Genomic DNA, 144,179 nt, shown 5'->3' on the forward strand with positions numbered 1-144,179 from the left:
AAGCTGGTCTCGAACTCCTGACCTCAGGTGACCCACCTGCCTCGGCCTCCCAAAGTGCTGGGATTACAGGCAAGAGCCACTGCACCCAGCCTGCTTTTTCTGAACTCCCCACCATTGATGGCGTATTGAAAGAACAGCTAGAGCCACAAACCACAGGTCAACACAGGCAGATGGTGGCATGGAGCTCCAGGACCTCACCACTGTTCCTTACCCCATGGATAACCTCATGAGATGGCTTGCATCCTTGACTAGGCTCCAAAAGTGTGGAACAGAAAGCTTCATTTTGCCCTGACAGAGCTCTTGCCTTTCCAGGCTCCTTGATTTGCTTCCTTAAAATAGGGAAAGAGAGATGATGTATTCTAGCAGGCTCCTTTTCTGCCGTTCTTTGTGTTGGGAACAAGTCCCCCGAAATCTGGCCATAAACTGGCCCCAAAACTGGCCATAAACAAAATCTCTGCAGCACTGTGACATGTTGGTGATGGCCATAACACCCATGCTGGAAAGTTGTGGGTTTACTGGAATGAGGGCAAGGAACACCTGGCCCGTCCAGGGCAGAAAACCGCTTAAAGGCATTCTTAAGCCACAAACAATAGCATGAGCGATCTGTGCCTTAAGGACATGCTCCTGCTGCAGTTAACTAGCCCAACCTATTCCTTTAATTCGGCCCATCCCTTCGTTTCCCATAAGGGATACTTTTAGTTAATTTAATATCTATATGAACAATGCTAATGACTGGCTTGCTGTTAATAAATACATGGGTAAATCTCTGTTCGGGGCTCTCAGCTCTGAAGGCTGTGAGACCTGATTTCCCACTGCACACCTCTATATTTCTGTGTGTGTGTCTTTAATTCCTCTAGCACCGCTGGGTTAGGGTCTCCCCGACCAAGCTGGTCTCAGCACTTTGTGTAAAATGAAAAATGTATGTGTGCATGCTTGTATGATGTCAGGATTGTGGACTTGTCCTGTCACCAGGTAGTTGCATGGTGTTGGACAGCTTTAGTTTCAATTTCAATACTGAGATATAGAGTGTTGTACTAATACCTCAACATTTTGTGACTGTCATATATCACAAGCATATACTTAAAAGATAAACCATTTGGCTTGAATCTCATCCTTTAGTGTAATGGTCTGTGTGTCTTTCAAACCTTTGAAATTGAACTCATGTTTAATTTAATACTAAACACAATGAAGCCTTCCTACAGCAAACTCATCTTAAAGGGACTGGGGTTATTTATGCACAGAAAGTGAAGACTTCAGCAGATGTGCTCCTTGTCAAATATGTATTGTATCTTTCTAAATAGATAACAGTACCACCATTAACTCCTGTAATAAAGAGTAACTGTAATGTGAATCAGTGCATACAGAAATGAAGCACTGGTATTCTTATTTCAAATTCCTATTTATTTCTCACTGATACTAGTGAGCAAAAATATACTTATTTCTTCCCAAAATTACTGGAATGTTTTCCTTTTTGATGCATTTTTTTTCTCGTAAGATATATTTTCTCTGACCTTCATATGCTGAAATGGGGAGAAAACTGATGATTCTCAATTAGCAGGGCCATGCCTCTGCAGCGGGGAGGGGGAGAAGAGGGCATCTCAGAAATTCTTAGAAGTGAAGTTTAATAATCATATCCATACTCTATTTTTATCCTAATAAAACAAAACAAAATTCTCCTAATGTATTAATAACACAAATTACAGCAACCCAAACTTGATAAAATCATGGCCAGGGAAGGTATGCAGAAAAAGGCCGTGGTAGGCATCTTCAGTGGCTTTCCTATTTCCTCACTAAAAGATCCTTGATGTTGATCAGTGGCAACATCCCAAGGCAGAGTCACAATTGGTCTGAAACTATCAAGACATCTTCCCAGCCTCCCTTGCAGGGAGAAGTGACTATATGACCCAGTTCTGGTGGGAAATGAGGATAGAGAGGTACACAGAAGCCAGATCAGAGAAAGCCTTGGAGGCCACACTAAAATATTTGAACTTTATCCTTATTCTACCCTACACCCATTCTAAATACTGTTGATATCCCTCATCTTAAAAAGAGAAAACCAAGACTTTAAATAGCTTGATTGAAGTCATAGCTACCGAGCAGATGAACTGTAATTTGAGCCTGGGTTTTGTTTTTGTTTGTATTTTTTGTAGTGTGTGGGATCCAAAGAACTGTCCAGTCATCACCAAGTGAGTGCAAGCTAGTTAGAAATAAAGAAATAATGAGAGTTGACTGAGTCTGTAGAGAATGGTTAATGTAACAATATATTTTAAAGATTGAGATAGTTGGCTGGGCGTGGTGGCTCACGCCTCTGATTCCAACACTTTGGGAGGCCAAGGCTGGCGGATCATTAGGTCAGGAGATCGAGACCATCCTGAAACCCCATCTCTACCAAAAATGCAAAGATTAACTGGACATGGTAGCATGCGCCTGTAGTTCCAGCTACTCAGGAGGCTGAGGCAGGAGAATCGCTTGAACCCGGGAGGCGGAGACTGCAGGGACCGAGATCGCACCACTGCACTCCAGCCTGGCAACAGAGTGAGACTGTCTCAAAGTCAGCTACATCCCTGGGATGCAAGGCTGGTTCAACATATGCCAATCAATGAACGTAATCCATCACATAAACAGAACCAATGACAAAAACCACATGATTATCTCAATAGATGCAGAAAAGGCCTTCGACAAAATTCAACAGCCCTTCATGCTAAAAACTCTCAATGAACTAGGTATTGATGGAAAGTATCTCAACATAATAAGAGCCATTTATGACAAACCCACAGCCAATATCATACTGAATGGGCAAAAACTGGAAGCATTCCCTTTGAATACCTGCACAAGACAAGGATGTCCTCTCTCACCACTCCTATTCAACATAGTGTTGGAAGTTCTGGCCAGGGCAATCAGGCAAGAGAAAGAAATAAAGGATATTCGATTAGAAAATGAGGAAGTCAAATTGTCCCTGTTTGGAGATGACATGATTGTATATTTAGAAAACCCCATTGTCTCAGCCCAAAATCTCCTTAAGCTGATAAGCAACTTCAGCAATGTCTCAGGATACAAAATCAAAGTGCAAAAATCACAAGCATTCCTATACACCAATAACAGACAAACAGAGAGCCAAATCATATGTGAACTCCCATTCACACTTGCTACAAAGAGAATAAAATACCTAGGAATCTAACTTACAAGGGATGTGAAGGACCTCTTCAAGGAGAACTACAAACCACTGCTTAACAAAATAAAAGAGGACACAAACAAATGGAAGAACATTCCATGCTCGTTGATAGGAAGAATCAATATAGTGAAAATGGCCATACTGCCCAAGATAATTTATAGATTCAATGCCATCCCCATTAAGCTACCAATGACTTTCTTCACAGAATTGGAAAAAACTACTTTAAAGTTCTTATGGAATGAAAGAAGAGCCCGCATTGCCAAGACAATCCTAAGCCAAAAGGAAAAAAGCTGGAGGCATCACGCCACCTGACTTCAAACTATTCTACAAAGCTACAGTAACCAAAACAGCATGGTACTGGTACCAAAACAGATATATAGACCAATAGAACAAAACAGAGGCCTCAGAAATAACACCACACATCTACAACCATCTGATCTTTGACAAACCTGACAAAAACAAGCAATAGGGAAAGGATTCCCCATTTATAAATGGTGCTGGGAAAACTGGCTAGCCACGTGTAGAATGCTGAAACTGGACCTCTTCCTTACACCTTATACAAAAATTAATTTAAGATGGATTAAAGACTTAAATGTTAGGCCTAAAACCATAAAAATCCTAGAAGAAAACCTAGGCAATACCATTCAGGACATAGGCATGGGCAAGGACTTCATGACTAAAACATCAAAAGCAATGGCAACAAAAGCCAAAATAGACAAATGGGATCTAATTAAACTAAAGAGCTTCTGCATGGCAAAAGAAACTACCATCACAGTGAACAGGCAACCTACAGAATGGGAGAAAATTTTTGCAATCTACCCATCTGACAAAGGGCTAATATCCAGAATCTACAATGAACTCAAACAAATCTACAAGAAAAAAACAAACAGCCCCATCAAAAAGTGGGCAAAGGATATGAACAGACACTTCTCAAAAGAAGACTTCTATGCAGCCAACAGACACATGAAAAAATGCTCATCATCATTGGTCATCAGAGAAATGCAAATCAAAACCACAATGAGATACCATCTCACACCAGTTGGAATGGCGATCATTAAAAAGTCAGGAAACAATAGATGCTGGAGAGGACGTGGAGAAATAGGAACACTTTTACACTGTTGGTGGGACTGTAAACTAGTTCAACCATTGTGGAAGACAGTGTGGCGATTCCTCAAGGATCTAGAACTAGAAATACCATTTGACCCAGTAATCCCATTACTGGGTATATACCCAAAGGATTATAAATCATGCTACTATAAAGACACATGCACATTTATGCTTATTGTGGCACTATTCACAATAGCAAAGACTTGGAACCAACCCAAATGTCCATCAATGATAGACTGGATTAAGAAAATGTGGCACATGTACACCATGGAATACTATGCAGCCATAAAAAAGGATGAGTTCATGTCGTTTACAGGGACATGGATGAAGCTGGAAACCATCATTCTCAGCAAACTATCACAAAGATGGAATACCAAACATTGAATGTTCTCACTCATAGGTGGGAATTGAACAATGAGATCACTTGGATACAGGGCTGGGAACATCACACACCGGGGTCTGTCGGGGGTGGGGGACTAGGGGAGGGATAGCATTAGGAGAAATACCTAATGTAAATGATGAGTTGATGGGTGCAGCAAACCAACATTGCACATGTATAACTATGTATCAAACCTGCACCTGGTGCACATGTACCCTAGAACTTAAAGTATAAAAAAAAAAAGATTGAGATGGTTGTGTGTAATCTTTTTGTTATTAATAAGCAAAAGATTGTTCAGTACATAATTTAAATTCCAGCATTGAAAGCAGCCTCAAGAGATCACACAACTCAGATCTCCTTCTGTGCTTTCCAAAGATAGGTCCCCCAGATTCCACATGATTGAAGTAATTGCTTATTTCTGTGATTTTAGACTGCTGGTTTGACAAAAACAAAATGAACCACGAGGGGGGAAAAAGAAACCAGAAACCCTATTTGTAACAAAGTCTCAACAATGAGATACAATGGTATTAGATACATGCCGAAACACACACATCACACACACACACACACTCAACAAAATACACAAATAATCCTAGATCTTGTAGAGAATTGTTGATTTATTCATTGTGACTGCAGCTCCTAGTAATGCTATTATTTGCAGGTGGTGAGTGTTGGTATGGGATGGTATGGAGCAACATTTTCCAGATTGTGGTTGTGATCAATATATTATTTAAAATTAAAGACGGAAAAACATCACAGTGCATAATATATAAGGTCAATGTCTTGTGATACTTGATGTATGTATGTATCACACACACACACACACCTACACACAAATACACAAACATACACACAATGAATTCTACAGATATTGGATTGTGATGTAATCTTTATTTCTTACTCTGAGCTCCAGTTAGAAAAGTTTGACAATCATTGTTATAGAGCTATGTTCAGAAAGTGGAGACTTTCTGACTCACTGTGAGCTCTGCTGTATCTATGTGCTCCCTGGAGAGGGAGCAACTTGCTAAGGTCGAGTCCTGTCCATTGGCATGGATATTTACTGTTCCACATGTTGGGAAAACCATGTGCAATAAAAATCAAACATATGAAACAATGGCTGTCACTGTACCACAGTATACATTGTATCTTGGTTAAGGTTCTTAAATTACTCCTTTGAGTTTCCTAATTCACTTCAGGAAGGATTTGCTGAGTTCCGTCTTTATGCTGTCACTTGCAAACCTTGGGAATAAACATAAAAAGAAATTAATGGATAATTCCAATTCTCATTTTATTAAATCTTTACATCAACAACAGTAAATCTAAGGATGTTTAAATTAGAGGGATTCTGGAGCCAAAAATGCTGGTTTCCTGTAAATAACTAAATTGAGTGCAAGTCCCATTCTTTTAATCCCTGCATTAAATTTGAAGCATACCTTAAAACATCAGATAGATATCCAGTATCACTTGTAGTTCGTATCGTAATCCTTGACTTCAGAGAATGAAATAGTTTGAAGACTAGCATAAAACCACAAAGGGTAGTTGTCTGCAGTATAATCCTTGTTTTGGAGTGTTACTCTTGATGTGGTGAAAGTATTGTTACCTTTAATCCCTTTTCTTAAATGAAGGAAGCCCAGTGGAATACTTGATTTGGCATGGAAATTCAATGACAAACCTACCACATTCTTATTACACAGCTCATGTTGCAGAGCACACATTTTTTCGGGTAGTATTTCATTTTTGAAATATGTAAAATGTAAAAATGATTACATCCTTTGACTACATAAGTGACACTTCTGGGAATTTACTCCAGGGATATAATTCAAAAAGAAGAAAACCAACAAAGAGTACGTGTAGATATTTTTTATGGCATGTGATTTATCCATGTGAAACACTTGTAACAACAGTAAATATCCAACAATTGGGAAATGGTTACGTGATCTTATGTTAATTTGGACTACTGTACAAGATAATTATACTATAATTTTATAATGAGATTATATTTTATATTTAATGAGAAAAATACAAACGTCTGATAATTAAATTTTATTTTGCAACTTCTTATTCCTTTGATTTGGAACTAGACATGTGACATCTTTCTTCTGTACTAAAGGGTCAATGTCAAGTCTTACATTTCTATTCAGTGTACAAAACAGAACTCAGCCTTGATTTTTTTTTTAACTGGAAGAGCTACTTAGTTTCATTATATAATGAACTCTATAAAGCGCATAAATATTAAATACTAATTTAAAAACAGAGATAAGCATGGCTGATTAACTACAACTGTCCTTGCAGTCTTGTAAAAGAGAGATTGATGTGAACAGCAAAAAGACTGGATGTGTACTCATTAAAATGTTAACACTAATGATTGGAGGGAACACAGGTAATTACTTTCTCCCTTTTGCTTTATATTAAACATTTAAAAAGGCTGAGTGTGGTGGCTGATGCCTGTAATCCCAGCACTATGGAAGGCCGAGGCAGGCGGATTACCTGAGGTCAGGAGTTTGAGACCAGCCTGATCAACATAGCGAAACCCCGTCTTGACTAAAAATACAAAAATTAGCAGGGCATGGTAGTGTGTACCTGTAATCCCAGCTACTCGGGAGGCTGAGGTAGGAGATCACCTGAACCCAGAAGGTGGAGGTTGCAGTGAGCTGAGATCACGCCACTGCACTCCAGCCTGGGCGACAGAACAACTCCATATTGGCTGGGCGCAGTGGCTCACGCCTGTAATCCCAGCATTTTGGGAGGCCGAGGCAGGCGGATCACAAGGTCAGGAGATTGAGACCACCCTGGCTAACATGGTGAAACCCTATCTCTACTAAAAAAATATAAAAAATTAGCCAGGTGTGATGGCCGGCACCTGTGGTTTCAGTTACTCGGGAAGCTGAGGCAGGAGAATGGTGTGAACCCAGGAGGCGGAGCTTGCAATGAGCCAAAATAGTGCCACTGCACTCCAGCCTGGGCAACAGAGCAAAACTCCGTCTCAAAAAAAAAAAAAAAAAAAAAGAGAGAGAGAAAAAAAAAAGACTCCATATCAGAAAAATAAAAAATAAAAATAAAACAAAAAATAAAAAAACCTTAAAAATAATATGTTTTTCTAATGAGGTGAAAATAAATGTTTTTAAAGGGAGTTTGAATGTTCCTGGTGGCTAGACTACTTTGTTTTAGTAAGAATAAGGAAATGATTAAATTTTGCCTCACACTTTGGATTTAAATAAGGATTAAATTAAATGTGTAACTCCATTCTCTTACTCTGCTGGATAATTTATTGTTTCATTAACAATTAAATTCAGTCTTTCTTGTTTCCCCTTCATTATTATTACCTTATCATAATTATGATTTTATGTACTTAAGACTGAAAAATTAGCTAAACAAGTTTATGAGATGTGAGAAAAAAACCCTGAAGATTAGTCACTGGAAACACTGAAAGGCCTCCCCAGCTAGCTCAGTGTGTGTCATACTCAGGGTTAAACCAGGCTATGCTGAGGGTACCTTCAGGACAGCTTTGCCAGGATACTGTGGATGGAAGAGATAGGAAAGGTGATAGGTTACTAGAAATAAAACAGTAACTTATTTATGTAACTGAGAAAAACCAGCACAAATGTTGGAGGTAAGAAAAGCTGATGTATTTCTGTTTTTATCCCTCTTTTCAGTTTTTTTTTTTAAAACTTTATCTAATATCTAGAAGCCGCAAATGGCATAGCTAAATAGTTTCCTGCCTGCCTCTAGGATGTAGGGAAGGAAGGAGGGGCGTCACAACACAGGGAAATGCACTTTCTTGTGAGCTAGCAGCACCTGTCAAAACATGTCAGCTGTTCTTGGGCCTTGGAACAGATGGTGAAGACTGAATTTGGAATGGAGCTCGTTGCAATTTACCTGAGCTACATGACAAAGGCTACTTTCATCTTTATCAGTAGGTAGATCATAAGGCCAAACTCCAGTGTACGACTTAGTCATAAAGGAAAGTTGGACCCAAGCACTGGCCATTGCTGAGAAGACAAAGAGCTACAGATGTCCAACAGCTGAAACACTCCTGGAAGTGCCTCATTAGGGACAGAAAGGGGAGCCAATAACTCTCACAGAAGTGGCTCTGGCTCATGTGCTATCATTTATGAAGGCTGAGCCCCTCCCTTCACCCCACACCGTCTATATCCACTCATGTTGGTGCTCTGAGATTCATTATGGAAGGCCTGACTTTCATCAAAGTAACAGATGGCAGGAGTGGGCGGCATATCTGGCAAGGATTCTAAATTCTTCTTGCAAGAAGAAAATTTAAAATGGTCCTGAAATTCCTTCAAATGGGTTCATGCCTATATGATGGGCTGATCCTGAAATCAACAATGTTTACGATCAGTGAGCTGCCTAGTTGGGCTCAGTCTCCTAGTCAAAGAGGAATTTATTGAGGATCTAGGTAGGAAATCTAATTCTTACTGAGGACGGACAACATTTGGACTAGGGAAGTTGCTTCTCACCAAAAAAAACATATAATATTCTTCACTGCTGCAGTGAGTCATACTGTCTTGTCTGAGCCAGCTGATGATTGCATTTTGCTGGTGTTAGCCATGGAAGTTCTTTTAATTCAAATAGTTCAAATATAACAACAGCTACATCTACAGTTTTGTCCCTTAAGCATGTTTTTTCGACCTTCTTCTGGTTTCTACCTCCTGCCCTGCTTTCTCTTTGGGAAATTTTTGATTTTTTAATTTTTAGAAATAGGGCTGTCTGTCTCCCAGGGTGGAGTGCAATGGCACATTCATGGCTCACTGCAGCCTTGACTTCCTGGGCTCAAGCCATCCTCCCACCTCAGTACCCTGAGTAGCTGAGATTATAGACACGTGCTACTATGCCCACTAATTTTTTATTTTTATTTTTCTGAGACAGAGTCTCACTCTGTCACCAGACTGGAGTGCAGTGGCGTGCAATCTCAGCTCACTGCAATGTCTGCCCCCCGAGTTCAATGGATTCCCCTGCCTCAGCCTCCCGGGGAAGCTGGGACTACAGGCGCGCGCCACCACACCTGGTTAATTTTTTGTATTTTAGTAGAGACGGGGTTTCACCACATTGGCCAGGATGGTCTGGATCTCCTGACCTCATGATCTGCCTGCCTCAGCCTCCCGAAGTGCTGGGATTACAGATGTGAGCCACTGTGCCTGGTAGCTAATTTTTAAAAAATTTTAATTTTTGTAGAAACAGAGTCCCTCTCACTATGTTGCTCAGGCTGGTCTTGAACTCCTGGCCTCAAGCAATCCTCCCAATTTAGCCTCCCAAAGTGCTGGGATTACAAACGTGAGCCACTGCAACTGGCCAGAGAAATTTTTAAAATCAGAAGGTCTTAGGTGGGGTATTCAATTACAAGATGGGTTATGTGATGTAGGCCTGGCCAATTAGAGTATGCCACCTCCCTGGCCATAGTGATTGGTTTGGCAAGTCATGTGATCCAGCAGGACCAATCATCTGGGCTACAATAGAACACTGCTTTTTAGAAAACTATTTAAAATAAAGAATTTCAAATTTATGCAAAAGAAGTGAGAATAAATATGAACCTCCTTGTACTCAATACCCAGCTCCAACATTTATCAACGCGTGGTCAAATCTTGAAAAAGATATTTTTTACCCTGGGACTGATGGACCTAGGAAGATGTTGTTGTCAACAGACATCAGGTCAGTGGAGAGCCTGACTTTAAAATAAACCCTAAATAGAAAGTAGAATAGAAGCAGAGTCCTGAGGACCTTATCTGAGTTCCTTAACCCATTAATGTTGGAGGCTGCAAATTATTTTTGTGAAAAACCAGACCTTGGTGATGACCTTGAGCAGTAGGATATAAATAACTCCTACAAGCTTAGAGTTCCAACAATGGAACACTAGGCATAAATGAGTTAATCCAGGTGAGCCTGAAGCCACCATTACTCCTGTACTGTCTTTCTGCTGCACCCATATTTAGGCAGATCTCTGTCACTTGCAAAAAGTGCCGTCCAATATGAAAACCTTAAACAAACACTTCATAATACTTTTTAAAATCTTTTGTTTATCTTTGAGGTATTTGGAAAGTAGAAATTTTACAGAAAGTCTTTAAGGGAATAAAAGAAAAGGGGAGCTCTGGACATACTAAAAAAAATCATCAGCATTTTAATTATACTGTGCCCAAAGTATACTTCCAGTCCCATTTGGTACAGTCATCCACTAAAAGTTTTAAAGTAAATCACACAAATAGCATTAAGAGATGTAACAAAGGGTACATGGTTTTACCCCTAAAAACAGACAAAATAATTGAGTCTCCAAACCCCCCCTAGAATTTCTGATTCTGAATTATCCTCAAAGCAAAGAATGGATGAGCGCAATCACTCCTACATTAGCATTCTGGTATTCCATTCTTTCATATGTAATGAACGATTTTCCTGGTTGTTTCTCCTCTACCATCCACTTTGTTAGCACAATACTTACACTTTTGCTTTGCTAGTTCTCGTATTAGATCTTCATATACTTGCAAAAAGAGGTCCTCTTCAGATTTTGTTCCATCCAGGTACACTACGAAGGGGAAAAGAGAGCGGTTCAAATGCTAACAGGCTTATTAATATACAAGGTTTACTTTGGCACCCAACATCTCTTGTAAATGCCAATAGGTTTAACCAAGGCACCCAGGACCATAACTTAAAAGGAAATTAATAGTGATTAAAGAAAGAAATAGATGCTAGCCAGGTATAATAGGTCAAAAATATTGGATTGTTACAGATAAATCCACACTGGCTTATGTGAAAATTATTTAATTAAAAGAGAAGAGAAAGAAGAAAAGAGGAAAGAAACAGAATAAAGAAAGTGGTGCTGTGCATACGGCACTTCAGGTGCACTGAAGGTGTTCACCCGAAAGGGTCACGTAAAGAGTAATTCTTCAACACACTTATACATGAGGATCACCTGGGAAGCTTCTTAAACCATGCAGTGGTCTGGGAGCTGCAACATATGTACAAACTCAGAATTCACCAGGCTCAGAAAATATGTATTTTGTGTGTGTGTATGTTTGTGTGTGTGTGTGTTTTCTGCTATCAGAGAAAAGACATATTTTTAATAAAACTGGCATAAGCAGCTTTGGAGAAAAAGTAGAAGTTGTCTAGGTTAAAGGAAGGAAAGGGCCTTCTGGTCAGAAAACAGCATGAGTAGGGAGAGGCAAGAGCACTGATGCACCCTTTGGAATGGCTAGAATATGGGGAAGCTCCGGGAACAGCGTGAGATGAGATTTTAGAGCAAGGGTGTACCTCAGTACCTCAGTCGTTAGAGGCCTTGATGTCTGGCTGTTTGGATTGTATCTCAAAGATCTGGAGATGACTCAAGGTATTCAGCAGGGCAGGAGCCTGATTAGATTTGCATTTTAGGTAAAAGGGAGAGAAGGGAAGCAAGAGGATGTTCTTGCAACCAATGGTCCAAGTTGGACATGGTGCAGCCAGAATCTCAGCATTGGCCCTGGGGATACACTCCGTGTGCATTCCGCATGGCTCTGACATAGCTGCCTATCCTGGAGGCCAACAGGCTTCTCACAACACAGACAAGTCCCCTTTATCGTGAAAAGCATACGTCAGTTCTAACTCCTTTGCCTTATCCAACAGCCTTCTGCCATCTCTGCATTAAGTGCCCTATTCCAGTGATCTGTTCTTAGCTCAAGCCCACAGATCCGGATGCTTACCTCCAAATTGCTACATATGTCTCCCAGGCATCTCAACCTCATTATGGGCAAAACAGACATGCATTCCTCCCTTACAGGTCTGCAATGCCTTCACTTTTTTCTAACATCTGTCAGTTGCTGAGGCATCTGTCATCTTCCCGCCCCCTCCATAGCTGTTCTATCATCCAGTTCTACCGAGTGCGGGCGTCTAACATCACACCCTATAAATCTATCCTCCTCCATTCTCCACACAGCCAGAGGGGTCTTAACTAAAACAAGAATTTTTTTTTTATCAATCATGTCCTTGTTTAAAACTTCTCTCTAGAGAGCTTCCCACTTCTCTGAGAACAATGATCAAAGTCCTTACCTAGACTATTGGCCTTATAGGGTCTGGACTCTGCCTGTATCACCAGCATCAATCCACTCCCTTGGTTTTCTTTACCAGAAAGCTTTCTCAACACCAGCTTTCTTTCAGGGGCTTCTCATTCCTTCCTGTCCCCTGGCCCTTTCGTGTGCCACACCCACTTTCTGGGGTGATCTTCTATCTCCCCAACCCCTCTCCTTTGTCCAGTTAAACTCTTCGAAGTTTGGTTAAATGTGACTTCCTCAAGGAAGCCTTTCCTGACTACCAGGATCTTGGCAGTCCCCTAGAACTTGGTGTCGCAGAACTTACAGCAGCTGGAAAGGACAGGCTTGGGCCGCTGGTATCTCTAGCACCTGTTTCCATGATAGAATGTTACCTGCATAAGAGCAGGGGCTGGGTCTGCCTTATTCCCCTCACCATCTCCAGTGCAGCACCGGAAGGCATTCATTCAATACTGGTCAAACGAATAACCATCCAGAAGCTGACAAGAGCCCCAGAGAGAAACAGAAACCAGGAGAACCAGCTATGGAAAAGGAGAAGCCCAGAGTGTTCTTGCTTAAGTGTCCCTTTATACTTTTCTATGAGTCCTTTCTTTTCTATACTTTGAGGCAAATGACAAGTAAAAGGCCTTGAACAGAAGGAGAAAAGGCGCTTACCAACTTCCCATGTGATGTCCTGCATTTCTTGTCTGTGCTTTAGATACATGGGCCACACATGGCCATCAAAGTATCCCGGAGAGTCTGGAGGCTCATAGACCCTTGTACTATCAAAACACGTAGGAAACTTTATGTTGACAGAAACACACAATTGATAAAGTAAAATATGAATGGTCAGGATAATAGGGAAATCACTCAGAGGCTGAATCTAAACAGGATTAGGACTACATGTGCTACATGTTTTAACTTAATGGCAGTTAGAACGACAGTACCATGGATTTAGTTCTCTGATATTAAAATTAACTTTGTAATCCACTGACTATCATTCTTAATTATCCTTTTTCCTTCTAGTGCTTTATAAGAGAACTAAGAGACAAATAGTGTAAGTAACAATGGAGAGACCACTATGCTGGATTAAGCTTTGAACTAATTGGTGTTCTTTGTAGCTGTGGCAGAACAGGCTCACTCACATTAAAATCATAATCACCATGGGCTTGCTTTGTTTGAGGATTTAGGAGAAATGAGCCAAAAGCTTGATATAAGGCCCTTTTCTTAGAAAGTAATTTGCATTACTCCATGCGGATGACCATTTATGGAAAAAAGTTTTGCTCCTTTTGTAAAAGAGTTAAGGCTTCCTGTCTCTGAAAAATGACCTATACACATTGCTCAATAATGTTGCTGTCCTCATTTTTCTTCTACATTTTTTGTTTTGAATTACAACTCACAAAGATGGTTTCAAAACTTACCTCCTCCTCCTTTTACATTCTTCATATGGAATAGTCAGGAAATAGCTTCTATTCCATATAGTGTCAAGGGGCCTAAAATAACAGCATACTTAGTTCACAAGGGTTTTTATCCCCCCATTCACTCAGAGACAATATTAGGGTGGAGATGCTTACTTATAATTAAAAAGAAGAAAACCTTCGATGATTAAAATGGGAATTTCCTCAGCACTTTCCTGGTCTGTTGATACCACAGAGTGTCTTGCGCTTTCCATCCAGCAGGAAATGGCTGACATCATTTTTTCCATGTTAAGTGCCTCAAGCACTTCAAACAAACACACAAAAATATGCAATCAATATAGCAAAAAAATTTTGTGATGTGACTTTTTGTGATGAGTATATCCAGGATTCTGTAAATATATACACCACCATTTTATTTCCCTTCAAAACTCCTAATAACAAATAATTTAGATAACACGTTGAAACTCTAATGCTGACAAACCAGAGTGAAACATTTTTATTATGGAAAATTTCAAACATATAAAAAAGTAAAGTACAGTGAACTCCTACGTCCCTATTACCAGCTCTGATAATCAGAAACCCATGGCTAACCTTGCTTTACTTATAACTTCGATTCTCTCCTGACTACATAAAAATTTAAAATTTTTAGAAGATGAAATATCTACAGATAAGTTTGAAAGATACATGACACATGGAGGAAAATATCTGTAATGTCTTTGGCAAAGAGTTAAGATATTTCATATACCAAAGAGCTCTTCTAGATAAATAACTAAAAGTCAGACTATTTGTAAAGAACACAAATATGTCATTGTCACACTCTAAAATGTACATACTTCTCGAGCTAATTGTGATTTTAGAAAAGTAGTCTATAGCTTTTAAAAGTATGGTACTTAAACCAGTAGTATTAGCATCACCTGGGAACCTGTCAGAAATGCAAATTCTCAGCTCCACTCCAGAACTACTGAATTGAGCCAACAGCACGTAAGAGTGTTTTTTAGTGGAAGGTTTTTAAATGATGGATTAATTTATTTAATACACATAGGACTATTAAGATTTTTTTTCTTTGTTCTGGTGTTAGTTTTGGTAAACGATGTCTTTCTAGGAAATTGTCAATTTCACCTAACTTTTCAAATTTATTTGTATAATAAGAGTGTTCATAATATCCTTTTATCTCTTTAATGTCTGTAGGATCTACAGTGATATTAACTTTTTTGCTTTTGGTATTTGTAATCTGTTCCTTCTCTATTTTTTTTATCAGACTTATTTAATCTGGGGATTGCTCAGATTCTTGAAGTTTTATGTCTTAAACCAAATTTGAGAAGTTTTTTTTTAAACCATTACTTCTTTGAATACTTTTTTAGTCCCACACTTTCTCCTGAGACTCCAATGATATGAATATTAGATCTTTCATTATTGTTCCACATTTTTATTCATTTCTTTTCAGTCTATTCTCTGTTGTTCAGACTGAGTAATTTGTATTGTTCTGTCTTTAAGTTCACTAATTATTTTCTGTTATAGTTACTCTGCTAATGAGCCAATCCAGTGAGTTTTCAAATTTTGATTAATGTATTTTTTCCATTCTAAAATTTCCATCTGGTTCTTTTTTCAAATCTTCTATTTCTTTACTGAGGCAGTCTAGTTTTTCACTTGTTTCAAGCCTGTTTGCAATATTATGTTTACAGCCTTTTAATAAGGCTGCTTTAAATTCTTTGTCAGATAATTTCAACATCTGTGTCATCATGGTATTGGTGTCTGTTGATTTGTTTTTCTTAGTCAAGTTGAGACTTTTCTGGTTCTTGGTATAATAAGTGATTCTCAGTTGTGTCCAGGACATTTTAGATCCTGTGTTATGAGGCTGTAGATCCTATTTAATCTTCTTTTGCAGGCAGTCACTCTGTTCTGGTATAGCTTGCAGGTTCAGGTGGGGGTGGATGCTCTGCTTCCTGCTAGGCCCTGCTGATGCTGTGTTGTGGGGGAAGTTGGTCCATTGTGGGAAGAGGGAGTCAAGGAGAGTGCTGGTTAAGTTTCATTGCTGCTAGTTGTGGGTAGAAGTTCAGCTTTCCACTGGGTTCTGCTGACAGGAGCTGACACCACCTGAGTAAGGAAGATGAAGTGCCAACCTGCTCCACTGCACACTGCCTCTTTCCACCTGAGTACTGCCAGGTGGAGGCAAAAGTGCAGCTTCCCGTTTGGTTCCACTGATCCAACCCCCATGGGTGATGTGGAGGGGTGACTCACCCTGCCTTGCTAATGCTGAATGGATCTTCTGGAAGTCTAGCTCTGCACTCAGCTAACACCATGAAGGGAGGACAGTTTTGCCTTTTGTGTCTGGCTAGAGTAGGGTGGATATTATCAAAAAGGTTTTCTATTCTGGTAGGCCACTCTTTTCCTTGTCCATTTTTTAGCCTGTGCCTATGGATGGTTCCATGTTGTATACTTCTCCTGTATATGTAGGAGGCAAAAAGAAAACCCATGGATCCCATAGCCATGTCATTCCTCATGTCCTGGAATCTGTAGCCAGCATGCTTTCTTTTTTCCTTTCAGTCTTCCTTTGTCTGTTTGTTGCATTATGTCTAGGGTTTTTCATTGCATGAGGGAGGACCAGTGAGCAATGGGACTAATCCATCTTGGCTGGAACCAGCAGTCTTACTACTTTTGATATATTTTTTGTTATCATTCGGTTAAAAATATTTTCCAATTTTCATTGTGATTTAGCTTTTGAGCCAAGGAATAGATAAGTGTTTTGCTTCAGATAAAATACAATGATGTTTGGGATTTGCTTCAAAACAATATAGGTGAATAGAGTGGGTGAGGGTATAGATGAAATATAATTGGTCAAAATTTCATCATTATTAAAACTGGATGGCGAACTCATGAGAGAGTTCATTATACTTTTCTGCTGACTTCTGCATATGTTTGAAATTTTCCATTAGAAAAAGTTTTTGAAAATCAGAAAAAAGGGTAATGCTTACTTTTCAAACATTTGGTTATTGATTTTTAATTTACTTCATGGTGATTACAGAGTATCCTTATATTTCTTCAATCCATAAAGTGTATTAGGACTTACTCCATGCCCTTGCAAATATGGACTGTTTGGGGTAATATATTCCATGTCCTCAAGAAAAAAAAATATGTATTCTGCTGTTATTAGGCGCATGTTCTGTACATGTCAGTTTTTGGTCAAGTTAGTTAATTGTATTGTTCAAATCTGTTATATCATTAGCAATTTTTGTCTGCTAGTCTCATTAGTGGCTGTTACGAGTTGAATGCGTCCCCCTATGTTAAAGTCCTAATGCCCAGTTCTCCAGAATGTGACTTTCTTTGGAAATAAGGTCATTACAGATACAATCAGTTAAGGTGAGGTCACACTGGAGTGGGGTGGGCACCTGATGCAATATGACTGGTTACAGAAGGAGAAAATCCAGACACACACATGGGGAGAGCACCATGTGGAGATGAAGTCAGGGACTGGGGTGATGCAGCCAAAGCCAAGGCTGCCGGAGATTTCAGCAAACACCAGAAGCCAGGAGAGGGGCACCGAAAAGAGTCTCCCTCACAGCCTCAGAGGGAACCCACCCTGCTGACACCTGGATCTCAGACTTCTGGCCCCTCGAATTGTGAGACAATAATTTTCTGTTGTTCAAGGCATTCTGTGGTACTTTGTTATGTCGCCCTAGTAAACTAATACACAAAGGAAGTTGTGTTAAAATCCCCCTCATCAGCTGGGCGTGGTGGCTCACACCTGTATCCCAGTACTTTGGGAGGCTGAGGTGGGCAGATCACTTGAGGTCAGGAGTTCGAGACCAGCCTGGCTAACATGGTGAAACCCCAAATCTACTTTAAAAAAAAAAAAATTAGTCAGGCGTGGTGGTGTGCGGCTGTAGTCCCAGCTACTCAGGAGGCTGAGGCATGAGAATCGTTTGAACCTGGGCAGCAGAGGTTGCAGTGAGCCAAGATCACACCACTGCACTCCAGCCTAGGTGACAGAGTGAGACTCCATCTCAATAAAAAACAAACAAACAAACAAACAAAAAACTCCCACACCAATTGTGGATTTGTGTCTTTCTCTCCTCTTAGTTCTGTCAGTGTTTACTTAATGCATTTTAATGTTATGTTATTAGGTAGATAAAAATTTTAGGTTGTTTTATCTTCCTGTCGAAGTAACTCATTTCTCTCTATCTCAGTAATACTCAGCTTTAAAGTTTACTTCGTCTGGTATTAGTATAGTTGCTAGAGTTATAACAGTTCTTTCAGTAGGTGTTTCCATCATGGATCTTTTTCTAGCCTTTTACTGCCTATATTTCTATGTCCTTATACATATCCTTTTTCTTTTTTTTCTTTTTTGAGACAGTCTTGCTCTGTTGCCCAGACTGGAGTGCAGTGGCGCAACCTTGGCTCACTGCAACCTCAGCCTCCCAGGTTCAAGTGATTCTCCCGCCTCGGCTTCCTGAGTAGCTGGGACTACAGGCGTGAGTCACTGCACCTGGCCATTAAGTCTTTCTCTTTTAAGGAGCTTATTGTTGGCTTAAAAAAAAAAAAATGCCAGTCTGACAATTTTTGGAGTATTTTAGTTCCTTTCATTTAATGTGGCTACTGGTATATTTGGGTTTAAATCTATCATCTTACTATTATTTTCTATTTTTCCACCATCTTTTGATTTTTTTTTTTTTTTTTTGAGAGAGTCTTACTCTGTCACCTAAGCTGGAGTGCAGTGGCATATCTCGGCTCACTATAGCCTTTGCCTCCCGGGCTCAAGTGATCCTCTTGCCTCAATCTCCTTGGTAGCAGGGACCACAGGTGCACACCACCACACCTTGCTAATTTTTGTATTTTTTGTAGATACAGGGTTTTGCCATGTTGCTCAGGCTGTTCTTGAACCCCTTGGACTCAGTAATCTACCCACCTTGGCCTCCCAAAGAGCTGGGCTTACAGGTGTGAGCCACCACACCCAGCCATCCTTTTTTAATTTTTGTTTTGACATCTTTCATATTAATCAACTATATTCCATTGAAAGTGAATTATTTCCTCTACAAACTTGATAGTTCCACATTTTAAAGCTATCCTGTTTGTGCTCAGAAAACCTTGACTAGTACTTTGATTTACCTTAAATTTGTACATTTACCTAAAATGTTCAAGTTTTTCCTTAAGATAGATTCCTGATGTGAGATGCTTGAAGTCATGGCATGAACATGCTAAGTTTGGGATACATGCTCAACCTCCTTTCCAGAAAGACTGTACCAATTTATCTATATACTTCCATCTAAAGTATATTAGGGCCTTTGTTTTACTGAGCCCATGCTATCACTGGATAATTATCATTGCTTTAAACATCTTCGTTTACTTGGTAAGTGGGAAAAAAAGTAATTTGCAGTTCTTTAAGGTTGACTTTTATTGTACATTTATTAATCCAATAACTGGCTGCTTCTATGAAGAGCTTATTCACATCCTTAGGCCCTTTTCCTACTGGGATATTAGTTTTTCTTATCAGTTTGTAAGAATTCATTAAAAATTAAAATAGTAATTCTTTTCCAATTGTTGAAAACTGTTTTTCCTTGTTTTTTACCTTTATTTTGTAATGATTTTTCTCACTAACCTCTGGACCAGAGGAAGAGATGAAAAAAAATGATCCTGGCTGCAACTCAAGATGCAAGAACAGAGAGTGAGTCAAGAATTTTGCCTCTCATAAAACTATTATGTGTCTGTAAGAACTGATCGATAACACTTTTCCTAAAAGATTATCAGTTTAAAATAGAGAACATTATGACTTTTTAAAGAGAGCTCCCTCTGTCACTAGTTTGTGTAAGTACTCAATGATCATCTTTTTAATTATAAAAGTTAATAAGATCATCAAATATTAAACAGCCTATTAGCATATTCTATACAGAAAATGTTTTATGATAGACTGTAATCCTTTGCCTTCAAAACTGTGAGCTTGGAGTAAGTAATGAGGAGAATCCATCTAAAATATATTCACAAACCTTTCTGAACAGAGAAAAAAAACAAAACCAAACCACAGTGGCCTAGTACTTTGGCCACCAAGAAGGAAAGCTGAAAGAATGAGAGAATATAGTTTGCTCCAGGCAAAATTCTCTCATGGGGTGGTTGAGGGCGGCCAATGTAGCTACTTATACATCTTCAGAACAGGAATGGGCAGAGGGACAGCAAGCCTAACTTGCTTCAGAAGAAAACCCTGTGATTCCATGTGGAGAAAGGGGAACCATCATATACTATTGGAAGAAATGTAAATTAGTACAGCCACCATGGAGAAGTACGGAGATTCCTCAAAAAATTAAAAATAGAACTACCACATGATCCGGCAATTCTATTACCAGGTATATATCCAAAATAAAAGAAATCAATATATCCAAAAATATCTGCACTCCCATGTTTATTGCAGCACTATTCACAAATAACCAGAATACGAAATGAACCTAAATACCCATCGATGAATAAATGAATAAAGAAAGTATGGTGTGTATATGTAATGGAATATCATGCAGCCTTAAAAAGAATGAAGTCCTGTCATTTGCAGCAACGTGGATGGAACTGGAGGCCATTATGTTAAATGAAATAAGTCAGGCACAGAAAGACAAATATCTCATGTCCTCATGCATATGTGGGAGCTAAAACAAGTGGATTTCATGAAGATAGAGAGTAGACTGGTGGTTACCAGAGACCCAGAAGGGGAGGCAGGTGGGGGGGAGTGAAGGGAGAAAAAAAAATGTATTTATTGCCAATGAACTGTACACTTAAGATTGGTAAAGATAGTAAATTATATAGGCATATTTTACCTCATTTAAAAATAAGAAAAATCTATCATTTCAGTGTTTTCAGTTTTATTTCATTTAAAAATATATATATTTTTGAGACAGGGTCTCACTGTGTCACCCAGGGTGGAGTACAGTGGTGCGATCTCGGTTCACTGCAGACTCAGCCCCCTGGGCAAACTGATCCTCCCACCTTAGCCTCCAAAGGAGCTGTGACTACAGGCATGCACCACCACACCTGGCTAATTTTTGTATTTTTTTGGGTAGAGATGGAATCTCCCTATGTTGCTCAGGCTGGTCTGAAATTCCTGAGCTCAAGTGATCTGCCTGCCTCGGCCTTCCAAAAGTGCTGGCATTACAGGTGTAAGCCTCCAAGCCTGGCCCCAATGTTTTCAGTTTTAAATATAAAACTGGGAAAAGGTTTTAACTTATTTAAATAGTTCAACATAAATCAGAAACCTACAAATGCAGGCTTAAAGTACAACAATACATTTAAACACATTTTAAGACTGCCTTCACAGATATAGTGAAGTTCTTTTTTTAAATTTTTGTTCCACAGAACCATCAACTTCAACATAGTGAAGTTCTTTGGCTTCGAAAAAGAAAATGAACATAAGCATATAATATTTGACAAGTAAATCTACTTACCATCATACTGCAAAAATCCATTTTTATCTGTCTCTATCTCAGACTCTGGCTGGAAAAGTAATAAAGTATCCATCAAAACAGTGTGTAGGAAAGAAATAACACAATTATAGACTAAAGAGGAGAGAAGTCTTTAATAAATGCTTTGGATGATCAAAGAAAGATCAGCACTGATAGAGAGTGCCATCTAGTGGATATGTAACACCATTGCGCTGAGCCTAATTTCAATACAAAACGTAAATCTCTAGCCAAAGACTTCTTGGATGTAATTCAATTAACTCGGTGGTTAAACATTTTTGTATTAAATAAATAATTTAAGAAGTTTTATAGATACCTTGAAGAAATCATCCTGAGATATGACACTGCAATTTGGGAGATGTTTCTGCAAATTCATAGCCAGTGTTGTTTTCCCACCGTTTGTCACACTGAAGCAAAGAAAAAAGAAAGTACCAAGAAGGAAAATGCATTAAAAATCATTAAACACTTTTTTTTTTGAGAGACGGGGTCTCGCTGTGTCACCACGGCTGGAGTGCAGTGGTGCAATCTCGGCTCACTGCAACCTCCGGTTCCTGGGTTCAAGTGATTCTCCTGCCTCAGCCTCCCGAGGAGCTGGGATTACAAGGTGCCTGCCACCACGCCCGGCTAATTTTTGTATTTTTAGTAGAGATGGGGTTTCGCCATGTTAGACAGGCTAGTCTGAAACTCCTGACCTCAGGTGATCCACCCGCCTTGGCCTCCCAAAGTGCTTGGGCGTGAGTCACCAGGCCTGGCCCAAAATTAAACACTTTAAAATAATTTTTTAAGAGGGTATTTAAAGCAATATTTACTATTTAAGAAAAAAATGATTTCTTTCATAGATAGTGCCTTAAACCACAGGCACTGGTAGATCTGATGTACTTAATAAGTTGGGAAAGATGAAGGAGAAAGGTAACTACCAAGTAAGTGAACTGAGTAACACTAACACTTAAAAATACAGACACTGTGTCGCAAGCGAAATGTTTTTTTGCCTATGTCAAAATATTCACATGGTTCATATGCAACACAGAGAATATGAGTAGCACATTTTAGTGCAAGTGTATAAAACTGCATATGGTCACTGTGATTTTGCTTCAAGGCACAGTGGAAAAAACAGAGGAGTGGCTTATTACAAGCCCACCTACCATGAAATCACATTTCCTCTGCCATGCCTCCTTTTCCCCATCTCTCTCCACCTGGGGGCCAGCTAGGAGGTCTGTTGTCGCTTATCACAACAGGCCAGTTATTTGTCTCTTCTGACAGGACTGTGAACTGCAGGAGAAGGGGCACTGAGTTACTCCTCTTTAGATCTAGTTTTGCAGCATCGAGGAGATCACACAGGAGGGAGGCACTTCTCTCTATTCAGTCATTTATTGAAAGAGTGTTTTAACCTGGCGCTCATGTCTTGTGAACATAAGTCAGGGCATTTGTGAACTTGAATGAGAAAAAAATTATACCTTTATTTTCAATGAATTCTAACAGAAATTTAGCGTCTCCTTTAATTATACATATAAGTGATATAAGTACCTCTGACATTCACCAAGAGAAATCACAGATGTTTTCATATTATGTTGCAGTTGGGGTGGATATCTTGAAGTATCATCGATGTTCATTATTGTTTCTGATTTATGGCATTGTTTAGACCCACCTCTGGATATTGTTATTTAATATATTAACATAGAAGAGTATATATCACAATATCACAAATTTGTTTTTAAAAATATTTTTATAACTATATTTCAATATAACCAATTTCTTTTGTATTCCTGCATTTTATTTTGTACACTTAAAACTATTACTCTGAGGTCAAGATTTCACCATACCACCAAAATGTTCACAGCACAAAAACCTCCTGACTACACATCTATTTGTAAGAAACTTTGCTTAATCCCAGATGAGATCAATCCACAAATACTTATAATCTAGAAAAGGGAAAATGAACTAATATCTATTCATCAAAATGGCTTGTATATAACTCAATTACTACCTTATACCTCAAGGTAGAAGGAACCTGATTCACAAGATTTCTCATGTAACCTTACGATATACAATTTTACGATACACAATTGGGTAGGATATGGGCCATCTCTTTGAAAACGACGAAAAGTGAGTGGGTGCTACTCTATGTATCAAGAACATATTATGACTTTTCCCCCTCTTTAACAAAAATGTCTGTAAACCATACCAAATGTCCATAGTTTAGGTATTAAGTTTTGGTTTAAATGAGATAGTGAACAGGGGTGACTTTATTACAATATGAACAATCTGGCTAGAAAAATCTGTCATTTTTTAGACTTATCTCTGTTAAGATCACGCAGTCAAACCAACAGTGGTAATTAGATCCTTTCTCACTGACTTAGCTAAAGCCAATGAGAAATACACACCCCATTTTTGCACAAGCCTTGGAGGAGGCAGATCGGCTAGAAGACAGTCTGAGATATGGAGAGGAGAGGGGAGAAAAAGTATTTAAACAAGCCTGCACCTAAGATCCACACTCAGACTGCAGACATCCTGGTCAGGTGACAGCTCAGGCCACCCAAAACATGACGGAAAGGAATAGGAACCTTCCTTGGGGAAGGCAACAGGATGGGGGAAAGGGATAGGAATGGGGGAATAGGATGGGGGAAAGGAATGGGGGAAAGGAATAGGAAGGCCACCCAAAACATGTGGGAAAGGAATAGGAACATTTTCCTATGGCATGCCCACAACCACCACGTGTAGCACACTCACAGCCTTGCTTGCGTGTGCTAGCCAACCTGAGGAGAAGCGTGCCCAGAATGTATTCTGTCCTAGGATCTGAGGAAGGAAAAAGGGTGACTACTTGGTGCCACTCCCTTCTTTGCTCACAACACCCAAATAAATGCACAACTCCTGGCCCATTTATTTTTTTATGTGCCAGGTAACAAGAGGGCTCATTGTATTTGGACCTAACAGTGGACTAGGGAGAAGTAAAAGGCTGTCTGTAATTACTCAAACACGTGGAGAATATATTTTGCAACAGGTAGATGTCAATATTCCAATTTTCCAGTTGAGGTAACTAAGGATTGAGAAGTTGTATACTAATAAAACTAGTCCATGTTAAGTAATGGAGATGGGAAAGTCTAATGCCAGGATGGATTTAAACTTTTTTATGTTGTGGGACTCTGAGAATCCCATGAAGGTTATCATCTCTTTCCCCAGTGACTGAGTTTGGATGTTTGTCCCCTCCAGATCTCATATCGAAATGTGATCCCTGGCCGGGCACGGTGACTCACACTTACACCTGTAATCCCAGTACTTTGGGAGGCCGAGGTGGGCGGATCACCTGAGGTCAGGAGTTCAAGACCAGCCTCGTCAACATGGTGAAACCCCACTTCTATTAAAAATACAAAAATTAGCTGGGCGTGGTGGTACATGCCTGTAGTTCCAGCAACTTGGGAGGCTGAGGCCCAAGAATCGCTTGAACCCAGGAGGCGGAGGCTGCAGTGAGCCGAGACTACATCACTGCACTCCAGCCTGGGCAAGCAAGACTCTGTCTCAAAAAAGAAATGTGATCCCCAAGCTGGAGGTGGGGCCTGCTGGCAGGTATTTGGCTCATGAGGGCAGATCGCTCATGAAGGGTTTGGTGCCATCCCCATGGTAATGAGTGAGTTCTTGCTCTGTTGGTTCATGTGAGAGCTGGTTGTTTAAAAAGTCTGAGGCCTCCCTCTCACTCTCTCTTGCTCCTTCTTCCGCCATGTGACATGCTGGATCCCCTTCACCTTTCACCATGATTGTAAGCTTCCTGAGGCCCTCATCAGAAGCACATATCACCACCATGTTTCTTGTAGAGCCTGCAGAACAGTGAGCCAAATAAACCTCTTTTTCTTTATAAATTACTAAGCTTCAGGCATTCCTTTATAGCAAGACAAATGGACTAACACACCCAGAAAAATGACTGTCTTTACATTTGTGTTAAATTTCCAGGAGGTTCATGGATGCCCCCTGAATTCCTTCAGAACCCCTGTTATTTGCAATTGAATAATTACTAAATTATTACTTCCCTATAAAGTAATTATTCAACTGAGGCTTATTGGACAATTACTTCCTAGGGAAGCAAGTGGTTAAGTTCATAAGATGCAAGGCAGGAACAAAAGTCGCCATAACTGAATCTGGCATGGGCTTCACGGGTGCAGCAGCACTAAAATGAAACTGAGGCACTTGGCCAGGAGCAGTGGCTCATCGGGAGGCCCAGATGGGAAGATTGTTTGAGGTCAGGAGTTCAAGACCAACCTGGACAACATAGTGAGACCCTGTCTCTTAAAAGAAAAAAAGAAGAAATCATGGCACTTGCTAAATAAAAGATAGTGGAAAGAAGGCTTTCTTAGGAAGTTATGGATAGTACCTAGTGCACAGGACAAGACAGGAGGTAGTTCTAGGTATACGGCCCTGTATTGGGACATTGAGAAGAGGGAAATCTTATTTACACAGATGCCAGATGAAGGCTGAATTGGATCCTGTAGTGGACTTTGTAGTTGCCTCTCCAGGTTCCATGTCTGTTTTCTAGGTCCGGCTGGGACTGCTCCCACTCTCAATTCCAGAACAGAACCCACTGACCTAAACCAATCAGTGTAATCCCATCTCTTTTACCACGGTGGCTGGGTGTATGTGGACCAAGCTTGTCCAGCAAAGGGAGACCTATGACCTAGGGGAAGAGAAGCATTTCCCCTTCTGCCCAGTGACAAGGCTATGAAGAAACAAGTCACAGGGCTCCTAGTAGCTCTTTGTGACCAAAAGGATAAGCCAATTCTAAGATGAACACAAATGAAGGACACAGAAAAGAGAGAAAAACTGCCTTTGGTGATACCACTGAGCTCCTGTATCAAATTTTTCCTGCAGCCTGCTACCCCTGAGGCTAATACATTTCCTTTATTACTTATGGATGGCCTTCATACACCGTGATATTCAGATTTAATTCTCAATAACTGGGAACCACTGAATATCATTCATCAGGCAGATAATTAAAATGTTCTGTATGAAGATTAAACTGATGGAGGTGTGTAGGAAAGATTAGAAGGGAAAGATGGGGATTAGGGAATGACAGCCTATATCAGGATGGTGGCAGTGAGTGTGAGAAGGAAGAGAAACACAAGAGAAGTACTGCAGAGAAAAACTGAACTTTTCTTCTGATTAGATGGGAGGCAAAGCAGAGTTCTGACATTTAGTTCACTCAATTTTACTTCTGATTGATGACTTACTATGGTAATGTAATATCATAACACAATGATTTCCCCAAAATTACAAAGTAGTCTCAGATATTTTATTAATTGGGTCACAAATAACGTGAATATACTTAGAGTAAAGGTGAATATAATATGGTAGCAAAACAAATAATGTCATTTTCAGTTGATGTTGATGTTTTATTTGCATGCCTGTCTATGGCACCATAGGTAGGATGACCATATAATTTAGAACATGTTTGAGAGAAAGAGAGGTGCATCCAGGGCCACAAGGAATAGCTTGGGCAACATGGGACATAAGGCCACCCAAAACATGGGGGAAAGGAATGGAGGTGAAGGTGTTCTGTATACCAAATGTCTGAAGCTGGGCACAGCTGGAAAGAAACTAAGTTTTCTCCTCCGTCATGATGACGGAGAATGATATGGGGAATGATAAATCATCCTGAATGAAAGCAGTGCCCAATCAGACCTTGTCTCTGGTGTTAGCTCTACAAAATAAATGGGAAAGTGGGTAAATGTGGTTGACTGACTCTTCTCTTTCTCTGTTTATAGAAAACTCTTCCATCTCTTGTTGGCATTTATGAAGCCAGTGCTCCACTGATATTCCACAGTGGTCTGCTCTTCCCCAGGACTCTGGAATCCTCACTGCTTCTCCATCCCCCACTCCATCCACACGGAAACACCATTTGGACATCCTCAGTATCTTAAAAAGCTGTTTGTAGCAAAATTACTCACCCACTGATTCCAATGATAAATGTTTTCATAATTAGCTTTGAAAACCACAGCTTCCTAATATTTCCTAAAAGTAAAAAAAAAAAAAAAAAAAAAAAAAAAAAAAAAAAAAAAAAATCAAATGCATTTCATTTAGATGTCTAGGGAGATAAAAGAAAGAATCCTAAATTAGGAGCACCGGCTGAGAGGGGAGGATGACAGTGACCTTTCAGCCCAGCCCCGCATTATCCACATTCCCACCGCACTGGCTTCCCTTGCTACCACTGAGTGCTAACCACTGGGGCGTGCTCAGGGCCTGTCAAACAGTTCAACGTCAGGTGAGTTGCTGGAGCACTCCCCCTTGAACGTCTGTTTTCTGGGCGTGGAAGAATTGCTCGGCCACAGCGTGGTATATGAAGTTTCATCCTCTCCTTAGCCAGGTTGCCTTCCACCTGCACGATTCAGTCACCTGGGTATGACTCATTATCAGTGAGGGAGGGACCCCTGTGGGATGGCCTCTTTCTCCCCTCATGAGACAAGAAGAAAGTCACTGCTGACCAGAGGCAAAAAGAAGCTAATGCCGTTTAAAGATACTGCCCTTATGAGACAAGAAGAAAGTCACTGCTGACCAGAGGCAAAAAGAAGCTAATGCCGTTTAAAGATACTGCCCTTATGAGACAAGAAGAAAGTTACTGCTGACCAGAGGCAAAATGAAGCTAATGCCATTTAAAGACACTATTTCTTCACCCAAAAGCCTAGGTCTTGGGCCTGGCTAGGTACATTTTTTTTGGAAACAGGCCAGATAGTAAATATTTGACACTATTGTGGGCCAAGAGGCAAAATCTAGGTTGTTATGTATGGACTTATATAACAAGAGAAAAAACATTTTCACAAATTTTTTTGATGAAATTCAATATATAATCATAATTTTTTTTAACAGGTCTACTAATGACAAGAATGAAATTCCCTTTTATTGGGCTATCATTTCCCTGAATTGGATTTCTGTAGTGCTTTCTACATGAAACTGCAAATGTTCAGGCAGAGGGCCAAGTTAAGCCACCGGCCATCGTTTTGTGGACTTTCGGTTTAGGGGATGGAGGGCAGTTTCATACATGCCTCCCTAAGTTTCACTAAAGTAGTCCTTGGTTATTACAATGGGCCATTTTTCTCACTAAGTGAAAAGGTGAAGCACAGCTGGAGGGAATCTTAGAATAGTGGCTGCTGAAGGTCATCCCTGATGGCCACTGTTCTTCGTTCCTATCTGCTCGGGGGGTGGCCAGGAACCTAGGCCGTGTAGCCAGGAGCAACTGGCTGCCTACCAAGCTGGAGGCTCCCAGCAATGCTCCAGTTTCTATGATCTGTGTGCACACTCTCCCTGGGGAGGGGTTATGCAGAAAAAAGCCTGGTGGGGAGAGGGCTATCGTTGTCTGACTTCTTGGCTTATCTAGAATATTCCACATTGAGTACAATTGCTTAAGAGTGGGGTCCACTTCCATTAACAAGTCTATGTGAGACAAGAATTCAATAATGACTGTGATAAAATAGCCGCAGGGCACCGTGGATCACGCCTATAATCCCAGCACTTTGGGAGGCCAAGGCAGGCAGATTGCTTGAGCTTAGGAGTTTGAGACCAGCCTGGGCAACATGGCAAAACACTGTCTCTACCAAAAATACAAAAGATTATCCAGGCATGGTGGCATGCTCCTGCAGTCCCAGCTACTTCAGAGGCTGAGGTGGGATTGCTTGAGCCTGCAAGGGGAGGGGTAGCAGTGAGTGGAGACTGAGCCACTGCACTCCAGCCTGGGTGGCAGAGTGAGACCCTGTCTTAAAAAATAAAATAAAATAGCAGACAAGTTGGATATTTGAGTTTCATGAGAGTTATGTTGTTGAATACACATCTCCATCCAAATTTACAAGATATATCGAGGGAATGACTGCATACAATGAATATTGTCAAATACATTTTTACGTTGTAATTTTTCTGCTTTTGAATTTTATTTTACCCTATTCTTATTTTTTCGGTATGTCGGTGCAATGCTGCCAATTAGCCTTTTTTTGGGAAGTGAGAGGCTGCTCTTTATCTCACTTTTGTGGTGATAAATGTTCTTTCTCTTACAAAACTATGTCGTCAGAAGATGTTAGTAGAGTGATAGCCTCACTTTACCAAATAAAATAAAAATTCATAAAACTTTGTCATTCCTTGCCCCCATTATTTTTGGATAGCTCGCTGAAGCATAAATTCTCAAACTTGGAGAAGTATAGCTTTAGAGATTACTTGGTCTACCCCTTCATTTTGCAGAAGTGGAAACTGGCTCAGACAATAGAGCAATTTGCCTAAGGTCACACAGACAGTAAGTGGAAAAGCCAGATATTAAACTAAACCAATTGAGTTGACTTCTTTCTATCACTCCAAGCTGCTAAAAAGCACTTTATTACTAACAGCAAAGAAAGGGTGTTAGGTATGTGCTAGCTTAATTGTCAGGCTCTGATGTATAATTGATGTCATTCTTACTGATGTATTATTGATGAGGTATCTATTTGCTGTGCACACAGAATGGAAAGGACTACTGGTCCCCGTCCTAATTGCCACATCTGTGGTTACACGTGTGACCACTGCATCAATTACATGGCATGTAAATAACAAGTGAGCATGGTTGTGGCATGAGAAATAGGCTTGAGGGGGTTACTTGCATTCAGGAACCAGTAGTAAGATGGCGTAAAAAACCTACTTACAAAATCTCTCAGATACAGTCAAATGTAAGTTTTTCTTTTTTTTTTTTTTTACCAAAACAGGAACTCCCAGTTCTACATCAGTTAGCAGTCTGGGCCTGTCCAAGCCAGTGTTTGGGTAAATGCTGGGCATACCCTATCAGCCACGAGCAAGTGACAATGTGATGGGAAGGGTGGGCAACTGGAACATGCAGAGACAAGAGAGGCAACTGGGCTAAGTGACTAGGGTGGGGTGGGGGGTGGGCCTAGCAATTCCTGAAGCCATTTATTTCAAAAACAGTGTGGATGCACAGGGGAGCTTTAGGGGAGCTCCAAGTTCAGGCCTGGCACTGTCCACCTCCACATCACGTTCTACTATTTCATTGCCTGTGGCCCCTATAAGAACTATTAAAAATCACCAAGCTGCAGTGAGCCATGACTGCGCCACTGCATTTCAGCCTTGGTGACAGAGCGAGATCCTATCTTGAAAAAAACCAAAACAAACAGGCAAAAAACAACCCAAAAACTGCCTCCCATAAAACCAAAAACAAAACAAAAAATCAAATTTAAAAAGTTCGCAATTATGAGTTGCCAGGCTTCATGAAGCAAATGCAAGCTTCGTACAAACTGTAAATCATGTGATGTGTCCAAAGAGTCATCATTTCAGGGCACGTCTATCACTAGAATCCACACCACCTTCAATCTCATGGAATATCTGTGTAGTTTATTTTCCCAGTGCGTGCAAAGCTTTCCTCAACAGCGGAGAGCTTTTGCATAGCAGGAGAACAAACTAGGATAGCCAAGAGCAAATCTGAAATGACTAATTTTTATTTTTTACCCTTTTTTTTAACCCTAAGTAAAATGTTGGGTTTTTAAAAATAATTCAGGTGTGTTTATTATGCTTAATTCATTTCACTACTAAACACTTACCTTTTGGATTCTAAACTGCAGAATGGTCAGAAGTGGCATGTGCAGAATCAGCAGATTGTACGAAGAGGGCAACTCTCTAACACAAGTGATCTGAAAGACAGTTGACAAAGTTCCTGCTAAATGTGCTCTTCAAATGTATCTACAGGACAGTCTGATATTTCAAGAAGAGAAAAATGTTTCCAGGACTTCTTACTCTGTATTCTATTCAACAGCTATTTTGATTCTCTTCTTCCAGGAGATAGGGCAGTCTTTTCCTACTATTGTTTAAACTTTGCTCCCTTTTGGTAGACAAATCCCTCAAGGCTGGGTTTTTTTTTTTTTTTAGACAGAGTCTCGCTCTGTTGCCAGGCTGGAGTGCAGTGGCGCAATCTTGGCTCACTGCAACCTCCGCCTTCTGGGTTCAAGTGATTCTCCTGCCCCAGCCTCCCGAGTAGCTGGTACTACAGGCGTTCACCACCACGCCCGGCTAATTTTTTGTAGTTTTAGTAGAGATCGGGTTTCACCATGTTGGCCAGGATGGTCTTGATCTCTTGACCTCGTGATCCACCCGCCTTGGCTTCCCAAAGCGCTGGGATTCCAGACGTGAAGGGCTGGGGTTTTTGAAAACGCAATTCATGCCCCTCCCCCATTGGTTTCATTTATGTAGGTTATGTAAATAGTTTTTTCTTTCCCCAAATATACAATTAATTTACAATATTGACTGTTATTTTGAACTTACGCCATTGGCTTCCTTGTGTGCTCCAGTTCTTTCCTCCCACCGAAGATTCAATCCGCTAGATCAGGGGCCGGAAAACTTTTTCTGTAAAGTGCCAGATAGGAAATGCTTTGGGCTTTGCCAGCTGCTACTCAACCCTGCTGGGTAATGCGAAAGCGGCCACAGACAACACAGATGCAAATGAGCGCGACCGTGTTCCAATAAAATTTTACGGACACTGAAATCGGAATTTCGTGTAATTTTCACGTGTCACAAAGTATTATATTTCTTTTTATTTCTTTTCAGCCATTAAAAAAACGTAAAAAAAAATTCTTAGCAGGCCTTACAATAACAGGCAGCAGGCGGGCAGTAGGTCATCACCCAAACGCTAGAGGAATGAGACCATGTCGACCCGCGAGGATCAAGTCCTGATCCTGTCCCTGGCGACTTCTCCAGGCTGCGCGGTCTCCTGGAGGCAGCGTTCCCATTTTCAGGATTATTCCGGGGCGCTAGAGCACCACGCCACCATAAGTACACGTCCTCCTCGGCAGGCCACTTATCAGCTCTGTGAGGGTGGCAAGAGTCCAGACAAGGCTTTCAGGGCGCAACCAAGTTCCGGGCTCCAGCACAGAAACCCTCTGGAAACACCTCCAGGCCCTAGCAAGGCGGCGCGGCGCGGCGCGGCAGTGGCGAACAGGTACGCACTCACCTGGCGCCAGTTCGAGTCCTCCCAAACACAGCGGCAGAGGCGACAGCCGAGCGCGCGCCTGTACCCAATGCGCCGCTACCCGCAGCTCGCTCCCCGAGAGGCCCACAGCCCCCTTCCCCACGCTCCTCCTGTGTTAGAGAAATGCCAGGTAGGGGCGGTCACCAGAGGCCCCTTTTCTCTCCGCTCCGCGCCGGGTTCCAGCCCCCGTTGGGGCGGGGCGGGGCGGGGCGGGGCGGGGCTCCGGCTAGCGTGGCCTCTCCCGCGCGCCCCTGCCCAGCTCCGGCCCTTCCCTATTGGGAGCGCGCGCGGCCCGCGGCACTGGCGCACGCCCGCTTCGCCCTCGCTCTGCTCCGCTGGTTCCGCCGCCGTGCGCGCCGCCCGCGCTCCTGCTGCGGCGAAGCTGCCAGCCCGGGAGCCAATTAGCGCTCGGCTAGGCGGGGTCCACTTCCTCGTCGGCCCGGCGCGCGCTCTGGACTGCTCCGGCGGCCGCGGGGCGGGGCGGGGCACTCGGCGAAGCCGCTCTGCCTGCGTCCGCTCTTCCCGCAGCCAAGGGTGGGCGCCGGTCCTGGGAGGCGCACGGTTGTAAGCCAGACAAAAAGAAACTGGGGTGCCCGGAGTGCCAGGTGGTGGGCAAGCGGTGGGCTTTTCGGCGGAGTCTTTAGGATTTGCAGCTCCAGGAAGCGAGATGTCGAAGCCGCCACCCAAACCAGTCAAACCAGGTGAGGGAGGTAAGGTAGGCGCTTGCCGGGTCCTGCGACCGCCGCGGTGCCGGCGCCTCCTCTGCAGCTTGGCAGGGAGGACCCGGCCCCGAGCCTGGCTTCCGAGATCGGCCCCACCGGGATGGGCGCTCTTAGTTTTGCGTTCGCTGTTACGGAGGAGGGATCGATTTTGATAGCAAGAGGATTTCGAGGATTAAAAAATATATATATTTTTAAATGGGAGTAGCCCTCACTTTTGCTACGCTGTAATTCGCTGAAACTTTCAGAGGGTGTGATGGCAACGTCCCATGGAAGTTTTCCGGAAAGACAGGGCCATTGATCTCCCTTTAAAGAATGTCATGAAATGATCTTTAGCCACTTCCTCTTTTCTCAGTGTTTGTCACTGTCAAGTTAGGGTTCCTGACCCGCCAGAGCGAACGGGAAGTGCAATGCCTGCAGGGTGGGGTGGGCGAGCGAGCCTCCCTCGGGACTTAAGCGAGGAGCAGCGTTTGAAATTGACCTCGGGATCTTGGGAAGAGCGTTTAGAAAAAAACCCTGTACTCGCGCTCCTGGTGGAAAGAATCTAGGATGCGGCAGTAATCTCAGCTGTTGCTATTCGGAAGTGTCATTTTATCATCTCCTTTGCCTTCGCTCTCCCAAAGACGTTGGCGTGCTAAACCTGAGAGGGCTGAGATTACTAAATTCCTCAAAGTAGTTTTCTGGGCGGATTGTCCTTGTTCATTTTTGCTCTGTTCTTAGAATAACTGTGATATGCAGAAATAAGATAATTGTAAAAGAAACTGACGTATTTTAATTAAAAGTTGTAACATACTGTTCCGCTCATTCGTTTGGGTAGGTAATTAGAAAGGACTGACATATTTCAGTACTTTAACAACTCTTACGTGCATTCCTTTGGGTAGGTAATTAAGGGAAATACAGGAAATGGAAGATAAATGCCTCCGATGTATTCTTGGGTTTTTTCTTTCCATCGTGTAATTTCGGTATAGCGAAATGCTGAAATTTAATCAATTTACCTCAAATTTTGAAGTAACTTTCGTCACAAGAGATAAGAGTTTCAGTGATTACTTTTTTCCTTGATTTTCCTAAACTCTATAGCTTTCATACTTACCTAGTTTTGTTTCTTTGCGTTCCTGCAGTTGGAGTATGAAGTCCCTTTATTTGATAATCATGTACGTACGTATGTGGAATAGTCCTTCACTGAGGACTGACATCTTGGTGGGCTGAGTGTGAAGGAAGTTGCTGAGACTGGCTCTGTCCTGAGCAAAGATGGGGCACAGCTAGAGTTGGGTTCTGCATTGCATTAGATGTGGAATCTGATGAGAAATTTCCATTTTAAGTGCATATGTATGAGGTAGCTTTCTAAACTCAGGTGCAAATCAGGACCTTAAGTATCTAACAGTACAGAGTTGTTCTTTGATAGTTAAACCATATTTTATTTATTTTATTTTTTTCTGATCACCTGCTGCCTGTTGAAATACGTTAAAGAATGCCCTTTTTAAAAATCTCTTCAGGCATATTAAATGCTGTCTATATTGCAAATGGAGGGACATTGACAGGTGTGTGTGTGAGTGTGTGTGTGTGCACACAGTAATGTATACTTGTGGGTTCATTCACACTTGGGGGTTTAAGGGTCATCCTGTTACTAATTGTGGATACATTCCCAGGAACCTCCTTTCTCCTTCACATCAGAAAGCTTATGGTTAAACATGACAGGTGTTTAGAGGGAACTTTGCGTTTTATTTTATTTTAATTTGTTTTATCTGGTCCTTGATTCAGGATAAAGGGAATTTTGAATCAACATTAATTTATAAATGAGATCCAGACACAAAGTTACCATAGAAATGGGTTTGCCAGTTTAGTAATTTACGGTGAGAAACATTACTGCCAATCAGACTTGAAACTTTGTGTGGGCTAGCTTAGTTGAAAAAAAAAAAAAGCGATGGCCAGGAGCAGTGGGCCATGCCTGTAATCCTAGCACTTTAAGAGGCTGAGGTGGGAGGATTGCTTGAGGCTAGGAGTTTGAGACTAGCCTAGGCAGCATAGCAAGACCCCGTCTCAACAGAGTACAAAAAACAAAAACAGAAATGTCCTATCATAGTACTGTCCCACATTTACTGTGTGTTAAGCAGTGGTATAGTCACTTCTACATGTGTTAACGCATTTGCTGCTCTCAACAACTTATGAGATCAGTACCATTATATTGTTCCTGTTGCACAGATGGGGAAATAAAGATGCGCAGAAATGTTATTTAACTTGTCTAAAGTCAACAGTTAGAGTGGGGGATGTAGCAGGCAGGATTAAAACCCAGGTAGTCTGGCTTTGAAGTCTGCACTCTTTTTTTTTTTTGAGACAGACTCTTGCTCTGTTGCCCAGGCTGGAGTGCAGTGGCACGATCTCGACTCACTGCAACCTCCGCCTCTCGGGATCAAGCAATTCTCTGCCTCAGCCTCCCGAGCAGCTGGGATTATAGGCAGCCCGCCATCATGCCCGGCTAATTTTTTTTTTGTATTTTTAGTAGAGACAGGATCCAGGCTGGTCTTGAACTCCTGACCTTGTGATCCACCCTCCTCGGCCTCCCAAAGTGTGGGATCACTGCGCCTGGCGGAAGTCTGCACTCTTAACCATTTGCTGTTCTGCCTTAAGTCATAGTGCTCCATTCACATTGGCGGTCAAATGTGTATTTTAGAGCTGGTGGTCAGGAAGTCGAAAGGGAGGGGCCTCTGGTCTACAGATTTTCTTGTCACAAGTGTACATAAAGGTCAGCCCCTGGTTGGTACAGCAAGGAGAGTGGTGTGGAGCTTTACTTTCTTGTCCTGCTGGCAAGCTGCATGGATAAAAATCTCCAAAGACAGCATGGGATTGGGAGCTTTGGGGTTGTATTTAATTTTTTGGTTTGTTTAAACCCTACCTCATTCCAAAAGGACTTCTAAAAATACACATGATCTGAGAGAGAGGAAAAAGTAAAGATAAAGCATGGCCATCTAGAGGAAGGGAAGAATAGTAAGATGAAACAAGAGGAAAAGCTAGCTTACAGACAGACCTGCATGTGTAGTAAGGTCACTGTAGATTTGGCTCTCAGCTGCAAGCAGAGAGAAAAATCTCAAGATTCATAGTGCTCATAAAATTAAAATGTGTCACTTGCTCTGAAAAGTAGTTATTTTAATGGCATTGAGATCTGAGACTGATTTTCCTGTGGGTTCTCTTAAAGTATTGGAGTGGCCTGGATATCTCTAGCAGAAATACAAGACAGAACATCCTAGCCATGTTTCTTATAGCTTCTTTCAGAGCAAGATTTGGGCAAAACAGCATGGCTCAATTCAGTAGACAATAATAAAAGGAAAGGAGCTAGGTGAGTAAGGACAAAGGACTTGCTGGAAGATATTAAAAACAAGGGACATTAAGCTATAATGCAGGCTAATAGCATCTTTCCGGCTGATCAGCACATCCCCAACAGGGGGACCGTTTGTGGAAGGAGGCTGCCCAGGGAAGTCCTGGGCATATGCTAATGGGAGACCCTGGCCATTTTTGTACCATCTGGAGGATAGATCAGGGTTACCTTGTTTGGGTTTTTGGCCATATCCAGAATTCATTTTGCTAAACAAATGTTTCTTAATAAATGTAGCTCATATTTTAGGCCCGTGCTAGACACTGGGGTTCCAAGGAACAATAATCTAAGGTGTCATTCATGAGGGTCCTGAGTCTAATGGGGAAGACGTATGTATCTACAGATATTACCTAGAGTATCTCATTTACAAGTGGATGGCTGATCTCATTCATTTTGTTTTTTTTTTAAAAAGCTTGTAAGTAAAAATATATATTTTTTTATTTTTAGAAAATTTGGAAAAAGGTAAACAATAAATATATAACTAAAATATAGAAATCATCCCTGTCATCTACTGATAATCACTATTTACATTTGGTTGAATATTCTTTCAGGTTTCTTTCTTCTTCACATCCATTTCATTTCAAAAAAGAAAATAAGAACAATTATCCTCAGAACAGCGCCTCAGCTTCCGTTTGAAATGTCTTGCTGTTGGTTGGCATATGTTTCCGAAAGGCTGTATGGTATTGTCTGCATTCTGCTTGAAAAATCAATTCTGTCACAGTTTGACCTTTCCTTGCTTACTGATTTTGTTTCTATAGAATCACTTTTGGCCACACAAGGTCTGTCATTGAAACTTTCTCCCTTAACTGTTGTCTGTGCCACCATGGTACTCTACTAAGATGTGTTGCAATTTCGTGGTCTTCAGCTCATTCTTTATGGTACCCTCTTTCTTTCTTTCTCTCTCTCTCTTTCTTTTCTTTTCTTTCTTTCTTTTTTTTTGGAGATGGGATTTTGCTATGTTGACCAGGCTGGTCTTGCTCTCCTGTGCTCAAGCAGTCTTTCTACCTGAGCTTCCAGAGTATCTGGAATTATATGTGCTCACCACCAAACCTGGCTGGGACCCTCCTTTCCTTTTTCTAAATGAGTACAACCTCTTAGTTTTACACGTATAGCATTTATGTTGTTTTCAGCCACTCTCAGAAGCCTTGCAGTTCAATTAGCGTTGAATCTGTCTGGCTTGTTAGAGTGTAGAAGTGTAGAAAACAGAACTTTTGTTCTCGTTAAATCTTTTAAAAATTATTTTATTCTGAGAGTAAGAATGGGCCAAAGGATACTGAATGAGATTTGGGCCGTAGAATCATCTCATTCTAAGCAGGTTTGGTAACTCTCTATTGTAGTTGGAAACCTGATGTCTGACCTTGGCCATTTTTTCCAAATGGCTTATTGATTTTGGTGGTGAAAGTAAAGCATAAATATTTCATGTGCCTTGTGAAAATAAATTCATGGAACTTTGAAGAAGCAAATGTCAGTGTTTCAGTTTCTTTTGTTATTCAGAGTAAAAACATCATAAAAGTTAAAAGACATCACACACATGCTGCTTAAATAACATTTTTGAGAGAAAAAGGTTTTTATCTAAAATGAACTTAATTTTTATGTATTTTTTACCCCAACAAAGGAATTAATAAAAAGTGAGGTGAAATATGCACGTGAATAGTCTTCTTTTATAAACTTGATAGTTTTTATACCTGTTGGCAGAATAAAGCCTGAGAAACATCTTGAAAATTTCACAATGATGATGATGATGGGAGTGGTTAACATATATTTGGCCCCATATGTCAGGCACTGCACCCAGCACTGTGTATGCTCTGTCTCCTTTAATTATTCTGACTTTCCTTTCAGGTGGGTGGGTCCTCATATCCCTGTTTTATGGATGAAGTAGTACTTAATGAGGTCAAGTAAACTATCTAAGATCTCAAAGCTAGTGAGTGGTTGGTGTGACCTGAAGTGGAACAGAAGCTTTAATTGAGTCCATGCATATGAGCAGAGAAACCTGCCAGAGATGTTATTGGGTTGGACCTGCTTTTGTTGGACAGTCATTTTATTAGCTTATGCAGTTGTATTATTGATATTTGGTTTGTGTAACTGCCCTCTTTCAATGGATCCGTATTAGAGCATTAAACTATGCACTTTTTGAGAGTGGAAGAGTCTTTTATTTCTTTGTAACTGCACAGCCACTAAATCATTTATGAATGACAGATAATGTAAAACGCTTTGATGCAAAAAAAAGGTGGGTTTTTTTTTTTTTTTTTTTGTCTGAAAGAAGGTGGGGGTGGACTCAGAGACTGTGATTGGGCTTTTCTTGTAGCTTTACTACAAAGTAGCAAAGGCTGGAGGTTATGTGCTTCTGATAAGCATTCCTCCCTTCTGGAAATACTGGGGTCCCCTCCCTTGGCGTTTCAGCATTCCCACAATTTGACTTACATGACTAGTGCAGTGAGATTTTCTAATATGCACCTTATACCTCAGGGCATAACAGAACCCATTGCCAAAGTTGTCCTCACTTGCTTAATGGACAGGGAAAGACTACATTAAAAAAAAAAAAAAAGATACAGGGACACCTTTCAGTGGGCTGATATGAGTGAGGTGTCAAGATTCTCTATCAAATTAAAGGAGTTTCAGAAAAATGTACAGGCCAGGCACAGTGGTTCACACCTGTAATCCTGGCACTTTGGGAGGCCCAGGCAGGCAGATTGCTTGAGCCTAGGAGTTTGAGACCAGCCTGGGCAACATGGTGAAACCTTTTCTCTACAACAAATATGAAAAAAATTAGCTGGGCTTGGTGGTGCGTGTTTGTAGTCCCAGCTACTTAGGAGACTGAGGTGGGAGGATCACTTGAGCCTGGGAGGCCAAGATCGTGCCACTGCACTCCAGCCTGGGTGACAGAGCAAGACCCTGTCTCAAATAAACAAACAAACACTACAACACAAATATTAGAACCAGGAGAACTTCCTGGTTCTTTTAAATAACTACATAGTATTCTGCTGAGCTCATTTAACCAGACCCTAATTAACGTACTTCTGGATTGTTTTCAATCTTTTGTTATAACAAATAGTCTCCCAATAGTATTGTTGTTGCTTACACATGTAAATCCACAGGATAAAGTCCTGGCAGTGGGATTTGTTGTTTCAGAGGGTAAGTGCACTGCTGTTTTCATAGAAATTTCCAAATCGCTTTTCAAAGAGGTCATACCAGTTTACTTCCCTGCCAAAAATGTATGAGCATGTCTTAAACAGAAAAATCTCACTGCTTGTGATAGGAGATGTTATCAAAGTGTGATCAGAGGGCTGGGAAGCACGGGGCAAGGAGCTTCAGGCACCTGAGAAGATGTTACGGAAGAGGAGTAATCTAAGCAGAGTTCCGAATGCTGAGTAAGAGTTTGCTGGGCAGCAAAGGGGGAAAAGTAATTTGATTCAGGCAGAAATGAAATAATGCATCCTCCTATCCACATTTGTCTGACTAAATAAGGGCTAAGCTTCTTTCAGAGAAGTCAAGGAAATTTGGTATGTGCACGGAGAACTGTGAACCAGATAATTTTCTCTGAATAAAGAGAAGGCCGTTTACCCAGTGTAACAGTTTGTAAAAAATGATATTGCTCCACACCGAAAGCAAGAATTTAAATGCACACGTCACCCCTCTTCACAGATTGCTTATCTGTTTCTCAGAGTGTTAACAGTTGCTGTAGGTGTTTAGTTTAGGGCAATGAGTTAAAGAGATTTAGCAACTGCAAATCAATTAAACAAGTTACTGGTGTGACTGCTGTGGACCCCTTTTTTTTTTTTTTTTTTTTTTTTTTTTTTTTTGAGACAGAGTCTCGCTCTATTGCCCAGGCTGGAGTGCAGTGGCGCCATTTCGGCTCACTGCAACCTCCGCCTCCCGGGTTCACACCATTCTCCTGCCTCAGCCTCCCGAGTAGCTGGGACTACAGGTGCCCCCGCCACCACGCCTGGCTAGTTTTTGGTATTTTTAGTAGAGTCAGGGTTTCACCGTGTTAGCCAGGATGGTCTCGATCTCCTGACCTCTGTGATCCACCTGCCTCGGCCTCCCAAAGTGCCAGGATTACAGGCGTGAGCCACCGCGCCCGGACATGCCCCCTCCTTTTTATTCTTCCAGTCATTTACCACTTTATGTCTGTGCATCTGTAGGATTTTTAGAAAGCCACAAGGCAAATTTCTCAGCTTACATTTGGGATTAGAGTTGGGGGATGGTTTTATATTTGTGCATTTTGATTGGCATGGAATTTTAAAACTCTTTAGCATCCCTTATAATTTGATAAGCTATTTTGGTTTTATGTTCTTGGGACCGAAGAATGCATCTAATGTGGATCTTTTCTGCTGGGTGCTCCCAATTTCCAGGGAGCCTGAGGGCAATTTGAATTCAAATTAAGGGAGACCCTCTAACCAACTCAGTTTATACTCATGCTAGAGGGACTGTCTCAGGCCCCTTACAAGGGTCTCTCTGGCATCCCTACACTCCAGGAATTTTGCTTGGTTCTGAGAAACTCATGGATTCTATTTTAGGATTCCCGGCTTCCCAGCCAGGACTTACTCCCGTGAGATAAAGAAATGACTACAACCTGGAGGTTATCTTGGAATGTCTGTGTGTCTTTGAGGAACTTCCTGACCAAATCCATATTTGGGGAGAAGATGCTTCCAAACTTTAGCTCGCTGAGTGTGGGTTAGAGGGAACCCTTCCCATCTGACAGGGCTCTGGTCCTTGCCTAAGGCCTTTGCACTCTTGAAAACCTATTCTGTATCTAAATATTGGGGCTCTAAAGTGTAAACCAAAAATAAAACTCTAAGCTCCCCAACCAATGGAATGGACCCCTCCCCTCAGCCAGATTTAACCTGAAAAGTTAGTTCAGACCATGATAAACTGAGTTATAATCAACTTTACATTTTCCAAACATCAAGTCTTCAGTGTCTTGGTGGCCATTCATGAACAACCACATTTTTTGAGGATCTCATTGGAATCTGTGCATATAAAGCCCCAGACATATTTAGGTCTCCAGAGTTGGTATTACTGAGTTATAATCAACTTTACATTTTCCAAACATAAAAGTCTAATGGGGGTTGGACATGCTTCGTTATGAGTGGGATGAACTTCTGGCCCTCCTGCCGTCTCCTTTTTTTTTTTTTTTAAAGCAACAGCTCCATTAGCACCAATTTTGTAGTTAACTTGCTAGGTGACCTTTATAAGTCACTAGACTACTTTATGCCTCAGTTTCTTTTGTTTCTTTTTCTTTTGTTTTCTCTTTGAGGCAAGGGTCTGGCTCTGTTGCCCAGGCTGGAGTGTGGTGTGATGATCTTGGGCTTACTGCAACCTCTGCTTCCTGGGCTCAAGTGATCCTCCCACCTTAGCCTTCCCAGGAGTTAGCACTGCAGGTGTGCATCACCATGCCTGGCTAATTTTTGTATTTTTTGTAGAGACACGGTTTTACCTTGTTGCCCAGGCTACTTTCTTCATCTCATGCTAAATCTGATTTGAAATCTTCATGGCCTCATACTGGCCTCTCAAATAATTTCCCACATTTCTGACTAATTTCATTTCGTGCTCCTTCTCCTAGACTCCTGGGCCATTTTCAATGATCCCCTTCCCAAATCCCAGCTACTCAGTGCTCAGCAGCATGTGGATAGAAACATATGGAGGAATTAAACACACCAAGCAAAGGCTTTTCGTAAGTCCAGATTTCCATGAGAAACAACAAAGAGATGGGAAAGGATAGGATGAGGGTTAGGAAGGGGGCGTAATGTATTAATAATTAGGCCTGATCTGGTTCACTTAGGCTCTTGCTACATAGGGCAGAATTTTTTTTTTCTTTTCTTGTAGCTGTCTAGAGAAAGAGAACACTGGGGTCTCCCTGCAGGAATATGTCTGGGGCTTTATATGCACAGATTCCAAGGAGACCCTTGCAAAATGTGTTTCTTGAATGGCCATCGAGATACTGGAGACTTTTATGTTTGGAAAATGTAAAGTTGGTTATAACTCAATAACATCAACTCTGTAGACCCAAGATGTGAAAATACTACGTATTCTACTAGACTGTAGAAATTCTCTGTGCAAAATATCATTCAGGATCCTCTTGTCTCCTCTCATACTATTTTTTCCCGTCTCTTTTGGAGGTGATAGTTTTAAGCCATAGATTTAAATTAAGACCTTGCTTTACAGAAATCATTGTATTTGATTCCAGAGAGGAGGGTTTTCAGTGCTTATCTCTAGAAGAGGGAGGACTAATCTGCTAAGAGAATGATTCTCTCCCTACCCATCACTCTGCCAGCTATACTGGAAGAAACCAAAAGCCTCTTTTTTTCTTTTTTATTTACTTATTTATTTTAGAGATGGAGTTTCGCTCTTGTTGCCCAAGCTGGAGTGCAATGGCATGATGTTGGCTCACTGCAACCTCCGCCTCCTGAGTTCAAGTGATTCTCCTGCCTCAGCCTCCCGAGTAGCTGGGATTGCAGGCATGCACCACCATGCCCAGCTAATTTTTTGTATTTATAGTAGAAATGGGGTTTCATCATGTTGGCCAGGCTGGTCTCGAACTCCTGATCTTAGGTGATCCATCCGCCTCGGCCTCCCAAAGTGCTGGGATTACAGGGGTAAAGAAAATAACATTTATATATTTAAAGAGATTCTGATAAATGGCTTTTTTTTTTTTTTTTTTAAATTAAGAAAAGGTCTTGTTCTGTCACCCAGGCTGGAGTGTATGGCTCACTGCACTCTCAACCTCCTGGGCTCAAGTGACCCTCCCACCTCAGCTTCCTGAGTAGCTGAGACTACAGGCATGTGCTGCCAAGCCCAACTATTTAAAAATTTTTTGTACAGATGGGGTCCCACAGTGTCGCCCAGGCTGGTCTGATGGGGTCTCCATAGTGGGACCTCCTGGGCTGAAACAGTCTTCCCACTTGGGCCTCCCAAAGTGTTGGGATTAGGCTGGGTGTGGTGGCTCACGCCTGTAATCCCAGCACTTTGGGAGGCCAAGGCAGGTGGATCACCTTAGGTCAGGAGTTCGAGACCAGTCTGGCCAACATAGTGAAACCCCGTCTCTACTGAAAATACAAAAAATTAGCCGGGTGTGGTGACGAGCACCTGTAAAGCCAGCTACTCGGGTGGCCGAGGCAGGAGAATCGCTTGAACCTGGAAGGCGGAGGTTGCAGTGAGCCGAGATAGTGCCATTGCACTCCAGCCTGGGCAATAGTGTGAGACACTGTTTCAAAAAAAAAAAAAAAAGTGTTGGGATTACCAGCATGACCCACTATATCTGGCCAAAATGGCAATTTTAAGGACATAGAATTATACTTACGGGAATAAATTTTGTTGCTATGGCTTTAGAATTCGAACAAAAATCATTCTATTCATAGTTGAAAATTATTATAGTGCTCAAGTGTTAGTTTTCCACTAAGTGTCTTAAAACCAAAGGTAAAGAACTACAATTTGTTAGGACAGATAGCAAGAGATAGCAGGTTACTTCTGCATGTAGACAGTGGGTATAGAAGGAGATCAAATTCCTAGTGATTATTCTGAAAGCCTACAATTTAAATGACCACTGCATAGTGGTGGCAAGCCACTGCCCCAGAGAGCACTGATTTTTCCTTCTTCTGTCTCTGTGAGCAGAGGTTATTCTCACTGCCACGCCATCCACATCTTAAACAGTAAATAGTTCTGCAGGCTCAAGGGCTTGGGTGGGGACCAAGGCATTCCTAGAAGTTTAAGAAAAAATTCCATTGTCTCCATTTCCTCCCTCCTTGTCCATGTGTCCATGTTCATAAAGAGATAAAATGATCTTCTGGGCATCCATCAGTGAAAAAGAGTTTTTTTTTAAAAAAGTCTCTGAGGCCAGGCGCTGTGGCTCATGCCTGTAATCCCAACAGTTTGGGAGGCTGAAGCAGGTGGATCACTTGAGGTCAGGAGTTTGAGACCAGCCTGGCCAACATGGCGAAACCCCGTCTCTACTAAAAATACAAAAATTAGCCGGGCCGTGGTGGCACATGTCTGTAATCCCAGCTACTTGGGAGGCTAAGGGAGGAGAATCTCTTGAACCTGGGAGGTGGAGGTTGCAGTGAGCTGATATCAGGCCACTGTACTCCAGCCTGGGCAACAGAGTGAGACTCGTCTCAAAAAAAAAAAAAAAAAGTCTCTGAGCAGCTGTAACCTCAGGGGTAGGTCTGACCTGGGGCCTTGGCGTGGCTGAAGGTAAGAATATGGAAGTATTGTCACAACTCTCCCCCACCTTCCAGGAGAAAGGGGGATTTCGGCAAGAATGGTCCTGTAATTTACCATATTTTAATTACAGCCCCAGAAACCACAGCTTTTCACTTCCTGGCCTTCCCGTTCTCTGGGGAAATCCTAAAGGACTCCATTCTCTTGTGCTTCCCTTCCTCCACCCCTAATTTGAGCCGGCTTGGAAAATACCTTGACATTTCTTAGGGTTAAAATTCTCCCCTGGCATTTTTGGGAGTCACTTGGACTCCTTCGGTCTTTCCAGATCCTCCTGACTTCTGCCTAGCCCCTTCTTCCCGTAAACAATCTCGACTCTCAGGACCGGGCCAAGCTGGAGAAAGGGCTCGCCACCTGGGCTGTCTAGGAGGAGCCCTGGAGTGGAGTGGTAGGTCAGGGCGTCAGGTCAGACATTTCCAGGTCACCAGGCAAGCCACTTTTATGATAGGAATGTGGCTCTTAGGAACACAACACCAACCTTTTGAAGTAGCACTGCTGTGACTTGAGAGAGGATGCAATTAGGGAAACAATTTTCAGTTTAAAGGCTGTTGTCTTAGTGAGTAGATGATCTTGGAAGAAACAGATGCTTTGGACAGCTTGTTAGTTTCTCATAGATGACCTTTCTGAAGTCGTTTTCCTCTTTTTGGGTCTGTTAGAATTTGAGATATGGACTTTTTTTGGAGGCTCTTGTATGTGCTACATAAGAACATTTGAATCCTGTTTTCTGAACAAAGAGGGGCTCCGTTTTCAAAGATATTGATAATCCTTTGCTCTTTATTTTTTCCTCTTGTGTTTTATAATCTTTCTCCTATGTCCAAAGTTTGTATTATTTTACCAGAGTTCTAATATTACCTAGAATAGTAAAATACCCTTAGCTACGAACTTGGCCCCTGTGTATCTGTTGGGTCAGCTTTGATTGAGCTCTTAGCTTAAGCTCAGTTCTGTCCCTAGTGATTCCCATTTTGTCTTCTTAGATGTTGTGTATATCCTGGTCTCTATATCAGGTTTGAAAGAGGTTGCACTATAAATAAAGGGCACATTTATATCATCATGTTGTCTTGCTAGCATGTGTCTTCATAGAGAGCCAAGAGTAAGGCCATTTTAAAAAATTTTTAAATTATTATTTTCTTTAGAGATGGCTTCTTGCTCTGTCACCTAGGCTGGAAGGGCAGTGGCACAATTATAGCTCACTGCAGCCTCCTGGGCTCAAGTTGTCCTCCTGCCTCAGCTTCCCAAGTAGCGCACATTACTGTAGGTGCACATTACTGTCCCAACTAATTTTTTGTTTATTTTTGTTTTTTGTGGAGATGGGGTCTCGCTCTGTTGCCCAGGCTGATCCTGAACTCCTGGCCTCAAGTGATCCTCCCGCCTTGGCCTCCCAAAGTGCTGGGATTACAAGTGTGATCTACCACACCCAGCCAGTGAGGGCATTTTTATAATTTCATCTCTAAACAGTGGATGCACACATTGATATGTGAAGTGCTCTGGCCTGGTGTTTTTTCACACTGTGAATGGTGAATTGGTAGGTAGTAAAGTCAGTATAATTACTCATGACTAGCGTCTTGAAGAAAAGAAAATAGAATACGACAAAGAATATCAGAGTGAATCACTCAAAGTAAGGATAATAAATTTTTATAAGACCTTTTTTACATTTTATGAGTGTGCGTGTCCTGATATGAAATATATTTCTTCCTATGGATCTCAAAAAAGTTTGAAAACCTCTAGCATCTGCTCATACCCCAGTTTAATCTCTTGCCATCTTTTACCCCAGGCTTCCGGCATGTTGATTGACTGGACATTCTTAGACCCCACTTCCTGAACCCCAGACTCTGCTCTTTATTCTGGGGCTGCCTGACCCTGCCCCCTTTTGCATGGGTAACTACTGTTTGTTTGTTTTTTTAAATTTTTTCTACTCCTGTGGCATCACAATGAATAACTACTTTTATTTCCAAAATTAAAGTAGATGTCACCTCCCACGATAGCCTGCGCTGATCATGAAAGCCTCCTCACTGTGTTAATTTAAGTGTCCGTATGTTCTCAGTTTTATGGGTGTACTAGGCATGGCAATTTTTTTTCATGGTGAAGTCAGGAAGAGAAAGTGGGTAAAGAGGACTCATATTAGTAAATACATTGCTGATAAATCAAACACAAGTAGGCCAGATTATAAGCTCATGCTTATAATCCCCGCACTTTGGGAGGCCCTGGTGGGCTGATTGCTTGAGGCCAGGTGTTTAAGACCAGCCCGTGCAACATAATGATACTCTATCCCTACAAAAAATAGAAAAATTAACTGGGTGTGGTGGCACGTGCTTGTGGTCCCAGCTACCCAGGAGGCTGAGGCAGGAGGTTTAGGAGTTCAAGATTACAGCAAGCTATGACTGCGTCACTGTACTATAGCCTGGGCAACAGAGCAAGACCCTGTCACAAATAAATAATAAATGTATAAAATAAAATACAGGTACCTTGTAAGTTATTCTTCAAAAGGGCATTAAAAGAGAACACATTTTCCTGATTGTATATGGGATACCTATTCATTGTAGACAATTTAGAAAATAAAGAAGAAAATAAATGACTCATAGTTCTACCACTCAGAGATAACGGTTAGCATTTTGATGTGGTTTCTTTCCAGTTTTTCTTCTATGCAGATTTTTGTTTTACATAGCTGATTGCATGTATAATATTACCACCAGCCTGTTTTACATAACAACAAAAGATAAGTATATACCCCAGAAGCTAAATTTTAAGGGACACGATAAACTCTTATTTTTAATTATGGTAATTCCCTCTGTTGCTAGAGTGCTGGAGTGCCGGAGTGCCAGGCTGGAGTGCAAGTAGCACAGTCTTGACTCACTGCAGCTTCCACTGCCTGGGTTCAAGAGATTCTGTCACATCAGCCTCCCAAGTAGCTGGGACCCACAGACATACACCACCATACCCAGCTATTTTTTAAAAATTATTTGTAGACAAGGTCTTGCTGTGTTGCCCAGGCTGGTCTCAAACTCTTGGGCTCAAGCAATCCTCCCGCCTCAGCCTCCCAAAATGCTGAGATTACAGGTGTGAGCTTTGTTTGCTTAAAACAAGCATTGTGGGCTGGGTGTTATGGCTCATGCCTGTAATCCCACACTTTGGGAGGCCGAGGCGTGTAGATCGCTTGAACTCAGGAGTTCAAGGGCAGCCTGTGCAACATGGTGAAATCCCGTCTCTACTAAAAATACAAAAAAAAAAAAAAAAAAAAGGAGCGCAGCCCCAGTGTGGTGGCACAAGCTTGTAGTCTCAGCTGTTTGGGAGACTGAGGTGGGATGATTGCCCGAGCCTGGGAAGTCAAGGCTGCGGTGAGCTGTGATTGTGGCATTGCACTCCAGCCAGGGCGACTTGAGTGAGACCCTGTCTCAAACACAAAAAGCATTATGGCCAGGTGCAGTGGCTCACACCTGTAATCCCAGGGCTTTGGAAGGACAAGGCAAGAGGATTGCTTGAAGCTAGGAGCTCAAGACCAGCCTGGGTAACAGCAAGACCCTGTCTTTACAAAAAAATTTTTGAAAAGTTAGCCGGGCATGGTGGCTGTAATCCCAGCACTTTGGGAAGCTGAGACAGGAGGATCACTTGAGCCCAGGAGTTTGAGATTATACGGAGCTATGATAGAGCCACTACACTCCAGCCTGGGTGACAGAGTGAGACCCTGTCTCTAAAATTAAAAACAAACAAAAAAAACATTAGAATATCTCTTGCTGGGATATCATATGTGATAAATTTTCTAATATACAGGGTGAGGATTTCGATAATGCTGTCTTGCCAGTAAGGAGAAACACAAGGAGTAAGTCCCAGAATAATGTAAAAAGGTATAGTAATTAATAGTAGCTAACATTTATGGGCACATACAACACATCAGGAACTGCGCTCAGTATTTCACACATGGTATTTGTTTAGTGTCATTCAGTCCCTGGGTGCCAGAATTAAAAGCCCAGTATTCAGAGCATGGGTTCTGGAGCCAGAGGGGCCTGAGTTTAAGGCTCTTTGCTGCCACTCCCTAATTGTGTGGACCTGGACTAGTTACTTACCCTCTCTAACCTCAGTTTCCCCAGCTATAAAATAGGGTTAATAAAACATTTACATCACCAGGTTGTTTTGAGGATTAAATAAATTGCTGTGAGTTAGTACTTTGCATGGTGTCTGGCCCATGGTAAGTGTCCCATAAATGTGAGTTTAGAAGGATAATTTAGTTTTGGATTAAAGATTTTGATGTTAGGGAATTTTCTGTCTTTAATCTTGCATATATATAATCATTTGCCCAACCAGTCATTTCATATGGGAGGAAGTCGTGACCCAGATTGGTTTTGGGGTTGGGGAGAAGCAGATTAGGAGCTGCAGATCTTCATGCTGTGGCCCAGTGCTCTGTTTGTCTGACTTGTTACTTGCAAAAAGAGGACTACAAGGTAGAGGTCTGCAAACATCATCTATAAAGGGCCAAATAGTAAATATTTTAGGCTTCGTAGGCCACATGTCGCTCTTTTGCAGCTACTCAACTCTGCCGTGGTATAATGTGAAAGCAGCCACAGACAAAAGACAAATGAATGCTGTGCTCCAATAGATCTTTATTCATGGACACTACATTTGAATTTCAGATCATTTTCATGTGTCTTGAAATACTATTTTTCATTTTTTCTCTCATCTGTTTAAACATGTAAAACCATTCTTAGCTTAAAGGTCATACAAAAACAAGCATTGCCTTCATGGATGAGCCTTTGGACTGATCTTGCCTTTTGCCGAGGTAGCATGATCAGGGTAACTTTTTTTTTTCAAGTCCAAGGACAGAGATCATTTTCTTCCATTTTTCCCAAGGTCTCCTCAGACTGACATTGGAAGCAGTTTGTCCTGAGATGAAGGGTTTTTAGGAACCATTGCTTTCTTTCTCTATTTTTTACCCAGTGAAGACAGTTGGCAAAGAGCTTGTCAGTTGAAATTTCAAACCCCGCTCTCTGGGATTTTTATGTTATATGGTGGAGACTAAATAAAATTAACCAGTAGGTATGGTCCCTCAAGATGTAAAAGTAAACCAAGTTTGCTGAAAGGCACTGAAAAGTATAAGCAAAGAAAAAATGGATTAGAAAGGCACACTGTTAATAAACAGAACCCTCTTGTCAGAAAACACTCAGGCTACTGTTTTTAAAGAGTCCGCTATTCCTGCAGCTGAAATCAAGACGTGTTTCAAATTCTTTAGGTTTTTTCTATTTCTTTTTTGGATTGGATAGGGGAAGTGGTGGGGAAGAGGTGGTGTTAGAGAGAGGAGGGATGGGAATGTCATGTTCAGAGTTGTTGCTGTTAGTTTTTTCTTTAAAGGTATATGTACAAACAATTAATTGAACTTGATTTAATTAATCCAAGAGTATAAGTAGGCAGGAAGAAACTTACTCATTACATTGGAAACTATTGGACATTGTTATACTCACAGTATGACTTTCTTTCCAAGGATTATAGCCTGTCTTTTTATTTTCAAGAGCAGTGGGCTTTTAGGCTGGGCTCAGTGGCTCATGCCTGTAATCCCAGCACTTTGAGAGGCTGAGGCAGGCGGATCTCCTGAAGTCAGGAGTTCAAGATCAGCCTGGCCAACATGGTGAAACTCCATCTCTACTAAAAATACATAAATTAGCTGGGCATGGTGGCGGGCGCCTGTAATCCCAGCTACTTGGGAGGCTGAGGCAGGAGAATTGCTTGAACCTGGAAGGTGGAGGTTGCAGTGAGCCGAGATCGTGCCATTGCACTCCAGCTTGGGCAACAAGAGTGAAATTCCATCTCAAAAAAAAAGAAAAAAAAAAAGCAGTGGGTGCCGGATGCGGTGGCTCACGCCTGTACTCCCAGCACTTTGGGAGGCTGGGGCGGGCGGATCACAAGGTGCAGAGATCAAGACCATCCTGGCCAACATGGTGAAACCCCGTCTCTACTAAAAATACAAAAATTAGCTGGGTGTGGTGGTGCGTGCCTGTAATCCCAGCTACTTAGGAGGCTGAGGTAGGAGAATCACTTGAACCTGGGAGGCGGAGGTTGCAGTGAGCCCAGATTATGCCACTGCACTCCAGCCTGGCGACAGGGCAAGACTCCATCTCGGAAAAAAAAAAAGAAAAAGAGAAAAAAAAAGAAAAAAAGAAAAAAAAAAAGCAGTGGGCTTTTGTGGAATGATGCCAATAGAGATCTGGGCCAGGAGGCCTGTTCTGAGCTAATCACCTCATTTATGGGTGTTAGAATCCACAAAGCCAGAGGTTGAGGGGGAGCCTGTGTTGGCCCAACAGAGTACAGCTGTTTTCTATCACCCCAAGAATAAAAAATGATGGCCTTAACTCTTGGATACCATCCCACAGACTCCTCCTGTTTTGTTTTTCAACAGAAAACATCCTGTTTCATCATGCATATTTAATAGAATAATTCAAATATGTCTCATAGAAATAATTAATACTTTTTCTTACCCCGAGAGTAGCCAGAGATGATGACACTATTTTTTAGTACCCACAGGGTATAAATTAGGAAGATTAATGCTCCCTGCATGTTCTTAGATATGAGAAAGATATATGTATAAAGTATTATTTTCCATGATTCTCTCTTGATCAAATAATTCTCTTCCTCTTCTTTCATTTTGAGAGCTTTAAGATTGCTTGTAATTATCTGCTTTTGGGGGAAATGGGAGAATATTGTTTTTTATATACTTGCTGAAATCCACAAAGTAGGAAAATATTCTTTATAGAGTCCTGTAACAATTCCTAATTTCGTCAGATAGTCTGGAGCAATGGCTCCCAAGCGTTTTTTGACCTTGAACTTCAGTAAGATGTGTATTTTTCTTGATAACCCAGAACATAAAAATACACACATGACCAGAGGGGAACACAGAAGTTCGCTTTAGACTCAAATTTCTTCCAAAATCTACCATTAAGCTTTGGATAACTGGCCAAATGGTGGAATGCCAACTTTATTTGGCACGCCAAGACTTCTGCTTGAGCAAGGATTATAGAGTGCATCGGTAACACTCATGCCTAATCACTTTAGCAACATCAGTAATGCAAACAAGGCATGACATATGGATTTACTGTTACCTTAATATTCACTTTGAAGGTTGGGCCTGGTGGCTCATACCTGTAATCCCTACACTTTGGGAGGCCAAGGTGGGAGGATTGCTTGAAGCCACGAGTTTGAGATCAGCCTGGGCAACATGACTCCCGTCTCTACAAAAAGTTAGTTGGGTGTGGTGGTGCATACCTGTAATCCCAGCTACTTAGGAGGCGGAGGCAGGAGGATCTCTTGAGCCTAAGAGGTTGAAGCTGCAGTGAGCTATGATTGCACCACTGCATTCCAACCTGGGTGACAGTGAGACCCTGTCTCTCAAAATAAATAAGTAAATAAATAAATAAATAAATAAAAGAAAAAAGAAAAAGAAAAAATTTGCTTTGGAAACAAGTAAGTTCTCTAAATGTAACTTATTTACAATGTGTGCTTTTCGTATTGGTCTGATTTGCCTTTTGTGGAGGTGGCATGACCAGGGTAACTTTTTTTTTTTTTAATTCCCAGGACTGAAATCATTTTCTTCCATTTTTCCCCAAGAAAATTTTCAATATTAATATATTGAAATTCTCTCAGTTGAATGTATAAATGATTATTCATTGTTGGAAGAGTAAATTATTGTAATAATTAATGATGATAATGAGTCTGAATTTTAAGTATGAAAATTATTATGTAAAAATTACAGGCATAGATTGAGAACTGATGTTGAGAGAGTGTGATTGCTAGTAATTTTGGGGAATCCATTGTATTCTTTGTGGGATTACTTTCAGTGACATTATATCATAATCATTAAGCAAATCTTCAGGCCCAGGAGATGAAGAGATTAAGTCTTGACCTCAGTTGGTTCCTATCAGGGAGGAAGGATAGCTTACTAATGTGCTGGCAGCGTCACTTCCGGCAGCAGTGACTCTGGCAGAGCTAGTGCAAAAACATCTTGCTTTTTCTACAGACCTCATTTTAGATAGAGGATTTGTTTAGTTTTACAAAAGTCCCATCAGGCTGCAGTTAACAGTACCAAGGAATTACCATTTCTGCCCTTTTATATCAAAGTTTTAAAGTGAGTCTACCGGAATTTTTGTAATAAGAGTGTAATTTTAATTATTTTTTTGGATAAAATTTCAGGTTTATTCTTTTTTTTTTTTTTTTTTTTTGGGTGGAGTCTCACTCTTTTGCCCAGGCTAAAGTGCAATCTTGGCTCACTGCAGCCTCCACCTGCCGGGTTCAAGAGATTCTCCTGCCTCAGCCTCCCAACTAGCTGGGATTACAGGTGCCCGCCACCACGCCCGGCTAGTTTTTGTATTTTTAGTAGAGATGGGGTTTCACTGTGTTGGCCAGCTGTTCTCCAACTCCTGATCTCAAGTGATCTGCCCGCCTCCACCTCCCAAAGTGCTGGGATTACAGGCATGAGCCGCCATGCCCGGCCAGGTTTCAGGTTTATTCTTGTATCCCAGTAGTTCATTCTGTTAAAGCCACATTTGGCTTTGGCAAATATTAATTTTAGCATTTGGTCATTTGGCATTAGGCCAAAAAATGTGTATTTGGTAAATTTATTAATTAAATATCCGTCTACCTGTCCATTCCCAATAAAACAAAATTTCACAAAACTGTAATTTCTTCTATTATATATAGTGTACACTGGTCTTTCTGACCCATTTAATTTTCTTAAAGTCAACTAAATTAGTTTCTCAATCTACTAATAGGTCATGACCTTCAGTTTAAAAGTGTTGAGGTGACTCACTGTGTTCTGGGATTAGTGAAACAGTGAGGAGGGGTTATTTTTGTGTGCAATATTTTTGTCCTACAGAAGATGACCGGAAGGGATTTCTAGTTATGTTCCACTCCCAAAAATGCAACTTAAGGTCTCAAGGCATGATAAGACTAGTAAAAATGAATTAATGCTACCACCAAACAATTTTCTATAGTGGCTGTACTAGTTTACGCTCCCACTAGCAGTATCTGAGAATTCTATTTGTTCTATAATGCTTAGCAATGCTGGTATTGTTTTTAAATTAATGGACTGTTTTTTTTAGAGCAGTTTTAGTTTCACAGCAAAATTGAGTGGAAGGTACAGAGATTTCTCATATACCCCTGCTGCCACACATGTGTAGCCCCTCCATTATCAACATCCCTCACCAGATACAGCGTTCTTAAAAAGACATTTGTTAGAATTGATGAATCTTCATTGACGCATCAATGCATCATCATCATCCAGAATCTATAGTTTATGTTAGGGTTTGCTCTTGTTGATGTGGTTTCCATGGGTTTGGACAAATGCGTAATGGCAGTGGTACTCTAATAAACCATTAGAGTATCATACAGAGTCGTTTCACTGCCCAAACATCCACTGTACACTGCCTTTTCAACTGTACCTCCCCCAACCCTTGGCAACCACTGATCTTTTTACTGTTTCCATAGTTTTGCCTTTTCCAGAATGTCATATCGTTGGAATCATATAGTACATAGCCTTTTCATGTTGACTTTTCACTTAGTAATACGCATTTTAGTTTCCTCCGTGTCTTTTCATGGCTTGATAGCTCATTTCTTTTTAGTGCTGAATAATATCCCATTGTCTGAATACACCGCAGTTGATTTATCCCATTGTCAGTATTTTTCACTTTAGCCATCAGAGTGGGTATGTAGTAGTTATCATAGCCATTGTAAGTGAAGCCCATCTAAGTGTCTCACACTTCTTAACATTCTTAAAAAGACATAAGTGAAATAGTCTATCTATTACAGATGGCCAGGGGCTGATATTTTAAATAGTCATTCCTCTTGCTGTTTATCGTATATCTGTATATCTGTCTCTTATAGTGAGCAGTTTCTTTCTTTTTTTTTTGAGACAGGATTTCACTCTGTCATCCAGGCTGGAGTGCAGTGGTGGAGTCATGGCTCACTGCAGCCTTGACATCCTGGGCTCAAGTAGTCCTCCCACTTCAGCCTCCTGAATAGCTGGGACTATGGGTGTGTACCAACCGCCACCACACCTGGCTAATTTTTAAATTTTTTTGTAGAGCTGGGGTCTCATTGTGTTGCCCATGCTGGTCTTGAACTCTTGGGCTCAAGCAGTCCTCCATTTTGGCCTCCGAAAGTGCTGGGATTACAGGTGTGAGCCACCGTGCCCAGCCCCAATCCCTTTTTAATGATATCTGAGTGGCTTTCTTTAGAGGCTTCTCCAGTTTTTCACCAACAGGAAATAAAATAGATTAGAAATTCTTTGCTCAAATTTGTAAGCCCCAAGCCCTTCTAAGTGCTGTTTCAGGGCCTCAAAAATGAGCTGACACATACTCTGTTTGCATAACTTAAAGCAGAAATTTCACCTAGTTACCCTTTACCTGTAGAATATCCTGTTGCAGAACCCTTCTCTCTGCCTTTGCCATGCCTCTATCACTATGAACAGGGATTCATTTATGGAAGCCTAGGGTCATCCCAACTCCAGAGGAAAATACAGTGTTTGGCTGATGACTAGTGGACTCACCCTTGTCTTCAGGGACTGGGTGGGGTTGGACAGAACAGAGAAGGGTGGGACTGGCAAGGTGAGGAGCCAGTGAAGTGAGCCAGCAGGGGCACCACTGATGCTGCTGTAATGGGAGTTCGCTGATCTTGCTTATGTGAAGAGACCAGCCCTGCATAGATCCTTAGTGCTAATACATGCTGGTTCATGCAAGGTTCACCTAAAGCCTCAGACAAAGGATTGGGCTTCATTTTAACCTTAATTCAGTTGAATTCCAGGGTAATTTCAGGTTATTTATATAGTCTTCTGAGCTCCATTTTTCCTCTTTGTTGTATGTCACTAGACTTTGATGAGAAAATGATCAAGCTTGAGGGAGCCCGAGGAAAGCATCTAACTTAGCCTCCTTGCATATACAAGAACAAGTAAATTTGGAATTGATCAGTACTTCCTCTTGGTGATCTATTAAGATGTTTACTGCTTTTTTTTTTTTTTTTTTTTTTTGAGGCAGAGTTTCTCCCTGTTGCCCAGGTTGGAGTACAATGGTGCGATCTCGGCTCACTACAACCTCCGCCTCCTGGGTTTAAGTGATTCTCCTGCCTCAGCCTCCTGAGTAGCTGGGATTACAGGCGCGTGCCACCACGCCCAGCTAATTTTTTGTATCTTTAGTAGAGGCGGGGTTTCACCAAGTTAGGCTGGTCTGGAACTCCTGACCTTGTGATCTGCCCACCTCAGCCTGGCTGGGATTACAGGCATGAGCCACCGCGCTCAGCCTACTGCTTTTTTTTTTTTTTTTTTTAAGGATGTTTGCAGGGAAGATAATACAGAAACACAGAGTACTCTGATTTCTTCCCCTTGATACTCTGTAAATGTATAGACCTATAGAACATTGCTCAAAATTGAAATAAATATGATGTAAAATGATCAATGAATTCAGTATTATTATTATTGTTTTCTTGAGAAGAATAGTATCCAGGGTTGTTAAACAGTAATCATAAAGGTCATCTGTGTTTCTTCTTTATGCATTTCTTTCATATTCTGAGGCTATTTCTCTTTCCTTCTTTCCTTTCCACTTGACTCAATTTTGAAGATGGAATAAATTAATCCCAGAACTTTTATAATGTATGGATGAAAAGGGACAAGAGGCTAATGTCCCAACATTAAGCAATAAATAAGGTTGTGTATGTAAAAGTGTTTTCTACAACAGATAGAATATTTATTTGCATAATAGCCTAAGGAGTTGCCTGCTGTTCACTGTTTAGTATAAATCAAAATGCAAATAAATCTCCCACTTTCAGTTGTGAACATTTTAAGTAAGATGATCATGAAAGATACAATTACAAAAATCAGTGGTTTAGTCATACTCCACGTATTTGTTTTCAGGTTCTGTAATTTTTGTTGAATTTCACCTAAACCCATTTAGTTCGCATGGGATCTTGTTTCCAAAATTAGCCATAACACATCTCATCGCTGCCTTCCCTCAAAGGAACAAGAAAGTTCTATCGTTATTGATTTTGGTCACAAGTGGACTGCTTCCTTGTATGACTTCTCTTTGGAAAGTTCGAAGTAATCAAGATAACTAATCTCTGCTCTCAGAGAGACAATCTAGTCAGCAGAAAATACTGTATTTCTCCTGGCAGCTCCTCCTTCCGCTTGGTGTTTCCTTTCTTCAGTCTATATGAGTGTAAAACAAACTCCAAACCCAAAAAAGTTTTTACTTTTGTGTGTGCCTATTAAACCCCTCCTAGTAGAGCAGGAGAGATGTGGCCCTGGAATTCTGATGGTGAAAAGAGTGTTTTCTTGTAACAGGGCTCTGAGCTGCTCTTCTATATTAAGATGTTTAGAAGAATGATTCCTCCTCCCAATCCCAAATCACACTGTTACTGTTTTCATTGATTATAAAAGTAATACACACTTGGCGTATGAATGTAAACGGTAAATGTCAAGTAGAATATGATGCCCCCACAATTGGTGTTCTCATCCAATGACTGTGTGTGTTTTGTTGACATAAACAGGATGGTACTTGCCTACTGTTCTAAACCTGCTTTTTTGTGTGTAGATTATTTTCTATGTCATTGTCTGTGGTTCTGTCTGCAACATTCTTTTTTTTTTTTTTCTGTCTCTTTTTTTTTGATACAGAGTCTTGCTCTGTCACCCAAGCTGGAGTGCAGTGGTGCAATCTTGGCTCACTGCAACCTCCGCCTTCTGGGTTCAAGCCATCCTCCCACCTCAGCCTCCCCAGTAACTGGTACTACAAGTGCATGTCACCATGCCTGGCTAATTTTTGTATTTCTTGTAGAGATGGGGTTTTGCTATGTTGTCCAGGCTGGGCAACCCTTTTTGTTAATTGACAAGTAAAAATTGTATACATTGTGGTGTACAACATGATGTTTTGATATGCATACATTGTGGAATGACTAAATCAAGCTAATTAACATGTGTTACCTTACATTATATTTTTGTGGTGAGAACACTTCAAATCTACTCTCAGCATTTTCAAGTACATAATACATTGTTATTAATTGTAGTCACTATGATGTACAATAGATCTCTTGAACTTGTTCCTGCTGTCTAACAGAAATTTGTATTCTTTAACCAGCATCCCCCCAAGTCTCCCTACCCGCCAGCCTCTGGCAACCACTATATTACTGTCTGTTTCTATGAGTTCAACATTTTTAGATCCCACATATATGAGTGAAATCATGCAGTTTTTGTCTCTCCATGCCTGGCTAATTCACAAAACATAATGTTCTTCAGGTTCATTAATGTTGTCACAAATGACAGGATTTCTTTCTGTTTTAAGACTGAATAGTAGTCTATTGTGTGTGTGTGTGTGTGTGTATATATATCACATTTTAAAAATTCATTCTGACATTGATGGACACTTAGGTTGATTTCCTATGTTGGCTATTGTGAATAATGTGCAACATTCTTTTTAAAATGACTGTGTCTTGTGGACAAATCAGAGTGTATTTACATAATCCCCTTTTAATGGACATTAAGTCAATCCATTTTCTGATGTTCTAAACCTGCAACATGAGGGAAATTAACTAAAATAATATTAAAAATCAATTTATCAGTCACATGAACCATTCTTCTCGTGCCCAGAAGCTACATGTGACTAGCACAGATACAGAACTTTTGTATTATTGTGTGAAGTTATATCAGACAGTACTGTTGTAAACTACTGGTTTCAGACTTTTAAATTTTTATTTAATATTAATTTTTTTTTGTTTTTTTTGAGACAGGGTCTCTCTCTGTCACCCAGGCTGGAGTGCAGTGGTGCAATCTCAGCTCACTGCAACCTCCACCTCCTGGGTTCAGGTGATTGTCATGACTCCCACCTCTTGAGTAGCTGGGACTACAGGTGTGCACCACCAAGCCTGGCTAATTTTTGTATTTTTAGTAGAGATGGGGTTTTGCCATGTTGGCCAGGCTGGTCTCGAACTCCTGGCGTCAAGCAGTCCACCTGCCTTGGCCTCCCAAAGTGCTGGGACTACAGGCATGAGCCACCATGCCTGGCCTCAGACTTTTTAAAATTCATGCTTCCATCTATTCCTTTCTTCATGCTTCATTCATTCCGTAAATAACTAATTATTGAGTACCTTGTATGTGCCAGGCACTGTGGTAGGCACTCGGGTGTCTCATTCATAAAACAACAAAAATACTTGTCTTCTTAATGCTTACAGTTGATCCACAAAAGGTTTTTGAGTACTCAGTCTATATAAACGCATGTAGATTTATAAGTTGTATGTATATTATTCTATGCTGTTATATCACAAAACATGTTCAAATAGGAATAGAAAAGAATAAGAAAGATAAAAATGTAAATAATTTCTGAAGTAGTCTTCCCGTATCCCACCTTGGAGGCCACTGTTCTGCATTATTTTCTTGTCCTAGATAACCATCTGTAAACGTTCTTCTAGTGCTGCAACTGAGCTTTTATTTATTATTATTATATTACTTTGAGGCAGAGTCTTGCTCTGTTGCCCAGGCTGGAGTGTAGTGGTGTGATCTCAGCTCACTGCAACCTCCAACTCCTGGGTTCAGGCTATTCTCCTGCCTCAGCCTCCTGAGTAGCTAGGACTACAGGTGCACGCCACCATGCCCGGCAAATTTTTATGTTTAGTAGAGATGAGGTTTCACCATGTTGGCCAGACTGGTCTTGAACTCCTGACCTCAAGTGATCCACTTGTCTTGGCCTCCCAAAGCTTTTAAATAGCTATCAAATAGATAGTCCTTTTATTTTGATATCTGTTCTAAATCTATTTATTTTATTAAAAGAGGTCCCCCCGTTTTTTTTTTTTTTTTTGCTATCTGTAGGCTTTTTTCCTATACTGTTTGGGTTTGTTAATTTACTTATGTACAGCTGGCCTTCTGTATCCACTGGTTCCACATCTACAGATTCAACCAACTGTGAATCAAATATATTCAGGAAAAATACTAAAAAATAACAATACTGTTCAGGCATGGTGGCTCATGCCTGTAATCCCAGCACTTTGGGAGTCTGAGGCAGGCAGATCGCTTGAAGTCAGGAGTTGGAGACCAGCCTGGCCAACATGGCGAAACCCCATCTCTACTAAAAATATACAAATTAGCTGGGTATGGTGGCAGGTGCCCGTAGTCCCAGTCACTCGGGAGGCTGAGGCAGGAGAATCTCTTGAACCTGGGAGGTGGAGGTTCCAGTGAGCCGAGATTGTGCCACTGCACTCCAGCCTGGGCAAAAGAGTGAGAATCTGTTTCAAATAATAATAATAATAATAATAATAATAATAATAATACAATAATACAAATAAAAATTACAATATAACAACTATTTACATAGTATTTACATTGCATTAGGTATAATAAGTAATCTAAAGATGATTTCAAGTATATGGGAGGATGTATATATGTGCAAATACTATGCCATTTTATATAAAGGTCTTGAACATCCATGGATTTTGGTATCCATCGTGGTTCTAGAACCGGTGCCCTTGGATACTGAGGGATGATTATACTCATTTAGCAAACATTTATTAAGTTCTACTATGTGCCAGTTAGGTGCTGGGAAATTGACCAAGTTAGAGTTCCTGCCGTCAAATGAGACAGGTAGCAAATCAGTGATTATAGTCCGGAGTGTTATGGAAATGCAGTCTACGAAGAGAGAAAGGAGGAAGTATTGTTTGGCAGGAAGGAGGACAACTCTCAGGCATGTGACCTTGTTGCCTCTTTTCTGTTTTGGGACTTAATGGAATCATAGGTTTCTCCACTGGGTCCTTTTTTTTTTTTTTCCTCTCCGTGGTATTTTCTTTTCTTTTGGAATATATAGAATTCCAACCCACTGATTTAAGAATATTAAACCAGTGTAGATGATCACATTAAGGATTTGTTTATGTTAAGATGGTCATGTTTATATTTTTAAACTTATATCTCAGGGTTGGAAGGACTCTGTATAGGACAGAACCTAAGCACAAATAATTATGTAGCTCCTTGCTGTTAGAAGGAAGCAAAGTCATCTTTCAGAGGTGTGTGTCTGTTCTTACATTCACTTAAGAAATATTAAAAAATATCTCCTATGTGGAAAAGGCACTCAATTCTTTTGTGAATTCTTTTGTGAACAGAATACTGTTCTCCCACAGGCTTTTTTTTTTTCTTGGATAGAGATATTTCAGTCAGTGTTTTTATAATGACAGTAGTTGCTGCTGCTACTTATATAATTTTTCTATGTAGTCACATTGATATATAATGATACGTTTTTAAAATTTATTTTATAATTGACAGATAATTGTACATATTCATGGGCTACATAGTGATGTTTTGATACATATAATGTATAGTGATCAGATCAGGATAATTAGCGTTTCATCATCTTAAACATTTATCATTTCTTTATATTGGGAAATTTAATATCTTCCTGCTAGCTGTTTGAACTATATAATAATTGTTAGCTATGGCCATCTTATGGTGGTATAGAACACTGGAACTTATTCCTCCTATCTAGGTGTGATTTTGTATCCTTTAGGAAATCTCTCCCTGTCCTTCCTTTTTCTCTACCCTTTCCAGCCTCTAGTATCCTCTGTTCTGCTTGATCATGTGGATTTTTAATTAGGGAATTCTGAAGGATATAATGGATAATGCTATTAAGAGCAAATTCAGGAATGAAAAATTCAGTTGTTGTTTTTTCTTCCTTTTTTAGGGCAAGTTAAAGTCTTCAGAGCCCTGTATACGTTTGAACCCAGAACTGTAAGTGTTCAGTTTTTAACTTTTAAAATTGACAGAAAAACCTAAGATGATTTTATTTAGACATTTCCTCTGGTGTGAATGGTGTGCCTTTTCTTTGATAGACCTAGGTAATTCTCAGGAATGGATGTTGGGTCCAGAGCGGTGCAAGTTAAGTCCCAGGCTGACTTGCATGTCTTCTGCGTCTTGAGGTCATGTCTGTCTTGTAAAGCTTCTCCCTACATGGTGACACCACCTGCTTTCAAATTGACAAGTGACTTGCATATAAAGCACAGCGACCCTGTCTTAGTCATCCTTCGTCTGAATCTCATACTAACCTTCCTTCATTCTCCTCTTGACCCTCTCCCTCAAAATAGCTCATAATGATATCTACTGCTAACCTTCCAGAACAATTTTTTATTTCTCTGCAGTGTGCATTTTCCATTGTTATAGTTTCTGGTATCCATCCATTTATCTGTGGTTTATTAAGCGCCTATTATATGCCAGACACTGGTCCAGGCCTTGTGACTAGTGCAGGGACAACAGAAAGGATGGTCTCATAGAGCTTGCATCCAGTGGAGAGAGACAGAGAGTAAGCAGACAAATGAATGTGACTGTCAGGGGCTAAGTACTATGGAGAAAAATAAGGAGGGTTAGGAGCAAAGAAGTTAATGGAGAAAAGAGTGCTGTCTTCAATAGCATGTTCAGAGATGGCCTTTCTATAAAGGTGGCATCTGGGGAGAGACCTGAAGGAAGTGAGGGAGCAACAAGTGCAAGTAGCATCCTTGGTGGATGCTAGAATAGAAAAAGCAGGAAAGACAGCATGGCTTGGAAAGTTGCAAACGTGGGAGAGGGTGGTGGGAGACTACTTCCGAGAGTTGGGGTGGACTGGAAGGGCAGAGCATTTAGGGCCTGTGGATCTCATTTGGATTTTGCTCTGGGTAAGATTGGAGGTGAGTAGATGGTTTTGATACAGGAGTGACTAGATGGTGAAGCAGGGAGTTGAGACAGTTAGGAGGGAAAGGAAAGAAACCAAGAAGGTTTCTTGGGGAGGAGGGGTGTATGAGTCTGTTTTCACTCTGCTGATAGAGACATACCTGAGACTGGGTAATTTATAGAGAAAAAGAGGATTATCGGAGTCACAGTCATGGTGGAAGGCGAAAGGCATGTCTTACATGGCAGCAGACAAGAGAGAATGAGAACCAAGTGAAAGGGGAAACCCCTTATAAAATCAACACATCTTGTGAGACTTACTCACTACCACGAGAATGATATGGGGGAAACTGCTCCCATGATCCAGTTGTCTCCCACCAGGTCCCTCCCACAACACATGGGGATTATGGGACCTACAATTCAAGGTGAGATTTGGGTGGGGACACAGCAAAACCATATCAAGGGGAAACCTGCTCTCGTTGACTTTTCTCTCATATATGCTAGGGACCAGAGCTTTCTCTCTGTGGGCAGTCAGCTTGTTGCCAGCTTCACCTGGGTTTGCCCCAGACCCTGCTGTCCCCAAAGTTAAAGGCAACTCAGAAGGTCACACAGAACAAGTGACACTGAGCATCAGTTCACTGCCATCAGGCCAGGGCCTGCCTTCAAATCCCAAATCTGTCTTTTACTTACTGCGTGAATTTTCTTACCTCACTGCCATTGATTCCTCATGTGAAAGTGGGGATACCATTGTGCAGTGGAACCATGCCCTGAGCATGGAGCGGGGTGAATATTGAAGGCCTACCACATGGTGAGCACCAAAAAATGGTAGCCACTAATAGACTAACATGGGGGTGTGCATATTCAGACAGTTCTCCCAAGACTTTGTCCATGAAATGTTTCTGGAACAAGAAAGGTAGGGTTTTTAGTCTTCTCACCAAGAGATTCCACTGACAACTCTCCTGTGTTGGTGAGGGATTGGGAATGGGTAGAGTTAGTTTACTGAGCCTGCCATAACAAAGTTCTACAGACTGGGTGATTTAACCAAAAGAAATTTATTTTCTCACAATTCTGGGAGCTAGAAGACTGAGATCAAGGTGTCGGCAGGATTGGTTTCTTCTGAGGCCTTGCTCCTTGGCTTGTAGATATCAGACTTCTCTCCTTGTCTTCTTATGGTCTTTCCTCTGAATGTCTGTGTTTTCATCTCCTCTTCTTATAAAGATGTGAGTCGCTGGGCACGGTGGCTCACTCCTGTAATCCCAGCATTTTGGGAGGCTGAGGTGAGTGGATCACGAGGTCAGAAGATCGAGGCCATCCTGGCCAACATGGTGAAACCCCATCTCTACTAAAAATATGGAAATTAGCTGGGTGTGGTGGTGTGCACCTGTAATCCCAGCTACTCGAGAGGCCGAGGCAGGAGAATCACTTGAGCCCAGGAGGCAGAGATTGCAGTGAGCTGAGATTGCGCCACTGCACTCCAGCCTGGTGACAGAGTGAGACTCCGTCTTAAAAAAAAAAAAAAAAAAAAAGAAGATATGTGTCATTGGATTAGGGCTCACCCTAAAGACCTCATTTTAACTTAGTTAACTCTAAAGTCCTTATCTCCAAATACAGTCATATATGTAAGTACGGATGCTCTTCAACTTATGGTGAACCCAATAAACTCATTGTAAGACAAAAAAATCCGTAAGTCAAAAATGCATTTAATACCCCCATAAGCTCATCGTCAAGTTGACAAATTGTTAAGTTGGATCATCGTATGTCAGGGGCGTCTGTACTGGGGGTTTGGACTCTAACGTAAGCATTTGAGATAGGGAGAGGGCACAAAGAGCCTATAACAGGGAAGTGTGAGGCCCAGGGCTGTTATGTTTAAGCCCTGCTCATGGGGAGCGCTGTCGTTTTATGCCTCTGCTTGTCCTTATCAGTTGTGTCCTGGTTGGTTGCATGACCCTGAGAGGGATAAAAGTGAGGGAGGTGAGGGGTGGTCAGGTGCCAGCCTGGGCCACTCAATGAATAGACCATTCTCTGCTGCCTCCTCGAATCTAGAATGGGACTTGCATTTACTTTGTTTTGAGGCTGGAGGTGACTCCTGACTCTATCTCCTCTCTTCGTATGCTTCGTTGTCTTCGCTTTTGTCCTTTCTCACCGACCTCTCCCTTCCCCTTTGCTTCCTCATGACCTGGTTATGCCTTTCCTCACCGCCTACAGACTTAGCTCCTCCATTCCATCTGTCGTCTGAGCTAGATTGGCATTCCTCAAAGGTGGCTTTGCTTCCGCCAACTGCTTCAACCTTTTATTTGACTAAAGATGTCGTCCTGTATAGTCCAGCCCCTATTCCAGCCCCGGTGTGCTCTGCTCCTTTCTGTTCTTGAACTATCCCATCTAGATGTGACTCACAGTAGAACCTATCTCTCAACCCTTTCTAGACCCATGGCCCTGTCCCTTCCAAGCTCACATTAAATACTTCCTCTTTTGTAAAGACTTTGCTGACCACTCCAGCTGGAGGTGGACTGCCTCTCCTGCCTCTGAACTTCCACACATGGTATTTCAGTCCTGCTCATAGGCACAGCGTCTGAGGAAGCAGGGTAGCACCGGGTTCAGAGCCCGCACTAGGGTTCAGGACCAGCTCCACTTCTTGAGCAGCTGTGTGACCTTGAGGAAATTACTGAACCTCTCTGTCACAGTGTTCTCATCTGTAAAGTGAGGATAATAATAGTCCCACCAGGTTTTAGTGAGAATTAAATGAGATTAATTGCCTAAAGCTGCTATTACTATTAAGGAGTAATTGTTACTATCAAAGGAATAGTGGTTGCTATATTAATAGACATTTAACAGATATTTTTGATGGGTTGTGTATTGATTTATTTACTTCCAATTCTACTCTAAGATGGAGTTTCTCCACTGCTTTAAAAAAATCTTAGTTATTATTGAATATACAGGAGACTATACATTTAATTCTTTAGGCTTTAAAAAATATTCTATATTTAAAATGTTGTATTTTTAATATTTTTAGTCCCAAGGATTGTAGGCTACAGTCAGTAATGACCACTTCAAGCCCTGTTGCCTCTATATTTCTCCCCTGTTCAGCTCCATTCAATTCAGGTATGAAGCGGGTAGCGTCTGGCACAGCAGGTAGCCTCTAGCTCCCACAGACCTTCCTGACTGGTTAAGTGCCATGCCATACCCATTGTTAAATTTTGAATCTCATTCCAGAACTAGGTTAGTCTTATCTTCTTTTTCTGAATGAGAATTTCTGTTGGAGGCTGTTTGGTCTTTCTCTCTCCCCTCTGACCAGCAGCCATCTTCTCTGGAGGGATAGATACACCACAGCATATCCCAAGCTGACCTGGCCTCCTCAAAGTCACTGGGACCAGGCAATATTGAAAGGCTGAGGTGGGCTCTGAGGGACATTGCTGGCATGTGCAGCCCCCCAGGCAGGCCTGGGTCCAGTTTTAAGCTCCTGTTCCCCCTCAGGAGATGGGAACAGCAATGCCCAACCCCAGTCTTGGGGATCCATTGAATAGGAAGAACGCTAGGTAGCTCCTGGTTCTTCCTGCCAACCCATTTCTCATCTGTCTTGCTTAAAGGCAAGGGTGTCTTGGCACCACCCAGCCCCGTTTGGTTCTTTTGTCTCACCCAGCTCCTTTTAATAAAGTGTCAACCACAGACCTGTCTGGACTGAATTGACGAGTGTCAAGACAGACTGATGAGGAGAGAACAGAATTTCCTGTGTTAGGAGGTGCATTGATTTCCAAAGGGAAACCAGCAGGACCCTGCTCTGTCATGTAAAGGTTGCTGGGCTGCACTAGGTTAATAGAGCCACGTGTAGAGGAAGGAGACTGGGAATCTAAGAGCTGAGATAGGAGCCCAGCCCTGCCACTCACTCTGATTTGTAGAGATTTTTTAACTTCTCTAAGCCTGGTTGTGAAATAGAGATTATATCCATGACCCATCCAAGCCTAGTGAGTTGTGAGGACCAAATGAGGTCAAGTATACTTTGCAAGTAAAATATGCTGCCATTGGTTTTGTTATACTGCACTATAGGGGTAGGGCAGTTGGGAGTGGATAGAGACAGATATTTTCCAAGGCGGCCAGCTTTTAATCCGGTCATGACACCATGATGGCTAATAATGGCTGTGTGTGATGCCTTTTGTATGAGAGAAAGCACAGGTGGTGGGTAAGAGCGGGGACTCTGTAATCTGACTTATAGTTCAAGTCCAGGTTCTACCATGTACCTGCTCTATGGCCTTGGACAGGTTTCTCATCTGTAACATGATGATAAGAATAGCACCCACTTCATAGTGTTCTTGGTGAGGAACAAATTAGTTAATATTTCTGAATGCCCAGACCAGTACGTGGCACATAATATATACTATAAAGTGTTGAATAAAAACATCTGTGGAGAATTTGTTTTCTCTTTTTATTAATTTTGGGGGCTTCAGACTGACAAATCTGAAAAATTTCAAAAGTATATCAGTTTTTCTGAACTTTTCATAAAATATATTTGCATAAACCAACAAAATTAATGCCTTGGGAATTATATGTTACCAAGAATATATGGAATGGGAATATATGTTACCAAGTGTGTACTCTTTGCTGTAACATCCCAGTGGACAACAGCCTACTTATTCTGATACCTTGTTGTTCTTCAAGGAGAGAGGAAAGGAGGAATGTGGTTAAAAAACAAAGAACAAGCTGTAAACAGAGAAGTGCATACTTCATTATGTTATTGTTTTCCCATTTCTGTTCCCTAACTGTGATGCTGAGAATTTAAAAGTAGAGGCTCATTGAACAATTTAGATCAGGTATCCTGCTAGTGGTTTCTTAATGGAAAATGTGAATATTGCAGGTGAAATCTGTTGTTAAAATAATGAAATTACCGTGTTGTATGTACTGCCACCAACACTGTGAAGAATTTGGTAGACTACCTACTTAGCTAAATTAGGAAAACATGTCCCTAGTTTCTTTAGAAGAAGACATTTTACGAGTAGTAGCATTCCGTGTCTGGGAGTTATGGATTAAAAGAGAATAAACTGTCGACTGTAATTTCTCAGGATGAAAACATGAGGTCACTTTTTGCCTGACTGAAATGGACTGCCTGTTCTCATTGCCTCAGTTGAAAAACAAGTCTGACCTAATGGGTGGCTTGTGGCAGACACCACTATTGAACGGCAGCCATTAATTCAAAAACCGAAATAGCACTGAGAGGTGTCGAAGCGACTGGCACTTAGTGGTCTTTCTCAAATGATGCACTTTCCCAAACCACAGAGGACAAGAATTACTTGAAAGACATTAAGAGTTTTAACTATTTTGGGCTTTATTACTTTTTTTAAAAAATTGAGGTAAAATTCACATAACATAAAATGAACCATTTAAAAAATTTTTAATTCCTGTGAGTATGTAGTAGGTGTATATATTCATGGGGCACATGAGATGTTTGGATACAGGCATGCAGTGTGGAATCATCACATCATGGGATATTAAGTATCCATCCCCTCAAGCGTTTATCCTTTGTGTTACAAACAATCCAATTATACTCTTTTAGTTATTTAAAAATGTACGATTATTATTGACTATAGTTATCCTGTTGTGCTATCAAATAATAGGTCTTATTATTTCTTTCTAAATTTTTTTTGTACCCATTAACCATCCCCACCTCCCCCCAGGTTTGCCCATTACCCTTCCCAGCCTCTGGTAGCCATACGTCTACTCTCTATGTCCATGAGTTCAATTGTTTTGATTTTTAGATCTCACAAATAAGTGAGAACATGCGATGTTTGTCTTTCTGTGCCTGGCTTATTTCCAAATTAACCATTTTAAAGTGAATCATTCAGTGGTGTTTAGTACATTCACAATTCATTACCTCTGTCTAGTTCTAAAACATTTTCATCATCCCACAGATTAACCCTGTACCCATTAAACAGTTACTCCCTATTCCCCCTGACTTTATTGCTTATTTTTGTAAGAAAGACTCATTACCATGATTGTGTGTGTTCTTTGTTTTTAAAAGCTATTTGTTTGGCACTTTTTCATAATGTGTTTTGTTTGTTTAAAGGGTGAGTGATTTTATTAAATGTGGAAATTTAGGGAGATTTGACTTTTGTGATTTTAGAAGGAGGGTCAAACTGTAGAGAAAGATGACGTCTTAACTTCTTGAAAGTACTGATTGAGGAGGATTTATTTTGAGACATAACTGAGTGAGATTAACTTTGGGAGATGTACTCAGTAAGAACAGCCCAGGACGGCTCATAGATGGGACAGTCTTCTTCAAGGCATTGAACTCTTTCAAGTTCCAGGAAATGAAAAGTTGCTCCAGGAAAATGTTGCAGCCCACATATCCTATTTTCCTTACACTCTTCTTCTTCCTTCATTCTCCCCTCCCAGGCCTTAGCACCATCTAAAGGAGAGAGAGTCAGATGGTGTTAAAATTGCCAGCAAAGGCCAACCTTAATGTGGGCGGGAGGTTGGGGTGGGGGTGGCTGCTGAGTCCAGCTGGGATGCTGCGTGCGGAGAGAGTCATCTTTCTGGCCTCTCTGGGAGTGATCCAGTTTGCGTCAAATAAATACTAAAGGAAATAGTTTGTTTACCTAATCACTTTCTATATCTGTCACATATCGTTAGTAATAGTGGTCATTGATCGATCATCAGAACATTTTAGAGGCAGGTTTGAGAGAATATTAGTGATCATTAATTTCTTTTTTCCCAAATTCAAGCAACAAAAATAAAAAGTAAAAACTTATTTCAAATAATATCAAAATGTATATTACAAGGTCTAGTACATATAACTAATTTTCCATAGTTTGTGCTATGTGTAAGACTAGTCTGTGCAAATCAAAGTGTAAAAGCAATATATATTTCAGAAAGTTACCTTTTAAAGGACTTTAGCCATTTCGGGGCATCAGTAATCATCATTTGCTAATTTTTATATTTGAATGCATAATGCATCTAAGTATTTCCATGTATTATGGTTGCTTAAAGCATGTTATTGCTGATAATAGCCTTCATTTAGATTCATGGAGAAATAGTTATAATAAGAATGTAGATCAGCTTTAAAACTAAATAAATTGCTAATGCAGAATCATATTTACTGCTCTAGTCTGCTACTGAGAGGAGGTAAACAAATGGAAAAATGAATGGATGAAATATTTTATTTTTAATTTTATTTATTAAAAATTTTTTTGAGACAGAGTCTCGCTCTGTCACTGAGGCTGGAGTGCCGTGGTGTAATCTTGGCTCACTGCAACCTCTGCCTCCCAGGTTCAAGTGATTCTCATGTCTCAGCCTCCCGAGTAGCTGGGATTACAAGTGTACACCACCACGCCTGGCACATTTTTTGTGTGTGTTTTTAGTAGAGACAGGGTTTCACCATGTTGGCCAGGCTGGTCTCGAACGCCTGTCCTCAAGTGATCTGCCTGCCTCAGCTTCCCAAAGTGCAGGAATTGCAGGCGTGAGCTACCACGCCTGGCTGGATGAAGTAATTTGTTTCACTAGCATAATTTTGATTTATATGGAATAGTAATTATAATCAGAAATATCAAAGCCTTTCTTTTAAAAGTATTTTTCCCACCTAAACTATGAAAGCAACACATGCTCATGACAGAATTTGGAAATTTTTCTGTGTCTATTTAATGCATAGTTGTGTTCTTATCACATGTGAAATTTGTGTCCTACATTTTTCATCCACCATGATGATGTAAACATTTCCTAACACCTGAAATTTGCTCTCAGTAGGCATCACCCTGCTTACTATAAAGTCATGGTAAGTGTTATCTACTGATGGTCAAAAGATGTTTAAAATGTGTATCTTTATTCAGAAAGTTTTTTTGGTTGCTTTTGTTTGTTTGTTTTGTTTTGTTTTGTTTTGTTTTGTTCTTTGAGACGGAGTCTCGCTCTGTCACCCAGGCTGGGGTGCAGTGGCGTGATCTCAGCTCACCACAACCTCTGCCTCCCGGGTTCAAGCAATTCTCTGCCTCAGCCTCCCGAGTAGCTGGGATTACAGGCATCCCCCACCATGCCCAGCTGATTTTTGTATTTTTAGTAGAGACGGGGTTTCACCATCTTGGCCAGGCTGGTCTTGAACTCCTGGCCTCGTGAACCACCTGCCTCGGCCTCCCAAAGTGCTGGGATTACAGGCATGAGCCACCGCACCTGGCCTCAGAAAGTTTTTAGAACATTTAGTTGGTACAGGCCAGAGCACATATGGTCTGTGTAATTAGCTAACTCCTTAGAGCTGCTTGGGGTTTCTGGACTGGCTGAGTTACTGCTTCATATCTTTTAGCTCTTTAGCCTTATTAATGGTTTAATTATATATTAACTTTTCTCATACAGAAAATGTTCATTCTCCCTGAACATGAAGAGCTAGGATAATGATTTTCTCAAAATGAGCAGATAGCAGATGTTGATCTTAAAGTGTTCAAGGATTTAGGCCTTGTTTAATAGAAAATCAAGCTTCTGGCTGTTTTTCATGACTCTAATTCTAGACATTTATATTTTTATGAAAAAATATATACCACCTTATAGAATTTCTACAAGGGAGAAGTTTTATTAATATTCTGTTTTGATATACAAATGTCTTGCTTTGGTTGTAGAAGAATGCAAGGTGTGTGTGGAGAATCTTTATATATGTAATTCTTTGCAGTTCATCATGGGAAAAAAATCCAGCCATCTATTCGTGTGTTAATTTTTCAGTAGTGTTTTATTATATGGCTTATGTGCTGATTTAAGTGTATAAAACCGCATTGTTTATTAGAATATGATAGAATTTCGAATCTATATAATCATTATATTCTAATTCATGAAAAATCACATGGAGTCAAACTTTTTTTTTTCTTCTAGCCAGATGAATTATACTTTGAGGAAGGTGATATTATCTACATTACTGACATGGTAAGTCCAGATAACATCTTGTAATACCACATATAAAGACTGTTTTATGTAGCTATAACGTTGTAAGTTATTTAAATGTATATGCACATAGAAGTACATATGTACAAGTCTGTTCATTTTAGCACAATTGATAGTAGCATAAGATTGAAAATAGCCCTTATTTCCATCAATAGGAAAAGAGTTGAATAAGCTTTGGTCTATCCACAAACAGAATGTTATGCAGCTGTAGAAAGAAATGGGGAATATCTCTATATGCTATTATGAAGTAATTTAAGTGAAAAAAAAAAGCAAAGTGAGAAAATGTAGATAGTGTATCCTCAGTTTTCTAGGAAAGGGTGAGAGTGTATGTGTACACACACACGCACACACACACACATGCAGACACTTGTTTTTCTCAATTTCAGATAAAAAGTTGAAAGATGAGTTGCAAGGTAAAATTTAGTTTTATTCTATGAAGAGTAAAGATCCTTTCTCTAGGTGGAAGGAGGGAAATAGGGTATAATGAACATAGATGGAAGATAGAGTTTTTAGAAAATTATACCTTGTTTTGTGGATTTGACTTTGAACTGATGTAAACCTTGACATAGTTAAAAATTGAAGTAAAAAGCAATCCCTAAAAATTAAAAGCAGAATGAATCAAATGAACTTAATTGTACCCTGGTAATTGGCGTAACCACACAGAGAGGAAATATTCCAAGTTTAAAACTCAGCAATTTGACTGAACATCCATAGTAGAATATGGATATATATGAAAGACATATATATATATATGGACAAAAAGAACTGGCCAAAAAAGGGTAAATTGTTTTAAATCACGCCCTTGTTAGGGAAATGTAGGTATTGCTAATTCTGAGATTGTTGCATGTGTATTGTGGTTTAGAGCAAATGAGTCATTAGGTCGGTGATGTTGCTCACGGATTTTCAGCATGGCAAAAAGGCTACACAGATGTAAGATTAATGACAGTTTAAGAAAAACTCTGTATTCCTTCATCTGAATTGGAAGGATCACATTGTATTTTATCTAAAATAAAACGAAAATATTCCCTGCTGTGTTCTTTAAAAGGGCCTAGGAAAAATGACCAACCCAATAATAATATGTTATTTTCCATTGAAACGAACAGGCTTCTTTGAGAAATGGCTGGTACCAAGTCAGGGGCAGCAGAGGTACAAGATAAACCCAGAACATCCTCTTATTAGAAAACATGGAAACTCCTAAAGACAGTAGGGTCACACTGAAAGGACTTGGGAACGAACTTGAAGAGACTCCCACTGGCCAAAGATAGGACAATTTGAGCATCAATTAGGGCAACAACTTCCAAGAATTGAAACACATTAAATACACTTAAATTTATGAGTTTCTGATGTTACTTCTGAACAAATCTCATTGGTCAGCATGAGAGAATGCTAGGAAACCAGGTTTTTATTCTGACAACTGTTAAGGGAAAGAATCACCATTTATTCTGTGTTTTCTTTGTGAATTTCTTATCTGGGCGATCTGAGAGTTGATGAGGAAGTTTTTGTTTAAAGAGGTATTCAGGAAGAAGGAATGATATTTCAATGAAGAAGGAATGATAGAATTAGAATGTCACCATCTTGCAGCCTCTAGGAAATAGTGGATCTAGACAATGATCATGAAGGGCTACTAACATTACAAAAAGAAGCCGACTAGATAGTTCTCATTTCCTAATGGAAGAAATCAATATTGCCTAGGAAATAGCCTTGCCAAAAAAAATTGAAGCTGAATCTAATTAAACCTCTAGAACTGATGACCAATTTATAGGCAATACAGGGAACAGAGAAACATGCTTAATGATAACACAGGGATACAACAGGCAAAATCCATAGAGGTTGAAACTACAGAACAAACCAACTGGATTCTTCAACAAATACACTGTAAGAGATAAAAAAGAATGGAGAGACAACCTATAGATTAAAAGATACTTAAAAGACAAATCAATCATATTGTATAGCCCTTATTTGAATCCCAAATTATGAGGCAGTTGGGAAATTTGAGTATCGACCTAGATATTTGATGATATTAAGGAATTATTGTTGGAAAAAACTTTTAAGCTGTGATAATGGCATTATAATTGCCTTTCAAAAAATATGTATCTTTCAGAGATACATACTGAAATATTCACAAATGAAATAATATGATGTCTAGAATTTATTTTAAAATAATCCAGGAGGGGAGGGAGGTCGTGGGGGCATATATGAAACAATATCGGTCATTAATAAATGATTTATGCGGTTGGGAAATGGGTATATATATGGTCATTACATTGTTCTTTCTACTTTTTTGTAAGTTTAAATTTTTCTATAATAAAAAGTTACCCCCAAAATGAAGATAATATAAAGAGATCTTTAGAACTTCCTCCCCCATAAAAAAAATTGTCTCGAAGTTAAGAGAAATGAAACTGTGGACACAAAATCATATAGCTAGTCTAAACTAGCGTAATTTGTTTTCTTCTGTTTCATATCATCTCCTATTTGTTTGGTTGTTGAGACGGTCATGAAATGTATTCCATTTGTTGCAGGCAGATGCGTATTTATTTGTAACTTAGTGGTAAGGGAGACGGACACCCACAGCTAGGGCGTGAGGAAGCTTGATAGTGTGGGTAGGGTTGATGGACGTTTTGTAGAACAGGTACTCCCTAGGAGCCAAATAATTTGAAAAGTGAATGAATGCAGTCTGGATTTCATACCACTTAATTTAACTCTTGTTTTACCAGAGCGATACCAATTGGTGGAAAGGCACCTCCAAAGGCAGGACTGGACTAATTCCAAGCAACTATGGTAAGTGTTGCTGAGTGGTTTTACTTTAGTTTCGTTCACTTGGAATTTTTTGGTTCTTGAGGCTTTTCTGCTTGCTGCTGTGGCTGAGAAAGCAATGGAGTCATTGCCAGTCTAGGACATTTTCCGTTCCATGAGCCTGCTGTTAATAAACTGGCCATGAACACCAGATGTGCTTGAGCCTGACTCTATGGCCTAAGAGAATGCATTGTAGCATTCTTAACCCAAGGTTTCCAAGGAAACATTTATGGTTTTACTTTCTTCATCCCTTAAAACAATTTTTTTTAATGCTGATAAACTCAATCTTGCAGATGGTTTCTTAGACTAGCCCTTTCTTTTGTGATGGAGTAACCCGACCTTGTTCATTCATGTTCGGGGCAGTGATGTTCATTAAATGCTTATCATGGCAGTTTGGGGACTTTGAGAGATGAGAGACACGGCTCCTGCCATGAAGCTGCTTCTACCTGGAAGTGGGACAAACAAATGAAACACTTGTTTAGTTGTCAGCAGAATCAAGTCAAAAGAGCACAGAATTGATAAACAAGGCTCCTGAGTTTTAATCCTCTTTCTTCCATTTCCTAATAACACTTCCTACTGATTCTGGGACAGCCGCGAACACGCCTTCTTTAAGAGACAGGTAGCTATGCTGATTGTTCTTTCTGAATACAGGAAGCAAAATATTCCCCCCCTCATCCGATCCTACATAAATACACACAAGAGAACCAAAATTATTTTCAGGTATCTTTAAAGCAGAGTGATCTACAAAATGTAAAAATGAACATCAAATGCTTTCTTTTGCATTTTTGTGACTTTATTAAATACTTGAGTAATGTCAAGTTTGCATTTAACTCAGGTATGCAGGTTTGTTTGTTTTTGTTTATACTTCCAGTTAATTACTATGTTATTGCCTTATTGCTTGGCTTGGTTTCCCTTAACACATAATTCAGCTTCATTTAATGCAAGAACTGTCCGTTTGATTTTCTGTTACTTTTTATCCACATTAAGTAAAGGAAACTGTGTTGAATGCCCTGGTACTCCTGAAGCTGGGGGACTGTGGTGAATGAGTGGCTTCAGTAAATCATTTGTGTGGCAATTCAACATTGGGTTAACACTTTTTATTTTCAATCTAGTGGCTGAGCAGGCAGAATCCATTGACAATCCATTGCATGAAGCAGCAAAAAGAGGTAGGTGTGATTCTTTTTGACTGAGGTATGCAGTACAGTAAAATGCACGGATTTCAATTAGTTTTGACAAATGCATACACCCACGTAACCAACACCCAGATCAAGATCTAGAACATTTCTGCCATCCTAGAAAGTTCCCTTTGCACCTTCTCAGTTAAATCCCTGCCTTCCCCAGAGACAGTCTGTCCCAACATCTATTACCCTAGAGAAGTGTGATTTTAATTTTAAAATGTCAGTCAAGAAACACTGTTGTGGGGAGATGCAAGTTGAAAGACATGGTCTGTGACTTCCAAAGCGCAACATCTGGCAGGGGAGAGAGAGATGTAACAGATCATTAAAATATGGTATGATAAGTACAGCAATTGAAATGTGTTTGACAGGCTGTAGAGGCCCGGGTGAGTAACTGGAGGGCAAGAGAATGGAAGGGTCTGGTGGGTACAGCATTTAGGAGAGCGTTGGTGTGGTGAGCATTTGGCCAGGGAGGGCATGACCAACAGGGATGAACCTGGGGAAGATCCTTGACCAAACAACGATCGGCCTTGTCTTGGGCTTTATTCTGTAGATCAGTAGTCCTCAGCTAGGGGTGATTCCTCTTTCACAAACCCCGAGGATATTTGGCAATATCTGGAGACGTGTTGACTGTCATGACTGGAGGGATGTTACTGGCATCTTTTGGGGAGAGGCAGGGGTTGTTGCCACACATCCTACAGCACACAGGAGCACCCCCACAATAAATCCAACCCCAAATGCCAATGGGGCTGCTGCTGAGAAACCCTGCTGTAGATAATGGGGAGTTTTTGTAAAGCCTCAATGAGCTCCATTTCATTCCATTTTTAGGTTTTTTGGAAATCTGAATGTACACAAGGAAATTATTGGTTAGGATTGTGAAAAAGTAAAAGGACTAAACTGACATTTAAAAAATTCTTTGTAAATTAGATACTTGGGACATTAGCCTGAGGATTTTAAATTAATAGTTATAGTTTAGCATATAAGAGCAGCAGCTTTGAGTAGGTTATTTAGCCTTTCTTATAGGAACTGAAGATGCATTGTAAATATGAATATGAATAGTGTCTGCTTGTTCTTAGGTTTGATTGTTTTTTCCTCAATTTTCAGAATTTCACAAAGAAAAAGTACACACACACACCCACACCCACCCCTATATATTTTTTAACACAATAGAAATATCTTAAGTATACCCATTTAGGCAACTCTTCCCATTAACCTGTCATTAGAAACATTGATGTTAATACTTTCCATTAATAAGCTGGACGTCAAAATGCACCATAATAAATGCATTAATGGGGAGGTCTTAATTTAATACTTGCTGATTAATCCATTAGAAATGGAAATTTATGCAGAATGAAACAATGAAATTGATTTGAAAGCATAATAAAAAGTGAAAGCTTTTTTTCTTGTGTTTTTGTAAATGTAAAATTCTTTCAGGCAACTTGAGCTGGTTGAGAGAGTGTTTGGACAACAGAGTGGGTGTTAATGGCTTAGACAAAGCTGGAAGCACTGCCTTATACTGGGCTTGCCACGGGGGCCACAAAGGTATTACATTTTGTTTGTTATACATTTCTGTGCTGCTGAAAATATGTTTCACCTACTGGAGCCAGATTTACAAAAAATGAGAAAGAAAAAGCATTGGCTATTCTTTTTGAATCTTTTAGAACACCGGCCAAAAGCCTTGTTCCTGGAAGCTCTGTAGAACAGTGGGTAGAATGTGGTCAGTCAGCCTCACTGCATGGGCCCCTCTCACTTGAAAGACTGTACACTTCCTTTCCTCTCTCAGGCTTAGAAAGGTTACTGGAAAACAGCAGTAATATAAAAACAAAACCACTGTCTAATCTTACAGAAGAAAAGATCAGAATTTGCTCCTCTAGCTTAGCTTTTCACAAGGTCTGCTTTTATGATTTGCATTTTAAGTTTAATGCAAACTATTACATTCAAGAGAAAGCCAACATTTGCCAAAGTTAGTGATTCCATTGATACTTTTTCTGTTATAATCAATAATAATGACAAATTGAATTTTTAGATGTATTTCTTCCTGGACAAAAATTTATCACCCACCGCTTTTCTACCTCTCTCTATAACAAAAGAAATAAACTCAACAACAATAAGAAATGAAGATCTCAACAAATTAAATAGCAGTGCCAAAGGAAAATTTGTAACTGTCTCCTGAAAAGAAGCCTATCTTATTTCAGCTAATAAACATGTTAGTTATATGAATGAAAAGTATTATAGTGAATGTAAAAATATTCCTATAAGTGTCATATGAAAATGCAAAAGTCAAAACTGTTAGAAAAAGTATATTTTCCTAAATAATTCCACTTTTTAGATTCTTAAGTTTTTCTGTTTTATAAATTTTACAAAATGTGTTAACATTTCCTTGAAGGTTCTTCTAAAGAATCTCTCTTTTATAAAATTATTGTACCTAGATTTGTCAGGCTTCTAATTTTCATTCTTAAAAAGTATCTTTTCTCTTTGAATTTCAGATATAGTGGAAATGCTATTTACTCAACCAAATATTGAACTGAACCAGCAGGTAAGACTGCTTATCTGAAAATTATTTAACACATACCTGCTTGTTCTCTTTAGTACAGAGCAACTCATGGGCATGTGAAGTATTGTAGTCAAAATACCACAAGCACATAATTTAAAAATTATAATTGTACTAAAATTCAAATTATGCACAGCCCCAAGTGCCAAACCCACTCCTCCTCATATGTCACTTTCAGCTTTTAGCTCTTTCTTCGTGTACTTACCTTTGTGTTACTAAGGAATAGGCTGACGGAGCTATCTCGCCATGCATTGTCTTCATGTGTACTTTGGCCTCCTGTTGGGTATGTGAAGGGTTAAGCTTGTCAGCTGCCCCAGCTCTCATCTTTCAGCACCCCAGCACCAAGCCTGTTCTCCTCTGCTCCTCAGTGTACTTCATCACAGTTTTTGGTTATATTACTATATAATATTTACTTTATTATGGGTGTCTAAATAGTGTTCACTGCTTATATAACCTTTTTTTGTTTCTGTACTTACTTTTTAAAACTCATTTTTTGTTATCTCACTGTGACTTCTCTACTGTTTTATATAGTCTTGATATATAATACTTTTCCAAAATGTGTAAGACAATCAACAGCTTTCTTTTTTCTCCCTGGATTCATACTTCCTGAAGCTCTCCATCATTCTCCAGTCTGAGCAGCTTGGTCCCTGTGGCCCTTTGCTGTCCTCCAGGGAACCCCTTCTGTTCTCTGCCATGTTGCATCTTCATTCTTCTGGATCCCTTGTCTTTCGTCAGAGAACATCTTCAAGTAGATTCCTGAGAAAGAGAAGCTTGGGATTGATTATATGGCTGATCAGAATTCTAGGTCAAAAACAGTTTCCCTCAGAATTTTAAAAGCATGGCTCTGTGGCATTCTTGTTTCCAGGGTTGCTTTTGAGAGATTTGGTGCCATTTTGATTCCCATTCTTTTATGTGTGATCTGCTTTTTCTCTTGCTAAGAGTATTTACTTTATTGTTGGTGTTTTCAAATTTTATGATGATGTGCTAGCGTTCATCTCTTCCCAATGATTATGATGAACTCTTTCAGCCTGGAAAATTATCTTGTATTATTTCTTTTAGAGTTTTTATCTGAGCCTTCTTTGTTCTTTTGGTTCTGGAATGCCCATTAGTAGGATGTTGGACTTCTTGGATTGAACTTTCAGTTTTCTTAATTTTTCCCAGAGATATTCTCACTTTTGTTTTATTTTGGTTATCTTTTTAATTCCCCAGAGTTCTGTATTAGTTTTCTATTGCTGCCTAGCAAACAACCACAGGCTTAGCAGCTTATACTTTCTGTACGTCAGAATTCTGGGCATGGCATAGCTGCGTTCTCTGCTCAGGGTCTCCCAGGTGGAAATCACGGTATTGGCTGGAGCTAGATTCTCATCTGGAGCTTGGGGTCTTCTTCCAAGTGCATTTAGGTTGTTGGAAGAATTGATTTTCTTCCATCTGTAGTATTACTGAGGCCCTCAGCTTTTAGAGGCCACCCCTCTCTGTAGACAGCTCACAGTATGGCTGTTTGCTTTCTTCCTCAAGGCCAGAAGGAGATTGTCTCTCTGCTGTTTCATCGTTTTGATTTTTTAAGGGCCCACCTGGTTAGATCAGGCCCACCTGGGATAATGTCCCTTTTGATGAATTCAACATCCGCTGACTAGAAACCTAATTACGGGAGTGATAGCCTGTTACATTCACTGCTTTCACTGGCAGTCAAGAGGAGGGGGCCTGTACCAGGGCCAGGAACCTTGGGGGCCGTTCTTAGAATTCTGTTATAAGCTCTTATTTTACTCTGATTGTTACTTTTACGTAGTATCTTGTTCTTGTTTCATGACACAATATGATCTTATATCTTGCTGATATAATATTTATAACTTTTCAAACTGTATTTTTTGGCTCTTCACTGTACTGTGTTTTTTCCCTTTGAGATCCATTTATTTTGTTTGTTTTGGTCTTTCCTAAAATATTATAGGCTTTCCACGAACACTTGGTGTCATTATCCATTCATTATTATTTTTTAAATTTGAGATGGAGTCTCGCTCTGTTGTCCAGGCTGGGGTGTAGTGGCGCAATCTCAGCTCACTGCGACCTCTGCCTCCCAGGTTCAAGCGATTCTCCTGCCTCAGCCTCCCAAGTAGCTGGGACTACAGGCCTGTGCCACCGGCCTGGCTTATTTTTGTCTTTTTAGTAGAGACGGGGTTTCACCACATTGGCCAGGCTGGTCTCGAACTCCTGACTTCAGGTGATCTGCCCTCCTTGGTCTCCCAAAGTGCTGAGATTACAGGTGTGAGCCACCATGCCTGGCCCTTATCCATTCATTTTTAAGTGTGATTGGAAGCTGTGTGTGCTTGGTGAGGCCTGCTGGCGGTTGGGCTTCTCCACAGGGTGATGTGGTGAGGTCCTGGCTATTTTGCTAGGTGACACCCAAATGCTAATGAAAGTAACACTCCTTCCCTTCCCTGCACATGGGGCTGTACTGCTTCACCAGAGAAGTGCCCTCCAGTCTCCTGCCTGGGGGTATGTGCGCACTGGGCAGTGGGGTATGTAAAGGTACCTGACAGAGGGGTCTTACTGTTCAGTCTGTAGGTTTTTTTTACCTAACCCTTAGGTTTTAGTTTCTGGCCTTTTGCTACTTCTCTTGTACCTAGTGTTCATGAACTTGGAAACTATCAGGCTAATTTCTCACCAAGTAAATCTGTCATCATTATTGGGTCATCTGGCAGCAAGAGAAGGGGAAGAGGTTCTGAGATTCTACTTTTTATGAGTACTTTAAACCAATATCTCTGTTTTCCCACCCATGCCTCATGCCTGCCCTAGCACCTCTAGGAATCTCCAGTTCCTCATTTTTGCCAGGCTTCTGCATGTTCAAATCTGCTTGCTTCCTCCTGGATCTCCCTCTGCAGGCATGTGCTTTTCAGCTCATGCTCCACCAAGTCAGCTTGTACTCCTCCATCCTATTCCATCTCCCAAAAATGACTCCTCTCCCATCTCTTGAGTCTCCTTTCCTTTTCTCTTTGGAATTTTATGTGGTTCTATAACTTTGTTCCCATCTTAGGTTTAACTGGGTTAAACCTAAATTAACATGTACTTTCAATCCACCCTCTATCTTAAAAATGGTACTTTCTCTTTTTATCACTATAGAACAAGCTGGGAGATACAGCTTTGCATGCTGCTGCCTGGAAGGGTTATGCAGATATCGTCCAGTTGCTTCTGGCAAAAGGTAAAGTTTGTGCTGAGTTTATCTGGTTTTGCTTGCCCTGAAAAATAGTCTATAACAACTTATGCCATTTGAAATGGTAGGAAGAATAATAGTCTTATTTCAAAATAGGGTTTAACCTTTGCTCTGCCTGTGTATCATGGAGTAGTTATGATAAAATAAAATTATTGGGGGTTGGTTTGTGTTAGTTTTTAATATAAACTAAAACCATGGCAAGCTTTAACATTACATATATTACTTTTAGTAAGAACCGTATTGTACGTTTCTGCAGGATTATAGAGCCTTAGAAACAAAGAATGTATGTGTACACATGTGTTGGGGAGATCCTGTCTGAGAAAGCTGTATAGGTAAAGTTGCTGAGGCCCCTGTTCTCACAGGGAAGTCTTGATGGATAAGCAAGAGTGATGTGGCTGCAATGTCCTGCTTTGAGCTGAGCAGGTGCTAGATGTAAAGTGAATGAGAGAGGATATCTTGATCCCCTGTTTTTATAAGTCAGAGGAAACAGTGAATTTATAAACTGACTATCCCTTTATCCTTTTGTCCCACAAATATTAGTTTACTCTTAGAGAAGGCCAGGCAGATCACCTATACCGTACTGTAGTCCAGAAGCCTATCATGTAGGATGCTTGAGTCCCCAAGACACTTGTCATGGAATTACCCTCATTAGGGATCCTCAGAGCAATATTGTGGGGTATATGATAGGAAATGGTTTAGATTTTAAGTATGCTGGTGATGTAAGCTGCAGGTCTAAAAGGCCAGACATTATGAGGATCACTCTAGTGCCCTGTAAAGGGTATGCTGATGACTTTGATGCCTAATATGGCAGCCACTAGCCACGTGCACAACTGAGCCCTTTAAATGAGGCTATCTGAATTGAGATGTGCTGTAAGTGTAAAATGCATACCAGATTTCAAAGACTTAGTGAAACAAAAAGTAAAACATCACAGTAATTTTCATGTTGGTTATGTGTTGAAATGATAATATTTCAGATATGCTGGGTTAAATAAAATATATAATTAAAATTAATTTCACATTTTGCAAATGTGGCTATTAGAAAATTAAAAATTATATATGTGGATCACATTATATTCCTATTAGTGCTCATCTAAAGGGACCCAGGAAATAGTTGTGTTTCTTCTTTATCATCACTGTCTCTGAATATTTCCTCTTCTGATAGAAATCATGTCTATGAGCTCTAAAGTGTAATATAATATATGATTAGTCACAGAACTGTTAACCCTCAGGAGTTTTTGATGTGTAGCACACTGAGAGAATGAGGTTTTATATAACCCTACTGTGAATAGAATGATCTGCTTAGGAGAAAGATTTTGACACAAGATCATTATATTACTAATTAAACATACTATTTTTTTTCTTGATGCAATATTTCTGTGCCTTTAAATTTGGGGACACTTCTTTCTTTCTTTCTTTCTTTTTTTTTTGAAACTGAGTCTCTATTGCCCAGGCTGGAATGCAGTGCCATGATCTCGGCTCACTGCAACCTCCGCCTCCAGGGCTCAAGTGATTCTCCCACCTCAGCCTCCTGAATAGCTGAAATTACAAACGTGCACCACCACACATGCTAATTTTTGTAGAGATGGAGTTTCACCATGTTACCCAGTCTGGTCTTAAACTGAACACAAGCGATCCGCCTGCCTCAGCCTCCCAAAGTGCTGGGATTACAGGTGGATGAGCTACTGTGCCGGCCTATTTTTGTTTATTGAAGGGGAAGTGGTTGCAAAAAAAAAGATACTTTCCTACACTGTGGCAGAAAGTATGAACTGATAAAGCCTTCTTTTTTTGTTTTTTTGGTTTTCTTTGAGACTGTCTAGCTCTATTGCCTAGGCTGGAGTGCAGTGGCGCAATCTTGGCTCATTGCAGTCTCCGCCTCCTGGATTCAAGTGATTCTCATGCCTCAGTCTCCCAAGTAGCTGAGATTACAGGCATGCGCCACCACACTTGGCTAATTTTTGTATTTTTAGTAGAGATGGGCCATGTTGGCCAGGCTGGTCTTGAACTCCTGACCTCAAATGATCTGCCTGCCTTGGCCTCCTAAAGTGCTAGGATTACAGGCGTGAGCCACTGTGCTTGGTCTAAAGCCTTCTTGGAAAGCAGTCTTAAAATCAGAGATGAAAAAGGAGATATTACAACTGATATCACAGAAATTCAGAGGGTCATTAGAGACTAGTATGAAAAGCAATCTGACAGTAGCTGTCAGAATTTAAAATGGACTTAGCCTGACTTTCCAATACCATTTTTAGTAAACCATTCTTCAGAAATACATGTGAACAAAGATGTTGTTCAAGGATGTTCACTGGAGTATTTGTGATAATGAAAATTAGGAGTAGCCTAAGTGCCCATCAATACAGGAGTAATTAAATTTTGGAGCATCCACAAAATGGAATACTTAAATGGTTGAGTTACAAATATGTGTATTTGCTAAGAAAACAGTACCATTAGACATTAAAGTTTTAAAAACATGAAATCACAGACCAATACGTGTAGTGTGATTTTGTGTCTATATCAGTATGTGTGTGAATGCATTGATGCAAATAAGGGAGATAAGAACTCACGCCCACTTGTTAAGAATAGTTACCTTAGGAGTAGGTAGAAGATGAAGGAATGAAATGGGACTTGTGCTTTTGTTCAGCATACATTTGTATTTTTGAATCTTTAACAATGCAAATGTATTCATGAATTCTGATGTAATTTTGAACACATTAAAGGCAAAAGAAAAGTGGGTAGAAGATGGCTTATGGGAATAATGAATTGCCTCTTGGTTTTATGTGTTGCTATTCTGCTAATTTGCATGAGAGCATACTTACAGATATAAAATATTAATCCCCTCAAGCACTACCCAGTTGGTCTTTTCTAAAGACCCTCTTGAGCAAAAGAGGAAGCAAAGGGCTCATTGAAGTTAAGCCCCACAGGGACCATAAACTCCTCACTGAAAAGTTCACATGCAATTCTGTAGGGACTCAAAAGGCTCAGAATTAATTGTTATCACAGGTGCAGCAACAAGCTTCCTGATTAAAGATGCCAAATTATACTGCATGAGAAAGTTTATTGTTTTGAGAACGTTTACTTCTGGGCCAGAGTTGTTCACTAGTTTATTTTGCCAAAAGTTGTTAGCTGTGGGGAGAGAGGATTGGCTACTACTATATAGTCTTCAAAGAAACCTAATTGACTTTTCTTGTGTTGGGAAGGTGCTAGAACAGACTTAAGAAACATTGAGAAGAAGCTGGCCTTCGACATGGCTACCAATGCTGCCTGTGCATCTCTCCTGAAAAAGAAACAGGGGACAGGTATTTGTTTTAAATTCTTCTTTCTCCTCTGGTGCCCCATAACTAAGATTTATTAACTTAGAATTGTGCAAAAGAGATAAACTCAGCCGAGTGCAGTGGCTTATACCTGTAATCCCAGCACTTTGGGAGGCCAAGGCAGGAGGTTCACTTGAGCCCAGGAGTTGGAGACCGGCCTGAGCAACAAAGTGAGACCCCCGTCTCTACAAAAAGTACCAAAAATTAGCCAGACATTGTGGTGTGGGCCTGTAGTCCCAGCTACTCAGGAGGCTGAGCTGGGGGATCACTTGAGCCCTGGGAGGTTGAGGCTGCAGTGAGCTGTGACTGCACCACTGCATTCCAGCCTGGGTGAGAGAGCGAGACCATATCTCAAAACAAAACAAAACAAAACAAAAAAAGATAAACTCTTCAGATGATTCTGAAGTTTGTTTCTATATCCTTGATCTTAATCAGAACCCCCAAAATAGGACACCCTCAATTAAACAGAAATTAGACAAGAAACATAATCTTTTACCTTTATTGTGTGTTTCTTTTATTCTTTGCAATCAAGTTCTAATCACCCTGTTTTCCATTACAGTCCTTTTCAGAGAATGATCGTCTTCATTTCCTCATTTCAATATGTATTTATGAGTGATTATCACTAAATATTTTTTAAAATAACATTTAATAGCTCCATGATTATATTTTATTTCTGTTTTAAATGAGGATATCAATAAACTGTAATCAAAATTATTCTAGACTTTGCTAAATCTTCTGGACTTTACTCATAGTACTATGGGTGGTTTTTTAAAATAGAGTTTAAGTGTACATTATTATTATTTTTTTAGAAGGCGTCTTACTCTGTTGCCTAGCCTGGAGTGCAGGTATGCAATCATAGCTCACTGCAGCCTCAAACTCCTAGGCTCAAGTGATCCTCCCATCTCAGCTTCCTGAGAAAATGGGACTACAGGCATGTGTCATCATGCCCAGCTAATTTTTTTTTTTTAATGTAGAGATAGGGGTCTTGCCATGTTGTCCAGGTTGGTCTCGAACTCGTGGACTCAAGCCATCCTCCTGCCTCAGCCTCCCAAAGCACTGGGATTACAGGCGAGAGCCACTGTGCCCGGCCTCCTTTTGTTCTTTATTCTAGATATGTCTTTGTTCCAGATTTCTTTTCTTTTTTTAACTTCAGTTTGAATATAGTGTAACTGCTAATCAGTTGGTATTCCTTAATTAATCCATGAGAGCTCACTGGGAGTGCAAGCCTTTCTTTAAAGTAATTCCTCATGGATAGATGGAGATGGTTTCTACTAAGGGAATGAGAAAGTATCAGCTGAGCTGGTGCTCCCCAGCTACATTATGATTGAGAAGCCATATTTGCAGTAGTGTGAGAGACATACTTCTGCTTGAGTTCGACCTCCTACTCCTTGCTGCCTTGATTGGGTCAGGAAGTAGGACTCTGGCCTAACTTCCTTTCTCTGCCACTGACTTCCTGTTGTGTGGCTACCCTTAGCCTGTCCTGACCGAAGAGTAAGGCTTCTTATGACCTGAAGGTATCAGAGTCTAATGCATGCTATGAGCTCCATTTTGATAGACAAAGCATATACCAAACTTTCTTAGACCCCAGAGAGCTTACCCAGAAGCCTTACTCAGGAGTGGTTTGAGTTGAAGGAAGCAGGTAATGAGCCTTTCTGCAGCCTTTGTAGAACAGGGCTGGGAGGCAGGTACTCTTTTCTCTGTGCACCCCAAGTGTGTTCAGTCTACCTTCCTGAATTTGAACTGATTAGGTAATGGATTCATTAATGAGGTAATCTTAGGGCCTGGCAGACAGAGCCAAGAAATGAGTTTTTATATTTCAATTTTCATGTTACTTTTAAAATGTTTTTTCTTGCTTCATTTCCCCAGTTATACAGTTAAAAAAAAAAAAAGCTTTAATTTGTATTATGATCCTCATTGGAATAGGTTTGGACTATTTGGCCATAGAGTTAATTGTCAGCATGAACTCTAAGTTGGAAAAGGTATATTCTGATATTGTTGTCGAGTTTTTTTTTTTTTTTTTGAGACAGAGTCTCACTCTGTCGCCCAGGCTGGAGTGAAGTGACACAATCTCAGTTCGCTGCAACCTCCACCTGCTGGGCTCAAGTGATTCTCCTGCCTCAGCCTCCTGAGTAGCTGGGATTACAGGCATGAGCCACCATGCCCGGCTAATTTTTGTATTTTTATCAGAGATGGGGTTTCACCTTTTTTGTCCAGGCTGGTCTCGAACTCCTGACCTCAAGCGATCTGCCTGCCTTGGCCTCCCAAAATAGTTGTTGTCTACTTTTAGAAACACAATGTGGATTTTTTAATAGGTACAAAAATTCACATTTTGCAGTTACTATGGAAGATAACTAGGATATAGGGCTGGGGGTTATACTCAAGAGTTGAGCCCTTTAAAATTTTTTTCCAACTTTAAAAATTTGTGTATAATTTACATTAAGTAAGTACATAAATCTTAAGCACACAGCTTGATTAATTTTTTTTACACCTGTTCACCACAACCCAGATGAAGCTAGAGAACCGTTCCCACACGCCACATGCCTTCCTCAGTGTCTTCTGCTTCTCTCACCATAGATTAGTTCTACCCGTTCATGAACTTTATGTAAAATGGAATCAAACAGTATGTACTTTTTGTGACTGACCTCTTTCATTTACATGATGTCTGTGAGATTCATCCATATGCCTGTGTTTATTTCTCCATCATTTATTTATTGTTTGTATGTTTGTTGGTTGGTTTTAAGTGCTGGTTCTTGATTTGAGATATGTAAAGCCAGGGTGATGGGACTGAGGTAAAATGAACGTGAGCTAGGGAAGGATGGCAGTGCTGTAGGAAGATACATTCCTATGCGTGCTATGCCCAGAGGTGGGCTGTGAAGAGATACAGCTCATCACACAACACCTGACCATGTGGGAGATTTCCTGAGAAAACTGCCTCAGAACAGTTCATGAAAGGAAGGAAGGAGAAGGGATTTATTTGCCTGACTTGTGCCTGTCTTTTGATGACCACTCAGTCAGAGTCTGCACCGTGGCAAATCATCTTCTCTTTTTAATAGAAGTAAGAATAAAATAAAGAGCAGAAGTAACCATCCAAGGACACAGAATATGGGCAAAACTTAGGATAGCAAAGTAGAAGGGGACAGAGTTTTCCTATTTGTCTCTCAGGCTTTGGCTTAGAAAGCTACATTTTACCAAGTTGACATGAAGTCCTGAAATTCCTGGGTGTGTGTTGGGGGAGAACAAAATATATTCCTCCCACTTCTTGTGAACTCCTCTTGAGGAGAGTGGAGAAGAATAGAGTCAACCTGGAGACTTCCAGTAGCTTGAAGGCTGGTGTGAAGTCACTGAAACATGGCCAGGTGTGGCGGCTCACACCTGTAATCCCAGCACTTTGGGAGGCAGGGAGGATTGCTTGCATCCAGGAGTTCAAGACTAGCCTGGACAACATAGTGAGATGGCATCTCTACAAAAAAATTTAAAAACTAGTTGAGTGTGGTGATGCACGCCTGTAGTCTTAGCTACTTGGGAGGCTGAGGTGGGAGGATCGCTTGAGTCCAGAAAGTCGAGGCTGCAGTGAGCTGTGATTGTACCACTGCACTGCAGCCTGGGTGACAGAATGAGATCCAGAAAAGAGACTTGGCCTCTGTTCTGCTTTATCTTTCCTTCTCTCTCTTGCAAGATAAATCGGCTTCCACCTCCCTTGTACTGATCATCCCTTCTTCTTTTCTTTTTCTCAATAATCATTTTCCAAAACATGTAAACATGAAAACTTTTTTTTAAAAAAAGAGCATTAGCATACCTAAAAAATAATTCCTTAATATTCCTTAATATCATCAAATATCTTGTCCTTGTCCAAACTTCCATTTTCTCATACATCTTTGTTTTTACTTATTTATTTACTTATGGTTTATTTAAGTCAGGATTCACATAAGGTCAGTTTGTGATTGGTAGATATATCTCTTTATTTATTTTTTAAGCAAGAGTTCCTTTCCCTCTCCTCTTCCCCCTTTTTAACCTTGCAATTTATTTATTAAAGAAACTGGGTCAACTCACTTGAATTTCCCATTGTGGACATTGCTAACTGCATTCCCATGGTGTTATTTGTCATGTTCCTCTGTCCTTTATGTTTTTGTCAGTTAGTGTTAGATTTAGAGGTTTGATCCAATTTAGGTTCATTCTATCAATCAATCAATCAATCAATCAATCATGTATCTGCCTGCCTATCTATCTATCTATCTATCTATCTATCTATCTATCTATCTATCTATCTAGAGGTTTGATCCAATTTAGGTTCTATCCATCTACTTACCTACCTACCTACTTACCTACCTACCTAGCTATGTATCTAATCTAGCTAGCTAGCCAGAGGTTTGATCCAATTTAGGTTCAATCTATCTATCTATTCACGTACCTACCTATCTACCTACCTACCTAATCATGTATCTTTCTTGGTAGTAGAAGGAATAATAAATCATATAGAATATTGTGTTCTTTTATCAGGGGCACATGATACCTGGTTGTCACTCTTCCTGTGATGTGACATCCATTGATGATCGTTGCCTAGATCTGTTACTTCACTAAACGGCGCAAAATGATGATATTCTAATTAAATCACTTCTTTTTGAGTTATTAGCTGGAACATTCTATTAGGAAAAGTTTTCCCTCATCAGTTGTTTTGTTACACAGAGGAATAGTTAATGTACCAAGGGCAGGATAAATGCTTGATTTTTGCCCTTTATTTAAGAGTTTTTAAAGTAATAAGCTGGTCTCTGTCATCCTCCAAAGGGTGACAAATGAGTTCTTTTTGGTGTGCCTTGAAATATTTGATGTGCTTTAATCCATTCCAATTAGCTTTATCAATAGCCCATCTTTGGCTAGTGGAGGCCTCTTTAAATTGAATCTCAGACCCTTTCACATGATGCTGTCTTTGATAGGATGCTTGCTTTATGACATGACTAGGGTTCTAGGTCCATCCCTTACACTTCCTGCCCCATACTTGGAACCAGTCATATGTATGATAAGCTTCAGAGATGTGATACTTAGAGATCATGAAGATCTGGGTGCTGTGACATATATTTATTGAACTTCAACAATGTGCCTGTGTTTGCATTCTGTTTTTCCCACTAAAATTATACTTGGGCTAATCTGTTGCTATAGGAATTTGACTAGAGAGTTGAAGGGGTGACTGTGAAAGATCAGATGTCTTCCTTTCGAGTCCTGTTCAAGGTTGCTTGAACATTTGATGGGGTCCAGCTCTTTCTATTTTAAAACTTTTTCCCCCTATTTCAGCCTTTTGCTTTGTTGTCGGTGTTTTCTACATTGAAATGGAAGCTTTGTTTTCATTCTTTCTTTTCCTTTTTCCCCTTCGGTAGTTAGGTAGTTTTCCTACCTAGTGACTTTGACTTTAGGCAAGACCTCAGGCTGTCACTAGGAGAGGAGGTTGGAAGCTCAGTTGTCAGAGTGGAGTGCTGCTGGTGGTGGGTCATGTTGGTCACGGTGCCTGTGGCTGGGCCTTTCTGTTGGAAATGGATGCATGCCACCTAGGACCAAAACTCTTCTGCATGACTATGGAACGCATCGTCAGCCTCTGTGGCAACAGAAACTTAATGGTTAGGCTGAAAAGCAAAAGCGGAGAAAGATCCTCAGGGAAAGTACAATCCCTGGGTCAGATGGAAGATTCTATTCTAATTTAAGAGCTTTGAAAATGGAAAAATAAAATCCGAGCAGTTTATAATTTCCCTATTTTGCTTTTTTCCCTCCTCTTTCTTTCAGATGCAGTTCGAACATTAAGCAATGCCGAGGACTATCTCGATGATGAAGACTCAGATTAATTCCTTTCTGGAGCTTTGAGATCTAAAACTTCTGTTGCTTTTGCCATTCCAAAACTTTGTCTTTGCCGGAAAAGTGTTGGTAACTATAAAGAAAAGTATATATGAACACGGCAGTGTTGCACTGTGTTTGAGTAGAACGTGTAAATGAATTGTTCCCACCTTTGGTTTGCCAATAAGTGACTGGATTCTTGGCTGTATAAAATACATTTGTGTTCACCAGAGTAGAACAAGAAGAGATTATTTCTATTTATCAAGCAAAAGGAATTTTAAGATTTTTTTTTCTTTAAAAACAAATCAGGATTTTTTTTTTTTTTTTTTTTTTTTTTTTAGTTAAAGTGCTTTACCTTAATGGTTGAGATATTTTGAATGGATTTTTCAAGGGGGGAAAATGCTTATTATAATAATAAAACAAAATACTTAACAGAAAATCGTCAGCTATTCTGACAAAAATAAACATTTTGAGGACTTTATTTTTTTTGTCTGTTTCTGTGGTATCACTCACTGTCGTTAAGTAAAGCTTTTTATATTTAGGTAAGAACTGATTTTATTTTTTAAATTATATTTTATATTTATTAGCACAGAAGAATAATGAGAGCCACATTTTAGTTCAACTTCTTGTGTTAGCTTTGATCAAAGTCAGGACAATAATCATTGAGAAGGTGCATGTCTAATAAAATAGGTAAATTTAATAATTGTGAGACTTCCAGTTTTTATCTCCAAGGTTGTATTTAGAGTGGAGAAACCCAACAACTCATTACAGTTTCGCTAAGATTTGAAAGGTTAAAAAAATTTATTTCCTTATGATAGATGTCATACTTTTCCACATGGAGTAGTCAGGAACCATGAAATTTTTTGCGTTCAGTTTTTTTAATAACATTGGTTTTCTCACAGTATGGATCTAGTTCATAATGATTCAGACTCTTTTGCTGAAACACAATTAGCATTGCAGGGAGCCTTCTGTACTACTGACATGACACTTCATTTGGCGTTCTAATTTTGTATCACTACAGGGATGATATTAAAAATGACATGGCCATTGGAATTTGCCTAGAATCCCGGCCCTAGGTCCAAAAGTATATTTTGCAAGATGATTTCAATGCTAATTTCAAAAAACACGTTGATGAAGAGAAGGAAATGTATGAAGAAGGAAGTGGGTTAGCTCAGGAAATGAATAACTGCCTCTATAAGAGTTTATTCTGTGACTGGTTTTTCTCTCTGTGGGAGCCTTGAGAAACGATACCCAGAGAAGCCCATGTGAGGGCTTTCAAACACCCCCAACTAAATTTTAGTAGAAGGGAATCTGTACCACTAGTGACAACAAAGTATGAACACAAATTCTGGCACCGACAAAAGAGGGCATTTTATTCTTAAAATAAATATGTTATTAAATTTGATTTAACCAGTTGTACTTCTTCTTAAACATAAACTTGAAGATATGAAATTCTTCCTGAAATTGTATCTATTCCCATAGATCCTTTAAGATTTTTCTTTAAAATGGAGCTTGTTTCTTAACAAAAAGCTTTTAGAGAACCCTGTAACTTTTTGTTCTTCTATACTTTGGGCTGGGGTAATTAGGATGGATTTCAATTAAAGACTCTTAATTTTTAAAACATGGGCAGAAATAATACAGCTTGTGTGGCTATAGACAATTTTTATCAAAATACCATGTACTTGCTTTAGATATATTATTTGTATATCTGAGGGAAAGAATAACATTATCAAACTTAAGAGAATTTTAGGAAGTTGGACAACTATAGTTTTTTTGAAGATGAGGAGAGTGCTTAGCTATGTGCATGAATTTTTGGTGAAACAGGACAACTCATTTAGTTGTGGCTGAAACTCCACTGGAAATTTTTTTGGTTTGTTTCTTGTTTATTCAGCCTGGCTAATCTGAGCTTTCTCAGAGATTGTTTAGTGCTGAACTCAGCAACAAAAATCAGTTCTAGGAATTTGCCACTGCTTTGACTGTGCAGAGGAGAACTCTGATTATGTTTTGGAAGTAACTTCAGAGGTTTTGCTGTAATCTGAGCTTGCTGACAGTCACTGTGGCCTGAACTCCTTTCTAGCGATTGCACCCTTTAAATAGGAAATGCCTTCCAGCTACTTGGGCAGTGCGATACTTGTTTAGTTGTAGGCCCAGGAGCCTCATGCAAAGAAAAATTCTTATCAGAGGTTCCCATTTCAGTTTTCTTTCTGGGCTGTTCTGTTGCACATTTTGTTGTTGTTGGGCTGACATGTATTACAGCATTTCTTTATGAGCCCCCATGGCTCCTCTTTTCAGTAGATAAATTATGTTATTACTCAAAGGGAAATGTTGAACAAAGCGATGGCGACTCCATTTTATTAATCTTAAAAAAAAAAACTGGAAATAGGCCGGGCGCGGTGGCTCAAGCCTGTAATCCCGGCACTTTGGGAGGCCGAGGCGGGAGGATCACCTGAGGTCAGGAGTTTGAGACCAGCCTGGCCAGCATGGTGAAACCCTGTCTCTACTAAGAAATACAAAAAAAACCCCAAAACTAGCTGGGCATGGTGGTGGGTGCCTGTCATCCCAACTACTTGGGAGGCTAAGGCAGGAGAATGGCTTGAATCCGGGAGGTGGAGGTTGCAGTGAACAAAGATTGCGCCATTGCATTCCAGCCTGGGCAACAGAGACAGACTGCATCTCAAAAAAAAAAAAAAAAAAAAAATTGGAAATAATGCTGAAAATGAAATTTTAGGTAATTTGCAGATAATTTTAAAGATGGAAATGTAATTTTTCCACATAAGCCTTCTTCATAAATGTTCTTTATTGTGTAGAGTTTCTGATTTACTAATTTTCTTATTGTGAGCACTATATTTATCATCTTCGTAAATGATTTCTTTTCTGATAGGCTGTGGAACCTAACATTTACATCTGATTATCTGCCTTCCCTATTGACTCAGACTGTGTATTTTTTGTCTTGATTTTTATATTGTAAATATGTATATAGCAGGAAAAGATTGTATAGCCAAACTTTGAAGTGTCCAATTACTAAAAGTTGAGGTTTTAGTGGGAGAAATATTGTAAAAGATTCTGGTATTCCTGTTTGCAAATATAGCTTTGGTGAACAGTTTTCTCATGTGAAGGAAAAATTGCAGACCACAAATTTATGGCTTCTGTTTCCTTATTTCTCAATAACAAGCTTTTACATCTGCCCCTCCCTTAAAATGACATAAAATTAAATGAAACTACCATTTATGAAATGTCTACTCTGCCAGTGCCTGTGCGAGACATTTTCACAGACATGATGTCATTTGATCTTTGCAGTAACCTTAGGCGAGGAATGTTAATGCCCCAACTTTTTACAGAGACGCTGAGGTTTGAAGAAGTGAAGGAACTGGTTCAAGGTCACACTGCTTGAAGGTGGACACACGGGTCTGGGGAACCCACGCGCTATTGCCTGCTGCAACAGTCAGATGTCATCATTCACATTCTCTCAGAAAAATCTGCAGAAACAGGACAGCTTCTTTCCAACGGAAGCCCTGGATATAGGCATCTAACAAATTCAGCATATCTGCTAATCAATTCATAATTTATTTAAAATGACCCTAAGCACTTCCAGAGAAATTTTCACAAAACTTTTAGTTCCCAGTAACCCTAAAGAAATATTATTAATGAAGCAGGTTTTACTCCCAAGTTTCCAAAATTTCCTACTCTGTACACATTAGAGTATGAGTAAGTATAAGAGAAGGAAAGCTTAGATCAGCAGCTATTCACTTTGCTTTGAGTTTATGTTGCTAAGTTCAGCAGTTCTCTCAGAGGGTCTGAGAGCTCCTCACTTCTGTGTAACCATGAAAATAAATGCATCCCTTGGAAGGGTCAGGGGATGTGGTCTTACCTGAGTCTGGGAGCTCGATGTGTACATGGAGGTAAGTAACTTCACACTTCCCAGGCAGTGCTGCTGTGTCTGTCGCCAGTGGCCAGTGGCTTGGGTTTCCCAGCAGGCTCAGCCTTTCTCCAGAGCTTGCACTGTGGGCAACTGGGAGCCACAGGGAGGCCAGGTTCCTCGTGGTGGCTGGAAAAGAACACTGAGGAAATCCAAAGGTATACATTAGCCTGACAGGAAGCAGGAAGGAAAGTGGAAGGAATAGACAAGGAGTGAAGAGGCTGAGCCTCAAAGGAAAAATGGTTACCTTTTCTAAATGACCCATAGTTCCGACAGAAATTAGTAGAATGCTTCGAGAAGTGGTGAGGGGTATGGGCTTTGGGATCACACTGTCTGGATTCAAGCCTGACTCTGCTGACTGACCTGTGACAGGTTAACTAAACACCCAGATTCCCTAGCTGTGCAATGGAGGAAGTGGTAGTATCTACTGCCTAGAGTTAGAAGGATTAAATAAAATCATATATGCAAAAGACTTAGTTCCTGAAAAACTCTACTGCTGAGCAGTTGCTCAGTTAATGTTGGGTATAACCATGAACAGGGAAGTCTGCATTAAAACCAGACGTGTGTTATACAAAGGAGCATGTCAACACGTTTTTCAGTTTCACCACCAATATTGAAGAGCAGAATTTCCTAAAATACTTTAAAAATGAGTGAAGGACAATGATGTTGCCTTCCAGTCATTTAGGTTTCTTTATATGTGGTAGTAGAGTTTTTCTTTGTCTTTGTCTTTTCTTTTTTCTTTGAGATGGAGTGTTGTTCTGTTGCCAGGCTGGACTGCAGTGATGCGATCTCAGCTCACTGCAACTTCCACCTCCCAGGTTCAAGCAATTCTCCTGCCTCAGCCTCCCGAGTAGTCAGGACTACAGGCGCACACCATCACGCCTGGCTAATTTTTATATTTTTAGTAGAGACAGGGTTTCACCATGTTAGTCAGGCTGGTCTCAACTCCTGACCTCAAGTTATCCACCCGCCTCGGCCTCCCAAAGTGCTGGGATTACAGGCGTTAGCCACTGTGCCCGGCCAAGTTTTTCAATATAAATGTACTTTGAGTTACAGGGAAGAGATATGTAACTGGAAAAGACCTGGTTATTAGTGTTATTACAGTAATTCAAAGATGAAGTAGGGAGATTGTCTCTGCCACTGTTTCAATTTTATCTTGTTGCTTTCAAGTGGTTTGATGGGCTTGATAGACCTGGGTCTGATGTTTGATACATGATTTGAAATCAGAAAGGTGTTTGGTGTTACCATTCTGCTCTTACATGACTTCAAAATTCAGACAATACTATTATTCAAATGAATAGACTTTGCACCTTCATAGGTTCCCCTATAAACTCTAAACTTCAAGAATTTAGTCTCACAGCGTCAATGAGAAAAAGAGAATTGAAGACACTTTAAAGTTAAGTATCATACAATCATCATTAACTTTGAACAAGGCGAACAAAAAAGAACTAAATTGCATATTTTGTTATTACCCATTTCAGAAGGGGAATTCCTGAGGCCACAAGAAAATGCTTCATGCCAACAGTGAGTATGAGATGTGGATGTGATGCCTGTTTGGACACAGGTTGGCTTGAAGAGTCACACAAAGCTGCTCATTGACTGAAACTAGAAATGGCTTTGGAGAAATTCATGGCCCTGAAAGCTCTCAGAGAGGGCATGCCACCCTGAGAGCAGGGTTCAGGGAAAGCTGGCATGCAGTCCTCTGTCATCCTGAGCCTGTGACATTGACCAGGTCCCTTGGTCCACGTGATATGCCCAAAATTAGGATCAGGTGATATCAGCTCCTCCTTGTGTGAAGCAAGTTATCATTGCTGCATCAGTTTCTTAGAGATCTTCGACCAGGACCTGATTTTTGAGCCTCGGATCACAGCTTAACCCTCTGTGGTGGTTGTGTCAACTTTCCAGGGTGTGGTACGCCTCATCTGCATCAGGACGCGTGACAAACCACTGTGCGTAATCTCAGATCTGGGGCTCAGGTGGTTGGTCTCAGGATGAAAGAGCACTCGAGGGCCCAGCTGAGTATGTGAGTGTGGTCTGGTGTGGTGGAGGTACTCACTGGATCTTTAGACCTGCTCTGGGCAATGCTGGGAGTCTTGCTCTTCTGTGAGCCATTGCAAGACTGTTTATGTTTTAGCCACCATATATAGATACTGTATGAAGTTTGTGAATGCCTTTCTTCTGTTTTTGAAAATGGGAAATCATGCCTTATCAGCTCTCTCTCTCCCCATTTCTCATTTTTAGTTAGCAATAGTGTCTTGTATACTGCTGTGTGAATTCATTAATTATTACCACTACCACTACTATTTATTAATGTATTTATTTTCCTCTGGTGTTAAAACTGAAACTGCTACTGCTACTTCTAACTACTAAGCAATTATTCCTTGCTAGGAAATCTCAGCAGGAAAACTATAACTGCTCATATGAGAATTGTTCTTCCATATTGTCTTTAAACTGTCCTTAGATGTCCAGTCCAGTGCCTTACCTCCATCCCCTTTTTAATAGCTGTAGCCTGAGGCTGGGAAGTGACTTGCTATGAGAAACATAAGTCAATACCAGAGCTGACCAGCAAGTGAGGAATTGGAAGCAAGGGGTCTGAGATGGTTGTCACAGATATTTCCTTCTAGATCGTGCTGCTGTGTGAGACCATTTTCCCACTGTGGGCATGTTTTCCTTGAGTGAATTTTCCAGGTACTCTATATTCAGCACTCTCCTCCTTCCTTTTCTTTAATTCCATTTTAGCCACACACAGGGGAATGGAAAGGGCCTGATTAAATCAACTATTTTTTTTTTAACATTTATCTTCTGAGGCTGGGCATGGTGGCTCATGCCTGTAATCCTAGCACTTTGGGAGGCTGAGGCGGGCGGATCACCTGAGGTCGGGAGTTGGAGACCAGCCAGACCAACATGGAGAAACCCCGTCTCTACTAAAAGTACAAAATTAGCCAGGCATGGTGACATATGCCTGTAATCCCAGCTACTCGGGAGGCTAAGACAGGAGAATCGCTTGAACCCAGGAGGCGGAGGTTGCAGTGAGCCATGATCACGCTGTTGCACTCCAGCCTGGGCAACAAGAGCGAAACTCCATCTCCAAAAAAAAAAAAAACCAAAAAATGAAACAAAAAAAAACCTTTTATCTTCTGATTTAATGTGGCGAATATGAGAAGAAATTGAAATGCCAACCAAAATGCCATTATGGAGTTTATAATCCCATGTTTTTTGGCCGTCCCCTATTACCTCTCCTAGATAAACAGGAGTTGAATGTCTTGTGTCCTGATTTTTATGGTCTCTTAGTTACTACAATAACAAGATCACTCAATCCCATGGAGTCTGTCCTATTACAGAATATCAATGTTCACTCTGCTTTTTCTTTATTTCATCTATCAGCAGTGAATAGCACTTTCATGTTTAAGATGCTTCCTTTTAAAGTTGGAGAATAAGAATAAATGTGTTGAATGGCTTTGTTTAGTAGCAGCATTGTCCTTTAGACCCACTGAGGAATCTTAAGAATGAAATCATCATAAATAGGCAAATAGGTAATGTTTCAGTAAATACTTGTGGCGACTATGTTTCCTTTTTAACCAAGAGCCCAGTAAAATTTGTAATTACTTCAACTGAATGAGAACACAAGGCCATTTCATGTCCTTAATCTTTATTGATATGCTTTGCTTATTTTAATGGCTTGCATACATTTTTTATTGCGCTGTTGATAATGGTTTTACATAATTCATAATGATACACAATAAAAGTCTCATTGTGTTCACATTCCTTTGTGGGTCTCCTCTGTTGCATGTTGATTGTGGTTTAATACTAAAACTGTAACAATGTACATCCAGTACTGTTTCATTTTCCTTGTTACTACAAGCTATGTGATAAACTTACTTTATTCTGTATATAAGTCATTTTCATTTCTTTTTCAACATAATTTCTTTATTATGAAAGAAGCCAATACTTAAGTCTTAAGAAATTCTTATCATGTATTATTTTCTTATTCTTTATTTTATAAAATCTATGAAAATTCTTTCCTTATTTCTACCTCAATAAGGAGTTTTAAATTGTGATTTGAGGGATTGTTGATTGATTGATTGATTGATTGAGACAGCGTCTCGCTCTGTTGCCCAGGCTGGAGTGCAGTGGCATGATCTTGGCTCACTGCAACCTCTGCCTCCTGGGTTCAAGCGATTCTCCTGCCTCAGCCTCCTGAGTAGCTCGGACTATGGGTGCGCACCACCACACCTAGCTGATTTTGTATATTTTTGTTTGTTTGTTTTACAGATATGGGGTTTCACCATGTTGGCCAGGCTGGTCTCGAACTTCTGAGCTCAAGAGATCTGCCAATCTCTGCCTCCCAAAGTGCTGGGATTACCGGTGTGAGCCACCATGCCCGGTCAAGGGATTGTTTATTATTTGATATTTAAAAAATTATATCATGCAGTTTCCCATACTTTAAAAAAATTTTAAAGCCACTTTATTGAGATATAATTTGCATACCATATATTTTATCCATTTAACATATACCATTCAGTGGTTTGCAGTGTATTCACAGAGTTGTATAACCATCATTACTGTCTAATTTTTTTATATTTAATTTTTAATTCTGGAAATGAACACAATGTCAAATTTATATTAACTTTTTTAAGAGTAAAGTTCAATTGTTAACTATTCACATTATTGTACAACTCTAGGAGAATCTCTAATCTCTAAAAGAATCTAGAACAATCTCTAGAACTTAAAGTACTTTTAAGTTTGAATAAAGATTCAAACCTCTTGCTGTGGAACAAAAGGCCCAGGTGTAGCCTCTGCTATTCTCCCTCTTAGCAGATTGCTCATGAAAAAGAGTCAAACTCTGTAAAATATTTGAAGGTATTTATTCTGAGCAAATATGAGTGACCAAGTCCTGAGACACAGTCTTAAGTCCTGAGAACATGTGCCCAGGGTGGATGGGTTATAGCTTGATTTTATATATTTTAGGGAGATGGAAGTTACAAGCAGACATCAATCAAATACATGTAAGGTGTACATCGATTCTGTCGGGAAAGGCGGTACAACCTGAGGTGGGAGGAGGGCCCAAGTGTGAATCCAGCTGCCTGGAAGGCTATGCCAGGTTACATGGCCAGCACCCTAGCTCAGGCTCTTTCCACATTCCTTGTCTTCTGTTTAAGCATGCTTTCTACCTGTAGGCCCTTTTTGTTGCATCCCTTCTGCTATGATTTGAATGTTTGTCCCCTACAAAATTTGTGTTGAAACTTAATCCCCAATGTGACAGTCTTGAAAGATGGGGTGTTTAAGAAGTGATTGGGTCTTGAGGGCTCTGCCCTCATGAATACATTAATCCATTAATAGGTTAATGAATTATCATGGGAGTCATACTGGTGGCTTCATAAGAAGAGAAAGACCTGAGCCAGCATGCTCAGCCCCCTTACGTGTGATGCCCCATGCCACCTCAGTTCTCTGCAGAGAGTTCCCACCAGCAAGAAGGCTTTCTCCAAATGAGGCCCCTTGAAGCTAGACTTCTTAGGTCCGTAACTATTTTATTTTATTTATTTTTGAGACAAAGTTTTGCTCTTCTTGCCCAGGCTGCAGTGCAATGGTGTGATCTCGGCTCACTGAAACCTCTGCCTCCCGGGCTCAGGCAATTCTCCTGCCTCAGCCTCCCAAGTAGCTGGGATTACAGGTGCATGCCACCACGCCCGGCTAATTTTTTTGTGTTTTTAGTAGAGACAGGGTTTCTCCATGTTGGCTAGGCTAGTCTTGAACCCCTGACCTCAAGTAATCCACCTGCCTTGGCCTCCCAAAGTGCTGGGATTATAGGTGAGAGCCACTGCGCTCAGCCCTATTTTATTTTTTTCAATTTATTTTATTTTTATATTTTATTATTTTATCTTATTTTTGAGATGGAGTCTCACTCTGTCACCCAGGCTGGAGTGCAGTGGCATGATCTTGGCTCACTGCAACCTCTGCCTCTGGGTTCAAGCGATTCTCCTGTCTCAGCCTCCTGAGTACCTGGGATTACAAGCATGTGCCACCACACCCAGCTAATTTTTGTATTTTTAGTAGAGACGGGGTTTTACCATATTGGCCAGGCTGGTCTCGAACTCCTGACCTCAAGTGATCCACCTGCCTCAGCCTCCCAAAGTGCTGGGATTACAGATGTGAGTCACTGCACCCGGCCAAATTCCATAACTTTAAAAAACAAATTCCTTTTCTTTGTAAATTACCCAGCTTCAGGTATTCTGTTGTAAGCAACAGAAAACAGACTGAGACACCTTTCTGCACACTATTGACAAGATAATCTTTCTAAATTTTCACATAGAATGATCATTTGCCTTTTCTGGCTCTTGAAAGTGAGATCCAATACAACCTCTACTCTGCAACATTTTCTGTAGATTTAAGCTAGAAATGATCTCTTTTTCCTTTAATTTCTTATAACATTTGCTGTTTTTATTTTTTAGTTATCAGGTAACAAATATTTTTATGTTGTAGTTACTTTGTGTTTATATTCATGCCTTAACTCATTGCACTCTTTGAGGATAGGGTCTGTCATTGCTTTTGCCTCAAGATAGCACAGTGCCTAGCATACAGTAAGTGCTTAAACATTAAAAAGAAATGCATAGTAATATTGACATCTTTTTCTTTCTATGTTTAAGTCTATAAATTTTAACACATGTATAGATTTGGGTAACCACCACCACAATCAGGATACAGAACACTCTAAATAACTTCCTGTGCTATCACTCTAGAGTCACACCCTCCCCTTCTCCTCCCCCTTGCCAATCACTGATCTATTCTTCATTACTGTAGTTCTGTTTTTTCCTAGGATGTCATATAAATTGAATCATACAGTATGTAGTCTTTTGAGGCTGGCTCCTTTTACTCAACCATAAGGACTTTGAGATTATCAGTTGGTTGTGTGTATCAATTGTGGCTTCCTTTTTTATTGTTGAGTAATAGTCCATTATATGGATATAACACAGTTCGTTGCTGGACATTTGGGTCATTTCCAGCTTTTGGCAATTATAAGAGCTATAAATATTTGTGTACAGGTTTAAGCAAGTGCTTTTTGAATGAACAGGTGAATAAATGATCAGTATAATTTCAACCATGTGGTCTTATGGACTGCTATACATAAGCAAAATTTGTGATAAGCCTCATTGGAGGCACATAGAGAAATGGACATACACATAATATTTATATATATTATATAGATACATAAAGATTATATATAATGAATAGTTCTAAAGTAGACATACAAACAATGTTTTTTTCAGATTTCGAAAATGATGGGGTTACTTCTGGCTAGCTGTGGATGTGGGTAAGGTATCATCAACATTATTTGGATTCTGAAATCAAACAATTGCTTCCCAAACTCAGAGGCTTGATGCTACAAACCAAAGGAATGCATGAGCCTGCCCAAAGATTTGTTTATTTTGTTATTTATATAGAATTAATTGACTATTTTTAAAATGCTTCCAAGAGGTCCAAAATGTCTGTTTATATCATTGACAGAATTACTCCCCATGATTCAGAAATACAAAACACTTTAAATATAGTTTTTAAAGATGTTGTCATTGTAGACATTCTCACAAATTTCAAATAGAGCAAGAAATTCTCAAAAATTTCAAATAGAGCAAGACACTCTCAGAAAATTAAAAGTAGTGCAAAGTATTTTGACTTCCCCTTCTAGAAAAATGCATCCACTTTTAGGGAGAACTGAGTTTTGGACGTGGATTTAACTACAAACTAACTAAAAAGCATCAGGCAAGTTTTTTTAATCTCTTGAACCTCTGTTTTCTCATCTCTAAAACTGAGATTACTATTGGCTGCCAAGTAGGACAGTTACAGCTTCAAGACATCATGTGTGAAATGGTTGTCATGGCCAGGCACAGTGGCTCACGCCTGTAATCCCAGCAGTTTGGGAAGCCGAGGCTAGCGGATCACGTAAGGTCAGGAGTTCAAGACCAGCCTAGCCAACATGGTGAAATCCCATCTCTACAAAAATAAAAAAATTAGCTGGGCATGATGGCCGAGGTGCCTGTAATCTCAGCTACTTGGGAGGCTGAGGCAGGAGAATGGCTTGAACCCAGGAGGCAGAGGCTGCAGTGAGCCGAGATCACGCCACTGCATTCCAGCCTGGGGAACAGAGGAGACTCCGTCTCAAAAAAAAAAAAAAAAGAAAAAAAATGCTTGTCACATAATATTCGTTCAATAAACGCTCAATCCCTTCTTCTCTGAGCTTCAACTTGCTTATCTTTGAAATGCGGGACTAAGAATAGATGATTTCTAAAAATTTTTCTAGTTCTGGATTTATTTTATTTTTATTTTTTGTGATTGAGTGAGTTATGAACAGGTGTGTCTTCCAGGCACACAATTTCTGAATTGGTAAGTAAAATGTTGTGTCTCGATCCTCTTTTATACTCCAGTTTGACTTGCATTAGATAATTTAAAATAGAATTTTAATGTTTTTTTCTGTTTCAAATTACTTTGGAGGCAATAAATTAGGTATAGTGATCCAGGCTTTCTAATTAAGGAATATACTTGATGATAATGAAGGAATGATGACACTAAATGTCTAACCTTGAACTCAAAGATTCCCAATGGCTCTACAGAACTTTTTTTTTTTTCCAGTCTGGTGTCCACCTTTACAATTCTTATGTATGTTCCTGAAGCACAGAGAAAATGAAAAAGTCACAGAACTCTAACCAAGGCATCAGACTGATGATCAGGAAGAAATTTAGAACTGAGTGCTGAGCAATTAATATTTCTGGGATTAATTTCCACAAAGGGCCTCATTATCTCTCCGAAAGGCTCGTATTTGGTGGTAACAAATGTGCTTATTTTTAAAAGAAGGAAATATTTAGTTGGATTTCAGAAACTATAGGCCAATGGGCTTTACGTTAATCATTGTCAAAATTATAGAATGAATGATAAAACAAATAATCAGCTTATAGAAAAGTAGGACATTTTCCTACATAATTACAACACATTCAAGACACTCAGGGAATTTAACATTGTTATAATGTTACTTCCCCTGTCTTAATAATGTTCTTTTAACATTTTTCTTCTTCTTTTGAGAGGGAGTCTCACTCTGTCGCCCAGGCTGGAGTGCAGTGGCATGATGTCAGCTCATTGCAATCTCCACCTTCTGGGTTCAAGCAATTCTCCTGTCTCAGCCTCCCAAGTAGCTGGGATTACAGGCATCCGCCACCATGCCTGGCTAATTTTTGTATTTTTAGTAGAGATGGTGTTTCACCATGTTGGCCAGGCTGGTCTTGAACTCCTGACATCAGGTGATCCACCCGCCTCAGCCTCCCAAAGTGCTGGGATTACAGGCGTGAGCCACTGCGCCCAGCTGCATTTTTCTTCTTTAGTACAGAATTTCTCTTTCTTTCGTTTTTACACAAAAAGTAACATATTCAATTCTTGCATTTTTGTTATTTGAAACAAGGTCTTGATCTGTCATCCAGGCTGGAGGGCAGTGGCACAATCTCGGCTCACTGCAACCTAGACCTCCCAGGCTGAAGCGATTCTCCCAGCCTCTTGAGCAACTGGTACTATAGGTGTGCACCCCACACCTGACTAATTTTTGTATTTTCTGTAGAGACAGGATTTCCACAGTTGCTCAGGCTGGTCTTGAATTCCTGGGCTCAAGCCATCCTACTGCCTTGGCCTGCCAGAGTGCTGGGATTACAGGCTTGAGCCACCGTGCCCGGTCTTTGTTTATTTTTTATTGTTATTGTTTAAAATTTTATCTTGGCAACAGCATTTTTTAAAAAAAGTTAAGATCTCTCCCTTCTTTTTAATATAAATACTATCATATGTTACACTTTTTTGGGGGTATGGGGTGAGATTATTTTGTTTTTGTTATTGCTTAAAAATTTCGTCCTCACTCAGTGGCTCAGGCCTGTAATCCCAGCACTGTGGGAGGTCGAGGTGAGGATCACTTGAGCTCAGGAGTTAGAGACCAGCCTGGACAACATGGCAAAATCCTATCTCTACTGAAAATACAAAAAATTAGCTGGGCATGGTGGCCCGTGTCTGTAGTCCCCAGCTACTCAGGTGGCTGAGGTGGGAGGATCACTTGAGCCCAGGAGTTGATGGCTACAATGAGCCGGTATTGTGCCACTGCACTCCAGCCTGGGTAACAGAATGAGACCCTGTTTAAAAAAAAAAAAAAATCTTGGCAGTTATTCTCTGTCTTTATATGAGAGCTTTATCATTTATTTTTAATTGTCAAATGGTATTCCAGTGTATGGCTGTACCATAATTTATTTGATTGGGCTACAACTGATGGATATTTACACTATTTTCAATAACTTAGGTTTACAAACAGTGCAGTGATAAATTACATCATATGTATTTCATTTTATACAAGAGCATGTCTATCTCTAGGATGAATTCCTGAAAAACTGCTAAGCATGCACATATATTTCCATAAATATTGTCAAATTACTATGATAGGGTAATTGCCCTACATCAACACTGTATGAGAATGCCTGTTTACCCAAAGCATTACCAATGCAGGACTTATCAAGCATTTTGTGATTTTAGGACATTATTGATAGGTCCTCTATCTTCTAAAGATTTTTCTCTCAAGCTCATGGAAATGCCTGACTCCCTTTATTTAGTCTTACCACTCTTAAATCCATTCTTTATAGGGCTGCCCTTAATGGTATTACCGTCTTGCATAAAATCCTGTAATGGCATCTCTGTAGACTGGGTTAAGGACTCCTCAGTGTAGCTTAGTCAGGTTTTTGCTTGTATCTTTAACCTCATCCCTCACTATCCCCTCGATAATGGCCTCTCCCTCAATTCTGCTCCAACCTTGTTCAACCACCAACAGTTTCCCCCTAATGCCCGAGTTTGTCTCATTGACAGCTTTTGTTAACTTGCTGTTCTTTCTTGGAATGCTTTGACCCTTTTTCATCTTATAGCCTTACCCAATCTGTTTTAAATTAGCTGCTCCTGTTGTGTACTGCCTAACTTCCCAGGTTTACATTTTTCCCTGGATTTATCAGGGTTGATGTTGGCTGGTCCGCCTTTTCTGCTGGACTGTAAATTCTTTAAGCTCTGAAATCTTGTCTTGTGCACCAGAGCATTCAGAGTCTGGACCACAGAGGGCCTTTAAGAAATGTTACTTAAATAAATATAGTTCTCTATTGAAAAGCAAATATTCTTAAGACAGATATCTGTTCACATTCTTTTGTTAGTGTAATTTATTTTACTATGGTAAAATATATAAAACATTTAAAAAGGGGCATTAATTGCATTAACAATGTTGTGCAACCATTACCACTGTCTATCTGCAAAACTTTCTCTTTACCCAAACAGAAACTCTGTCACCATTAAGCAATAACTTCTGATTCCCCTCTTCTTCCAGCCCCATGGCAACCTCTAGTCTATTTCTGTCTCTATGAATTTTCCTATTCAAGATATTTTATCTAATTAAAATTATATAATATTTGTCCTTTTAACATCTGGCTTATTTCACTTAGCATAATAATTTCAAGGTGCATCCACGTTATAGCATGTATCAAAACTTTATTTCTCTTTATGGATGAATAATATTCTTTTTCTTTCTTTCTTTTTTTTTTTTTGAGATGGAGTCTCGCTCTGTCACCCAGGCTGGAGTGCAGTGGCGCGATCTCGGCTCACTGCAAGCTCCGCCTGCCGGGTTCACGCCATTCTCCTGGCTCAGTCTCCAGAGTAGCTGGGACTACAGGGTCCTCCTACCACGCCCGGCTAATTTTTTTGTATTTTTAGTAGAGACGGGGTTTCACCATGTTAGCCAGATGGTCTCGCTCTCCTGACCTCGTGATCTGCCCGCCTCGGCCTCCCAAAGTGCTGGGATTACAGGCGTGAGCCACCGCGCCCGGCCTCTGTTTAGCTTTTTAAAGGAACCACCAAATTGTTCCCCACAGCAGCTGCACCATTTTATATTCCTATCAGCAATGTAGGAGGGTTCCAGTTTCTCCACATTCTTGACAACGCTTATTTTCCACTTTTAATTACAGCCATCCTAGTAGATGTGAAACACTATTACACTGTGGTTTTAATTTGCATTTCTCTAATGACTAAAGGTAGTGAATATCTTTTTGGTACTCCTTGGCCATTTCCATACGTCTTTGAAGAAATAGCTATTCAAATATTTTGCCCATTTAAATTGGGTTGTTTTTGTTGAGTTTTAGGAGTTTTAACATTATTTTGGATATAACCTTATCAGATATATGACTTGCAAATATTTTCTCCCATTCTGTGGGTTTTCTTTTCACTTTATTGATAATGCCCCTTATGTGCAAAAGTTTTATATTGATGAAGTCCAATATATCTATTTTTTCTTTTGTGGCTTGTGTTTTTGGTGTCATATCTAAGACTCCACTATTAAATCCAAGGTCAAGATTTACTCCTGTGTTTTCTTCGGAAAGTTTTGTGGTTTTAGTCCTTATATCTAGGTTGTTCCATTTTAAGTTAACTTTTGTATATGGTATAATTTGGGGGTCCAACTTCATTCTTTTAGCTGTAGAAATATAGTTGTTACAGGCCATTTGTTGAAAAGCCTGTTCTTTCATTGTTGAGTGGACTTTATATCATTGTCCAAAACTAATTTGCCATACATCTATGGGTTTATTTCTGAACTCTCAATACTATTCCATTGATCTATGTTCTACCCTTATGCCAGTACCATACTGTTTTAATCACTGTAGCTTTGTAGTGAGTTTTGAAATTGGAACATGCAAGTCCTTGACTTTGTTCATTTTAATATTATTTTGGCTATTTGGGGTTCATTAAAATTTCATATGAATTTGAGGATTGGCTTTTCCATTTTTCCCAAAAAGGCTGTTGAAATTTTTATAGGAATTACATTAATTTATAGTTTGCTTAGTTGTATTGATATTTTGATAATTTTAAGCCTTTCTATTCATGAACATGAGGTGTTTTTCCATTTTTTCAAAAGGTAGTTTCTTTTCTTGTGATGGCTTTATTTGTCTTTGATATTGTCGGTAGAAGAGCTGAGGCAGGACTGGCTTGTCTGTCATAATATAAAAGAGTCTTGGAAGATGTCCGGGGTCCAGGGTCTAAAACCCCTGGTGGCCTTTGGAACACCAAGCTCTGTGCCAAAGAGTGGAAGGCTGCCCTGCTGCACCACAAAATCTAAGCCCAGGGCATAAAACCCCTCGTAGCCTCTGGAAAGTGCACAGACTTGTTGGTTGCTCTCCCAGGCTCGTAAACATGTTCTCCATTACCTGAAGTAGCAGAGCATATTCTGTATGTGTCTGTATGTGTCACCGCTACCTTTCTACCCCCACATCCGCACATCCTTACCACCTGCTTTGTTTAATCACCAATAAACAGTGTGGGCTCCCAGAGCTCGGGGCCTTTGCAGCTTCCATACCAGCATTGGCCCCCTGGAACCACCTTATGCAGTCTTAACTTGTCTTTTCTCATTCCTTTGACTCTGCCAGATTTTGTAGCCCCCACGGCCTGGTGTTGGGTCTGATCACCTCAACAGATATCAGATAAGGTAATGGTGATCTCATAATAAGTTAGGTAGTATTCCTCTCTCTTTTGTTTTTTAGAAAAATGTCAGAAGGATTGGTGTTAATCATTTTAAAAATATTTGGGAAATCATCCAAGTTTGGTACTTCACCAGTGATGCAATTTGGTCCTGAAATTTTCTTTATTAGGAGGTTTTCAATTACTAATCTGATCTTTCTTGTTACAGATCTGTTAAGATTTTCTAATTCATCTTGAGTCAGTTTAGGTAATTTGTGTGGAATTTGTTCATTTCTTGCAGGCTATCCAATTACTATATAATTATTCATAATATTATCCCTTTTATTTCTGTTAAGATAGTAGTATTGTTTCCATTTGTATTTCAGATTTTATTTAATAGTTATTTGTGTCTTCTCTCTTTTTCCTTTGTCAGGTCTAGCTAAAATTTTGTCAGTTTTGCTGATCTTTTCAAAAAACCGACTTTTGATTTTGTTGATTCCCTATTACCTTCTAGTTTCTATTTTATTTTTCTCCACTCTAATCTTTATTATTCCCTTCTTTCTAGTAAATTTGGGCTCAGTTTGTTCTTCTGCTTTTAGTTCATAAAGGTATAAAATTAAGTTATTGATTCGAGCTATTTTTTAAAATATAGTTGATTATAGCTATAAATATTCCTCTGAGCACTGCCTTTACTGCATCCCATAAGTTTTTGTATACTGTCTTTCATTTTCATTTGTCTCTCAGTATTTTTAAAATTCCCTTGTGATTTCTTCTTTTATCTTTTGGTTATTTAAGAATGTGTAATTTAATATCCATATATTTGTGAATTTTTTCCCCTTAGATCCATACTGAATATATTTGTGAATTTAAAAAGTTTTTCTTTTATTATTTATTTCTAGCTTTATCTCATCTCATCATTGCGATTGAAAAAGATGCACTATAATCTCCATCTTTTAAAATTTATAGAAATTTGTTTTGTGGCATAACATATGCTCTATCCTGGAGTATGTTCCCTGTGCACTTGAGAATAATGTATATTCTGCTGTTGTTGGATAAAGTGTTGTATATAAGTCTGTCATATCTTGTTAGTTTATGTTGTTGTTCAAGTTCTCTTTCTCCTTATTGATTTTCTGTCTAGATGCTCTATCCATTATTGAAAATGTATTAAAGTCTTCAATTATTATTGTTGAACTGCCTATTTCTCCCTTTAATTCTGTCAATATTTCTGTTGTCTGTTGTATATACATTTATAACTGTTATATCTTCTTGATAAACTCCTTTTCATATAATGCCCTTTTTTGTGTCTTTTAATCAATTTTGATTTAAAGTCTATTTTGTCTAATTTTAGTATTGGTACCCCAGCTTTCTTTTGGTTACTATTTATATAGAATATTTTTTTCCATCCTTTTAATTTCAATCTTTGGATATTCTTGTAACGGGATGTAATTGGATCATGTTTTCTTATCTATTCTGCCTATCTCTGCCTTTTGATTGGAAAGTTTAGCCTATTTATATTTAAAATAATTGCTGGTAAGAAAGGACTTACTTTTGTCAGTCTGTCTTCTGTACATCTTATGCCTTTTTTGTCTTTCATTTTTTCCATTACTGCCTTCTTTTGTGATTAATTGATTTTTTTTGTAGCAGATCATTTTGATTCCCTTCTCAGTTCCTTTTGTATATATATTTAAGATTTTTTTGTGGTTATTACAGGAACTACATTTAACATCCTAAAATTTAAAAACCAAAACAAATAACTAAATTTATAACAATCTAATTAGATTGGATACCAACTTAACTCTAATAGCACACAACATTTGATTCCTATAGAGCTCTGTCATCCCTCTCCTTATGCTTCTAGACACATAAAGATGTTATCACAAATTATACCTTTATGTGTCTAGAAGCATAGATTTATTATATTTTAATGCATTTTTCTTTTAAATTCTGTAGGAAATAAGTAGAGTTACAAACAAAAAAATACAATAATAATCGCTTTAATATTTGCTCATGTATTTACCTTTACCAGAGGTCTTTATTTTTCTTGTATATGGCTTTGAGTTACTGTTTAGTGTTCTTTTATTTCAATATGAAGGACTTCTTTAAATATTTTTTGTAAGACAGGTCTAGTGGTAGCAAGCTCCCTCATCACTTGTTTGTCTAAGAATGTGTTATTTTTATCCGTCATTTTTGAAAAATTATTTGCTGGTTATAGAACTCTTAGTTGACAGTTATTTGCTTCAGCACTTCACATATGTTATCCCACTGTCTTCTAGCCCAAACAGTTTCTGATAATTTTTGAAATCAGCTGCTAATTTTGAGTCTCCCTTTTACATGATGTGCTGCTTCTCTCTTGCTGCTTTTAAGATTATCTCTTTGTCTTTTGACAGTTTGATCATGATGTGTCTTGGTGTGGATCTCAGAGCTTATCTTACTTGGAGTTGGTTAAGCTTATTGGATTTGTAGATTCATGTATTTCATCAAATTTGGGAAGTTTCAGCCATTATTTGAACAATAATATTGTTCAAATATTATTTTGCCCCTTTCTCTAGCTCCTCCTTTTCAACCTCTTCTGTTGTATATATTACTCTTCTTGGTGGTATCCCACAGGTCCCTTAGACTCTGTTCACTTTTTTTTTCTTTTACTCAGACTCAGTATTTTCAGTTGTCCTATTTTCAAATTTGGCCATTCTTTTTTCTGCCTACTCAAATCTGCTTTTGAACCTCTCTAGTGAATTTTAAAATTTTTTGTTCTTGTACTTCTCAGTCCAAATGTTCTGTTTGATTCCTTTATATAATTTCTACCTATTCATTGATATTCTCATTTTGCCCATATATTATTATCCTGATTTTGTTTTGTTCTGTATCTGTGTTTTCCCTTTGCTTTGTAAGCATACTTAAGACAGTTGTTTTAAAGTTTTTGTCAAGTAAGTCTGATGTATGGGCTCCCACAGGTACAGTTTCTTTCAATTTATTTTGTTCCTTTGAATGGGCTACAATTTCCTGTTTCTTGTGTACCTTGTGATTTTTTTTATTGTTGAAGGTTATAGTAGTCTGTTTGTTTAGTATTTTTTCCAAACTATTATTGCAAAGACTATATTTTTTATCATGTGAGGTCACAGAAGTCTTTGTTCCTTAGCTTATATTCAGCTAGTGTTCTGACTGAGATTTCCGTGAGTGCCAGGAGCTAAAAACAAAACAAAACAAAGGGAGAGAAAGGGAAAACCACCTCTACTAATCTTTCCAGACTGCCTTTGTATATGTGCATGTGTGCCCTTCCTTCAATAGTTACCCACCCTCACACTGAGTCTACAGATCAACTCAAGGTGAAAATGTAGGGTCGTCTTAGGTCTTTCTTCTGTGTATGTTTTGTCCTGGGTGTGTACATGGCTTTCTAAATTCCCAGTATACATGACTACTTTTGAATGTCCTGATTTCCTAAAGAAATTTTCCTCAGCCTTTGCCTTGGGCAACTTTTTTTATGTTTTGACTATAATCTTTTGTCCCAGGCACCTGAAAGTTGTTAGTTGGGCTTGTAGTATTTGTGAGCATTGCTTTTTTGGCCTGATTTCTGAGGCAGAAAAAGACATGTTTGCTTTCCATCACTCCTTCAGGTAGTCCCCAGACAGGTTAGAACAGACATACATGATTTGTGAATAATATCTGCTCTGCTCCACTCCCTCTTGAATCAGAGAAAAGTGTCCTACACTAAGAATGCAGGCAGCCCCTGCTTCAAGACCAAATCTGCTATAAAATCACCACAGTTTCCTAACATTTTGTTGTGCTTTTTTTCATTCAGTTTTTGTTTGCTAGAGTTCTGAAAAAGTTGGTTCTGATAGTTGATGCTTGTTTTTTAGAGTTTCTGTGGGAAATGAGAACTTGCAACTGCCAACTTCACCATTTTGCTGATGTCACTTAGTGCAAGTTCGGCTTTTCAATTAGACCATCTATGCCTGAAGAGTAAGAGCTGTGGTTAATCTTCATAGTTGTGTTTTTCTCAGCATTTAGTGTAAAACTTTATATAAAATTGAATTCAATGTATATTCAACTTGAACAGTGCTGTATTCATCATCTACTGTACATTCTAGTGTTAAGTCATATATACATTCATTCATTCAACAATATTTATTGACCTCTTGTATTCAAGGCATGCCCTAGCTGAGTTACAAGGGTGAATCATAGAGGTAAGATTTCTTTCCTAAAAGAGTGAATATCTAAAGAAGGGAAGACAACAATAAATAACATTAACAAAGCAACAGGTTGGTTTGTGTTTCCTTGGAAAGATGGCTCTTTTGGTGCTGACTTCTTAGATAACAGAAGCTTCACACTAGGCTCTGGAGAAGGATCTGAAAGCAATCCCTCTTCCTGGACATGGTGGTTTGTGCTTGTAGTCCCAGCTACTCAGGAGGCTGAGGCAGAAGGATCACTTGAGCCCAGTAGTTTTGAGTGCAGTCTTGGGAACATAACAGGACACTGTCTCAAAAAAAAAAAAAAAAAAGTAACCCCTCTCCTCTTTCTGACTTCTTCCTGTACCCTTTGGGTTTGGAGAAGAAACTGTGGACATTCAAGGAAGTGCTGAAGAGGGGACAGCTCCTAGTTCTCCAACTCTTTTGTTATTTGTTTGAAAATTCTGAAATTTAACTCTTGGCTCAGCTCCCTTGTTTAGCTTTGGCTTTGAGGCGCCTGAAGTTTATCCCCCCACTTCCCCTGCAACCTCTACTCTCTAAATTGAGGATTGCTTAATTCCTTATTTAATATTTCAAATGTGGATTGTTGTATCTTGAAAAATATTCTCTGGAGGCATAACATTTAATTAAGTTTCTTCAGGATAATGGCAAGGAAATTAAATTACACATTGTTTTTGTCAGAGTAGTCAACTAGGGTGCCACTTGCATGTCAAGCCTTTTTCTCAACAAAGGTTTTAAGAATATTTATATGCTTGGAGAAGATTTTTGTTTTTGAGTTGATTTGCCTTTCATATTCATATTATTCTACCACAGTCTACAAATAAAGGACAAAACAAAACATCAGAAAGCAAAATTGCTTTGATGAAAAAAAAATATAGTGCTATTTTAATCTTAACCTTAAAGTGTTTACCCCTGTGGGTAATGGTATTATCTGAAGGGAATATAAGTGCCACATGCTTACACTAAGTGAGTAAAAGAGTATCTGTGAAGTTATTCAAAAGGATAGAAGAGACCTGGGATGATTTTTTTTTTTTTTTTGGCATACAAACCCCATGAAGTTCAGTTAATAGCAGACAGTTGTGTCATTAAATAATTTTGGATTTAGTACTATTTTTTAGAAAATTCCTGATTTAAATTGAGAAAAAAGAAATAGCCCAGAGCAGTTTGAGCTATGTGAGGTGTGCAACATTTATAAGGCCTGGAGATGCATGAATATGGGACATAGGTCATCCCCCAGCCCCTACCCATGCCCAGGAGCAATTGTTTAAAGGCACTTCGTTCTTTTTTTTTTTTTTCCACGTAGTTTCCTGACTAGCTGACTCACCCATTATCTTCATGTTCCTGGAATTTGTGATACAAAGAAAAATGTATAGCCAATCTAGCTTGTGTTATTTTAATGTAAAAACTTGGTAAACAACCTAGGAACTGCCTCTTCATTTTTCCTTTAACAACCCACTTGTGGCCGGGTGTGGTGGCTCATGCCTGTGATCCCAGCACTTCGGGAGGCTGAGGCCAGTGGATCACAAGGTCAAGAGATCGAGACCATCCTAGCCAACACAGTGAAACCTCGTCTCTACTAAAAATACAGAAATTAGCTGGGTGTGGTGGCGCGTGCCTGTAGTCCCAGCTACTCAGGAGGCTAAGGCAGGAGAATCGCTTGAACCCAGGAGGTGGAGGTTGTAGTGAGCCGAGATCATGCCACTGGGCTCCAGCCTGGTGACAGAGCGAGACTCCATCTCAAAAACAAACAAACAAACAAACAAACACCCACTTGTATACTTGTAGCTGCTGCTAATTAGAGCATATATTCTGGGAAACTTGAAACTATGCTCCCCAGTTGCATTCCTCAAACTTGGTCCAATAAACTCTCTACTTGTTTTAATTTTACCTCAGTTTATCCTTTAGGTCAACAAGATGAACAGTTGAATGAAGTCATAGAATAATTGCATACTTTTGTTGTTCATTTTGGCTAGGTTGCCCTTGCTCAAATGCTGAATGAAATGTATGGATAGCATGGCTAGTAGTGTGCTCTATCAGAAAAGCTCATTTGTTTATTCATTCAATTCATTCATTTATTCAATCATACAACAAATATTTATGGAATGCCTAGTGTATGCCAGGTATTGGTGGTGAATAAAGCTGACATGTTTTTTCTATGTTTAACTGAGGTCTAGTTTAGGAAATAAACAATAAATAGGTAAAGAATATGAATTATGATATGTGGTATGCAGAAAGGAACCAGGGGCTGTGTTAGGGAATGACAGGATTTCTTCAGTTGAGATTGTCATTTGAGAAAAGGGAATGAAAATGAAACTTGATAAATGAAAATAAAATCCTAGGCCCCCCAAATGACTAAATGGACCCCCTCTTGGCCAACAGGATGCCAGAGTAACCTTGAAAACTGAGTTCTTGGTCATGATGGGATGGGAAATAGGACACGTCTTATTATACCCATCCCCTCACTAACCACCAACAGGCTTTCTTCCCTGAGGGCTAAACAGAAACCAGTTCTTTCAAAACATTTTACCTCTGATGTCACCCAGCTTCCTGAGGCTGCTCCCCCTTTTTGCAGCTTCAGCACAACAACTGACCAGCATTCCTTCCTGATAAGAGAACACCAACCACGGAGTGGTTCTGACCAGTCTACAGGGGATGAGTAGTGTGGATTTTCATGTCCTCTCTTCACCTTTTGACATCAGAGGGCTGAAAACTCCACCCTTGGATCATGCTAACACTGCCATTTTTTGTGCCTGGGTTCCATAGAGAGTCACGAAGCTCTGTGCGTGTGCTTGTTTCTCCTTTCATAAATACTCATGACTCCTCCTGTAGCTTATTTTTATTTTTATTTTTATTTTTGAGACAGAGTCTTGTTGTGACACCCAGGCTGGAGCGCAGTGGAGCAATCTTGGCTTACTGCAAACTCCGTCTCCTGGGTTCAAGTGATTCTCCTGCCTCAGCCTCCCAAGTAGCTGGGATTATAGGTGCCCACCACCATGCCTGGCTAATTTTTATATTTTTAGTAGAGATGGGGTTTCACCATGTTGGCCAGGCGGATCATCTCAAACTCCTGACCTCAGGTGATCCACCCGCCTTGGCCTCCCAAAGTATTGGGATTAGAGACGTGAGCCACTGCACCCAGGCCTCCTCTAGCTTATTGAATATGTATATTTGGCCACCCTGTTCATCATAAATTCTTGTTCCCCTTGCCCTTCCCATGAAGTGTGTTTCTGGCTTCTGGCTGGGGGATACACTTTCCCAGACTGTTAGAAAGGACACCCTGCAGGCTGCAAGCATTTATATGTATAAAAAAAGCTCTCTTTTTCAAATTTATGAAACTCATGATTCTTCAGTTGACAGACTGGGTGAGAAGGAACTCTTCAGGTGAGGCATATGGGATATTGAAGCTTCCAGATCCAGGGGAAGAAACATGCCTTGAAGCTAGAAAAACCTTGCTTTGTTTAAGATATAGAAAGTAGGGCTAGAACAGAGTGAAGGAGGGAAAGACTTTCTAGGATAAAGTTGGAGAGGTAAGCTGGAGCCAAATAATCCAGGTCAGTGTCAATCCTTGAACTAGCTCATGATGGGATAAATTCAGAAATTGAAAATAAGCTTGTAAAGCCTTTTAAATGATTTGACATAGTGGTTTGATAACTCTTCAATCTAATGAAAAAATTGGACTTATATTTTGATATCTTATTTCTGGTTTCATTTTTTCTAGTAATTCATTTTTATTTTATCTTATAAAAGTATCCATCAGAGAGGAATTGAAAATTGAAAAGAAAAAAAAAAAAAAGAAAAACAAGCTGGTTCTTTACCATAGATAGTTTGAGAAGCATTGCTGTGAGATCTTATAAGTTCCAGTAAAGAGTTATATTTTATTTTTAAGTTCAAAGGGAAGTCATAGAAAGTTTTCAGTTTTAAGATTCACTTGAATTGATTTATCTTTTAAAAAGACCACTATGGGGCTAGTTTGGCTAGCACACATGTCAAAAAGTGGACTCCTTTGACAGATGAGGATATATTTCCTAGGCATTTTATTGACACATGAAAAGGAAAAGAATAATAGAAAAAAAGAATTAACGAGAACTGAAAGATTGCATCTTAGAAATTGTAAGAACTGATACCTCACCTGTTCCTACAGTCCAGTAAAAATTCTGTAAGCCTTTTTCTTTTTGAGCCATTTGGGGCTGGGGTGGGGAGAAATGGAAACACATGTTAGATAAACAAATTACTTTTTGAAAGAGCTATGGCGTTTGCTGGATGGAGAGTAGATTGAAGGTCTTCAAGGCAGGTATGGGAAGAGCTGTTAGGAAGACCATTGCAAGGTCTGCTGTAGCTGGTACTAGGGTTGTGGCTATGAAAAAATGGGTAGTGGATGGATTCTAGATATATTTTGTTCATGGACTCACAGAACTTGTTAATATAGATTGGATATGGTAGAGTAAGGGAGAAGTAGAAGTCAAGGAAAATTCTTGGGTGTCTGACTAAACAACTGAGTCTATGGTGATGCACAATGTACTGGTGTAGGGAAGACTTAGAGAGTAACAGATTTGGAGGGGAGGGGGTATGAGGAAAGGTGTGGGCAAAGGGCAAAATCAAACAAGGTATTTTCTACATCTTCAGTATAAGGGTGTGAAATACACAAGTAGAGATGTCAAGTAGGCAGTTAGGTATATAACCTATATATACGTTGAGCTGTTAGGTGTGGTCTGGCCTCAAGATAGACATTGGTGGGGGTGATCAGTGTATGGGTGGCATAGATGGTGTTTAATGATATGAGAAGAGAATAGTTATTATGGGGCTTGAGGACTCCCAGTCTTTACAACAGATGTCAAGAAGGGCCAGCAAAGGGAATGTGGGTGGAGTAAACTGACAAAGAGGAGGGAGCAGGAACAGTGTAGAACCACTGAAACCAAGAGAGGAAAATGTTTAAAGAAGGAAAGAGGAATGTGGCCGGGTACAGTGGCTCATACCTGTAATCCCAGCACTTTGGGAGGCTAAGGTGGGTGGATCACCTGAAGTCAGGAGTTCAAGACAAGTCTGACCAACACGGCGAAACCCCGTCTCTACTAAAAATACAAAAATTAGCCAGGCATGGTGGCGCAGGCCTATATTTCCAGCTACTTGGGAAGCTGAGGCAGGAGAATCACTTACACCTGGGAGACGGAGGTTGCAGTGAACTGAGATCGCACCACTGCACTCCAGCCTGGGCGACAGAGTGAGACTCCATCTTAAGAAAAAAAAAAAAGACGGGAATGAAAACTTGTGTGAAAAGTTGCTGAAAGAAATAGTAAGATTAGCCCAGAGGATGGTAACTGTATTTGGCAATATCAAGGTCATTGGTGAGCTCATAATTTTCTAATTATTCTTCTGGTAAAGATGAAACACTTTCCCTGTGAGAATGATCTATGTGGAGATAGTAGCCTTTAGTCTTGTGACAGCCTCTTCCTTAGTGACTGAAGCCCTTCTCCAGCCTAATAGTACAACCATGCCCATAACTATTCCAATATTTTATCCCAATAATCCCAGTGATCTCTTACCTAATCATGGCGAATAAATGCTACTACACTTAAGGTTCCTACCAGGCTTAATTTCCTTCTGCTTTCCAACACTGTACTTTGTGCACGGACTTTCCTATGCCCCCAAACCAATAGATGCCACACCTTATTATATCCAATTCCTGTATATCTCCATTTGTATGGCATGTTGGACTTTTTGCCTTAACACAAGTGTGCAGGATCTGTAAGCCATTCTTCAGTAATTACAGCTGCACATATTACAATTGCTGGTAAGAGTTATTATTACTCTCCAAAATTCTGCTGCATGGGTCTCTTGAACCTCAAAGCCACTCCCTACCTGGGAAGGAATGGTTAATATATCACATACTCACAGGATTTTACATACATAGATTGTAAAAGAAGGCATGAAAACAAGAAGTCAATTTTATTTGGACTGTAAATTATATACAGTCCAAAGGACACTTGGACATCATATAAACAGCCTGTCCCTGACCAATAGTTGTAGGAATCCTTCTGTAACATCTCCACAAAATAGTTATCCAGACCCTGCTGCTACCTACCCCTCCAGGGAATGGAAAAATGCTACTTCCTGAGGCAACTCATTCCATTTTTAATCAGCTCTAAGAGAAAGAGAATGTTTAGTTTTATTGTACCAAGACTTTCATACACTCCTCCAAGATTTTTTTTGTTACTTTGGAATTAAATCTGCCTTTTCTAGATGACAGCCCTTTAGATATTTGAAGACAATTTTGAAAGTCAGCCTACATCTTCTGTCCTTCATTTCAAAAACTGTGACCAGAAGATAATCTGGTAGGTTACACCTCATCTCTCAAGGCTGGACATGCCTCCTCTCTCAGGTACTTGGATCACCAGTCATTTAACTTTATCCTATGGAAGTAGAGAGTGCTGGGTAGGGGCTGGGAAGAGAAGAAAGGGTTTAACTTAATATTTTAGAAAGCTCTTTCCCACCCTTTGCCTGATAGCTGTTGCTAGAGACAACCGGTAGTGGGAATGCTTCATAACGGACTTCTTGAGCAATACAGAGACAAGTTATTATTTAAAAAATGTTTCAACAAAGCTAGAATAGCAAAACTAGAATTCATATACCTCTGAAAAGCTATCATTAGCACTTATGGTGGTTATAATTATTGAAGAAACCTGGGAAAACATTCCTTGAAGAAATACAGAGTTAATAAAGATGACAAAAGTTCTATCAGGATATCAAAATATATACCTACTTTGTGCTCCTATGCTGATTTTAGGAAGCAAAAGCTTTATCTTTTGTTCTATGTTCTATTCAGTAATATCTCCAATGATTGGAGCTAGTACATCTCCAATGTACTAGCTCACAGAGTACGGTGGTTAGTTACTATGTAAAACACTTACATAAGTGGTGAATTTAAGATGGCCACACATTTTTTACCCTGCTATCCAGTTACAGGTAGAGTTTAATTCTCCTCCCTGGCTTTTGCGACATGCATCACTAGTAGAATGCAGTGGAAGAGACACTCTGGGACTGAAGGCTTTGTTAAAAGAAGACTTCCAGCTTCTACTGAGGTCTCTTGGAACTCAGTTGCCAGACTTTCGGGGAACTTTAGCAGCACTGTGGGAAGGTGCACTGGAGAGGAGCCAAGGGCTCTGACTGCCAGGCCTGGGTGATCTCCCAGCTGACAGCCAGCATCAATTGGCCGGTCATGGGAGTCAGTGTTCTTGGAAGTGGATCCCCAGCCTCAAAGGAATCAACTTAGTTGGTGCTTTATGGAGCAGAAATGAATGCTCAGCCAAAACCTTACCAGATGCCTGACCCACAAAACCATAAGCAAAATAAAATTGCTGTTTTAAGTCACTAAGTTTTAGGGCTATTTGTAACGTAGTAACAAGTAAGTAGATGACATGCATTAACTTATTTAATTCTCACAATAACCCTATTAGAAAGGCAGTATTATATATGCCATTTTACTGGTGATGAAACTGTCCAAAAGGTGTTTTGCCTAAAATTTAGAAATTTGCCTAAAATCGTACAAGAAGATGTGAAATGAATGAAGGTCTGCCTGACTCTAGAGCCCCAATTTGAACTTTTGAGCTAAATTGTTAATGTAATTCTACTGTTTGGATGCCAGTTAAATGAGAAAGTAAATTTGTTTTAATTGAGCGTATTGAATCTTTAGTTTTTCAGATGCCAAGACGCTTCTTTCACATCTTAGGATCATGGTGGTTTGTAAACAGATAAGAAAGTTTGGAGTCACCGAGAAAGAAAGCATAGTCATGCTTCACCAATCCAGTGCTCACTTATCCATGTCAGCTCTTTAAGTCATGTCTGAGATCCCTGAGGTAAGAACAAAGAGGTCTGAGTGGTGAGAAATAAACAAATCACAACTTGCAAAACTGTTCTATGCCTTGCAACACAGACAAACTGTACCAAACCAGGACATGCAGGCCAAACTATCCAAGCTATGACCCTTTTAACATCAGCTCATCCAGAGCCCTATGTTCAAAATAAGACCACAAATTTGATTTGATAGTAACTGCACAAGGACTTGTGTCCTTTAAAGATAAGACCACTGATTGTTCCAAAAACTTATCAAGTTGACAGATTCTGACTCATCACTGCTCAGACTCTCCCCATCATCTTCTGCCCTAAATGCATGCTATGACAAACCCTAGTTCCCCAAACCCTGTAAGTATCCTCCTCTAATTGCCCTAGTTTGAGATGTGCCACAGTTCTCATGGTGTGTGCTCTTCTTGCTGCAGGAAGCAAGTAAACCTAACCTCTTTTTGACCCCAGATATGTCTTGGTGATCCTTAGTGGGTAAGCTTTTATTATGATTTTTTTCCTAACCACTAGACAACCAGGGATGGATAATTGTTTTTTTTTTTTTTTTTTTTTTTTTTTCTGTTTTTTGAGACAGAGTCTTGCTCTGTCACCCAGGCTGCAGTGCAGTGGTGCACTGTCTGCTCACTGCAACCTCCGCTTCCTGAGTTCAAGCCTCTCGAGTAGCTGGGATTACAGGCGCCTGCCACTATGCCTGGCTAATTTTTGTATTTTTAGTAGAGATAGGATTTTCACCATGTTTGCCAGGCTGATCTCGAACTTCTGACCGTAGGTGATCTGCCCGCCTCAGCTTCCCAAAGTGCTGGGATTACAGGCATGAGCCACCGCCCTCAGCCGGATAATCCTTTTTAGCAGAAAAAAGAAAAGCCTACCTTAGATGGCAGAAAATTAAAAATGAGACATTAAGCTTTGAGGAATGTGCTCATTTGCTAGGGCTGCCATGGCAAAATATCATAGACTGGGTGGCTTAAACAACAGGAATCTATGTTCTTACAGTTCTGGAGGCTGGAAGTTCAGGATCACGGTCCGTCAGGGGTTGGCTACTCCTGAGGGCACTCTTCTGGGCTTGCGATGGTTGCCCTCTCATGGCATCCTCATATGGTCCTTCCTCTGTGCTCGTGCATCCCTGGTGTCTTCGTGTATGTTCCATTTTTTTTTTCTTTTAAGGCCACCAATCAGGTTGGATTAGGGCTCATGATAATGACCTCATTTTAATGTAATCAACTCCACAAGGCCTTATCTCCATATACAGTCACATTCTGAGGTACTCGGGGTTAGGGCTTCAACTTGCGAATTTGGGGATGGGAAGGAGGCACAATTCAGCCAGTACAAGAACACATGGGGCTAATTGGGTGGGCATATGGGCAGGCATATGGGCCTGGGTTTGAGGATACTGAAGGGGTAGACTTACTTCGTGGATCTCTACTTCACATTGGTGAAGCCTTCTGCAGCTGGAGGATTGTGAAAAACATATCAGGGTCGTGATAGAGACAGATTCCCTGAGCTGCCTCTATGAACGGATCATCTTGGATGTTTTTCCCACTGTGACACATGTGCTAGCCAAGGTTCACCAGTACCAACACACCACGGGCGGTTCCTGCCCCCTTGGGCTAGCTCTAATTGTACCTTTGACTCTTGTTTCTTCTCAGGTTCCTTTTCCCTAGGAGAGAGCATGCTTGTTCATGGATTTAGATACCACTAGATGACTCCCAAATTTATCTTTCCATCCCGGGCCATTCTGTCCTTTTGACTCCAGAGCTATGTCTCCTACTGCCTCCCAGGCTTTTCCACTTGAACGTTCCCAAGGCATTCTAAACCCAACGTGTGCAAAACCCAACTCAGGATCTTCCCTCATTCCCACACTCAGACTTGTTAGGAATAACATTCAAAATCCTAAGGAAATTGAACACTCGAACAAAGGAGTCTTAGCAAAGCAATTTTATTTCTGTGCAGAGGGGTGCCTCCTTGGCCAGTCACCATGAGAGCACACCTGAACAAAGGGGCATGAGAGCCTTTATTCCTGACACAAGTCCTGCCCCTGTACCCTTTCCCCATTGGCTGGGGTTGGGTCGTGCAATCTAAATGAATCCCGGTTGGCTAAACATTTGATTTTTTTAGATAGGGTGGACATGTAAAAGAAAGCGGAGAAGAAAGGGGAAGGGGTGTCTGTAATGAGCTAGAAAGTTAGTCCTCTTTCCAAATAAGGAAAGGAATGTGAGCTGGTATTGGTAACACCTGGTACTGTGGCATGCCTGGGCATCTAACAAAGGCAAAAAGGAAAAAAAAGAGAAAAAGGGAAAAAGGCAGGGGGGTACTATGAATTAAAGAATAAAAGATTGATCGGGTTATCTGAAAAGAAACCTCATCATATCCTACAGACTTACTCAGCATTTTCTATTTTAGTGACAATACTGTCTGTCCTTTTATCTAGGTCAGAAACCTAGAATAATCCTTAATTTCTCCCTCACCTTAACCCTTCACTTTCAACCCATTATTTATTCTATTGACCACCTCACTGGAACCTGTCCATCCCTCCTTAGCAGCCTGGACCACGCTAGGTCATCTCTCCCCTGCCTTCCAACTGATCACTCCATGTCCCTGTATCCATTTTCTGGCCATCCAACCAGCTCTGTATGCTTGAATCTCATCCCCATGGATGAATTCTCATTTGTTTTCCAGGGTAATAACAAAACATTTTTAAAAGCCCTGCATGTTTCTTCCTTCATCCTTCCCCTCCAGTCCCTTTCACACGGCTCTCCCTCTGGCTATCCCCGCCCCAACTACCTGACCTTATTTTATCCCATTCTGCATGCTGTGCTCCCTGCTTCCAAAGGTAATTCCTACGAGTTCACTCTGCTTGGAACACTCCCTTTCTTTGCTTGTGAATGTCCACTTGTCCTTCAGATCTAAAGATTTAAGGTAAATCATCACTACCCACACATAATCTCTCTCATACAGATTGTAAATGCACTCTCAATCTACTTTTTTCTTGCGAAGAAAGAAAAAATGGTATACTCGTAAGGGTCGTGGGCTCATTAATACAAACTTCTTGGGTTCAAGCTCCAGCGCTCCCACACTAGTTCTACCAGTCTTGTGTAAAATTTTAAAACACTCTGTGCTTCAAAGTTCTCAGTGATAAAATAAGAATAATGACGACAATAGCAGTACTGACTTTATCAGATGATCAGTGTATTAGGCCGTTCTTGCACTGTTATAAAATACTCGAGGTGGGGTAATTTATAAAGAAAAAGGTTTAATTATCTTAAGGTTCTGCAGACTGCACAGGAAGCATGGAACAGCATCTGCTTGGATTCTGGGGAGGCCTCAAGGAGCTTTTACTCATGGCAGAAGGTGGAGCCATCTCACATGGCAGAGCAGAAGCAAGGCGGGGGGGCCTGGAAAACATACTGGGAGAATAATCAAGGAAAACTTCCTCAGCCTTGTGACAGATCTAGACAGCCAAATACAAGAAGCACAAAGAACACCTGAGAAATTCATCACAAAAAGACCATCCTTATACCTGTCTCCTTGGGCAAGTATTTTTCTAGGGTTGGGGCCTGAAATGGAATTACTAGATAGAAAGGTATGTGTAGTCTCTACTTCACTAGGGTTTGTAGTTATACCAGTTTATACTCCTAGTAATATATGAGCTGCCCTTTCCTTACATAACCTCCGAAACTAGACATTATTAGATTTAGTCATCTTGATGGATATAAAATAATATTTATTATTGTTCTAATTTGGATTTTTTTTCTGATTATTATCAAGGTTCAATTATTTAGTTTTCCTCTTTTGTTAATTGCCTATTTATCTCTTTTGCTCATTTTTCTACTGGGTTATTTGTTTTCTGCTTATTAAATTTTAGGAGTTCTTTATATACTAAGGAAGAGAATCCTTTGTTCATTATATGTGTATATTACAAATATCTTCTCTCAGTCTGTGACTTATCCTTAATTTTGTTTAGACTATTTCCTTAATACCAAATTTTAAAAAGTACTAATTTTATTTTCCTTGTGTGTTTCTGAAAATGTACATGAATTTGAAAATAATGGCCTTCTTTTTTATCCTGTCGTGAATATAGTGTATCTCTCCATTTATGGAGATTTTTTTGTTTAGGCATTATTTCATGTCCTCCATTATAGTATTTTGATTTTATTAACGTCTTGCATATCTTTTTTGTTGTTGTTAGATTTATTCCTAGGAATCTTATGGTTGCTATTGTAAATTCTTTTAATTGACATTTTCCAGTTGTTTATTGCTGTTATACCAGAATGTTAATTTTCATTTATTGATCATATATAGAGCAATCTTGCTGATTTATTGTCATAAAATTGTTTATAGTATTCACATAATTTTTTTTTAAAAATGGAGTTTATGGCCGGGCGCGGTTGCTCACGCCTGTAATCCTAGCACTTTGGGAGGCCGAGGCAGGCGGATTGCCTGAGCTCAGGAGTTTAGCCTGGGCAGCACAGTGAAACCTCATCTCTACTAAAATACAAAAAAAAAAATTAGCCGGATGTGGCAGCGTGTGCCTGTAGTCCCAGCTACTCGGGAGGCTGAGGCAGGAGAATTGCTTGAACCCGGGAGACGGAAGTTGCAGTGAGCCGAGATTGCGCCATTGCACTCCAGCCTGGGCCACAGAGTGAGTCTCCATCTCTAAAAAAAAAAAACATGAAGAAAAAAAGCAGTTTATTCTCCTTTTGTATTCTTACCTTCTCTCTCTTTGTTGATCAATATTGTCAGAAATTTGTCTATTTTAGTAGTATTTTCAAAGATTGACTCTTTGATTTCTTTGATCCTCTCTATAATTTGTTTGTTGTTTACTCATTGACTCTGGCTCTTATTTTTACTATTTCCTTCCTAGCTCTGGAGTTTAGACTGTTGTTTTTAATTAAAAATCTGTATTAGTACATTTATTCATTAATATTTTTTCTTCTCTTTGCACATGAACATTTTAGGTTATGGCTTTTCTTCTAAGCAAAATTGGGTTTAGCTCATTCCTTCACATTTTGGCTTTTCATCATTATTAAGCTCTGAATATTTTAAAATTTTCATGATTTTTTTCTTTTGACCTATTAAGTGTAGATTTAAAATAATTCCGAATATATTGTTTATTTATTGGACTATTGTGATAGGCAGACCCTCCCCCACTACCAAAATATGTCCACACTCTAATCCCAGGAACCTGTAAATCTGTTACTTTACATATTATTATTTTTAATTTTTTAAATTATTTTTTAAGGCTAGTCAAGTGAAGCAGTGGGAGTGGAGAAGAAACAAATTTATAACTGGTTGTGATCAATTAGCTGTAAACACCAGTGCACTCGGGCCAATATGTTACTCTACATGGCAAAAGTGAGTTGCAGATATGAAGATGATGGATCTTAAAATAGGGAAATTATCCTGTATTATCTGGGTGGGGAAAACCTACTTAAATATATCCTTAAATGCAGATAATTTTCTCTGGCTGGAAACAGAGAAATGTGGCAGAAGCCAGAGAGATTGGAAGTATGAGAAGGACTCATCACTGCTGCTGGATTGCAGGAGGTGGCGCACATGGAAAACATGAGAAGGAGTACAGGCAGCTTCTATGAGCAAAGACTAGCTGGGGCTGACAGCCAGTAAGGAAGCCGGGACTTGGGTCCTATACCTGCAAGGAACTGAATTAGACCAACAATCTGAGTTTGGAAACATCCCCAGGGCCTCTGGAAAGGAACACAGCCCAGCTGAATACCTTGATGATAACCTTGTGAACCAGATGATTCATGCTGATTCATGAACCAGCTGATTCATGCTGCACCCACATATCTGACTTACAGAACTATGAAATAATAAATGGGTGTTGTTTTAAGCCACTAGATTAGTGGCAATTTGTTATAGCAGCAATAGAAATCTAATACAATTATATTTTGCTTATTGAATTCTACATTTTTTATAGTAGCCAGAGAGTCTGGTATGCATGACATTAATTCTTAGTGTTTGCTGAGAATTACCTAGTATATGGTAAATTTTGGTAAACATACCATACGTGTTTGAAAACGATGTGTGCTTACTAATTATTCGTTACAGGTTTTTCTCTATATAATCACTATATAAAGATTAATCGTTTTGCTCTGGTCAAACTGTCAATTACTCATAGACCTATGTTGATATTTCCTACTGTGACTGTGAATTTATCATATTCATTTTGTAATTCTCTGAATTTTTGCTTTATATCTTTTTTAGGTGATGCTGTTAAGTATGTATAAGCTAAAAATTATTATATCATTGTGGTGAATTAGTTTTCATTATTATATAATGACCCTCTTTATCCCTAAAAGGATTTTTTAAAAATCCTAAAATCTATTCTGTCTGCTATTAATATTAACATGGTTACATTAGCTTTCTTTTGGTTAGTATAAAATTTTCCATATTTTCCTACAAATTTTCTGTGCTGTTGGGTTTCATGTGAATCTCTTAAAGAGAGCATATATGTGTATTTTATTTTTCAAAACCTTTTCTTAGAAAAATTCTTTTTTAGAATATTTGTCTCTTAGTTGGTGAGTTTATTCTAATCACTTTAGATGACTGATCTATTTGAGCTTATTTCTACCATCTCATTTTGTGCATTTTATATACTACATGTTCTTTGCATCTTTTTTCTTTTTAAAATTTGATTGGATTGATCAAATTCTTTCTCATTTTTTGACTCTAATAGTTTGGAAGTTATATATTCTATTTCACTTGTTCTTACATTCACTCTTAAATTTATACATACTTAGTTGCTTTAATGGAATCTAAATTTGCCTATATCTTTAACTCCCTTCCAAATAATCTTTGGATTGTTTATCTCTGTTTTCCTCCTTTATTATATGTTATTGTTATTTATTGTCTAGTATTTTAGTTCCTCTGTTTCTATATTCTCAATCATTTTTATTTACCAATTTTGAAGATAAAATGATATTTCAAATGACTGGCCCAGGGATCTTCTTGATTGCTGAGCAGTGAGCAAGCTGAAACCAACATGCATTAGTCCGTTTTCGCGCTGCTGATAAAGACATACCGGAGACTGGGCAATTTACAAAAGAAAGAGGTTTAATTGGACTGGCAATTTCACGTGGCTGGGAAGCCTCACTATCATGGCGGACAGCAAAGAGGATCCAGTCCCCTCTTACATGGATGGCAGCAGGCAAAGAGAGAATGAGGAAGACGGGATGGCAGCAGGCAAAGAGAGAATGAGGAAGACACAAAAGCAGAAATCCCTGATAAAACCATTAGATCTTGTGAGACTTATTCACTACCACGAGGACAGTATGGGGGAAACTGCCGCCTTGATTCAGTTATCTCCCACCGGGTCCCTCCCAAACCATGTGGGAATTGTAGGAGATACAATTGAAGGTGAGATTTGGGTGGGGACACAGAGCCAAACCATATCACAAGGGCTTTTCTTACCCCAGTGGGGAGCCGGTGGGGAGAGGGGAGGCTGTGCTTGAGATCACCAGTGCTCACTATGGACACCAAGTGTGGACAATTGGCATTTACCCATAAAGAGCTACCTCTTGTGTTCAGACTATCTGGGGCTAAGCCCAAAGTGTTTTCTCCTGCCTATCAGCACCCTAAAAAGGGAATGCAAGATGGGGGATCCCAGTCCTATAACACAGGGCTTCCCAAACCAAGCCTTCCTCTCTACTCATGCCGAGAGAAGGGAATTCTCTATTCTCTACCTTACTCAGCACTCAGTATGTGTGTGTGTATGTATGTATGTATGTATTTATTTATTTTGAGACAGGGTCTCGTTCTGTTGCCCAGACTGGAGTGCAGTGGCACAATCTCAGCTCACTGCAACCTCCGCCTCCCAGGCTCAAGCGATTCTCATGCCTCAGCCTCCCAAGTAGCTGGAATTACAGGCACCAGCCACCACACCCACCTCATTTTTGTATTTTTAGTAGAGATGGGGTTTCACCATGCTGGCCAGGCTAGTCTCGAACTCCTGACCCAAGTGATCCATCTGCCTCGGCCTCCCAAAGTGCTGGGATTACAGGTGTGAGTCGCCGGCACCAGGCCTCAGTATTTATTTTATCACATATTATCAATGTGCTTACCAATGTTTCTTACATACAATTTAACTTATGAGATTCAGTTTCCTTCTTACTGAAGTTCCTCATTCGGTATTTGTATTAGTCGGTTCTTTCATTGCTATAAAGAAATACCTGAGACTGGGTAATTTATAAAAAAGCAAGTTTTAATTTGGCTCATGGTCCTGCAGGCTGTGCAGGAAGCATAACTGCATCTGCTTCTGGGGAGGTGTCAGGAAGCTCACAATCATGCGGAAGGCAAAGGGGGAGCAGGCACGTCACACGGCAAAAGCAGGACTGAGACAGAGAGCAGGGAGGTGCCACACACTTTTAAACCACCAATCTCATGAGAACTCACTATCATGAGGACAGTACCAAGGGGATGGTATGAACCCATTCATGAGAAATCTGCCACCATGATCCAATCACCTCCTACCAGGCCCCACCTCCAACAATGGGGATTACGATTCAACATGAGCTTTGGTGGGGACACAGATCCAAACCAGATCAGTAGTTATATCTAAATGTTTTGTGTGACATCTGCAAATATCCTTATTTTGTCCTCTTATGTGAGTGATAATTTGTCTGGATATGGGATTTTAGGTTCTAAATCCTTTCCTCTTAGAACTCTGTATATATACTCTTTTGTTTCCTAGCATCTTAGGTTGTAGATGTATGATCATTATTGCCTTGTACATAACATTTTTTCTTTATGGAATTTTTCACTTTTCCTCTTCAGCTTTAAATCAGTTCTCGATTTTTACCAGCCTTATTTTTAGCAGCAATGTCTGTAAAATAAGGCATTTGATATAATGATTATAATTTTATATATTACACCCAGACAAATATGTAATGGTTAAAATGAATACTCATCCATGTACTAAGTAAAATCATCATGCAGGAGCAGTGGAAGCAGATAGTTCAGTCATCTGTGTCTCCAGTTGTCCACTCAGGGATGCTTCTGAACATCTTGGTTTTACTGCTCTTTCTAAAATTTCCTCGTCTTTCTGTAGACTGCATTGTCCTACAGCTCATAGACTTGAAATAATAAGGATCCCTTTTGAGGGGTGCCGGTGTGATAAGGAGGTATTGGGACTCCCTTTCATTCTCTTTTTATGAATTGTCCTGTGCGACCTCTCTAAGATTATTCCACCAGGCTCTGCAGGCGAATATGTGTATTAGTTTGCTGCCATAACAAATTACCACAGACTGGGTGGCTTAAACAACAGAAATTTATTTTCTGACAGTTCTGGAGGTTGGAAGTCCGAGACCAAGGTGTCAGCAGTTGTTTTACAGTGAAGCTTCTTTCCTTGACCTGTAGGTGACGGCCTTCTTGCTGTGCCCTCTCGTGCTTGTCCCTCAGTCTGTGTGTTGCCGGCTTCCTAGTCTCCTTTTCTTATTATGAAACAGTTATATTGGATTAGGGCCTTCCCATATGACCTCAGTTTACCTTACTTACCTTTTTAAAGACCCTACCTCCAAATACAGTCATATTCCGAGGTACTGGGCGTTAGGACTTCAACACATGCATTTTTAGGGATACAACTTAGCCCATAACAATAAGAATTTATCTACTGAAGGATTGGAAAAGTTTAAAAGAGGGAATTATAGTGTAGGAGGGGAAAGACTAGATTTCTAACTGGAAGGTTCTTTTATTGGGGTTTAAGAGGAAAGCATCTCAGAAGCTGGGCTCTCCACATAAACACTCCCCCAGCTTCCCTTCCTGCTATGGCCTCTTCACCCCTAAGTACCTCCTTGTCTTGTGAAGACCAATACAACTCTTGGAAAACCCTACTCAGATCAGGAATTCTCATGCCTGACATGACTGTGCTATACACTTACCCCATACATTTAGTCAAAATTGCACTTTCTTTTGGTCTGGTGATGCCAGTTTCCCATGATTCAATTCTTTACAGATTTATTCTCATGTTTATTTTATTTATTTATTTTTATTTCCATGGGATTTGGGGAGGAAAGAGAGTAAAATGTGTGTGCTTGATTAGTGCACTCTTGAACCAACTTGCTATTCTTCAAAACGTAAAAGATATATAAGGATTAACATGAGAGATAAAGGGATTTCAAAGAGTTAAAATTTTTATGTTGGCATGTACAATTTATTAAATCATCACACCAAGTGTTTCTGACTTGAGTTATGTTGTATATTTCATTCATTTTTCATACATTATAAAGTTTCTTGGAATTATCCCTCTGGACAAAAAAAATTGCTCACTAGAACGTCTGCATAGTTACACTAATGAACTTGAAATGGTTTTCATAGATTTTAATGAAATAAATATTCCAATCAAATATTCCAGCATCTCTGAAATAATACAGGAAAAAGTCGAGCTTTTGAAGGATGGCATCTTAATTTTATTTGTCTAGGTGTCTTATATAGACATCTACAGTATCTGACACACATTGCTTTCTCAACATATGTTATTTAATCAGTAAGCAAGAAAAGAGATGAAAATGTTTATTTTTTACTATCAATTCCAACATTGACCACTAGAGGACACTGGTTGCAATGGGAAAAACAGAATTACTAAACCATCTACAGCATTTATCTGTAGTATTAATTCTAAAATCAGATTTGACCACGTTTTATGTGAAATATGATTTTTGATATTTCACCCAAAAAAGGAAGCCTTGTTTCACTATTTTGAATTTTCTTCTAAAACAGAAATGCAGTTTGCAGCCTGAACGGGGCTGTAAGAGTCAAAAAGTAATGGAAAAATTTTTTCTCAAGGAATATGAGGAAAAAAAAATAAATAGAAACACATAACAATCAAGTGACTAAAAGGAAGAGAAAGAAGTGAACAAGAGGAGAAAATGAAAAGAGAGGGGAGGATTTGTGTGAAATTGATGGGAGCACCTTTCCATGTGGAATTTCCTCATTCATTCTGCCTCTACCACTGCTTCTCAAACTTGAGTGTTGTAGTGGGTTGAATGGTGTCCCCCCAAAAATATGTCCCCAGAACCTATGAATGTGAGGATAAGGGTGTCTTTGCAGGTGTAATTAAGTTAAGAATCTTAAGATGAGATCATTCTGGATTACCAAGTGGACCCTACATCCAATGACAAGTGTCTTTGTAAGGGACAGAAGAAGGGAAGACACAGACACACAGATGAGAGAGCCACGTGAAGACGGAGGCAGAGATTGGAGGGATGCAGCCACAGTGAATGCCAACAGACCCCAGAAACTGGAAGAGGCAAGGAACCGGGGAGCCTTGAGAGGGAGTGAGGTCGCGCCACGCCAACACCTTGACTTCAGACTTCTGGTCACCAGAGCTCAATATGCATTTCTGACAAGTTCCTGGGTGATGCTAGTGCTGCTGATTTGGGAACCACATTTTGAGAATCACTATTGTTGTTACCGGAGAGGGGGTTCTGATCCAGACCCCAAGAGTGGGTTCTTGGATTTTGCACAAGAAATAATTCAGGGTGAGTCAGTAAAGTGAAAGCAAGTTTATTAAGAAAGTAGAGAAAAAAAAGAATGCTTACTCCATAGACAGAGCAGCCCCGAAGGCTGGTGGTTGCCCACTTCTATGGTTTTTACTTGATGATATGCTAAACAAGGGGCGGATTATTCATGCCTCCCCTTTTTGGACCACACAGGGTAACCTGTTGTTGCCATGGCATTTGTAAACTGTCACGGCGCTGGTGGGAGTGTAGCAGTGAGGACTACCAGAGGTCACTCTTGTCACCATCTTGGTTATGGTGGGTTTTATCTGGCTTCTTTACTGCAATCTGTTTTATTAGCAAGGTCTTTATGACCTGTATCTATGCCAACCACCTGTCTTATCCTGTGACTAAGAATGCCTTAACCTCCTGGGAATGCAGCCCAGTAGATCTTAGCCTCATTTTACCCAGCCCCTATTCAAAATGGAGTTGGACAGGTTCAAACGACTCTGACATTGTGAACCTACGGTTTTCAACACTTTATATTAGAATAACCTGGGATGCTTTTAAAACATCTAGAGATTCTGATTTTTAATTGGTCTGTGGTGGTGTCTAGGGATCAGTATTTGAAAGAACTCCTCAGGTTATTCCAATTTGTATCTGGCAAAAACTACAACTTTAGACTTGACATGTACTTAAAAAGTTCTCCAAAGTAGCTTGCAATATGAAAATGGGCATTTCTGTGAGACACCAAAAGAAATGGTATGAAATCATTCATAAAGAGTTATGATTACTAAAAATCATTAAGAATTTTAATGATTATTAAGAATCTTTATTATTGAGAGGTCAGGAATGAGAGCAACCCATTTTTAGATGACTTCCTTTTAAAATTGTAAGAGGATCTTGGTGTTATAGTTTATTCTGAGGGTGATGGTCGAAGGATGTGCTACCATTTGTGGTTAGCACATTATATGACAAATGATTTGGTATGATTCTCCTCTGCAATAGGTTCTGAGTAATATCCCTAACATGATGTCATGTGGGATTCTATGGTGTTAGAAATGCACACCTTAGAGAGTGGGACTTAGAGCTTAAACATAAAAGACATAAAAGATGACACTGCCAATGAGGCAGAATCAGCACATTTAAAGGAGTCGAAGGCACAGGTTTTGCATGACAGGCTAGGACTGGAATCCTAGCACTGCCCATTTCTGAGTATGACCTGTGAAAACTTGCTGACAATTTAAAAGCAATAGTTTCATGATGTGTAAAACGGATCCTCATGCTTAAATGACATTCTTTAATGTTTTAGTTTTCAATATATTCTATAGATTTTCTACTAGCATAGTTGAGATTTTATCTCTTATATACTCCCACATCACCAATGCTTTCTCTGACCCCATGCAAACATCTACTACATTATACATTTTTGGTGAAATCAGTATTCACCATTTACGTTCTTTTGATTATGTTTGTATTGTTCACAGCATTATCATAAAATGTAATACAATTACATTTCTTTTATAACTTTTTGTTTTTGCTGGAGTTAGTAGTTGCTAGGATCTTCCCCCCACCACCAATATATTTGGTTTTCCATGTGCCTGTCAATTCTTTCCCAAGTACTCTGACAGAATTGTACATGTCCTTTTTGTATAGCCATGCTTGATCTATTAGTCCTCCCCTTTACTCTTCCCCATGGAAACAACTCTGTTCTGGAGCCTTTTATCCTACTAATCCAGTCTGGATTGGCTGATCTCTAGGCTTTTGCATAGCTGCCATTGAGGAACCAATTCTCATCCAAATTCCCCTCACCTCTTCTGTGTTTCATTCCTTCTTTTGAAACTCATGACTTCTTGGTTTACTTCCTTCTTGTGGAGGAATTTACCTTACAATAACTTTTTGGGAAACAATGCTTGGGAGACAATTTTGGGGGTAACCTGTATTCTAAAAATGTTTCTATTTTTATTTTACCTTTTGTTTGATAATGTAGATGGGACAGAATTGTATGTTAGAAATAAGTTTTCTTCAAAATTTTGATGATACTTTCTATTCCTTTCTCCTTTATTTTTGCTCTTTAAAAGTCTGATGACTTTGGTTGGGCGTGGTGGCTCACACCTGTAATCCCAGCACTTTGGGAGGCCGAGGCAGGTGGATCACCTGAGGTCGGGAGTTTGAGACCAGCCTGACCAACATGGAGAAACCCCCCATCTCTACTAAAAATACAAAATTAGCCGGGCATGGTAGTGCATGCCTGTAATCCCAGATACTCGGGAGACTGAGGCAGGAGAATCGCTTGGACCCAGGAGGTGGAGGTTGCGGTGAGCTGAGATTGTGCCATTGCACTCCAGCCTTGGCAACAAGAACAGAAACTTCATCTCAAAAAAAAAAAAAAAAAAAGTCTGATGACTTCTTATTCCTGAATCTTTATACATGGTCTCTTTTTTCTTCTATTTAAACTTTTAGGATTTTCTTTTTATCCCTGGTGTGCTGAAATTTTATGGTGACATGCCTTGGCCATTTTTGGGTACTTGGGTGGGGCTTTTCAAACTATAGATTTATTGTCTTCAGTTCTGGCAATTTTTCTTTTATTATATCTTTTATATGTTCCTTTCGTCTACTTTTTCCGTTTTCTTTTTCTGAAGTTCTTATTATTCAGATCTTAGTAGATCCTCTAATTTTGTCATTTTTTCTACTCCTGTGTATTTAAATTTTATGGGATTTTTTTTTTTACCTTGCCTTTCAAGTGTTCTTTTGAACTTTTATTTTTAATTTTAATTATCACAGTTTTTGTTTCCATTTGCTCTCTCTTGTTTTAAGATGTCTTTTTATTTAACAGTGTCTCATTCTGTTTTTATGGATGTCCTACCTTTTCTTGTTTTTTCTGTTCTTAATCATTTCTTTAAAAGTTTTTTTTGGTTACCGTTCTCTGTACTGTCAGTGTTTCCTCTGAATTCCGTAATTCTGTTTTGCTTTTCTGCTTCTGTTTTTAGTTTTAGAGGTGTGCCAGTTATTTATCTGCTGTCTCTAAGCTGAACACTTACTCTTCCTTACTTGCTTCTGTACTACTAGTTCTGGGAGTCTACAAACTACATTTCCCAGGATCCTTTGCCAAGAGGCTGCCTTTTAGGTTCTGGCAGTAAGTGGCGTTTATGACAGTTCAGAAATGGGAGGAAAGGGTAAGCTTTCTGATTCTGGCTTCCATAACAGTGGAAATTGTTGAGTTGCTAGAAATTGCTGGTGATTGTTGTGAGGATTGTGGGTTATGACAACTACCAACTCCAGGTGTCTGTTCCAGCAGCTGTAGCACCTCTTAAGCATTTCCATGTCTCCTCTGTCTGGGGAGGCTTTCACTGCCCTAGGCTGCCTCCTCATAAAAAGAATGAAGGAAAATGAAATAGTCATTGATTTGCTGATATCCAAACACATCTTTTTTTCATGGAAACCAACACCAGAAATAGTAAATGGGAAATCAATTAACCTTACCAATTCTCTATTCTTCCTGAACAAGATGGATAAATTATATTAATGTGCTATATATATATATTTTTTACCTGAACTATTGGAGAAATAAGAGAACCTGTTAGATTTGAAATAGATTTGTAACATTTACAGAAAATTTGCTTGTTTATAACACAGTACTCTGGCCAGGACGTATGCTTTATCAGGAAAATGTCATAACTGAATTGGAAATAGGAATTTGAAGCCATTTATTTCTCTGTAAATGAAAACACATTCAGTCTTACTCTTTTGGTGATACCAGATAATACCATTTTAAGGCTATAGGTTCTTGCTTTAATTATATTTGTCACCAGGTTAATTAGTTTCTGCTTCTGTGTATAGTTGCCCAGGTAACACATGTATGTGTCTGTGTGTGTATGTGAACTAATAACTTAATTAATGGAGAACACTGGCCATATGGATCACCAGAGTTTTTCCATATTAATTACCTTTACAAGTCAATGAAGGAACAAAGGTAAAGGCAAAAGAATTAGAACCAGGCCATTTTTTTTCTAGCATAACACAGTTTTCCCTTACTTGGTTAACAAGGAAAGTTGAAAAACTCTTAAAAAGACTCTAGCCTAAAGCATTGAGTCTTTCAGAAGAGATTTCCAAACTAAACCATGAAGACAAAGTTGGACAAGAAGTAATTTTTTTCTTGGTTATATGCCTCTGAAAAGCATATTATTTAATAAACCGTTGGTCAATTACTCTGGAGTGAGAATTGCATTCTTCTGAATCGAATGATCAACGTAAACTTCTATTAGGTTGGTACAAAAGTAATTGCAGTTTTTGCCATTACTTTTAATATGTGTGTGTTCATGGGAATCTTTGCTTGTTTGTTTCTGTGGTTGTGTCAATCTATGTGCAGCAAATTTAGTGTGATCCCTGTCTCCTCAATTTGACGTAGAGAGAAAAATACTAACCTGGGAATCAGAAGAATTGGGATCTAGCTTTGGATAAAAAGGCTAATACTTTAATATGAAGAGCCTCTTAGGAGACTTCACCACAAGAAGGATCATGCATAGTATTGTTTGTAACAATGAAATCTGGAAAAAAATAACTAAATTTCCAATAATTGTGAATTGTTTAAATAAATTTTGGTACATTTATGTAATGGAATTTATGCAGCCATTTAAAATATTGCTGTAGAATCATATTTACTGGCATAAAATGATGTTTTCATAGATAGATTTACTTCATATAATGACTGTTCATTCAACAATTTTTGGCCATATTGGCTATTTCACAGTTATACAACTTTTCAGACAATGTTTAAAAAAATTTAACTATTTTCACCCAAGCAATACTAAGTAAATATGCTATATGAAACATTATAGTTTTAGGATAACCATGTTAACCAAACCAAACTGGTTAAACATTATGCTTTTAGGATAACCATGTTAACCAAACCAATTTTCTCAACACAGTAGTTTCTAGTCAAATAATATAATGTGAAACAAGTAGAATTGGGCACCATATTAGGTGATTCTAAATATTTTGCTTTGTGTAGGTTCACCAATCCAGTGGGGTAAAGACATAGTGTCTCTGTGTGTTCTTTCCATACATTACTAAGAATTATAAAACTGATATGGTTTGGCTGTGTCCTCACCCAAATCTCATCTTGAATTTTAGTTCCCATAATCCCCACGTGTCATGGAAGATACCCAGTGGGAAGTGACTAAATCATGGGGGCGGTTTCCCCATGCTGTTCTCGTGATAGTAAGTTCTCATGACATCTGATGGTTTTATAAGTGTCTGGCATTTCCCCTGCTTGCACTCATTCTCCTTCCTGCTGCCCTGTGAAGAGGTGCCTTCCACCATGATTGTAAGTTTCCTGAGGCCTCCCTAGCCCTGCTGAACTGTGAATCAATTAAACCTCTTTCCTTTATAAATTACCCAGTCTTGAGCAGTTCTTTACAGCAGTATGAAAACAGACTAATACAAAGACTTAGCCTTTATTTTACCCTACAGATAGCTTTCAGTGCTCTAACTTTATTTCTAATTCCAATTATTTCTAATTTGAGTGCCAAATATAATCATGAATCCCTGAAAATGTGAAGAATTGGTAAAGAAAATGGTGCGTAGAAAATTCATCTTCCAAAAGAATGACTTTCTCACAACTGTCCCCAACCAACATCCACTACGAAGACTATTCGTCCTCATTTTGTGAGTACAATAGATGTTTATTATATTTTAGTCAATGTACAAACCATATTCAGATACTTTGGGATGCTGTTGTCTGCTGTTTGTATAAACTTGTTTTTATTGCTTAGTTAGCAATGTGAAAATTGTTTGGGTAAGGTAGGTTAAGATAAAAAAGTGTCATAAATTTTTTCATTAAAAATTAAAGAAAAAATTTAAATTTACTCTTTTTGTATTTAGAAAGGCTTTTCAGAATTGAGTAATGCTGTCAAGCATGAGAGAAGTGAATTATTAAATTCAATGAAGCAGATTGCACCCTACAGGTAGCAAAAGATAGACATAGTAGAAATATATAGATGGATATATAGATAATAAATTGAAAAGATATATACCAAAATTGTTCCCAGTGATTGTGTGTTAGATGATGGGGGTAATATAATTTTTAAATTAAATCTGATGACTTTCCTCCTCCCTCCCTCCTTCCCTCCCTCCCTCCCTCCCTCCCTTCCTTTCTCTTTCTTTCCTTCCTCCTCCTTTCTAGCTCTCTCTTTTATTTGCTTAAATGGCAAGATAATATTTTGAGATATAAACTAAAATTCCCTCCCTATAGGTTTTGTATCTCTTCGTCAGTCTGATGTAGTATGAAATTTATCTTTATGCCATAGGGATGGGCTGACACAGAGCAGATTGCAGGTAAAAGAAATTTTTAACTTTTGTATTTTTGAAGTTAAGACCAGGCAAACACAAAGTTTGGAAAACCACATGAACAGTTAGAGCCAGTTCTCCCACATAAATACTGGATAATGTCTGCCCAGACTTGGGAGGAGCAGAAGAGAATCAGAGGGAAAGTAAGGTTATGGGTCTTGGATGGGCCAAGTTCTGGGATTTGGAGGGAGGAGGAGAGGGATAGAATCCTCCAGTACATTTCGGGATTTGAGAGCGGGGAAGAACTCCTTGCAGAGGAATTAAAACTCACAAGTAAACAGAAACGTCTCAAAATAATGTTAGGAGGATTTTGCCAAGTGTTGATTTAGGGCTTTTTGCATTTGGATGATTACAGAGGCAGAGAAAAAGTGGGAGGTAGAGGGAGAGGGTGAGAATTAGCACTTCCAAGACTCTTACTACAGCCAGATATTTCTATCTCAACAATAGTTCAGTAAGGCTTTGGGTCAATATGGATCATTTGGTTATAATAATGTACGGAGTATTATTTTCTCCAAATCACCATAATGACAACCAATATTACATACACAGAGATAACTTTCCTGGAATTTGCCTGATGTCAAAATGTATTTATAGTTGCTCTCAAGCCACTTTACAAATAAACAAAATAAACCATTTTGAAAGCTTAAAAGTTCACAAAGCTTCATTTCCATTAAAATCTAATCTGAACAAAATATACCAATCTAGTTCCACATAATGTTGAAATGTGACTTCATTTCTAACCTGCCATATAGTCTAATTTAAGAAATAGCATTACACAAATAAAGTATCTCTTTATGCCTTCTAGTAACTAATTCCATCTTCCTATTTACATCTATCAAAAAATTATAGCTCAGCTGGGCGTGGTGGCTCACGCCTGTAATCCCAGCACTTTGGGAGGCAGAGGCGGGCGGATCACGAGGTCAGGAGATCGAGACCACCCTGGCTAACACTGTGAAACCCCGTCTCTACTAAAAATACAAAAAACTAGCCGGGTGTGTTGGTGGGCGCCTGTAGTCCCAGCTACTCAGGAGGCTGAGGCAGGAGAATGGTGTGAACCTGGGACGCAGAGCTTGCGGTGAGCCGAGATCGTGCCACTGCACTCCAGCCTGGGTGACAGAGGGAGACTCCGTCTCAAAAAAAAAAAAAAAAAAAAGAAAAAAAAAATTACAGCTCAAGAGTAAAAATATTTGCAAATATGGTTTGACCTTATTTCTGCTATTGTTTTACTTCCACTTCTCTCAGAGTTTATTCTGCTAATTCTGCCCTTTACTCTGCACCTGACTCTGCCCTTGCCACTCCACTGAAGGTCCTCTTTTCCACGTTGCCAGCATCCCCTGCACTGCTCAACCAATGCATCCCTTCTCTGCCTTGACCTAACTTAGTTTCCCATAAACAGCCAACACTATTGTTCATGCTCTCCCTCTTGATATTTCCACACCCCCACTTATGTTTGTCCACCATCATTTTTGGATTTTTCCTCTTCCACTTTTAAACTTCCCCAAAAGCACTTCTTTTTCCTCTCCATTCCTTAAACATTGGTGATTTTTTGATGTATGTCCTCAGTCTTTTTTTTTTCTTTTTATTCATCCTCATTCTCTTCCTGAGAAATCTCTTGTTGTTTCAAGGCTTTAATTATCAGCTATATGCTTATTGTTAAATCTACATCTCTGATCTAGCTGCTTCTTCTGAGCTCCAGACTTATGTATCCAACTGCTTACTGGGCATCTCTGCCTGGATGTCCCATAGTCCCTCAGACCCTATATGCCCAGATTGGAACTCATCCTCCCCACAAGCCTGTTTCTCCTGTGCACACCTATCAGTGCCTGGTATTCCAGGTTGCATCTTAACCAAGCTAGAACCCTGGAGGTCCCATTTGATTCCTCTCTCTCTGTGAACCCCCATCTGTATTAGTCTGTTTGGCTGCTATGACAAAATATCATGGGCTAGGTGACTTAAACAACAGAAATTTATTTTCTCACAGTTCTGGAAGCTGGAAAGTCTAAGATGAATGTGCTGGTAAATTTAGTTTTTGGTGAGGGCTTTTTTCCTGGTTTGCAGATGGCCACCTTTTTAATGTGTCCTTACATGGTGGGCAGAGAGAGAGAGAGAGCAAGTTCTCTGGTTTCTCTTCTTATAAGGAAGGACACATCCTATTGGATCAGGGCCCCATACTTATAGCCTCATTTAACCTTAATTGCTTCTTTAGAGGCCCTAGCTCCAAATATAGCCACATAAAAGTTAGGGTTTCAAAATTTAAATTTTGTCAGGAGTTGGGAGGGACACAAAGTTTCAGTTCTTAAAACCATCCATCAGTCACCAAGGTCTTTAATTCTTTGTGATAAATAGTGTGTGAAATGCCCACTTCTGTCAACTCCATGGTCATTAGTTAAGTTCTGACACCATCATCTTTCTTTCACCTGATTTACCACAGCAAGCATCCTTACTGTTTCCCTGCTTCCAGTCTAGCCCTCTCCCATCTAGTCCCTACAGTGCAGCTAGGGCACCCTGTCTCAAATGCAAATCTGATCACATTACCCTTCTCTTAAATCTTTTCAACGACCTCCCATTACTCTCACAATAAAGCCCAGTCCTGTTCATGTGGCTCATGAAGATCTTTGTGACCTGGGCCTTGCTTGTCACCACAGTCTTACCTCTCACAGCTCCCCACTGTCTTAGTCTGTTTTGTGTTGCTGTAAATGAATACCTGAAGCTGGGCTGTTGATAAAGAAAAAAGGATCATTTGGCTTATGATTCCAATGACTGGAAAGTTCAAGATTGGGCATCTGCATTGGGTGAGGGCCACAGGCTGCTTCTACTTATGGTGTAAGGGGAAGGGGAGTCAGTGTGTGCAGATATCACATGCTGAGAGAGGGGACAAGCAAGAGAAGTGGGAGGTGCCAGCTCTTTTTAACAACCAATGTTTGAGGGAATTAATAGAGTGAGAACTCACTCACCCTCATCCCCCATGGAGGGCATTCATGTATTCATGCAGGATCCATCTCCATGATCCAAACATCTTCCATTAGGCCCCACCTCCCAGGATAGCCACACTGGGGATTAAATTTCAACATAAGGCTTAGAGGGGGCAAACAAACATTCAAACTATAGCACCCACCTTGTGCTCAGTGCTCCAGGCTTAAGAAGCATCCACTTTCCCCAAGGATCTATATTTTTTCTCTTGCAAGTCTTTAAGAACTTGCTGTTTTTTTCCTGCAGTTGTGTTCTGCTCCTTCTCCCTCCCTCCTCTCCTTTTTCCCTGTCTCCTCCCCAGCATCTGAAGAGCCTGGCTAATGTTTCCTCATCTCTCAGGTCTCAGCGTTGTCAACACCACTTTCTCCCAAAAGCTTTTCTTACCCTCTAAGGCTGTCCTTCCTCCAGAGGCTCCTTTGCTTACTCATTTCTTCTTACTGTGTCCCAGAGTCTAGCACAGAGCTTGGCACAAAGCCAGCTTTCACTAATTAGAAATGGATGAATATATCTCACCCACCGTTTAGGCCAGTTAATCAGGCAATAAACCCGTTCTGTTCTGGTAACAGTGTCCTCCACCTCTGAAGGAAAAAGCAAACCATATCTACATTATATCAATGTACTATTTTAGGGGAGTCAGCAGGTGATGTCATAGGACAGAGAGCTCTGCAGGGTGAGTGGGAATGGTCTTGGATGCAGGAAGGTCAGCTCAGCCACTGTGTAGGAGGGACGTCTTCATGTCCCCTCATTTGCTGCCAGGCCGTCATGACAGCTTTCTGTCTCTATGTGAATGAATGACTGCAAACCTGAGAGGTATTTAAAACATCCGACAACTGCTATGGCTGCATAGATAAATAAGTGAATAAGAAAATGACAGTGCTCGCTTTGGTGGCACACATACCAAAACTGGAATGATACAGAGAACATTAGCACAGTCCCTGTACAAGGATGACACACAAGTTTGTGAAGTGTTAAAAAAAAAAAAAAAAGGAAATCAGAAATGGGTTTCTTATTCTCTAACTAAACTAAACTGTATGTCACAAAACAAGTGATATAACTAATTCTGGTGCATATCACTCACCAAATTATTCTGATAATTTCCAACTTGTTTATTGATTTTAGAAAAAATGTTTTTGTGGTTTTCACTGACGAAATAGTGCTCCTTTCTGAGCCATGATTGAACACAAGAACTACATCAAGGTCTTCCAAGGATTTTACTATTAGCAACGGTGTGCATGTAGATGCCCGCACCTCCTCCACAGTGGGACTTGGAGAGCCCGTGTCCCAGCCTCACCAATAATGCCAGTGCTAAGTTGCTGCCCACCATTTACTCTGTTATTCCAACCCAGACCCATGTGGCGTAGTGGGGCCTCCGCTGCTGCCTCTGCCACCATGTTGGTTAGCTGAGTGGCCACCAGGGGCCACCCTCCCTAGGCCACCAATGCTTCCAGACCCTTTCACTGCCTTTCTGGCCTCAGCAGGTGACAAAGCCTGGAAGTGGAAATGGCTCGGATGAGGTATCCTTATTAGCCAGGGGAACTACCAGCAGCCCGAGGCAATGGATTTTGGTGGGGGAGGAGGGTTTGAGCTTCATAGCATTTCACTGCTCAAGAATGTTCTTTCTTTCTAGTAGGAAATACTTATGTAAGGGTCCCTTGGCCTGGCATGGGGGTGCCTTGGTGCTATGTTCCAGTCTGCATCCCTGCCCCATGTCCCTTTACTTTCTATGTGTGCCTTGTGTTGCAGACAAACTGGAACATTCCCGTACACACACACACACACACACACACACGCTCCTGCCTCTTTCCTTGTGCTTGTGTAACCACTCAGTGTGTTCTTCTTGCCCACTGCTAAGATAGAGCCGATTTTATCAAGACAGGGGAATTGCAATAAAAAAAGAGTTTAATACGTGCGGAGCCCGCTAAACGGCAGACTGGTGTTTGATTATTACTAAAATCAGCCTCCCTGAAAATTTGGAAGCTAGGATTTTTCAACCATAGTTTGGTGGGCAGGGGCTAGGGTATGGGTGCTGCTGATTGGTTGGGAATGAAATCATAGGGGTGTGGAAAACAGTCCTCCCGCACTGAGTCTGCTTCTGGGTGGGGGGCACAGAGGAGTCGCTGGTCCCCGTAGGACCATCCCATCATCAGAAATGCAAAAGTCTGAAAAGACATCTCAAAAGGCCAATCTCAGATTCTACAATAGTGATGCTATTTACAGGAGTACTTGGGGAAGTTGCAAATCTTACGACTTCCAGAATAATGGCTGGTAGTCATTTAACTATGAATTGAGGCCCCTGTCATCCTTCTAACCTGGCGGCCTTTAGTTTTACAGAGGTGGTAGTTTTGGGGATGGGCTATTATCAATTAAGCTATAAACTAAATTTCTCCCTAAATTATCTTGGCCCACACTCAGGCATGACCATGGGCAGTTAGGACATTAAAGGCAAGATAGAGTTGGTTAGATCAGATCTCTCTCACCGTCGTCATTCTCGCTGTTACGATTTTTGTAAAGGTGGTTTACCTCGGACTGCTGCCTCTTTCTCAATTGTTCTCTCTCCTCCTACCCTCAATTCTACCTGTTAATATTTCTTCTCTCCTTCAGAGCTTAGCTGACATGCTGCCATCTCCTATGAAGGGATTCCTGATCCCTCCAACCAGATTATAATCTTTCTCTCACATTTATTCCTTCTCTTATGACATTGACCCTACTAGACCTTATATTTTTACATTAGCATTTGCATAGTTAATTTTTAAAATATTCTATATTTTCCTAAACTGATGATCCCAGAGAGAAATTTGCTTGGCTTTTCCTTTTCATTCCCTGAAGATCTTAGTCTAGACCCATTCATAACAGGCATAAAATCCTTTTTGGGTGGGATTTGGAATTCCTATTTTTTTCTTTTTTTAGTTATTGTCTCTTATAGTCTTGTTTGATGGAATTATTTTTGTGTGACATGTAAAAGTGTTATCAAGGGAAAGTTCTAGAACCAATGTTTCTACATTTCTTAGAAAGAAATGTTTCTGGTTTCTGCATTTCTCTAAGCCTTAGATTCTTCCTCTGCTGAAATGTGGGTAATAATGGTCCATGCCATGCAAGACTGTTGTGTGGATTAAATGAGACCATATGTTACTTAGCACAAAGTCCGCCATGCAGTAAGTGATCAGGAAATAGCAGTTGTTTTTGCTGTTATTATTACGTTGCTCTAATAGAAGGAAGATTTTCCTTCTTTCACTGGTGTTTGGTAATTCTTTCATTCAACTTATATTTATTCTGTAACTACTGATACTGAAAATCCTATGCTTATAAAAATTCCAGACAAGTCTCCTGTTTTCATGGAGCTCAGTCTAGAGTGCAGTCAGATATTTATCCAGAAATTATGCAAGGAGAGATACATGGTTCTGCAGGACCCTAGTTCAGGGAGCCGAGACCTGGTGAGAGAGGTCAAAGAAGATGTTCCTGAAGTGTTCAAATGTGGCTGTCAACTTCCTGGAGAAAGTAGTTTAGGGATAGTTTGACCAGTGCTGGGATTAGGGTAAGGCAAGTGAGACACTTGCTATAGGGACAAAACTTAAGGGAGCCTCAAAAGATTCAGTGATCAAGATAAACAATATTTTAATGTGATATTAAAAATAAAATTTAATGCAAAAAAGTTCCCAATGAACAAAACATCACAATTTTGGATAAGGACAGGATCAGTAACAATGTTGTATTGAATTATATTGGAGCCTTAGGCAAAAGGAGAAAATCAAATACTGATCCTTAGTTTTAGCCCTGGATTTGACTAGGTAAGAATAACTTTAAAAGTCCTTTTATATCCAGAGATT

General features: G+C 39.9%; 2 protein-coding genes and 1 non-coding gene across 6 annotated transcripts; 2 read left to right on the forward strand and 1 right to left on the reverse strand.

The window, feature by feature from the left end:
- Window positions 1–5,529: 5,529 nt before the first annotated feature.
- On the reverse strand, window positions 5,530–32,729 carry NMRK1 (nicotinamide riboside kinase 1). 3 transcript variants are annotated; one of them, XM_054500107.2, is made up of 11 exons: window positions 32,455–32,658; window positions 31,770–31,850; window positions 31,052–31,141; window positions 27,437–27,500; window positions 21,823–21,913; window positions 21,492–21,540; window positions 14,233–14,380; window positions 14,080–14,151; window positions 13,334–13,440; window positions 11,101–11,184; window positions 5,530–5,897 (listed from the first exon to the last, which is right to left on the reverse strand). In XM_054500107.2, exons 4-11 carry the CDS (start codon window positions 27,463–27,465, stop codon window positions 5,878–5,880), a joined length of 600 nt encoding a protein of 199 aa, XP_054356082.1. In that variant the 5' UTR covers window positions 27,466–27,500; window positions 31,052–31,141; window positions 31,770–31,850; window positions 32,455–32,658; the 3' UTR covers window positions 5,530–5,877. The 3 variants fall into 3 exon arrangements, with proteins under 3 accessions (XP_054356082.1, XP_054356084.1, XP_054356083.1); XM_054500109.2 differs by lacking the exon at window positions 14,080–14,151 and having other exon boundaries at window positions 32,455–32,729; XM_054500108.2 differs by lacking the exon at window positions 27,437–27,500.
- Window positions 32,730–32,827: 98 nt separating this feature from the next.
- Window positions 32,828–90,626, forward strand: OSTF1 (osteoclast stimulating factor 1). Of its 2 annotated transcripts, none has more exons than XM_054500106.2 (10): window positions 32,828–33,173; window positions 61,443–61,489; window positions 71,231–71,281; window positions 74,014–74,077; window positions 75,205–75,258; window positions 76,702–76,809; window positions 77,754–77,803; window positions 80,933–81,011; window positions 84,215–84,313; window positions 90,098–90,626. In XM_054500106.2, the coding sequence occupies exons 1-10, from the start codon at window positions 33,140–33,142 to the stop codon at window positions 90,154–90,156; spliced, it is 645 nt and encodes a 214-aa protein (XP_054356081.1). In that variant the 5' UTR covers window positions 32,828–33,139; the 3' UTR covers window positions 90,157–90,626. The 2 variants fall into 2 exon arrangements, with proteins under 2 accessions (XP_054356081.1, XP_054356080.1); XM_054500105.2 differs by having other exon boundaries at window positions 32,892–33,182.
- Window positions 90,627–141,228: 50,602 nt separating this feature from the next.
- LOC129044866 (U6 spliceosomal RNA) lies at window positions 141,229–141,335 on the forward strand. Its single transcript, XR_008504840.1, has one exon. It is a non-coding gene; the product is annotated as a U6 spliceosomal RNA (small nuclear RNA).
- The last annotated feature ends 2,844 nt before the right edge of the window (window positions 141,336–144,179 follow it).

Source organism: Pongo pygmaeus, chromosome 13 (assembly GCF_028885625.2).
Source record: "Pongo pygmaeus isolate AG05252 chromosome 13, NHGRI_mPonPyg2-v2.0_pri, whole genome shotgun sequence".
Taxonomy (NCBI): domain Eukaryota; kingdom Metazoa; phylum Chordata; class Mammalia; order Primates; family Hominidae; genus Pongo; species Pongo pygmaeus.

Bases quoted from the DNA above. Each gene is read 5' to 3' on its own strand.
- OSTF1 (XM_054500105.2), top strand. From the start codon at position 33,140: ATGTCGAAGCCGCCACCCAAACCAGTCAAACCAGGTGAGGGAG. The intron at 33,183-61,442 runs GTAAGGTAGGCG...TTCCTTTTTTAG, and splicing joins AGTCAAACCAGGTGAGGGAG to GGCAAGTTAAAGTCTTCAGA. The intron at 84,314-90,097 runs GTATTTGTTTTA...TCTTTCTTTCAG, and splicing joins GAAAAAGAAACAGGGGACAG to ATGCAGTTCGAACATTAAGC.
- NMRK1 (XM_054500107.2), bottom strand. From the start codon at position 27,465: ATGAAAACATTTATCATTGGAATCAGTGG. The intron at 14,152-14,232 runs GTAAGCATCTCC...CTGTTATTTTAG, and splicing joins TTTCTTCTTTTTAATTATAA to GCCCCTTGACACTATATGGA. The intron at 5,898-11,100 runs GTAAGTATTGTG...TTTATTCCCAAG, and splicing joins AGAACTAGCAAAGCAAAAGT to GTTTGCAAGTGACAGCATAA.